General features: G+C 42.1%; 7 protein-coding genes across 8 annotated transcripts in view; 4 read left to right on the top strand and 3 right to left on the bottom strand.

The window, feature by feature from the left end:
- The first annotated feature begins 250 nt into the window (after positions 1-250).
- zmp:0000001082 (integrin alpha-D) lies at positions 251-32,041 on the top strand. Its single transcript, XM_042103022.1, has 31 exons — positions 251-455; positions 9,369-9,489; positions 18,387-18,505; positions 18,746-18,807; positions 18,893-19,004; positions 21,149-21,279; positions 21,402-21,544; positions 21,717-21,873; positions 22,271-22,406; positions 22,538-22,611; positions 22,730-22,853; positions 23,207-23,349; positions 23,607-23,747; positions 24,948-25,145; positions 25,299-25,423; positions 26,375-26,529; positions 26,809-26,975; positions 27,648-27,764; positions 28,050-28,120; positions 28,245-28,389; positions 28,490-28,588; positions 28,793-28,872; positions 29,123-29,194; positions 29,356-29,434; positions 29,666-29,773; positions 29,855-29,902; positions 30,134-30,241; positions 30,350-30,451; positions 30,549-30,584; positions 30,929-31,039; positions 31,174-32,041. Exons 1-31 carry the CDS (start codon positions 410-412, stop codon positions 31,375-31,377), a joined length of 3,534 nt encoding a protein of 1,177 aa, XP_041958956.1. The 5' UTR covers positions 251-409; the 3' UTR covers positions 31,378-32,041.
- A 2,837-nt stretch (positions 32,042-34,878) lies between these two features.
- Positions 34,879-42,026, top strand: LOC121718154 (flocculation protein FLO11-like). 2 transcript variants are annotated; one of them, XM_042103024.1, is made up of 13 exons: positions 34,879-35,165; positions 35,368-35,455; positions 35,569-35,752; positions 35,875-36,113; positions 37,091-37,216; positions 37,348-37,465; positions 37,574-37,683; positions 37,924-38,021; positions 39,650-39,820; positions 40,162-40,481; positions 40,707-40,832; positions 41,282-41,513; positions 41,556-42,026. In XM_042103024.1, exons 1-13 carry the CDS (start codon positions 35,089-35,091, stop codon positions 41,878-41,880), a joined length of 2,214 nt encoding a protein of 737 aa, XP_041958958.1. In that variant the 5' UTR covers positions 34,879-35,088; the 3' UTR covers positions 41,881-42,026. The 2 variants fall into 2 exon arrangements, with proteins under 2 accessions (XP_041958958.1, XP_041958957.1); XM_042103023.1 differs by having other exon boundaries at positions 41,282-42,026.
- Positions 42,027-43,918: 1,892 nt separating this feature from the next.
- LOC121718155 (butyrophilin subfamily 3 member A2-like) lies at positions 43,919-58,012 on the bottom strand. The gene is made up of 21 exons (XM_042103025.1): positions 57,892-58,012; positions 54,520-54,567; positions 52,107-52,457; positions 50,662-50,817; positions 50,278-50,412; positions 49,916-49,981; positions 49,571-49,654; positions 49,234-49,284; positions 48,909-48,953; positions 48,642-48,692; positions 48,468-48,530; positions 47,566-47,568; positions 46,720-46,806; positions 46,392-46,463; positions 46,210-46,272; positions 45,836-45,931; positions 45,511-45,585; positions 45,335-45,397; positions 44,429-44,515; positions 44,212-44,279; positions 43,919-44,089 (listed from the first exon to the last, which is right to left on the bottom strand). Exons 2-21 carry the CDS (start codon positions 54,563-54,565, stop codon positions 44,069-44,071), a joined length of 1,683 nt encoding a protein of 560 aa, XP_041958959.1. The 5' UTR covers positions 54,566-54,567; positions 57,892-58,012; the 3' UTR covers positions 43,919-44,068.
- Positions 58,013-59,102: 1,090 nt separating this feature from the next.
- LOC121717882 (integrin alpha-X-like) lies at positions 59,103-84,803 on the bottom strand. Its single transcript, XM_042102586.1, is given in 31 exon segments — positions 59,103-59,329; positions 59,454-59,564; positions 59,761-59,796; positions 59,890-59,991; positions 60,100-60,207; positions 60,415-60,462; positions 60,563-60,670; positions 60,944-61,028; positions 61,161-61,232; positions 61,397-61,476; positions 61,833-61,931; positions 62,030-62,171; positions 62,296-62,366; positions 62,663-62,779; positions 63,238-63,404; positions 64,256-64,410; positions 64,943-65,016; positions 68,658-68,798; positions 69,051-69,193; positions 69,750-69,873; positions 69,986-70,059; positions 70,183-70,202; positions 70,204-70,310; positions 70,705-70,861; positions 71,061-71,203; positions 73,278-73,408; positions 81,436-81,547; positions 81,738-81,799; positions 81,920-82,038; positions 84,265-84,385; positions 84,752-84,803. Coding segments are annotated over 31 exon segments (3,216 nt in total). The 5' UTR covers positions 84,798-84,803; the 3' UTR covers positions 59,103-59,188.
- A 7,319-nt stretch (positions 84,804-92,122) lies between these two features.
- Positions 92,123-93,164, bottom strand: zfand1 (zinc finger, AN1-type domain 1). The gene has a single exon (XM_042102697.1). The coding sequence runs from the start codon at positions 93,086-93,088 to the stop codon at positions 92,273-92,275; it is 816 nt and encodes a 271-aa protein (XP_041958631.1). The 5' UTR covers positions 93,089-93,164; the 3' UTR covers positions 92,123-92,272.
- Positions 93,095-108,255, top strand: tab1 (TGF-beta activated kinase 1/MAP3K7 binding protein 1). The gene is made up of 11 exons (XM_042102696.1): positions 93,095-93,216; positions 94,159-94,289; positions 95,286-95,436; positions 97,259-97,345; positions 97,874-98,012; positions 99,725-99,841; positions 100,265-100,376; positions 102,442-102,586; positions 103,162-103,375; positions 104,450-104,603; positions 106,821-108,255. Exons 1-11 carry the CDS (start codon positions 93,124-93,126, stop codon positions 107,041-107,043), a joined length of 1,566 nt encoding a protein of 521 aa, XP_041958630.1. The 5' UTR covers positions 93,095-93,123; the 3' UTR covers positions 107,044-108,255.
- A 2,588-nt stretch (positions 108,256-110,843) lies between these two features.
- Positions 110,844-131,593, top strand: part of mgat3b (beta-1,4-mannosyl-glycoprotein 4-beta-N-acetylglucosaminyltransferase b) — a 23,132-nt gene continuing 2,382 nt past the window's right edge. The window contains 4 exon segments of the mRNA XM_042102698.1: positions 110,844-112,025; positions 130,384-130,768; positions 131,008-131,108; positions 131,110-131,593. The exon segment at positions 131,110-131,593 is cut by the window's right edge and continues 2,382 nt beyond it. Coding sequence (XP_041958632.1) covers positions 130,385-130,768; positions 131,008-131,108; positions 131,110-131,593 — 969 coding nt within the window. The 5' untranslated portion in view covers positions 110,844-112,025; position 130,384.

Below are 131,593 nucleotides of genomic sequence, written 5' to 3'. Positions count from 1 at the left end.
TTGTCAGCTTAATTATGACATTTACTCCTTTGTTGCATTGTGTGCACTAGCTTTAGATAACTTTCAAATAAATCACTTTTGGAAAACAAAGAGCACAAAATAATAAAAAAGAAATGTAAAAATGTGGATCATTTTCATCATACTTCATGCATGAATGTCATATTTTGTGGCTGCTTAAAGTCTGCCACCATATGATAGTTGACGGTGTGCCTCGTTTCAGAAGAACGGTAAGGTGAAGAAACAGCAGAAGAAGAGGAAATTACGTAAATCAAAAAAAGGAGAAAAGACCAAGGAACTGTGTAACGCCCATGTCTTCAGTTATCAGAAGCCTGAGAGAGTGCGCACAGGAAGCGCGGCGCTGCTGAGTGAGCAGTGTTGGACTGGCTCTCTGTGAAACCCGCTGGTGAGGATGGCTGTGATCAGACCCCTCCATCTGGTGGTCCTCTGGACATCAGGTAGGTGGCTGTTTTTACCGTGGTGCTACTTTAGTCCTCGTTTGTCCAGATCTCAGGGAGGGAGGGAGGGAGAGAGAGAAAGAGAGAGAGAGGGAGAGAGATGGAGGCACTGTCAGAGCAGACGCTCTGGCCTCAGCAAAGACACTAGCAGGGGCTACAGGGTTGCTTTTATGCTCTTGTACCCGTTTTAACCTTCACCATTATCCTTCCCAGCATCCCCTGTGATGTTTATGTTGATTTCAGTTCTTATGTTTAAAGTCTGTGCAAGTATGTTTCTCTCATAAAGAAATTCCAGTACCAATACAGTATACCGTATGTCTGCATTGCATTCAAATATTGTTCATTTGAGATCTGTATATTAACTAATTGTATATACCTTAGATTTGAATGGGGTAAAATATCCAAGTAAAAGTAAGGTTTCACTGTAACACAGGCTTCCACTTTAAGCTAAAGGTGTCTAACGTTCAAAACATGCTCACACGTTTTTTTTTTCTTCTTTAAAAAAAAAAGTACTCATGTTTTTAACCTTTTTTGCCACATGCTCTTCCTGTTTTGTTGAGCGTTGTTCTCCATTCCTTTCTTGTGATTTTCAAGTCAAACGTGTAGTCTTGCTGCTCTCTGGGCTGCTCTTCTTCCCTCTCTCTCACACACTTACATCTGCGGCAGCTCAAAACGATACTATATTTCAGCTGACAGCGCCATTACAGTCTGGGCTCATGCAGTTGATACAGCCAGCTAAGGCTTACTACATCTACACTCTTAAAATGAATGTGTTGAAAATAACACAACTTGTGTTATTTTTTAACACATCTCTATGTCCAGATAGGGGCAACACAGTTTTAAGAGTGCATTGGCTTGTTTTGGCTAGATATTGACGAACAGCTCTCCATCAACCAATGAAATTGTTGTCAGCAGTGTGTATATTAGTTCACTGTTTCATTGGTTTTGCGGTCACCATATTCAGTGTGAGAGACTTCTAGCAGGAGGAAGGTTAAGCTTCAGACTACACTCTTAGAACGAATGTGTTGAAAACAACACAACTCGCGTTGTTTTTTAACACATCTCTGTGCCCAGATAGGGTCAACACATTCGTTTTAAGAGTGTACAGAAGGAAATTCTGGGATTGGACTTTTTCTGCTGGGACTGAATGCAGGGCCTCCAAGCCCATATGAGTTTAGAAAAGAACACCACAGAAGAAGTCCTGTTTCACATCCTGCTGCAAGTTTCCTGCCTACTATTGAGCTACACTTTGGCAAGGTATTCGTTGCATGAATCTTGTGATCTTAGATGTGGCAGGTGTTCATAATCCATTAGCTCTAGTTGAAGATTTTGGTTCCAAAACGCTATATCCTCCATTTCAATTAATTAATTAATTAATTAAATTATTTAGTCAGTTTCAGTGTGCAATTGTAATTGGGTTACTGTTATTTGATTTATCTTTATTCAATCAAAACAAAAAAAACTGCAATTTAATGGAGATTACCTGAAATACACAATTAGATAACATGACTTATTAATGTTTTTAAAAATGGAGATATAGCATTTTGGAACTCTTCAGTTCTCTTCAGTATAGACAATATCATCTAGGGGATCGGTAGAGGACACTACTGTGAGATTTTAGCACCACTATGAGATCCCACGGGGGGTATTGATGCTGTTGACTTAGCATCCTTTAGGAAACGCGACGCCAGGGGATGTTTAGCCAGTGTCACGCCTGTCCATCCCGCGTGACATGCAGACAGCCATCTGGTACATCTTGAGGGTAGAGGCGGGGTGTTTCAAAAAGTTAGCACTGACTCTATGGGATACATTAATGGGTCACAAACGATATCAGTACACCAGTTGACAAACACACACCATTTTCAGAGTTGAAGGACCGTGTAAATGGGACCCTCATGCTCTAAATCATTTCAACGCCTAGACGGGAGTTGCCCAATCATTAACTGTTCAGGGGCCAGGTGGTCAGTTGTCATTTCTCTTGGTCTGGGTTCCAAATTCAGTCAGGAGGTCCCTGTGGGCTGGCAGCTGCCAAGGCTGGTCGCTGAGCATTGTCTGTCTGACACCCATATGTGTGTCAACCAGTGCAGAGTGGTAAGGATTACCAGGTGGCTGTCCAGGTGCATTCTGTCCAGTAGCGCTGGAATGGGCGTGAATGGGGAAAAGACATAGGAGTGTTTGCGGCCATGGATGCGCTAACGTGTACAGCGGTGGGTTGTCGTCGTGAGTTGAGAAGCACAGCTTACAGTGGGTGTCCCCTTCCGATGCAAACAGGTCGACCTGTGCAGCAGTGAAGAGTCGTCATATCTCCGGCACCACCTGCACATTCAGCCTAAAAATATACAATGCAAAATAAGTGATTGCAAATATGCACCCCCCCCCCCCCCCCCTTAAAGGGAGAGGAGGTGAAGCACACACTAATCCCGGCGCAGTGAGCTGCCTGCAACAACAGCGGCACTCGGGGAGCAGTGAGGGATTAGGTGCCTTGCTCAAGGGCACTTCAGCCGTGCCTACTGGTTGGGGTTCGAACCGGCAACCCTCCGGTTACAAGTCCGAAATTGGTCTACAACTTGACAGGATCAAGATTGTTTTTCTTAAGCAGTGGTGTTACAATGGCTTTTTTGAGGCAGGTGGGGAGGATTCCAGACAGTAAGGAGGTATTAACAATGTCTAGGACGTCAGCAGCCAAACGGCTGAATACCTTTTTAAACAACTTGGTGGCACTGATTTAAGAGCACATGTTGCTGAACTTAATTGCTACACTACTACTTCTAGCTCACAAGGTGAAGCAAATAGGCAGACATTATTATAGTAGGCCTAACCTGAAGGCTAATGAATAACTGGCAGCATGGGGCGTTCAGAAACGAAAGCTACAATGTTTGATATGATGCTGCTGCTGTCTTAAAAAATAAAAAAGCCTTTCTAAATAGCCTCATCTGGAGTATCCCTACACAGCACAGTTTAACATGTAAGCTAATGTGAACACTGACAACATTAGCCTATTAGTTTGGACAAACAGCAGAATCTGCATAGCCTAGGGTGCAGATTAAACCATTTGAAATCAGCTTTGCACATGCAAACCTAGTCTATATTGAATGTAATAATGTTGTCTAAAATATTGGTTGTCTCAAACAATTTAATTTATGGTTTTGTTCAACTAAGACAATCTTAACATGGGCTCTAAAAGGCTCCTGGGCTGGTCTGTGGTAAAAGTGTCAAAGGCTGCTATTACTAGCAGTGCATATGAATATGTAAACCATTATCTGAGTAGGCTATTACGATAGAAGATAGCCTAAATTTGTTGTCAGCTTTTAAGAGTAAGCTATCAATGCACACAAAATAAGTAGGCTAATGTATCAGGGCTCAGGCATGGGCCAGACTGTTTAAGTTATGAAAATGGGCTGGATATAGGCCAGCCATCTTCAAAGATGTCTGATAACCTTAAGGTATAGATTTTGTCTTTGCTTTAAGCTCTGAACAATGTCCAAGCCAAAATATCAAGAAGAAAGAAAACTCAAAAAGATAGCAAACACCCAAATGAGCTTCTGTGCACGTCCCTGATGAAGACAAAAGAACACTACAAACAACTAAAGAAAAGGTTATTGAAAACCAAAGTGAGAGGATGGAAACTGAAGTTCAGTGAAATCCATCATTAAGGAATGTAAGAAATATGTGCAAATCTGCCTAGAGCAGGCCGTCACCACAAACTGAGTGACTGTTCAAAAAGAATAATAGTGGGGTAGGCCTATGACAACTCGGAAGAAATTAAAAGCTTCAGCAGCTGAGATGAGATAATAACCTGCAAAAATGTTTGCCTGAGTTCTTCACCAGTCAAAGCTCTATGGGTGAGTGGCAAAACTCTAATTAAATCTCGACTAAAGTTTGCCCAAAGACATGTGGGAGACTCCAAAACCCTGTACAGCACCATCCCTAATTTGAAGCATGCTGGTAGCAGCATCATGCTGTGGGGATACTTCTCGACAGCAGGCCCAGGAAGACTTGTAAAGGTAAAAGTAAAATGAATTCAGCAAAATATATGGAAATCCTGGAGGACAATCTGATTCAGTCCACAAGAGAACTACGACTTGGGAAAAGACTTACTTTCCTGCAAAATAATGATCCGAAGCATACAGCAAAAACTACACAGAAACGGTTTAAAGACAACAATGTGCCCAGACCTCAATCCTATTAGAAAATATGTGACTGGACTTGGAAAGGGCTGTTCAATCCCCTTTCAACCTGACAGAGCTTGAGCAGTTTTACAAAGAAAAATGGAGTAAAATTGCAGTAAAAAAAATGTGCAAGCCTAACTGAGACCTATTCACACAGGCTCCATGCTTTAATTGCAGCCAAATGTGCATTTACTAAATGCCGACTTGAAAGGGGTAAATATTTATGCAATAATTTATTGTGCATTATATATTTTTAATTAATTAATATTACTTTGTAGAAATCTGCTTTCACTTTGACATTAAACATTAAAGAGGGGATTTTTGTCAAGATTCCATTTATAAAAGCTAAAGTGGATATATCCAGGGAGGGTGAATACTTTTTTATAAGCACTGTAAATTACTCGTGTTTACAGAATGGTATGTCTTGGTTACAGATTCTGAATACATTAGACATGAAATTGATGCCGTAGAACTCAACTGAAAGAGAACCAGCAAATTCCACTAAATTCTGAATATTCTTCATGTTTCAATGTCTCTTGAAAACACAGCATATTGCAATCTACAGTGATCTAGATTTATTTTAAACTTTAGGTGAACACATTTTTGCTGCTAAGTGATGCAACCGTATGTATAGTTTCATTAGTCTATTAATCTGGTGAATGCGTTAAAAAGTAAACTCTGCACTGACATCAGCGTAAAAAAACCTTAGCAAAAATCGACTAGAGCAGACACACTGATGATGCAACATTTGGTTGCGTATATCATCATTGCGAAACACAGACCAGTCCATGTCTTAACAAACATGGACCAGTCCATGTCTCTTTAACAAACATGGACAAGGATACAAGGATACAAGGAAGTTTATTGTCACATGCATATAGTTACTGGAAGTAAGAAATGCAGTGAAATTAAGGCCTTTTAACACAGAGATCCCGCTAAATTTGCGAGAAGAGGAGACGTCTTTTTGCCGTCTTTTTGTGTCTGAAAGCGAGGTGAAAATTTGCCGGCCTGCTGATCTGTTCACATGATGCGCCATTTTGGGGAGCCAGGAGGCAGGATCAGCTATAGTAAATTAAATTGTGACGTGCAACAGGGGGCGTGTAGAGTGATAGTCGTAGGCCTTATTATGCGTGCGTGGGGCTTCAGATAGCAGGTGCAGGTGTGTGATTTCAAAAACCATGGTGGGAGAACCGACTGCACTTTGGTTAGCTTGCATTTGCTTTGCTGTTGCTGTTAGAATGTTAGATTCTTGCGATAGATTTCTTCAGACAATAAAAAGTAATTTGGAAGGGAAATTGAAGAGAAAAGTTGCCCTTGCGTTCGCCGTGATTCCCCTTTGAAAATCAGAGGTTCACAGGCTACTGTGGCCTTGGTCAGTGGCGCCGCCAGCCGTAATCCTGTACTCACTGTGCGTACAATTTATTCATGAAATCATTCAATATTACAACAATAAAAAATAGCTTGTGTATTGTCTTAATTGAAACATGCTTCGCGCACAAATGATAGCATAGGGCAAAGACAATGGACATCTCAACATAAGGATACATTAGATGATGATTGGTTTGTCACACGACGTGATAAGCAGTTCTGGCGCTTAAAAACGCAACGTTCCATTCAGTCATAAATCATTTAAGCGTAGGCCTAGTGCTCGTCATGAAAAGAAAACAGCAGCTTAATATTTTCAGGTGTTTAACAGTAGGCCTTGTTAGCAGTTATGCCGAAGGCAGTGAGATTATTAGGCATTGCATTCTGTCACTCTGTTTGGAACATCGCAGTTCGGGTTGATCCTGTTAGGTTACCATAGCTGTCTTTTCTCTAGGCCTGGGCCTATCGGAAATCGCGACATAAGCACATTGGTTTCTTTTTTCTTTTCTTGTTCGCGTGTTGGGTAGTGAAGCGATAATGCATTTAAAGCATGTGAACCAGAGCCGATATGGCCAGAGCTGCTGCTCTGTATAGGTATTCTGTCCCACCCAAATTTGCTGAACTACTTGCGAAGTAGCCTATTATCACAGACATCACTATCACACGAAAGAGCCTTTTCTCAGCTTTTAAACGATGTTTGTTGTTGTGGTAAACGGTTCGCGAGAAAAGTAACTTTAATTTAATCATATTTTTTGCGCCCGTCTCCCTACCCATTCATCTTGGTGGAATACTTCGCGAACTTTACCTCAACACATGACAAACCATATATCAGAATAAACAGCAGACCTTACCGAACACAAAGGTGTAAAGCATGCCCCTGTACAGTTAGCCATTCCAGAGTAATCCGGTTTTAAATTTGCAGCAATGTCTTTATGCATGTCTCCAACTTTGCGGTTCCTAATGTGTTTAAATTGTTAGGTCTACATGATTTTTATAACAGGCCAAATACAAAACAAATGTTACAAATATCGCCTAGATATCTGTAAGCATTACAATCAGAGGGTATACATATAGGGCAGACAGACGCTCATGAGTTCATGCTTTGTTTTTTCGCTGGATTTTAGGATAGCCTATTATGGCAACTGATTGCATTCCAAGCTACAGTCAACTCTAGCAGGCATTGAATGACTGGAGACTTTGTGAATTTATAGATTGACTGGGATTATTGATTGGGGGGGGCACCAACAAGGAGCACCCAAGAGCAACAGGGGCAAGGAAAAACTCCCTTACCAAGGAAGAAACCTTGGGCAGATCCACGGCTCAAAACATATCTATTTAAAGAGATGTTTGTTAAAGAGACATGGACTATTTCTGCATCCCTTGCAGAAATTTCAGGTTTCTGGCACACAGTTGCCGTAAATGTGCAGCAAGGTCATATTTTCACAAGCAAATTAGGTGTCTGGCAAACAATTGCGGTTAACTTTTGGCAATGTTGCAGCAAATTTGCAATGTCAAATTAGGTTTGTCACCAGAAGTTCACTAGAAGTTTGGCAAGTTTGGCGACAAATCACTGGCGAACACATTTGCCACAAGTGGCAAACTTCTCATTGTTGCCAGAACTTTTCTGGAAGTTTGCCTCTAGCTGCCAACATTGGCAAACTTCTGGCAATATTTTCTAGTGAACTCATTTGTTTCCCACATCACCCACAAGTTTGCGCAAATCTGCTGCAAACATTTCATTTTTGGTTTACACTTTATTTGACAGTGTCGACATAAGTGATATGACACTGTCATGAACGTGTCATAAACAAGTCATAAACGTTTATGACATATAACACTTCTGTTATTAAGTGACATTCGGTTTTTGTCATAACAAATTAGGGTTAGGTTTAGGGTTGGGGTTGGGGTTAGGATTAGGGTTAGAGGTTAGGATTAGGATTAGGGTTAGGGTTAGGTTTCATGTATCATGACAGTGTCATGTCACTCTTATGTCGATACTGTCAAGTAAAGTGTTACCTTTTTGTAAGGGATGTGTGTGCAGTAAACTTGTATAATTGGAAGAAGTCATGTTGTCAGTCATTCCATTCACCGTAATGTCACACAACAGCTCATTTAGCAAAACGGTCAATAGACCAGTGTGTAACATGTGATTTGATCAGCAGACTTGCCATTGAAAAATCTGTCTTCTAGGGAACCCTTCAACATTTCTTCGTAGTACAGCAGTGAGCTGTGCATGTGTAAATGATTAATGGCTCAGCATCTGAGTAGAAGGGCGACAGCAGTTGAAACCTCTTCTGAAACCCCCCCTCTGACATTTTCCACTCTAGGCTACCATCACCACTGCAATAGGAGCGTTGCTTGCCAATGGTGTTAGCTCCATCCGATTGCTTTCTGTCGTTTCAAAATTGAATTGTCTGTCTGTGAGTTTCACATTTGTGCAAGTGATGAGCACTGTTTTTCACAACTCAGATGTGCCAATGCCTTGACTCTGTGCTGGCCTGCAACTCTGCATGCTTTCACACCATCACCTCAGTCTTCCCCTGTTGAATGTCTCACGAATGAGTGTGATGCCTGCGAGGGTACTTGCAAAACCATAATCTGGTCCAAACACTAAAAGCTAACGCCCACTGGCAGCGTCTGACACCAAAGTTTAGAACTCCATCACTTTTAGAGCAAAGCCCACTGGTGGCGTCTGATGCGCGCCAACGCCAAAATATAGAAAATTGTTCTATAGCTTTTTATGCCTTTAATTAGACAGGACAGTGGAGAATGACAGGAACTGAGTAGGAGAGAGAGTGGGGGTGGGATCCGGAAAGGACTACGGGGCGGAAATCGAACCCGGGTCACCAGCGTATGGTGCAGGTGCCCCAGCCAGTCACGCCATGGCCGGGGCCGAAAATTGTTTTATCTCTTGAGTGTGAAATGTATAGACACAAATGTCTCCGCCGGTGGGAGAGGCTACTTGCATGATCATAATCTACATCTGGTCCAAACACTAACGGTGCTTGTTACTGGCTGTTGGTGTTCCATTCTCCATCATTTGGCTCTGTCTGACTCTCACTGAATAAAGAATAAAATGTAACATGATACAACCTCAAACAGTTCAACTGAGTTACAGTACAGTACAGTACATACAGTATGTCAGTCAGTGGAATGCAGTAAACGATGGATGCTGCACAACTATGGCTATACACAGTATGAGTTTGGACACCATTTTAAATTAATAAGCCTTTTTAATAGGATCTTTTATTGACAAAGTGCTCCCATTCATCCGACACCTCACAATTGCACTGTGGGGGACTTTTAACCTCATGGTACCTCATATCTTTTATTAAATTGAAGCATTACTGATCAGTGCTAAATTCTGTTTTCCCTACAGTGTTCTTTTCTATGGCCTTTAACATAGACATGGAAGGACCCAAGATTTATAATGGATCAGGATCCCGTGAAGACTTCTTTGGATACAAGGCGTTGCAGTACCAGTCTGAAGGAGAGAAAGGGTGAGTGGCAGTTATGTATAGCCTAAAGGATACAGTGAAACCAAACTCAACAGTTAAGTATCCTAAAGGAAACCAAACTCAGCACAAAGTGCCGCCTATGCCCATATTAATCTTGTATTGCCATGAAGGTTGAGAGAAAGAGTGGGAGTATCACACAAAAACATGGAGGAGAAATGTTAAGTGATTAATTAGGCATCCTACAGTAGTCTTTGACATGAACATCCGGGCATATCCGAGAAGTTATACAGTATATTGCCATATTGACATTTTGTCCCACACACCTAGTCCAGAGCAGCAGGCAGGGCATGTAGCTCAGCGGTCTAAGTGGTTAGGCTGTGAATCGTAAGATTGCTGGTTCAAGTCCTAGATGATGACGTGATGCTGCACGTCGTGCCCTGGATGTTGCATGTTGTGTCCTGGATGTTGCACGTTGTGTCCTGGAAGACATGTGTTACTCAGACCAAAAGTATTCTTCATGAGTAGCATTTCTCCTACAGCTTTTATCACCCTTATATGGAAGTAGTTGGTAGGTGGGTGGGTGGGTGTCTTTTCACATTTAGGTTCGGTCAATATTACCAGAAGGCCTTATCGCGGAATCAGATGATTCTTTTGGATATCATTAGTTGTCAAGCATACAACTTGTGCATGTTTCAAATCAGTTTATCAAAATTGATGTGAAGTGGATGCTATCCAATAATAAATTATTGGAGTGAGTAGGGCTTGGCCATATTGTTTCGTCTACTAGGCCACATGTCGCCATAATGCTACTCTATGATAAGAACTTCAACTATGTCATCATGTGATGTTGATGCTGTAGTTGCATGTTGGTGTATTGTGCATGTACAGCACCAACACCTGGCATAAGTCAAATGGGAGTTGAAATCTATGGTAATGAATGAGGTGAGTTGTCATTGGCATAAGCTTCCATTGATACTGCATTTTAGTAGATAAGTAGTATTTATAATGCAATGGTAATGTCTCTTTCCATGCGTTTTTCACTGAATTTGGAGAAAATGTACTAAAGTGTGATATGTATCTTTTATCATGGTATGAGATGACTTATATCATACAGTGGTGTGAAAAAGTGTTTGCCCCCTTCCCTGATTTCTTTTTTTTTTTGCATGTTTGTCACACTTAAATGTTTCAGATCAAACAAATTTAAATATTAGTCAAAGATAACACAAGTAAACACAAAATGCAGTTTTTAAATGAAGGTTGTTATTATTAAGGGAAAACAAAATCCAAACCTACATGGCCCTGTGTGAATAAGTGATTTCCCCCTAAACCTAATAACTGGTTGGGCCACCCTTATCCGCAACAACTGCAATCAAGAGTTTGTGGTAACTTGCAATGTGTCTTTCACAGCGCTGTGGAGGAATTTTGGGCCACTCATCTTTGCAGAGTTGTTGGAATTCAGCCACATTGGAAGGTTTTCGAGCATGAACTGCCTTTTTAAGGTCATGTAGGTTTGGATTTTCCCCCCTTAAAGGTGCTCTAAGCGATCCTGGGCAACGTCACTTCTGTATAGACCTATGCTTAAGAGGGAGGGAGAAAGTAAAAACCAGAGAGATCAAGGTCTGGAATGATGAGTCTGTTTCCCAATTACAGGGTTGTTTTTATTGCAGATTGGACTGTTTTCACGGACTCTGCTTCAAATATTTATGAACTGGCTGACACCATATGTTGTTATATCTCTTTCTGTGAGGATACTGTTATTCCAAAAAAGCATGTAAAAGTGTATGCAAATAACAAGCCATGGGTCACTCAATCCATTAAACAAGTGTTAATGAAAAAGCATAGCGCTTTTCACAGGTCAGATCAGAAATCAAGAAAGCTGAATTACAGTATAATAGTAATATAGAGGAGAGACTGGGCAGCAATAACTTGAAAGCAGCATGGGATGGTGTCAAGAGAATGACAGGCTTTTATAGAACACAAAACAAGCCAGTCCATATCCCAACTTATGAGAGCGATAGAGATATTTCTGAAGCATTGAACAGTTTTTATTCATGTTTTTTACATTCATGACTTTTCAGATTAACTTAAAAAAATAACTGATGAGCAATCTCTGGTAAAGTCCACTACATGTTTAATTACACAGGAAGACGTAAGGTCAGTACTTAAAAGGAATAAGGTCAATAAAAGTCCAGGATGGGATTACTGGGAAATTGCTAAAGTGCTGTTCAGAACAGCTGTGTGGGGTGTTCGCTGATATTTTTAGAATGTCCTTAAAACAGAGAAGGGTTCCAAAGATATGGAAGGAGTCTACTATAGTTCCAGTGCCAAAAGGCAACACTATAAAGACTTTAAATGACTTCAGACCAGTGGCACTGACCTCCCTGGTCATGAAGTCATTTGAAAAGATAGTGAAATTGTTGTTGTTATTAGGGTGGGTGAGGCCTTGGATCCTATGCAGTTTGCATATAGGGCTAACGGGGGTAGAAGATGCCCAAATTATACTACTAAACCTCCTGTACAGTCATCTGGAAGGTCCTGGCACACACACCAGACTCTTGTTTCTGGATTTTCCTTCTGATTTTAAAGCTATCCAGCCACATGTTTTAGTTAGAAAACTATTATCAGAATTCAATCTTGAGAATAATCTTGTGGGCAGTATTATGGATTTTTAAACCAACAGATCACAGATAGTAAAGGTCAATGGCTGTCTTTCAGAAAGCCGCATCTCTTCCACTGGCTCTCCTCAGGGTTGTGTACTTTCCCCTCTGCTGTACATCCTCTACACAAATGACTGTAGAAGTCAGCATATAAATAGGCACATCCTAAAATTTGTCATTGCTAGTTTACTGCATACACATGAATCCCAGCATGGGCCAGTGGTTGATGGGTTTGTCAGTTGGTGTGATAAGTCTTTTCTTCTGTTAAACATCTCAAAGACAAAATATATGGTCATTGATTTTAGAAGAAATCTTGTTCTCCACCACTGACTCATATAAATGGAAGCTGCATAGAGATGGTTGACCAGTATAAATATATGGGTACAATGTTAGACAACAGGCTCAAATTTGATGTAAATACTGAGGCCATTTGCAAGAAGGGACAACAACGGTTGTACTTCCTTAGGAATCTTAATATGTTTAATGTGGATACGGTTATGCTGTGTTTATTTTACAAATCTTTTATACAATCTGTTCTCACCTTTTCTTTTATTGCCTGGTACGGAGGCAACAGTCTTAGGGACAAAAACAATCTTAGCCATATTGTGAAGGTGGCTGGGAAGTTGATTGGCTGTCCACAGTTGTCCTTGTTGACCATTTATGAGAAGCTGGTCATCCAGAAGGCAAGGTCTATATTGGACTGTAAAAATCAACCCCTTCACTGTTCATTTGAAGCTCTTCCCTCAGGCTGGAGACTAAGAGTCCCATTTTATCCATTCCAATAGGACAAAAAAAGTCTTATTTCTAGTGCAATACGCCGGCTAAATTAGCACAATTTTGCTTTATTGCAGAAACATAGATTGATGACAGTTTCTTAACTTTCTTAACTTATATTAAATTAACCTGTGCCCCCCGCATAGCGGTACAAAATATGACCGCCGCTCAGTCCTGTACATCCGTTCCGCGAAAAGAAATCACACTTCAATTTGTCTCCATATTTTACTCCATCCCCCACTCTTGAAACTTTTGTGTATGCTTGTTTGGCATGCCTGAGTGTGTGTGTGCGGCTGCACAGAAAGTAGCCTACTGGTGCTGAAAAGGTCAATAGATTGTAGAATAGCCAAAAGTAAAAGTAAAAAGTAGTTCATTTAAAATGTACTTTAAGTAGAAGTTACTTAGTTACTTTTTTGGGGGGGTGGGTACCAGAACCATAGACATAATATACATAGACGCCGCATTGACCGCTACTCCTTACTAGCGCTGACGAGATTTGGAGCCGCCATCTTGGACCGGTCATCCACTCCACTCAGTGTAATCTGTTTGGCCGGTGAGATGAGCTGTCAGCGCACTTAATTAATCATATCTCACTGAATACTGAACAGATTCTCACGCGTTTTTTTTTTGCTGCAAAGGTCATACATGTAGCTATGATACAGGACACATGATTTAGCGTATTTTAATATTCATAGTGGGTTTAACAGTAATAGAATATTCTGATATATGATATAAAGTGACCTGACGTCCAATATCAAAACTGGGAACATAATCCATGTTTGACAGCATAGACAAAACTAGTTTGATACAAGTTTAATGAGTTAAATATAGTTCAGAAAAAGTTCCATCAACAGCATTATTCACAGTCCACAGAAAGGTTCCATAAACATTTAAGTGAGATCAGTGCCATTCAGACATCTGAGGGGTATTCCAAGTAGGCCTATGTGGTTTAGTGACAAACTTGGATAAATTGACTCAGAATAAGTTGTAAACCTCCCAGTAGAAAAGCTTGTTAGCAATAGTAAAATTAACAGTAATAGAATATTCTGATATATGATATATTATAAAGTGATGACATCCAATATAAAAACTGGGAACATAACTAATCCACTTTTGACAGCATAGACAAAAACTGGTTTGATACAAGTTTTAATGAGTTAAATTTACAGAAAAAAATCCATTAACATTTTCAGTTCAGTGCCATCAAAAATAAAGTGATGAACAGACATTGGTGTGGCATAAAGGAAATGGAGTAACTGGGTTCAATATCAACAGCATTTGTTAGACAAGTTCCATAAATATTGTAAAGTGCAAGTTTGTAGGTTTGTTTCTGATCCTTAAAAAACAGACATTGGTTTGGCATAGTAAGTGTAACAGTTCATCAATTCAAGACAAAAAGGTGACTTGTCACTTGTACAGTGTCAATGGGTTCATCAACAGCATCTGTTATTTACAGTTCACAGAAAGGTTCCAGCCCCAATGAAGAGATTAAATAAAAAGGAATTAAGAAACATTTTAGAAACTGCTAAGATCAACCCGTTCATTGCAATCAGTAAAGAATCAGGGAGTGTCTTCACAGGCTCAGTGAGACAGTTACCGTCATGCAGTTGGTTCTATGATTTCGACAACTGGTGCATGTCATTTTGTATGTTCCCACCTTGCTAAAATTGCTTGGGTACACTTTGGCTGAGAACAAAAGTGCTTCAGACAGCAGGTGGGCATCAAATAAGATGGCATAGTAAACTGGGTAAACTCCATAAAAGAGGACTGAGTCAACCAGACGATGGGAAAATGGGACACAGAGTGGCGAATGCAGGTGATGAAGGTGGAGCTCATAAATGAAACATTCAGTCACAGTGTAGCAGATGCCCTGCAGTACTGCAATGAAGAGCTGCACCTTCCTCAGTTCCAGGGGTGTGAGGAGACCGTTCAGTTCATTCAGTCTTCTTGAACAAGGCAGTTGTTCTGGAGAGATACAAAATAATAAATAAATGAATGAAAAGGAATTTGAGAGGCATCTTATTCTTGTTAGGGTAAATGACATGTGAATAATACAGTGTTGGGCAAGCTACTTCGAAATTTTAGTGAGCTAAACTATCAGTTACTCTGCCATGAATAAAACACTACACAAAACTACCACCCAGTCAAACACAAACACAGCAGTAGGCTAGTTCACTACATAGGAAGCTACTTTAAATTGTGCTAATTTCACATGACAAGAAAAGTGTAGCTTGTCTGGCTAAGCTACTTGATAAATAAAGAAGTTGAGCTATTGAAAAGTTACTTTATTCAGGAAATAGTGAGGCTACCACCAACACACTTAGGCTACAAGTAGCAGCTAGCGATTGCCCAATAGGCTAGTCTGTGCCACTTGTGTAAAATTCGTCGGCCAAATCTAGTATGATTTATTTCTACAATAGCCTTCTTGTGTCAGTTGTAATCTAAGTCAGTGTTATGGAATATGACTTATCAAGTCTCAGTTCATAGCCGGGTGAACACCGAGTAAACATAGCCTAGCTGTGGACCTTCTCAGCTCTCTGGTAATATTCTATTCACAAAATACAACCAATAGTACGGTTATGTTAAATCTTACTTGTGAAAAGTAAATCCCCCGAGTATGGTCCGCCGATTTGAGAAGGAACATGCTGCACAGTGCTGTCATTTTGTGTCTTCTGCTGCAACGCAACGAGGAGTATGACCGGTCCAAGATGGCGGCCGCATTTCTTGTTTCCAGCAGCCAATGCGGCGTCTATGTATATTATGTCTATGGTCTACCTTATTAGACATTCTCTGGAAGCTCGCGAAAACACGCGAGAAACACACGAAGAAGACGTGCATTTCCTCCATGACGCGGAAGCGATGCGGGCCTTAGTTTTGCACAAATTGAAGCAGAAATACACCAAATGTTGAAAAAAATTCACGTGTGATGAAGTCTTGGGTCTGTTATTCACCTATTCTGATTCTGAAGGAGAATATCTGCCTTTTGGAGAATAAGGTAGGCCTATTTACAACATAAATTGTCAATAGGCTGGCGACACAAATAAAATCTCCTTTGGAAACCATGGCTTACGCCTTACAGTATCAAGCGGACTTAAACTGCCATATCGTGGCGAAAAGTTGTAGGCTAATAAAATTCACGCAGCTCCATGAGTCAAGGAAAGCGCGAATGAAGTAGCCACTTCTAAATGGGACCCACTACACAGTAGTGTTAGTAGAGGTGTGTTGCTAAAGCAGCCATAATGAAATGAAGGTGTCATTGTTTGGATACTTCACACACACGTGCTTTTTAATTTCACAGACTACAACTACCAAGCTGGAATCAAAGCACATCGATTCCCCTCTCACACCCTGCACGCACTTAAAACAAAATAAACTCAGTCTCACGCATGTATAGGCAAAACTGTATCAGACCGGTGTAACGTTGGTAAATCTTCCATTGCACAGAATGATTTTTGTAGCATGTGCAACAAATGACAGTCGAAAGATACAGTTACAGTGCTGCTATCAATTTGTTTGGTATAACCGCATTTATAGTTTTCTACAAATGCAATCAATCAAATTGGCCTCCATCAACAACGCTAACGGTAACATTACCTAGGTCCTTATTGATATTATAAGATTAACGTACCTGCAGTAAAAACCAAGCATGTCCGATAAACATCCTCAGATTTATTTCGGCTTCAAGAAGAAATGGGAATTACATTTCATGTGAACATCGTCCTATCCTTATTAGACGTTCTCTGCGGTAAACTACAGTTTTTCCAACCCACTTGTAACTTCCAACAAAATTACGTCTCACTGCAAGGATGCGCCATCTAGTGGACAAACGACTACTTATCGCCAATACTGGAAATGCAGCCATGATGATGAATATTTATTTTGGCTTTCTTTTAATCCTACTGAATTTGTAATTATGTATCGGCCGTTCTAATACCGATAGTATGTGGGTGCCTGTGTGTGTGTACATGTGTATATGTGTGCACCGCCATCTACAGGCCAATGAGTGTACAGTCACTAAATGTACACATAACATAATTTTTTTTAGACCCCCCCCATGGATGAAATTCTACGAAACTTGGCATACCCCCAGAGAATGCCAGGTCAATCATACACATACAATTTGGTGCAGTTCTGAACATCTTAACTGAAGATAGGGGCGATTAAAGCAGAATAATATTGCATTTTCATTTTTTACCGGGGGGGGGGGGGGCGTGCAAATCACAAATGAGTGATTATGGGCCAGGTTGATGTGGGCCCTTGAGACCAACATACCATATCGTTGACCAAAAATTCAGGAAGTAGATAATGGGGTAAAAAAAAAAAAAACTTTGACAATCCCTATATGACCGCTTCGCTAGCGGCGGTCATAATAAAGAATTAAGTTTTATTAAGATAATAAAGTTAACTGAACTGAACTGAACTGAACTGAACTGGGTGTAGCTCCCTCCTACATTTATGACATGCTCATTGCATACACAAAACAGATCCCTAAAATCCTCAGGTAAAGGGCTCCTTGCAAAACCAGGAATTAACTCAAATTCAGCACATGGTACCTTTAGTCACCCCCACTCTCTGAAATTCCCTGTCTCCTGACCTAACGACTGCTCAGACAGTGTATTCTTTTAAAATCAGATTAAAAACATATTTATTCTCACATGCTTTTAATTAGGCATTTAAGGCAATTTAAGTCATTTAATTGTTTAATTATTTATTATTATTATTACTTTTAATTGTTTATTATTATTGATCATATAGTTATTTTACATTCACTTTTATTCACTTGTTATATGTATTGTAATCTCCATCTTTTTATGTCAATCTAATCGTTATTGTTTGGTCATGTCTTGTTTGTTGTGTCCCTTTCTTTTGGAGCACATTGGGTCTGTGCTTGTCACATGAAATGTGCTTTATAAATAAAGTTGGTTTGATTTGATTTGATTCATTTAATAACTGTATTTTGCGTTTACTTATGATATCTTTGTCTTATATTTAAATTTGTTTGATTATCTGAAACATTCAGGTGTGAAAAACATGCAAAAAAAAAAAAAAAAAAGAAATCAGGAAAGGGGCAAACACTTTTTCCACACCACCGTAACCGCACCTTCTTCCTCTGGAACTGTGTGTGATAGTCCATATCTGATATGTTGTACAGCAGAGGTTGTCGAGCCTTTTCAAGCTCCGTCTTCTCTCAATACCTTTGTGCTGTGTGTTAACTGTAAAGACTGTCCACACATCTTAAATCTACACTTGTCCACTTACGCAAAGGGGAAATCCGGTATATAAGAACTGGGTTTATTTTTGGATGAGTGTAAATGTTCATTGGGGACCAAAATGACATCAATCAAAGTAGTTCTGAGTAAGATTGGAATGTGCCATTACAACGAGAGAGCATATGGCAGTTTCATTTGTAATCAATGCCATTGCACCCAGATACTGTATAAAGACAATAGATTGCGTTCAGTCAATGGATATGAACTATGTATCAGAAAACATTTGTTCCATTAACAGGATTGTTGTCAGTGCACCACTTCAAAACAATGGAACTGGTGGGGTCTTCCTGTGTAATGACACAAGTCCACACTGCCATCCCATTCCACTACCGAGGGCAGCAGAGGCCGATTCTGAAGGTCTGTCCAGCCATCTGCATTTGTTGACCAGGGGCGCGTTTCCCAAAACCAGTTTCTAACCTGTTAGCAACTTAGTTGGTTAGCAATGGGAAATTGCATTGCAACCAACAAAGTTGCTAACTTAATTACCAACTGTGGTTTTGGGAAACGCGCCCCTGTATAGTAACCTGTCTGTCTCTGCCTTCTTATGCAATCATAAGACCCATGTGTCACATCAGTTACACTATTTTTCCTACTCAGATTTTATCAAGGCAGTTGGAATGTCGGTCGGTGTCAGAGCAAAACCAACCGTCCAGTTTACTGTAAGTACACTGCTGTTTCACATTTCTTTTTCTTCAAAATGTATTTTAGTGTGATGACATGTCCATCACTCTAATTTCTCTTCAGGCCTGCAGTCCTTCATGGAGTCATGAGTGTGATGGGACCCCCTATCTCAACAGCATCTGTTATCAGTGGAGCAGCAGAGGCCAGGTCTCTAACATCACCTCAGCATTTAAAGGTTTGCAGCTCCAACTCTTTATTTTAGCATAACAGGGTGGCTGACAGGATGATGCAACTTCATGCCATGTTTATGTGTAGAGATAACTTGCAACCCTTTGAAGGACTTATATCCTGGTGTAGTGACACCATTATTGTTATTATTATTATTTCTATTTATTGTAGTTTTGTGGACGTCCATTCATGAGTGACTGTACACCAACAGAGTTTTCTGTGAATATCTTGAGAACCGTAGGGCCTACTGTAGGATGACACAGTAATCATACGTAAGACACATACACACACAGTAGACATATGTATGCATACATGCACATGCACACACAGGCGCACACACAGGCACACACACAAGCACATGCACGCACACACACACACACACACACACACACACACACACACACACACACACACACACACACACACACACACACACACACACACACACACACACGACACACACACACACATAAATATAAACACAAACACGTACACGCACACATGCACACAATTCAAGAATTTGCACACACATGCACACAATTCAAGAATTATGAACAGGCAAAATGGGGGTGGTGTTGTATTAAATGTATTTTATATGTGAAATCTATGAACTAATCATGTTTTGGTACTTGTTGTCTACCAGATACCAGTGAGAATTAAGTGTGCACACACACGACACGCACAAACATGCACACGCACACAAACACATAAACACACACACACACACATGCACCCACACATACAAACACACACACACACACACACACACACACACACACACACATGCACAAAAACACACACAAATGTCAGCCAGAGATATTGTCATTACAACACCTAATTTTTGCTTTTTCATTTTTAGTTAGGTGGCACTATACATGAAATGAATGGTTATGGGATGGGTTGACATGGCCCTTTAAGACCATGTTAAGACCACCAGACTCGTTTGTGGTGATTTAACATATAGGAGACCACACGTAGATAAGCGTTACCAAAATATGTTTATTAAAGTAATAATGTATGCCAAACGTGAACTACAGTCAGTATCCATGAAATGGTGAGAAAATAAAAGTGTAGTGTAAATCAGGGTAAAATGTAAAATCTAGTCTAAAGATAAAGGCAACGCATGTTCTCCTGGATAGAGGGAACCTCGAACCCAGCCAGGTAGCCTCTTATATAGCTGGATGCCCTGATCAGCTGACTAGCAACAACACTGAGAACCTGTGCATTGACTCCGCCCTGCAACACAGAGAAACAAAGATAGGCAAACAGAGACCAACAGTATCATAACACCTTCCCCCATAAAGACAGAGGACCCTCAAAGAGGACCTCTGTCTAACCACATAACCCCTCACCCTACAGCAGTACTCGGCCACTAGGAAATGCACTACAATGTATATGAAAGACCATAACAGACAGAGGACAGACAAGTTACAGCTGTATCACTCACACGGGCCACGAGACAATGTGCAAGGAATGTAAAAAAGTCAGGGGATTATGATCAGAATAGACCACAACTGGAGCAACACCCCCTCCCACATAAACATAAAAAAATTGAAGAGCCCAAATCAGAGCTAAAGCCTCTTTTTCTATGGTCGAATAATACATACAAAAAAGGTGGTCCTCCTAGGCCCTACGGTTCTCGAGATATTCACAGAAAACTCTGGAATCCTAAAAGAATTCAGGAAGCAGTTCTGTATGCATTATTGTAACAGATGGGCTAGGTTATTGGTAAAGTAGTTGAATAGCACACATACACACACGACACGCACACAAACACATAAACACACATACACACGCACCCTCACACACATGCACCCACACATACACACATACCTACATACACAAACACACTCACACGCACACACAAAAACACACAAAGAAAAACTTACATGCAGGCACACACACTCAAAAAACACACACAAAAGCACACATACACAAAAACAACCACACACTCTGCACACTCAATTACAAACACACAAAAAAGTAGGAAATGAACACAATTTGACAAGCGTGACTTATTTTTGTGGAAAAAATGTGCTGGACTGGGTGACGGTCACTCTGCGGTACATCTAGTTATAATAATAATGGGGGGTGTTGTGGTGTAGCCTACACAATGAATGTTCACATGTATTCCACCAATTACATTGTCAGAGTGCACAAAGCAAAAAGTGGACCTAGTATTCCTCTTTGACGGGTCCAGTAGCATGAAGAAAGAGGATTTCACAAAAAATAAAGAGTTCATCAAGACCATCATGAATAAGATGCAGAACACATCAATTCAAGTAAACTTATTTTATCATTTCTATTTATTCTCACTGTAAGAATTTGTGAGATTGTTTGACCTCAGTTGTTCTTGGCCTGCAAATATTTAATCTTTGTATTGTTTGTTTGTTTTCTTAATCAGTTTGCAGCAGTTCAGTTCTCTTTAAATTTCAAGACAGTTTTCACATTTAAAGACTTCCAGGACAAGAAAGCCCTGAAAAAACTGGACGATGAACCACATATGAAAAATCTGACAAACACACACCGGGCCTTGAACTTCACTCTGTAAGTACTGTTCTTTCCTTCATTCATTCATTCATTTATTTATTTGTTTATTTATTATATTATATTTATTTATTATATTATTATATGTAATACCCTTTAAATGTTATTGTATTATATTACATGATATTATATTGTATTGTATTGTATTGTATTATATTTCTTTGCAATGCAGGTTTAATCTATTTGACAAACAAGAGAGTGGTAGACACCCAGATGCAATAAAGGCAGTGGTCATCATCACTGATGGCAATCCTTCAGACACTAACAAAATGGGAGGATACATTTTAGAAAAATATGAAGCCCGACACATCATCCGATTTGTCATTGCGGTGTGTAATGCATGTTTGTTTTGTTTATCTTTTTTTGAATCCCACAGTGGGGTCAGAATCACATGAAAGATGATCAGTTCCTCATGCCATATCACTGCATAAGCAGTATGCCACAGTGTAACATGTGTGTTCACAAAATGCTATCACTGACATGGGATATATAAAAAGTATACATTATACATATACATTCACATTTAAAACTACAATATCCAGCTTCTAACATTTCAAATTTTCTTCCTTCTGTATGAAGCTCTGGGGGGGGGGGGGGTGCTTTTGCTACTTCCAATTCCCATCACTATGTGGTCAGATCTTCTAAATATTATGTGTTGTCATGAAAAAGCACAGTCATTAGTCATTCAGCAGTCATTTTATTGATAATTATTTTTCTTTCCAAAAGGTTGGAAAAGTGGACATGAAAAAACTCGAAAAATTGGCATCAGAGCCCAAATCCAATAATTCCTTCTACATTCAGGATTATGCTGGGCTGAATGGTCTTCTGACAAACTTGCAAACAAAGATCTTCAACATAGAAGGTAATGCCAACTCATGCAATTGTACAATGACTCTTTTGCAGTTTGAGATTGTTATGTCCTCAGTGTGTCATCCATGTTGTTCATGTTGTTCATGTTTTCATGTTCATGTGGTTTGATTTGATGTGTTTAAGGCTCTAAACAGGACCTGGCTCAGACATGGGAAAAAGAACTTTCACAGAGTGGAATGAGTGCTGAGTTTACTGAGGTGAGACAAGCGTGATTAAAAACAAAGAAAGATTAATACTGTGTGAAATATTATTTATAACAATATAACATCATTTTCAGTACAAATATAAATTGCTTCTCAATGTTTTTCACAACAGGACACATTGATTCTAGGATCAGTAGGATCCAATAACTGGAAAGGATCTCTTTATCAGATTAAGGATAAGAATTCACCTGAGATAGAAATTCAAGACCCAGACATGAAGACTGATTCTTATATGGGTGAGTTCATGATTATGTAAGTTTGCCAGATCGGGTAGCGGATCTGTAGTTCGATGGAATGAGACATAAGAAACTACAAATTTGACATGCTTCTGATGTCGCAATACATCATACTTTCATAAAATCATGCAACATACTCTACCTTGTCTGTGGACATCGTTATTTGCAAAGCTGGTGCTGGATAAACAAATAGCGTGCGTGCGACAGAGGAAAAGTGCTTCAGTGTTGCTTTAAATTAAAATCATAATTAATCTAGGCATTTTTTCCCCGAAAGGGTTAATTCAGAGCAGCAGATGAGTAGAGTAGCATTCACTTTATCATATTTTTGTGTATTTTTATGTATTGTCTTAAAGGCTACTCTGTTTCTGTTGGAAAGAAGAATGGCGTTCCTTTGTACTTTACGGGTGCTCCCAGATACAAACACAGGGGACAGGTCATTGTCTTCAGCAACATTGGAGGTCAATGGAACGTCACAAAAAGAGTTGACAGTGAGCAGGTTAGTTGTGACTGGATTATATGGGCTATGGGTAATTATTATTTCTATTGAAAATGATCACCTTTGTTACAGCATTTCATTTTATGGCACAGAAAGAATAACCCACAACTGGTCATATGTAGGGATGTACTGTAGGTACACGTTTGTTTTGGATGCTAGATTTAAAAATCTGAGTACAACACTTTTGATGCTGTGCTTGAATGAGTTTGTGAGTACCTGTACAGTATGATGACTGTAGGATTATCGTTGTGTTTTAGCTCGGATCTTATTTTGGGGCGGAGCTGTGTGCTGTTGACATTGACTCTGATGGCACCACTGACTTCCTGATGGTCGGGGCTCCCCTCTATTATGAGCCTCAGAGAGAGGGCCGCATGTATGTGTATGCCCTTACGGAAGAGGTAACTAGCACTTTATTTCTCTAACAGCAAAATGTGTATGTGTAACGCTCATAGCATCGTACATGCTAGGTCTGTTAGCAAGTGTGTGTTTAAACAGCAGGGTTGCCTCAACCTTTTTAAACAATACAATACCGAGACTCAGGATGAAGTAGTAAGCATTATGTAGCAAAGTGAATTACCACTGATAACTTTAAAATAAAACAAATTTGAATCACCGCACAGTGGTACATTATTACAGTGGTTCCTAACCTGGGGTCCGCAGACCCCACTAGGAGGCGCCAGAGATTGCAGGGGGTCCGCACAATGTTGCCTGGGCTGAGGTTATAAGGTTACCAAAATTATATTTGTGCACATTAAATGTATAAAATCCCAATAACACACCCAATTGGATAATCAAAATTCTGTATGATCCAAATTAAAACATATTTTTGTTCCACATTTAAATAGCTATGTATTACCTCTGACCGCTGAACTTATAAAGTTCTGTATAATAAGTTTGTAATTAATCACTTTATTCTTTGTGTGTGTATGCGGGTAGGAGTTCGGGTAGGGGGTCCTGGCTTGTCTTAGACACAGGCAAAGGGGCCTTCAAGGAAAAAAGGTTGGGAAACACTGCATTATAAGACCGCCACATCCGCAAACTATGCTTATAACGTTACTTACAATATATAGGCTAAATGTACTGTAGTCTTCACAAAGGCTAAGACTAATGTCAAACACCCTACAGGTATAGAGTTAATTTACCTTTACAGGGCTGCCAACGTGCGTGGAGCCAATCAAATGAATGAGTCTCACGGTCAATGCGTGAGAGTTGACAGCCTTGCCTTTACTCGAAAGTACTTAAAGACATCTAATAATAGGGTCCTTGGTTGAAAATGGCCAACAAAATTCTGTCTAAACTTATATATTTGATTAATTAATGCTTTCTGGAAATCCTTCTGTGTGGTAATGAGAGTGAGTATGGCTAATCTATCTGTTAGGTTATAGCACCATTTTCCCATTTTAAACTATTATATGACATTTTCTCGGAAGTAAAATGAAATTAAAAGTTTTAATAGTTTGGCCAAAAACAGTGTCACACAGTTAACATTCTAGTAACATCCAAAAAGAGCCCTGTTGCCTCTACGTAACAAATATAATGAATGGTTTCCTGGTCTCCTTCCAGCCAAGGCACTAATCTGCATATTACCCCACCCACAGACCAATCTGGAGAAGATGCAGAACATTTCAGAGTCGTCTCAGGGCAGGTTTGCCTCCTCCATGGCCTCCCTCAGGGACCTCAATGGTGATGGGCTCCAAGACCTGGCAGTGGGAGCCCCACTGGAGGACAACCAGAGAGGAGCCGTCTATATATACCTCGGAGACAAAACTACGGGAATTCGCCAAGAGTATAGTCAGGTAATAAACGACTCCTCTCATTTGTGTACATTTAAATGTGAACTACTTCTTCTTATTCACTGACACAAAACCCTCTAGAGTAGATTTTTCGTTGTGGCTTTCCATTATGAAAACATGTTTCCTAATTAAAATATCTCTTTGCCAACTGTGCAGCGCATCAGAGCGAAAATGCTGTCAGAAGGTTTGCAGCAGTTTGGGGTGGCCATTGATGGGAAATCTGACGTGAATGGCCTGACGGAAATTGCAGTGGGTGCTCGTGGACAGGTGGTTCTGCTAAAGTAAGATACAAACTTTCAATGATTGAACCAGGCCATCCACCATTTAATTCTGTTTATTATACGGCTCTTCACAATGCAAGTAGAATGCTCCATTGACTTGAATGGGATTTCCGAATGTTCTAGCGGTCATTATTTCTTGAGAAAGGACCTCTGAAAACAAGAATGACCGCTGTCAATGGCAACGGAGTTTGCGCTTGGAATTTCATTCAAAAGTGAAAGCAGACGGTTGATCAGCTGTGTTCTAAAGAATGTTTGATTCAAGTTCAGCGTGTGTTGCGAACTATTTTTTTTCTCAGCAAAAGCTACGACGAAACGGTAACAAATAAGTGTAAAGAGAAATATCATGGAGTTTATTTTTTCGTTTTGGCAAGTAGCCGTATAATAAGCGGGATAATGTATAGAACGCCGGTCATTATGGGAAAATAAGTCCCTTCAGGGCGAAACAAGACCCCTCGTGGCGCGTCGGGGTCCGGTTCGCCCTGTCGGGACTTATTTTCCCCATAATGACCGGCGTTCTATACATTATCCCTTACTTAATTCTTTGAAGGATTCAAAATGGTGTCATTCAACAACAAAGACCTATGTTTTGAGATGAAGTGAGAGATTTGTTAGATGTCAGTAATTTGTTATGGCATGTAATAGTAAGTGCAATAGAATGTGAATGAAGAAGTAGGTAGAAGTACGGCAGAGGCGTAAGAAGTTGAAATCAGATGTACAGAAAAAGGAATGTCAGATAGACATTTAATGTGGGATTGATAGTTGTGTGGTCATGCTGAAGTGGACCTGTGCTCTTTGTTGCTGGGCTTTCTTCAGGGGACTCTTCTCCTGCTTACGGTGCCATAATGGCAGGGCAGGTGTGCTTTTACCAGTTAGCCACAGGTAGTGAAGCCCCCCCTGTTATTCAGTGCTTTTATATGATGTAACCGTCCCCTATCCCAACATGCTCCACAGGTCCAAGCCCATCTTTAGCGTGTCGCCGCACCTCTCATTCAGCCCCTCAGAGATCAGCATCCAGCAGTTTGACTGCGCCGAGCACAAGGAGGATTTCCCTGTGTTCTACGTGACCATCTGCTTCAAGATGAGCGAGCAAACCAGAAGCACAAACGGTACTTTTGATCAGGATCACTAACACTGTTTCCAGAGGATTGTATGTCATCTGTAGGTTGATGTGTGATACTGTGTCAGTGAGTGAAATTTATTTTACAATGTGATGAAGATCAGTCAGGATGAGCTGTTGAAATTTTGGTGATCAAAGGTCAAAGTCACCTCACAAACATGTATGTTCAGTAGCCTCATACTGACCGTGGAGAGCTAATTGTAGTTTCCTTGTGAGTGATGTGAGCTGTTTGTGAGCTTGTGTTTGTTCGCCATGTCTCTGTCGCCAGATGCACTGAGCAAAGGGATTCAGTTGGACTATGACCTGGTTGTTGATTCCCAAAGAAAAAACAGCCGAGGTTTCCTTGCTGCAAAAAATGTCACTTTGAGAAGTGTTCAGTCAAGGCTTCATCTAAATAAGAATAAAACTTGCCAAAATCACACCATCTATATGCAAGTAGGTCACATCTTTAACATGTTATCCTAACAGCTAATGGAATGATGTCAGTTTGTGTAAATCCACTATGGTATGCTTTTTATTGACCACACCACTGTCAGGATGATGGTGAATTCAGCTAGCCCAGTGAATGTCTGTCTGTCATGGCAGCACAGGGCTCTCTGAATATGATCTGCCTCCCCCGAAATCCACATGTTTAATTTGCTACGATGCTGATATTAGTGCTCATGTCAAGTGGATATATTATGTGCAGTAGTGGGTATGTGCAATAGTGGATATGTGCAATAGTGGGTATATTATGTGCAATAGTGGGTATATTATGTGCAATAGTGGATATGTGCAATTGTGGGTATGTGCAATAGTGAATATGTGCAATAGTGGGTATATTATGTGCAATAGTGGATATGTGCAGTAGTGGGTATATTATGTGCAATAGTGGATATGTGCAATTGTGGGTATGTGCAATAGTGAATATGTGCAATAGTGGGTATATTATGTGCAATAGTGGATATGTGCAATAGTGGGTATATTATGTGCAATAGTGAATATGTGCAATAGTGGATATGTGTAATAGTGGGTATATTATGTACAATAGTGGGTATATTATGTGCAATAGTGGATATGTGCAATAGTGGCTACTGGTGGGATACTTACTGAGTCTCTCTCCCGTAGAGCTGTGTAATGGACACACTGTCTCCTGTCGTGCTCAAAGTGAACTTCTCCCAAGCTGAGAGCCAGCAGTCTTATGGGATTTTAAATGTTGACAGCAAGAAATTGGCCATGGTGGAGGTAGGCCTTGATTACCAGACGTTATGAATCATGTGTGGCTTTTATGAGAATTACTGTTCAGTAACAAAATAATATTAATAATAATAATATTTCAGCATAGAAATTCGTTTTAATTATTTATTTTTCAATATTCAGTTTTCAGTGTGTTGCAATGATTGAATTTAGTGAAGAGTCATTATAAGAACATCACAGACTTTGTTCAGTATTAAAGATAAAAGAAATCACTTCTACTCTAATGCTTTTGGCATTTTTATAGAAGTTAACCATCATACTAATGTTTGGCAGGTGCCCTTTGAAAAATCATGTGGACACAATGACACATGTGTGGCAAAGCTAAAAATGGACTTCAACTTCACGTGAGTCACTCTTTAAAGCAACATTATACAGCACCTCCCAGCCAGCAATCTGACCCACCATGGCATCACCTGAGCATGGTTTTATCAGCTGTCGTGAGTAAAATTAACTCTTATGTCCCAACAGCTCCACAGAACTGGTGTTGTTTACTGATCAGGAGTATTTACATGTGAGAGTGGAACTGGCAAATGAGGGTGATGATTCTTATAACACCAGCCTCCTTTTCAAGTATCCAGAAGGCCTGTCTCACTCAAAGTTAACACCTATCAAGGTAGTAGCAACATAGACAGCTGACTTTTTTTATTCAAAATTCATCATATTTCATGTAATGTTTATTTTATCTGAGTTGTTTTGTTTTAATTCCCTGAAAGCAAAACAAGAGAGCGCTGACTCGATGTACAGGAGACCAAGACAAAACTGACCTTACCATCTGCAGTGTGAGTCTTCCTGTCTTCCGCAGTGAAAGTTGGGTAAGTGTTTCAATTCAACAACAACACAAGCACACACACACGCACACGCACACATACACATACACACAAATACCCCCACACAAACACACACAGATCCCAATTGACATTGAACGATAGGTTAGGAATCCAGTATTCCTTGGTAGGCATTTGGGCCCATGTGGAATAAATGGTTCCTAGTTCCCTGAGTTCTTGTTCTCTCTACAGGCCATATTCAATGAGTCCTTTTACATCACCCCCAGTCTAGATTGGAATGATTTCTTTGCAGTTACCATCACTGCACACAGGTAATCCATGCCACTGAGTTTTTAACTCACCCTCCATACATCCTCTTTGGAACAGGAGCAAAGTGGAATTGTATGCTATTCCATAGTCTGTTCCTGCCCTGCATTCTGAAATCAATCAAAAATGTCCATTGCACTTCTTTAGAAAAAGATTACCCAATTAAGAATCCTTGAAATGATTGGTTCTCATAAAATGTTTATTGAAGTGTTTAAAGAAATGTGTGGATGCTGTAATGTTTTGTGGATTTTACAGTGACAATGGGGGGGACTATCCTGTAACAAAGACTCTTCCTGTACGTTTTGCTGTCAACCTGAATGTGAAGTTGTAAGTCTGCTGGGTTGTCCTAGTGTTGTTTTTGTCTCCACTAAAACATATTAAACCTTGTCCACATACCACCATTACAACAGCATTAAGTTATGATTGAAAATAAACATGCTTATCAGTAAGTAATTCTGACATGCATGTCTTTGTGTTTACATCTCAAGCTGGGACACCCGCGAGGCCTCATACCTTGATTACTCATTAGAAGACAAAGGACCCAAAACACTTAGACATATGTATCAGGTAGCCTACATTCAATCCAATGCAGCGTGACTGCAAATGCCCATGGAGCTACACATCTTTCATATCACATATTATATGTGTAATTTAGTACCAAAGTATTGCCCAGAGAATGTATTTCTTAAAGTCATATTATCTCATATTACAGCTGTATTCACAAACTTCACAGCATTGTTGAAAGACCATCATGTCTTTAGATCTGATTCTGTTTGTCACACAACTGTTACGTCACAGGTAGCCAACATGGGAAGGGTGCCTCTGCCGGTCACAGTAAATTTTACCTTTCCAACAAAACCTGAGAACCACTTTGAAATCCGTGATTACAGAATTTCACACGACAAGGTGATCTTGCATATCAATCCTACAAAAATATGATCCATCTGCATTTCATGTTCTGTGTGCTCATTACATTTGTTTTTCAAGGGTAATGAAACAATCCAGTGTGATGACCCTGAGGATACAAGTACTCCGGTAAAACCACTTTTTGAGTGCCTGGATTATCTAAGGGACATTTCCTCGCTTAACCTAAGCAGATAGAGAATTGTGGAAAAACTGATTTCTAAACTAGTAACCTGTTTTAATTTCAGCGATTAAAATTTCAGCAGTGTTACAGATTTTGGTGGGCCATTCCCCTCAAGCTGTCATTACTTTTGAACTGTTGTTGATATTTTCAGTCAAGCAAAGCCTTTGTTTGTTTCACAGAACTGTACAGACTGCAAGATGGTGAGGTGTTTCATTCCCATATTAAAGATCTCTGACAAGGTCAAGTTCACACTGACCGTGGATGCTGTCTACAACCTCAGTCCAAATGTGAGTCCGCATGTCTGATTCATACTAGTCTGCATGGCTGTAATAACTAAATGCTGTTAGCTCAAATGAAGGGTGTGAACCATCCACTGACACTACAGTGTTCTTCAGGAATATACATTCTCTGAAAAGAGATATAAGGTGGAATACAAAAGTTCTGCGCAGATCAGCTATAATGAAACACGTTATGTGCAGACTGGAAATGACCAAACTGTAAGTTGGTTCCATTTTAAATAATTAAATAGTTCTGATACGTACAGCTACACACAAGTGTCTGCAGTCATGTTCACTGATGGTTGTTTCACGGCAGGATACTGGAGCAGTTCCAGACTTCCCTTGGAATCAGGTAACGCAGCGTTTGTATTCACAGTTTATGGAGGAAGGGCAAGTCTTTAAAACAACTAGGTTCGCCCATCCACATAAACCCTCATTACAAACAGATTGTTTATAAGTGGTGCGCATGTTTAATGGAATTCGTTAATCCTTTGACATAGACGGTAATATTCAGTGTTTATTAACCTTTCACGACTGTTTGACCCTTTTGTTCCTAAAAATCACTCATTACACAAACAAATTGTTTACAAGTGGTGTGCATGTTTAATGGAATTTGTTAATAATTTGACATGGACAGTAATGTTCAGTGTTTAATAACCTTTCACAACTGTTGACCCTTTTTCTCCTGTAATGTAGGGCGTAACCAAAGTTGAGTTCATTGTCCCAATCCACCAACCTCTGATCATAGGTTTAGCAAGTAGCGGAGGACTGCTGCTGCTCATCATCATTGCTGTAGCTCTATACAAGGTATAGTGGGGTTTGGGTATATTGCATATGACCAATTCTATATTACATTTTTTGATATCACTATAGTATTTCACCTTTTTTCTGTCTCTCTCTGTGTTTCTCTCTCTGTGTTTCTCTCTCTGTTTCCTCGAAAGTGTGGATTTTTCAAGCGTAAAAAATTCGGCGAAGAGAACGATATTTACTGCAACAAGGAGATGACTCCAGAAGACCCCGAGGAGGCGGCACAACAGCCGCTTGAGGCCAAGCCTCTCGTGAACGAGGCTCCCACAGAAAATGGCTCCCCTGCTAGTCCCGACTCGGAGGAAGCAGAGAAAGTAGATGCTGAGTGTGAACAGTGAAGTCATCTCCTGCTTCTCAAAAGTACTGCCTTGCACTCTATGACTGAAAATTCTAAATATGTATAATCCTGCCTGCTGTACAGTAAATGCTGAAAGTAGTAGTGGTCATCATTTTAGCGTAATAATTTTTAACTTAATTGCATGATTTGAGCTCAGCGGTCATAGCCTGCATGTGTCTTCCATTACTTAGATACCAGTGGGTCACAAAATTCATCACCATTTTCACATTTAAAATATAAACATTTATATTTGATATGTTTGGTATGTCCAAAAATATTCCTGCTCTCTCTTTGGACATAAAAATCACTCTGTCTAAGGGTCATCTGCCAGGTTGTGAAATAACATAAGATCTGAAGACTAAAGAGACAAGAGAGTGATTCAAACAATAAAGAAAATATAGGAATATATTCCTTTAACTACTGGGAAAATATTCCAAATGATTGCCTCGGCCCAATTGAACAGCATTGGACTCACATAAAGAAAGTGAATTTCATTAGGTCACACAGATGGTCTATAGAAAAGGTTGACCCGTATCAGAGGAAGATACTAACTAGAGAGAAGCCACCACACTCAAGCCATTACCCCAAAAAATCTACAGAGTCCAGTTATGGTGAAGTAGACCATAATCATAAGAGCTATCTATAAAACTGGACTCCATTGGGAATAGAAAGGCCAATGATTTCAGAGATCCACATTAAAGCATTTATGGATGTTTCTTAAGTATACCTGAATAACTGTTTTGTGTGTATCATTTTAAACATGTTAAAATAATACTTGAATGTATTTTGTACAGTTTCAGTGATAATTTAGTGATATTGTAATGTTTGCAGATGCCTTTTAAAGACTATCATTGTCCAAGCCTGAGTTTTAGTGATAACATTTTTTTTCGTGTGGGTTGCAGTGCCCATGGCTCACCCGAAGCAACCACTGTCATGAATTAAAAGCTTTTTATACAGTGGGAATTGATTGTGCAGGCCCAAGTTCTTTCTCTTCTCCCTGTTGTGGCATTAGAAGATGCACTCTGCAAAAGGCTTTTTGAGCTCAAAGGAATAAGTTGGTACCTCTATGTGTCTCAGCCTAATGTACCTGGCAATGGCTGATATCATACATCCCTCTCGCTTAAGCTATCAAAAAAAAATCTGTTAGCGTTACACAACTGCAGTAGGCTTCGAAATGTGGCGCATTGGAGATTCACAGCACATGCACAGACGTCATAGTGACAAGTAACGTTATGTACATTGTGTCCCCAGCACTTGTCAAACTACTGTATATGCCAATGTTTATGTCTCCAGAACGTTTCAAACCAAACTGACGCCCATGTTTAATACAATTATTTTAATACAATACGGCTGGGACAGAGAAGTTTGAGTAACATGTTAGATTCAGTAGAGGAACACCGGGCAGTGAATTGATAACACAAGAAGGTCAAATCAACACTGCCTCACCAGAGGTAGCCTACAGATCAAGTTGGTTTAAATCTGAATGGTTGGATGTAAACTAACTAAGAATGTCGAGGCATGATTTCAGTAATTCATAAATATAAATCAATAGAGGGTTTTCTGTACTGGTTTTCATTTTACAAAAATAAAAATGAGAGCACAATTTAGTAAAATGAGCACACCATTTACTAAAATGTGTGCACGATTTAATAAATTGTGCTAACAATTTAATGTGCGCACGATTTACTAAATTGAGAGCACAATTTAGTAAAATGAGTGCATTATTTAGTAAAACTTGTGCACAATTTTGTAAACTGTGCACACGATTCAGTAAAATGAGTGCACATTTTCTGGATATACACCAAAAAATATTTTGCAATTACTCCTCCAGGGTTCCGTACTGTAGTCCTACTTTTGAATGTTTGTTTTGTATCTATTCTTTTGTTTACTTTTTGTGCAGTTGATCGATTGTCTGACAAGGGCATTTTTTTCCTTTACACTTTTGACCTCTGCCTTCGAGTGGGTACTGTGATCTTCGGTATGTTAAAACAGCAAACTTTAATTTTTGCTACCCCAGAGCTAACTTGCGATGCAATTTGCCATAGGTAATTAGCTTTAATTAACACCCAGATCTCCTTTTAGAAGATGGCAGCTTTGGTTCCTTTTTGTAAAGGGGAAAAAAACCCTCACCGAAATAGAAGGGTTCACTGGCCTGCCAGAGTAGCTTTCTAACTCTTCACCTTCATTGAGGTTTTTTTTGGCAAGCGGAGTGCATTACCACCATCTGATGGACTAAGGTATAATGGCATGTGTACCCTGTAGCCTCGTTCTGGCTGCCAGGTGAATTGGAGTTGAGAGAGATCCGTTCAGCAATATTCGCCATGCCACTGGGTGGCAGTAAAAAACATAATAATTGACAACATTAGGGGTAAAGTTCATTTTGAAGTTTGTATTTACAGAATTCCCCCTTTATATATTATTTGTTAACTTATTTTATTGATGATGTACTGTATGTGGTGGAATATGCTGCTCTTTGTGCCATTTAATTGCCCCCCGGGGATGAATAAAGTGATTTGAATTGAATTGAATTGAAAATAGATGCCCGACAAGTGCCCAAAAAGCATTGCAATATGGCTGCTGAGTGTAGGGACTTGTCTAAAAGGACTTTGGTTTAGATACATACAGTGATGGTCAAAAGTGTTGACCCATGCTCATTGAGCTCAATGCAAATCAAACCAGCTAATAGGCTAACTGAAATAACACCATGCCAATCTCTAGGTATGGAGAAGGGTATGTGATGATGTGGAGCTATTTTAATTCCAAAAGCCAAGGGAACTTTATCAGGATGCATAGTATCCTGGATCCATGAAATAACTGCCTTTAAAAATAAAAATATGCTTGCCTCTATGGGAATTTAACATAGGGGTGCCAATACTTATGACTCCTATATTTTAAGGAAGAACATTTATTTGTTTATGATAAATTAATAATTTACAAAGAAAATTGGTGTCCTTAAACTTAAGGCATTCCTCTTTAGCATGGATGCCAACACTTTTGACCATCACTGTAAGTGGGTGTCACACATATAAATCACAGATTGTTCAGTAGGCCTATATCTGTATAACCCCCCAACATACTATCAAGTAGCCTATTGGTGCAAAGAAAATTAGGCATGTCTTTCCATACCTCAAGCAAGAAAAGAAACAGTGCATCACAAAGAGGCAGAGCATTTTTCACATTTCACGGTCACATTCAGCGCATATAAGCTAATAATATGTTTGTATTTAGGGCAGGATGCCTGTGAATTTGATTGGATAGACATTTTTGGTTAAGGTTACCACAGACTGTGCTATCGGATTTCCTTTAACCTTATGGTGAGCTGTTCAGAAACAAAGCTTCTGCTTCCTGTAGGAGAAGAGACCCCAGGCTTTGTGTCACTCAGCACAAATTAACATGTGCTGGATGGACCAGTTGAGGACTAATTTGCAGAACGGCATTGTGTCCTCCTTGCCTCAGGGTGGCAGTAACTATACTTCTATAAGAGCACCAGAGTCTTCTGGACACACGAGATAGAGAGTTATGTTCACATCACATCCCTCAAGTAACCATCACCAGAGAATGTCACTTTAGTGGATGTGTTTGTCAAATCGAGTCATGCCTCATGCCACAATTTGTTTTAAAACATTGTGGGGATGCAATTGATCAGGTCTTCTGTAGAATTTAGTCAAATAATTTACTACCTGTGTTTGACTTTGCTAACTCACGGTGGGAAATGGCATTTGCGAACTTATTTTCCAGTCCACCAGGGGAAGTGGATTTTAACGCTTTAGCGTTTACCCATCACAAAAAGTAAGTTCATAACTCAATATATCGCTGTATATCTTTAATATACAGTTATCGTTGAAAGAGTGGACGTGTGTTCAGTCTTTAACCAGATAATGTGACAGAGGCCTGAGTGACTATGCTGTTGTGGTACTCAGGCAATTTCTTCCATTGAAGTTTATCAAAGTCTCCTTCCTGATCAAGCTAAGTCACCTTCTCTGTGGCATAGGTTTAGGTCGGACCAGCCATATCAGAATCCGAAGAGGCACTATGAGACCCCCAGGAACACAAACCCAAAGAAAAGAAGGAGAAAGAATGTGAGTGTCTTTGACAATAAATCACCATCATTCAGAACCTACTGTTAGAGGTTGTCTTCATGCCATATTGCAATACAGCATTTCAGTTTAACCTTTAACCTGTTTACCCTCAGAACGTTTCAAGAGGTGATGTTAGGAAGGGGTATGAGTCGGAAAAGGAAAGAGGACATCGCATGGGGCCATTTAAATATGAAGAGGAGCAGGCAAATGTCCATCAAAAGCCTAGCCAGTGTCACATAAACAAGGAAACCAAGCTTCCTGGAACCCCACAAAGCAGTTTGGGGCCTAGTTCTGAAGGTGGGTGTTTGTTGTTTACAACTTGGATTGTCAGAGGAATAGGCAGATTACAAGAGGACGCATCTGGTTGATGTTCGAGTAAATGTGCTGCTAAGATTAACAGTTTTTGCCCTGTTGTTTAGGTCATCAGAAGAATGGACTAAGGGTCAACAAGAGAATGCTCTTTGCCAAAAACAATATGCACAGAACAAACATGAATGAAGATGTTCATAAGCGACAGGGCCGGGATACCAACAGTGGTAACGGCTGTGTTTTTGATGACAAAAAAAGGGCGAAGATGTCAAAACGAAGCCACCAAAATGATTATTTCAACCAGAGATCCGAAGCTGGATCGAAGAAAGGACGGGACAAGTGGCAGACGGTAAGCCAACAGTGTCCATCTTGTGTTAATGGAATAGCCTGATCAACCTAGCCTGAACTGGTCTCCTACTGCGGCCCCTCAGGGTAGAGCAGTTTCAAATTTAATGGCAAACACCATCATAATATTCTGACACTCTAAAGAACACCATCATAATATTCACACTCTAAAGAACACCATCATAATATCCAGACACTCTAAAAAACACCATCATAATATTCAGACACTCTAGAGTAGCTGAGGGCTGTATTAGGACTGCTACATTTTCTTTCAGAACCAGTGCCAGTATTGCAGTATTCTAGGTAACTTAAAAGAGAATTTGGTTTTCCGTTTCTCAAGGTCACGAGTACTGTCGGTACGAAAACAAAAATGGAAACAATCGGTTCTACCTAGCTCCGAGTTGCTGCAGCCAAGCTGCCACTGGCAGCTACAGTGCTACACTCTGGGGGCATGAACATGGGGGCTGTATGCTAAACACACATGGAATTAACCCACTGGAGAATTTTGCTGGGAGAAATATTACAATTAATAATGTTTTAATCTCAGTAAATGAATTAAACTGCTGGTTCCAACAGAATATAGCACTATATGGATATGTCTTAAGACACTTAACAGTTCAGCTTGTACTTGAACCTCTTAGAGCAAGAACTAAAGTCACACTGGGGCCAGGAAAGGTTTCTTCCTGATAAAAGGGGAGTTTTTCCTTTTCCTTCCTGATAGAAGGGTTTTCCCTCCCTTGCCTTCTTGTCACCTTAGTGCTTCTGTACAGATGTACTTCAATACAGACACTACACTCCTGTTGCAAAGTGCTAATGCAGCATCTGTTGCCCCAAGGCTTGGTGCCAGGGCTGTAGTGAACAGGCTGCTGGAGGTTGGCTCTGCAGGATGGAGAAATCCCATTGGTGTACAGTCCTTAGAGGGGCTGGCAGTTTGGCATCTTTTAACGTGATGTTTTTCTCGTTTCTGTGCTTATCCTCCAGGGGAGACACAGGCCCCAACGGGAAGAGAGGAAGCCCTTCATGACGCAGGAATTCAAAGAGCAGAACTCCATAGACGTGAATGGGCGTCTCTTCTGCAAGCACTTTCTCGGGGATAGGTGCCTAAAGGTGAATCAGCCTTGAGACATGTATGAGAGAGAGTAATTCTGTAAAAATAAGTGTTCCATGTCATTTGCAGTCTTTTGTTGGATCAGATTGGATTATTTATTTATTTGTTTGTTTGTTTTTCTATGTTTTAGGGCGATCAGTGCCAGTTTGTGCACTCCCATGACCTCGGAGGTTTTAAGTTCAATGGAGTCTGCAAATTTTACGTCCAGGACTGCTGCTTGAAAGGAGACAATTGTCTCTTCATGCACAATATCCTTTGGTCTCATTTTAATGTGGTCAGCATCAGCACCCAAAACATGACTGTATGTTTCTAAATGCCCTCTTAAATGTTACAGCTCCTTGACTTTTTTTTTGTACAAACCTTCCCCTGCAAGTTCTTCCACACAGGCAGGAAGTGTTACCAAGACAACAGCTGCAAGTTCTCTCACGATGCACTTACTGAGCTGACCAAAGGACTGCTGGACAAGGTCAGTACTTGGACTGATACGATTTATACAGTAAACATCCAATTATGTCATATCCTAGTTGCCCTCTGTGAGTTGTCCCAGAGCATGCACTGGGCTAACAGGTGTGTTTTCTTGTGAAACTGAAGTCTATGCTGCTTTGCCACACAGTCAGACCTCATTGTTAGTCTGACTGTGGGCTGTAACCGTTCAACATGTGGACAGTGAAGGCTAAACTTGGAGATGTTTGTGTGTTTACTACAGTTCCTTGAAGAACAAAAGGTGGCTCGTGAGACTTTGGAACCTGAAACCCAACAACCGGAACCCAAACCTCCTGTGGACTTTGCGACAAATCCAGTAAAGTGTGTAACTGAAACTGACACGGACACACACAGACCCGCTTCAGACAAGCAACAGTTGGTGTAGTTTCTGGCCAAACGTCATTGCCTGTAGCCACTGCATTTGTTAACACTATCAGGCTAAGGTGAAAAGAAAAAAGAGCAACACTGCTTCCTTCACAATCAGTCAGTCCTTCATCAGGGTATTTATGATGAAGCTCTGACTGACCGAAAACGTCAGTTCATTAATATTAATAAATTGGATGCACCGTGAAGAAAGCAGTGTTGCGCTTTGGTAAAGTAGCTGCACCTGCAGTACAAACTATCAAGTTTTCCTCCATCGTGAAACACTAGATCAGGCGGCAGGGCTCTACAGTGGGCCCATTTCACTCGCACATGCGAGTAAAAATGAGGCCGTGCGAGTGCAAAAAAATATTTAGCCGCACTGGTGCGAATGACTTCTAACCATGTCAATGTTTGTCTACAAAATACACCGCAATATCGAGAAACATTACTGGTGCAAACCATAGAATCACGTCGCTAATGCAGCATAAAAACTACACCTCCCATCAATGTTAGCAGTTTCGCGTTGTGACTCGCTAGTAGTCGCTTCTATCAAATCCAAGAGCGCGCAGAAAAATGGGAAAGTTAGACTAGCCAGCCAAGATGCAAAGATTGAAGAAATTAGTTCTTCTATCCACCGAATTCATTGGATATAAGAGGAACAGGATGAGATTCTGAGAATGCAGTGAGAGAAGGAAAGGTAACCTAACATGCCTTTTAGCCCAGTTGACGTATTGGCTGCGATATGCAAAATATAGCTGTAGCGAACGAACCGGCACAAAAGTACCCTCCCGTAATACTCCCATTTTATTCAAAGATAGAACGCTACTGACAAGTCCAGGCTTCCACGCATGTATGTTTGTTTACACCGAATACAAGCTGAAGTGCAAAACGAAAGTAGGCCTAACGTTTGCCTACTGCCCCCATCAATGCAGATATTTCAAATAAAAACTAAAAGTATAAAACATATATCCTTGATTAGCCTATGTTGGGTTTTGTGGAAGAGAAAATAGACTGTTTTAGTAGTAATAGTCTTATTAGGCAGTATGCAGTCAGATAGGTCACCATGGGCATATTTGGATTAGCTATAGATGGATTCACAAATAAATAAATTAGCCTACATTTGGCAGGATACTTGATATACAGGCTAAATGCAAATATGGCAATGTATTATATTATTTTACATTAACAAAATGTAGGAAAATAGAACAGACTGAAAATAAAGTAGGCACTGATCTTTAAAATCCTGTTTCCTGTAGCCTAAATGTTGTCAGTCATTCTTAATATTCGCAATTGGTGCACTGGCATGTTTAACTGTTAGCTGCAGTATAATGTTAGATTATGTGTAAGTTAAGTACAGAACTGACTGTGCTCCCAAATTTTTGTCTGTGCTCCTAAATTTTTTACCTTGGGCGCACAAGTGCTCCTGAAAAAAAATGTTAGTGTAGAGCCCTGAGGCGCCATATTTATACCAGTAGCACAGTGAAGCTCTCGTGTCTATTTGTTTGTTTATTTATTTATGCGTGCTTTCTCTTGTGTCTATTTGTTTGTTTGTTTATTTATGCATGCTTTCTCGACTGCCCTCTCAGGTTGAGTTTCTACAGCACGGCTCCGGCCCCTGAACAGCTGCCTGTGTGCCGGTTCAGCTTTGGAGCGAAGGACAGCGAGTTCACTCCCGCCTCTACCGCGCAGGCTGCGCCCTCTACACCTCAAACTGCCCCACCACCAGACACCTTACCAGCGCAGACTCGCCCTCCGATGTGTGTAACACACACACACACACACTTAAACATACACATGCACACCTTACAGAAAACTAAACCTGCTTTAACTCTGCCGTTTTTAAACTATATGTTTGCAAGATGTGTGCATATAGTATTCTTTTTGCTTCCACTTACAGTTCTAGTAACTCCATTAGTGGATCCTCTCACTCCATTGCATTCCTTTTTAATTGGATCAACACTTCATCAAAACAACTCTATATCAATTATGTGATCATAGCCAAACAATGCCAAACATGAGCTTTTCCATGTCATTATTTTAGCAATGAAGATGACCTTCACCTAGTGTTTGTGAATGCTCTCCTTTCTCCAATTCGCAGGTCAAGCCTTTTCAGCTCGACTCCGTCTCCTGTGTCCCGGCCTGTGTGTCGGTTCAGCTTTGGAGCCAACAATGCCGACTTCACCCCAGATCCTCCCAGCTCTGTCCGCCAGCCTAGCCCCTCTCCTGCCAAGACAGACCCAGCAGCGTCCGCTGGACCCGATCCGGTGCCCGACTCCCGCACACCCCTCAGCGCCTCACCACCGTCCCCCTCACCAGCGCAACCCGGCGGACCAAGCGCCACCATCTCCTCCCTTCCCTCTGGAGCTGGAGACGGTCCAATGGTCAAGACGGAGATGCCCAGTTCCCCAACGCCTCCTGGTAAGGATCTGCCTTCTGAAACGCTTCCGCTGTGATATAACAGATTTACGTAGCTGTTAAGAGATGGACAGGTGGGGTTCAAAAGGCCCAACAAACACATAACGTTCAGGGATGGTTCCCTAAAGGTTCAAAAGGGGCCCTGTAATTTGCATTCTTTATGTCAACAATGTTAAATGGTCAAGTTCCTGAGCGCATTGTGGCATGCTTTTATCTGTTGGTGTCCAGGTCCCACTCCCTCAGTCCTAAGGACCCTCTTCACCCCTCTGAGTCCGTGTCGGCCCGATGATGAGGAAGAGGAGGATCTAGAGATGGGATGTAGTCAGGATGCAGGCCGAAGTTGCACTGATGCAGGTAACTGACATCAATACCTGTATGCAGCAGTTCACCTGCCAAATCTTATGTATTGTGCAGATTTTATTCATCCAAGTTGTAAAGCTATAGTAAAGAAAAAAAAGGTGCCGCACACTCTGAGTTACAATGAAAGAATGTTTAATGGCCGGTAACGTTTCCCCTTTGGGATCAATAAAGTATCTATCTATCTACGATTCGGCCTACATCAGATCGCATGTCTTTCTGTTACTTGTACTTAGTCTGCAAGTTGGCTGGATTTTTCACCTTCATACCTTTTTAATGTTTAACCATTTTTGTGTTTAATAGTCCTTGTTTATGACTATTAAACTAACTTAATGGGACACTGTCTCTCCCAATAGACACACCACTTTTACAAAAATATCCATGTTTATTTATATTTGCTATTTGAACAGTCAATCTGATCAGTCTCTGTGCTTGTCTTGTGTTAGCGCCTAGGCTCTGCACTAAGGATATTAGTAAGGTCAAAGAGGAGAGTGGAAGTCACACCGATGCCCCACTGGTTGCCCCAGACCAAGTGCTTACCCTGAAGGCAGAACCAGACCTGGTTAAAGAGATGAAGAAAGAGGAAGAGGAGAGAGAGCCTCCGACCGCCCCTTTAAAGCCGGTCCCCTGCTTCACCTCGACCGCCCCTTTAAAGCCGGTTCCCTGCTCCACCCCTTTAAAGCCGGTTCCCTGCTCCACCCCTTTAAAGCTGGTCCCCTGCTCTACCCGCAAGTCCTACAGACCCCTCACTGTGGACCCTCCACTCCTCCCCTTCACTGCGTACCATGCCCAGCCGCCACCTTCTACCTCTCCTCGGGATGTCAGTGCAAAGGCTCTCACTCCCAGCGTGGACTCCAACTCCCAGAGTGCCGTGCGGCGCCGTGCCCCTCTCCGCCCTGGCGCAGGAATGTGCACGACGCAGGCAGAGTCCCAGGGTCGGCACAGTCTGCCAGTGCAGACTCTTACGTGGTCTGTGCCCTCGACACACTCCGTCTCACGGTCAGCGCTACAGAACAGGAGTCTGAATTCTGAACTGGACCCTTGATGAAGGTTCAAAGTCGTACAGGACTACCACGAGGCACGAGCAGCTGCCTCTACACCAACCTCTCTAGTGGACCGGACTACTGACACTACACAGAATGTCTCAGCAATCATTCAAATCATGGCTTATTTTTTAAAGTGACAGCTTTATTTTGTGTTGTCTTGGACATTGTGCTTTGCGATGTTTGAGATATATGTAACAAAAACAATAAATGAACCACAGTAGGAGTTTTGTTTTAATTGAATATAAATTAAAATGACACTTTTTTTAACTGGCTTTCAATAACTTTGTTTTCTCATTTTCTCACAACAATGACCCTTTCCGTTGACTGTAATGCAACAGAACAATTTCAGATTAAAGTTTTAGCCTTTGAGGAGATCTACATTAAACTCTACCCTGTGTTTATAGTCTAGGCAATCTGTGAGAAAGAATCACCCAACCCAAAACTAATTGCAACAGAAATGATTTTGTTGTATTCAGTTCATATCACATACAAAAAGTTCATGAAAATCCAAGTGGTGGAACATTGTCAAAATTGGAATTATTTGTGCACTCCCAGGGGTGGGCAGTATTTATTATGCATAAAGTACATATTTAAAATACAAAATAGTATTTTGTAATTTGTATTTGATTGGGTAGAAGAAAATGGCTTCGTATTTTGTATCAAACATACTTATAGGCCTAGGTGTGTATTTTTGTAGATTAAGAATATTGCCAAATATTTTACAAATCACAATACTTTTTTAACCAGATTCTTGAATCAACAGAATACATGGAAACCGTTATGAGGTTCCTTGCAGTATTGCTCCATATCTATGACCACTTACGTCAATATAACCCCAATTTTAAAAACAATTAATAAAAGGGTTTACACAGCGTAATATCATTATGGGCATGCATTGACAGATACTTCATTCTCTGTATTATACAGTACCCTCCAGAATGATTGGCACCTCTGCTAAAGTTGACTAAAAACCGGTATAAAGAATAATTTGTTTGTGATTTATTGTAATCTCACAATGAAAAAAAAATAGGATAAATCCAACCTTAAAGGGGGAGCAAATTTATTTTGAGAAAAAGGAAAATCTCATTAAGAAATAAATATTTTTAACTAAAACACGTTGCTCACAATTATTGTTATATGACCGCCGCTCAGCCTTGTATCTGTTCCGCGAAAATAAATCACACTAATCAATTTGTCTCCATCTTCTACTCCATCCCCCACTCTTGAAACTTTTGTGTATGCTTGTATGGCATGCCTGTGTGTGTGTGTGTGTATGTGTGTGTGCGGGCCGCAAAAAAAGTAGCCTACTGGCGCTGCAAAGGTGAATAGCTTTGTAGCACTAGCCAAAAAATGTGTAGCATCGTTATAAAACCTTTAAAATCACTAAACAATCACAAGTAGGGCAGTTCATACCAGTTCATCCATTGCAACTTTCTTTTTTACTTTCCACCCTGAACATGGGCAGAATGTGCAGGAATGAGCAGCGGTCATATTTTGTACTGCTTTGTGGTACATCTAGTTTTTCCATAGCTGTATATATCACCACTATAAAATCTCCAGCAACACACAAGTGGGCCGCGAGCAACCCAGTCTTTGTGAACCAATGTTCGTATGGCAAAAAAACAGAATATTACATACATTTGTGAAATTCTAAAGAACCTTAGAAATCAATGCACAATCTGATAATTTCAATCCATAATTTTCACTTCATACAGTTCTCTCTCTCCAGGGCTAAACACAGGAACCAGTGGGAGAGTTGGTCCCACATCACAGATAATGCAGAGGCATGACTGAGAAACACCATCATAAAAGGTCAAAGAATGCCTGCAACAGTCTAAAAACACTCCTAGCCTATTAAACTGATATTTATTTTCCTCCTGGACTGAAGTAATTTTCGGATCAGTGTTAACAAAGAGACCCTGGTGTTTGTCATAACAGAGAAGCCAGCAGCCATTCTGAGGAGTTAAAGACACTCCATGCTGTCCTCTCAGTGTGTTACTGCAAACCCCTACAAACCAGGATGGTTTATCATTTACATTCACCTCCCAGAAGTGTTGTCCTGAACTGAAGGTCTCTTTACATAGAATGTATGTAGACATAGCGTTTAGTGTTTCATTTCTGTTTGGTTTAGTGCATTTCACACTTTTCCTCCTACTATCTACTTCCAGGTCGCCCTTTACACTGGCTTCATCCATGGTGAGGATTTCTATATAGAGAGAGCGAAAGAAAGATTATATTTCACACAGCACTCAATCCTGTCATCTGTTTAAACTTGGAGTACTATTTGATATCATACACATGTGAAAGTATGTAGATTCTCCATCTTTACCTTTAAGACGTTTCACTGTCTTCCACGGTTTTACTTGGATTACTAGTCCGTGATTCTGAGAAAAAGCACCTGGAAAGTCAAGAGTTCAGATAGATTAATATGAAGAATCTACTGAAAGTTGTGGTACTCTGAAAATCTTTCTGATAGAAAGAAATTGGAAATTTGTGAACTGTGCCATGATACATATGTTTTCCAGAGTTTTCAGATCAGTGTGTTACCTTCATTTAGCTGCTTCAGTTCCTGATTCTCTTTCTCAATATCATTCAGTTTTCCCTCCGTTTTTTTTTCTTTATCTTCATCATTTGCTATTTTACAAATCACATCACACATTACATTTTTATAAATAAGTCAGTAGTGGACATACAATCTTTCTTGAGGCACATTATAATAGTTCAGTCAGGACCATTACAGTTAAGGAGAGAGTATTTATTTGAATTTGCAATAAAAATGCATTTATTTTGTGTTGAATGACTTTCATACCATTCCATATGCATATACAAGGTCCTCTTTGATAAGTAGTGTTACGAGGCAGGGAGGCCAGCTCTTCATTGTCTAGGGTTTACTACGATAAGTTCTCCCACAATTCGCAACCTAAAAGAATATGACCAAAACTCCACAACAGCTAATCCTATCCACTAGCCCTACGTGATGGACATGCGTGGCAGTTTGACCTACTGTAGCTTGGGTGGCAGTTTGACCTAGCTTGTGACCTAGAGTGTGTGCGTGTCAGCTTGGCAGAGCCCATTGAGAGGTGGCTCCCACTGCCCAGTGGCTCTATGACCAAAAAAGTGCTACGGCTAGCACAAGCATCGGGTCTTTGTTCAGTTTTCTTTTAGGTGGTGATAATTGTTGTTGTATAATACTGCTCGGCCTAGAGCCTGTAATAAAGTTTATATATAATCCAAAATGTTAGCAAAGTGTGTGTGTGTTTGTCCACAGGATTCTCCAGCAAGCCGAACCAAAAAAACAATTAACCAAGGATGCCAGTGCAGGTGTGCCTTTACCAATTAGCCACAGGTAGTGACATCACTGAAGCCCCGCAGGCCTGTCAGTCAGTGCTCTCCCTACCATGTGACCTAACCTATCCTAACAGTAGCTACCGGTAATAGAAACTTGACCTTTACCTTTAATCTGGTGGTTGAGTCTCTCTACTTCTCTCTTATTCTCTTCCAGTTGACTCTGCAGCCCTGACATACAGATATGAGTTGATGTAAGAAAGACATTTACACCAGTAGTCAATTCATATATCACAAGGTTTGATAAATAAGCTAGTGCTGTTTACACTGAGTATGAGTAATACCTGTAATCTTCTGATTCAGAGCCCCCACCTCCTTTTTCAGAGTCTTCTCCTCCTCACTCTGTTTCTTCAGTAGGTCTGGCAAATGACACAGAAGGTAATTTTGTATGTATTGCATATTGTCCATGGCTAAAGGACAGAATGCCTCTGTTTCATTCATTTCACCACCCTAATGTATATGACTGACTTCCTTTCAACACAAATGCCGAATGCCAGAAATGCAACGATACAGGAAACTGTGATTTCTGATGTTTATAAGAAATAAATTAGAAATAAGTGAAGGGTGTCATGAGACACGTTTTCCAAAGTTTTCAGATAAATGTGTTACCTTCATTTTGCTGCTTTAGTTCCTGATTCTCTTTCTTGATGTCATTCACTTTTCCCTCCAGTTTTTTTCCTTCATCTTCATCAGTTGCTATTTTTCATTTTCCAAATCACATCACACATTACATTTTTATAAATAACTCAGTGGTGGACATATACTCTTTCTTAAGGCACATCATAATAGTTCAGTCAGGACCATTTAAGTTAAGGAGAGAGTATTTATTTCAATTTGCAATAAAAATGCATTTATTTTGGTTTGAATGGCTTTCATGGGACCTCCCTGACATTCCATGTGCATATACAATGCAATACAGGTCCTCTTTGTTGGTATAAGCAGCTACTGGGAATAGAAACATGATACAAATATACACACATTACCTTTAATCTGGTGGTTGAGTCTCTCCACTTCTCTCTTATTCTCTTCCAGTTGACTCAGCAGCCCTGACATACAGATATGAGTTGATGTAAGAAAGACATTTACACCAGGAGTCAATTCATATACATGTATCACAAGGTTTGATAAATAAGCTAGTGCTGTTTACACTGAGTATGAGCAATACCTGTAATCATCTGATTCAGAGTCTCCACCTCCTTTTTCAGAGTCTTCTCCTCCTCATGCTGTTTCAGTAGGTCTGGCAAATGACACAGAAGGTAATTTTGTATGTATTGCATATTGTCCATGGCTAAAGGACAGAATGCCTGTTTCACTCATTTCACCACTCTAATGTATATCACTGACAGGCTTTCAACACAAACACAAATGCCTGAATGCCAAAAATGCAATGATACAGGAAACTGCTATTGAGCTAATGTTTAAAAGAAAGAAATTCTAAATAAGTGAACTGTATCATAAGACTATGTTCCAGAGCTTTCAGATGAATGTGTTACCTTCATTTTGCTGTTTCAGTTTCTGATGCTCTTTCTCGATGTCATTCACTTTTCCATTCAATTTTTTCCCTTCATCTTCATCAGTTGCTATTATACATTTTACAAATCACATCACACATTACATTTTTATACATAACTCAGTGGCTATATCAGTTTGAGACACATTATAATAGCTCAGTCAGGACCACTTAAGTTAAGGAGAGTATTTATTTCAATTTGTGCATTTATTTTCGGTTGAATGACTATTTCACGGGACCTCCCTGCCTTTCCATATGTATATAATGCAATACAGGTCCTCTTTGTTGGTATAACTTTGAGAAACTGGTGCGGAGTCATATCATCTCCTGCCTGCCAGCTGACCTGGACCCCTTTCAATTTGCTTACAAAGCAAAGAGATCCACTGAGGATGCTGTTTCCACAGCACTTCATGCCGCACTGACCCACCTGGAACAACAAGGGAGCTATGTAAGAATGCTCTTTGTGGACTTCAGCTCGGCGTTCAACCCCATCCATTCACAACGTCTGGTGTCTAAGCTGGCGGACCTTGGGCTCCCATCACCCACCTGCAGCTGAATATTGGACTTTTTAATAGGCCGCTCTCAGAGGGTCAGGTTGGGTTCCAACATCTCCACTGCTCTCAGCCTCAGCACCGGCTCGCCACAGGGCTGCGTGCTTAGCCCGCTCCTCTAGACTCTCTATACGTATGACTGTGCCCCCAACCACATTAGCAACAAGATTGTAAAGTTCGCAGTTGACACAACGGTAGTTGGACTCATCTCGGAGGTTGGTGAGCTAGCATACAGGGACGAGGTGGAGCGGCTGGCAGAGTGGTGCTCAATCAACAACTTGCTCCCCAACACCACAAAAACAAAGGAGCTGGTCATTGACTTTAGAAAGAACAAGTCTGACATTCAACCACTCTTCATCGGCGGGGCCTGTCTGGAGAGGGTTCCGGTGTTCAGGTTTCTGGGCATTGAGCTGGAGGACGACCTGACATGGTGCGCCAACACCAAGGAGCTACTGAAGAAGGCGCAGCAGAGACTGTACTTCCTGAGAACTCTCAGGAAGAGCAGTCTACCCCATTATCTGCTTCTCGCCTTCTATCACTGCTCCATAGAGAGTGTGCTCACGTATGGACTGTGTGTTTGGTACGGTAGCTGCACATCCTCAGAGAGGAAGGCGCTTCACAGGGTCGTCAGGGCAGCAGAGAAGACCATAGGCTGCCCCCTCCCCACTCTGGAAGAGATCTACGCCTCCAGATGCCGTAGGAAGGCAATAGACATTTCAAAGGACCCTTCACACCCAGGTCACTGTCACTTTCAGCTCTTGCCTTCAGGCAGGAGATACAGAACAATGAAAACCAGGACAAACCGTTTAAAAAATAGCTTCTATCCGAAGGCAATCATGGCCCTTAACTCTTCAAATTAACTCTTGAAATAGTCTGTTCTCGGCCCCTAACCCACTGTGCAAATTCTATGGTGGAGTAATGCTCTTTTTACCAGTGAAATATGTACAGAACCATTCCTGTTCATAACCAGTGCAATATATGTTTATATTCTTTTTATATTTTTATATATGTGCATTTTTTAAACTATTTATTATTGTTGTTATGCAAACCTCATGAGTTGACAGCACTTTCAAATCTCGTTGTACCTTTGCAAAAAGTGTTAATGACAATAAAGACTATCTATCTATCTATAAGGAGCTACTGGTAATAGAAACATGATACAAATATACACACACATTACCTTTAATCTGCTGGTTCAGTCTCTCCACTTCTCTCTTACTCTCTTCCAGTTGACTCAGCAGCCCTGACATACAGATATGAGTTGATGTGAGACAGACATTTACACCAGGAGTCAATTCATAGTGTCACAAGGTTTGATAAATAAGGTAGTGCTGTTTACACTGATGAGCAATACCTGTAATCTTCTGATTCAGAGTCTTCTCCTCACTCTGTTTCTTCAGTAGGCCTGGCAAATGACACAGAAGGTAATTTTGTGTTGTCCATGTGAATAAAGTCAATATTAACCAGTAAGGCCCAGAAGCTTCAGTATGTCTGAGTCCATGACTACAAAGGCCACCACATATCCTGATGTCTTCATTCTGCTGTTCCACTCATTTTGCCTCTCTGTCAAGGAAAGGAAAGGTGTTGAAAGAGCAATGATCTTTCAGCAGTTAATACTCACTCTCTGTTTCCTTCCCTCTGGCACACAATTCTTCCTGTTGAGACTCTGGAATATGGCAGAAATTAATGTTGACACATGATGTTGACATGATGTGTGATGACAAAAGAAACATTAATGACCATTTTGATTGTTCGTTCTTTACAAATGGGATTACATTATAAGATTATGTTGAGCACATATATGGAGGTTACGTTTTGTCAGATAGCTCAACATAGTATCATAAAACATCTGTTTTTTAAAATGTAAAAGGATTTAAAATCAGTTCTGTTTCAAGGGCTCAGATTACACAAGATCATACATGACACTTGATAACATTAAATTTCACCTTGTGAATTACCTGCTGCTGTTTCCTTTGAATATTTCCATTTAATAAAACCTACAGGAAAACGGTCTTCTATTAGTCTACAATATACATGAGCACAAATATAATATATTGTATATTTGTGACAATAAAGCAGCAATGTGAAAATGATATGGACATGATTTAACATGATCAGCAAGTTGTATAGGACTGTATGATGTAAATGAATTAAACCCTATGCATTGTACCAATGAACTACAATAAATACCATTACTATTACCTATAATTTTACTTCACATTATTTCTAACATTGGATTTAAACATGCCATTATTGGTGCCACATTACTGAAACTATCCAAACCTTTTTTGTACAAGATGAGTACAGTAGCAATGGAAGACAGAAGCAACAGAACCAGACCACTAATGAAAACTTCTTTCCAAGGGCCTGCACAAGGTAAGAAAACAGACGTTTAGTGTTCAAAACAGGAACCTAAACTGAAACACTACATAACTCATACATAACTCATCACTCTTAAATGAAATTAAATGACACCCACAAAAAATACAAAAACATTGTAACAAAACAAATTTCTACCCAGCATTTAAAATGAGCATTAAAAACCTACCTGTGTTTTCTACCTGTGAGACCATATTTGGTGTGGTGGGTGTGTAGTGGAATCTTCTCAGTTCTGAACAGAACTCCTACCTTTACTCTTCTGTTTCAGATTCTCCATCTCTGCATCTTTGTCCCTCAGTATCCTCTCCAGTTCCACATTTTTCTTTAATTAGCCAACTCAATAATCAAACTAAGTCACCCTTTCCACCTTTCATTGTGCCTCCCTGTACTCTCAATACACTCATTCAAATGTAAGTCTAGCTTCAACTGTACTGTACGTTTGTACATGCTATTTGCACCCCCTTTGCCTCCCAAAACAGTTTTGGAAAATATGGTAAATACAGCAGTAATATCAGTGCTGTAAATAACATAACATACTATTGATGAATCACAATAACAAAGTCTTACGCAAACATGTATACATTTATACCTACAAGGAGGTATATCTATACCTGTGCCAGTCCTGGAGGTGTGAGGTAAGACCCTGCTCTCTTTTCTCTCCTCTTCAGACAGACCTACAGAGCACGCAACCCACTCGGAATCAGAGGAAGAGTGCAACAGCCAGGAAGTCACAAGTCCACGTGCATCTGAGAAAAACATCACAGACAATTTTGTATTATTTAAACTGTTGGCCAAACCTGACGATCACCATGCAATGTTAACCACACTGGCACAGTGTCTGTATGTGTTAAGTGCTTGGCTGAAAAAACTGTAAGATGGTTCCTGCAAACAAGGTTTAGTCAACGTACATGAACAGCCTGTCTCCCAAATCACCAATTAATCACGCATGTTAGTTTTCAGGTGAATGTCGCATTTTGATATATTACTGCACTCACCTGTCGCACTGTGATGGTTCTGACTGGGGATTTCTGCGCCTCTGTTGTTTCTCCAGGTGAGTGTAGGCTTTGGAGACCAACCATCTGACACACAGGTAACATTCACCTGCCCACTGCCCCCATCACTGACTGAAAGGACCGGTGGGGAGCCCATCACTGATAGGAGACGTTGGAGGAGACAGGAAGGAAGATCCATTAATCTCCAAATGTACAGTTTCAAGAGAATGGAAGTTTGTTTTTGTATCACCTGAAGAGCCCTATTTTGGTGATCAGAAACGGATGGTCAGAGGCGCAAAGTTTATAGACATTAAAAGCATGGCCAGTCCACAATCACTAATTTAATGGCGCTTTGTGATCAAACACTCAGTGCAAAAGGGTTGTTCTTATGTTTCTTAATCAGTCATGGGTGTGTTTTGGGCGTGACATCCTTTAAATCAATACAAATGACATCTGCTATTCCCTTTAACAGCAAGCAGCGCAACTTGGTATTTTGATTGTCAGCTGCGCATTTGAAGGAATCTGCTTGCACGCAAGACCATATGCAACAGGGATTCCATTAAACCTTCCTTTACTAAAACCTGTTTGTGACTAGCATGCATCTGCACTCACATATTATTTGAACTCATAGGTAAGGTGAAACTAACCTCACCATGGTCTCATACTGTAGTCAACGACAAAACAGTTCTACACAGTTAATTACTTTCACTGTTGACTGACAAGGGGTTAACATCGAAAACATAGCCTGAAAAAGCAACACTTACCCCAAAAATGCTCAAATGACTGAATAGGAACTTAGAAAGAGTCCCGCACACTTACCAATCCACAAGCAATTCTTTTTTTTTAATTAGAAATTACAACGATGAAGAATTTACCTGATGAAGGTCTAAGACCGAAACGTTGTGATTTCTAATAAAAAGAATAATTGCTTGCGGAATGTGCAGGACTCTTTCTAGGTTCCTGATCTGCGACCTTTTGTCATATCCTACGCACCTGCCCGACAAAAGGTGTGCAAAAAGCCTTCCTATGATGCAAATGTCTGAATAAAAATCCTAAGGACATTTATCCGCCAGAGTTGCTGCTTACATCTCATGACAGAGCGTCTTCAGCTGTCCTTTATATGCGCCTTTCGCTATAGACCAGGTTTTCCTTGGTCAGCGGCATAATGACTAGTCTTAGGATGTAAGATAGCGATTTTTGGATCATGCGCCAGACCACATCTTATGTGATTAATTGCCACACTCCTGGGGCAAGGTTTAATAAAAGTGGAGCACAAAATTCCTCACTTTAGTGAGAGTAAGATAAGAATGAGGCTCGCGTCACGCTTTGCACCACCTTGCGCTGGGTGCATGATAGGGCCCATAATGTTACAGTGGGTTATCAATGACTGAGCAACATGAATAATAATCATTAATGCAGTACTTTGATTGATTGTTATTTTTTCCCACCTTTCACAATGAGGTGAACACTGGCCTTATCGTACCACTTATCCCCAGCAACAAAACAGACAAACTCTCCAGTGTCTGCCAGTGAGACGTTCTCCAGTTTCAGGGACACGTTCCCCTTCTCCAGCCCCCCTATCAGTGACACCCTGCCCCTGTACTGAGGGTCAGCAGGCTGCTGCTGGATCTGCTGCTTCTCATAAAGCAGAACTGGAGTTTTGTACTTATCAGGTTGGTGCCAGCGCACTTTTAGTGATGCAGTGAACGCAGGAGAGAGTGAACAGGGCAGGATGACCGAGGATCCCATCCAGACAGAGAGTGGGCCATCAGGAACAGACAAGGTGAATGTGTCAGGACCTGAAGACAGAAAGAAAGAGTCAGAGAGGGCAACCTGTGTTTCCCCACATAGTCTTCATATACTGATGTATATTTTATACTGTAGCAATGACATGTGTTTCAATCTACAAAATCTAAATAATATACAAAAACATTTAATGTCAAGAGAATATATTAAAAGTTATCTAAGTCTTGTTACGTGGTTTCTAAGCTAGAACCATTTTTGTTTCTAGAACAAACATCTCTCTGTCCCCTGAATAAGCTGTAAAAAAACAAAAAACGTGGTTCTTGTGGACAACCCAGGCTCCAAAAACTGCAACGAAAACCGCCCGCTCGAGCTTGGACCATGAAACATAACAAACTGTGTTCCAGCCAATTACAGACAAGATGCGCATTCATGACAGTTTCAGGAAGCACACGAGGGAGGGGCGAGCTAGCACTCTTTTTTTGTTTGATAATACTTCAAACGTCAACAGAAGTGACGTCACCCAACCGTGTTTTAAGAACCTGTAAGAGCTCTCACCCAACCAAGTTTAGAAATCACACAGAACCACTTAATGGTTATAATACCTAGTATAGTATCCAACATGAAACCTTACGAATGGTCTGTCAATTTGCCTAAGGCTGTATTGGAATAATATTCATGATGCGAGAATTTGCACCAGAAACTCTTTTATTGACTATAACCTTGATTTGTAACACATTCATGTTTGGCACATTTTGTGGTTTTGCTGCAGTTCTCAAAGTGTGGGGCGCAGACATGACAGGTGGGCTGCACCAAATGGGAGGATTTTTTTGTTGACGATCTTACGTCAAGGCAACTCAGCCCCGAACTAAATGAGATTGAGGCAGAGGTTGTGAGCATGGACAATTTGATCAAAATCAGAGACTGAAAGTGCAACACTGAAAGCTGCACTTTGTGATGAGATGGGAGATTCAGAGCTCAGAGCAGATATGCGGCTCTTTTTAGAGGAGGGCATGAATGAGGCAGGCTGCAAGCAAATTCAGCGTTTAACAATTTCTGATGAAACAGGCCTATCTCAGCAATGGAATATTTGGAAAATTAATTCTGGCTTGGAGTGGAGAAGGAGTTTATTCTCATCGGGCAGAGGTGTGTGTAACTATGTGTATTTTTCTTCCTTTAGCCACATCCTGTCTCTGTGAGATGGGCTTTTCAGCTGTTGCTTCACTGAAAACAAAGTACAGATCTCAGCTGAAAAGTGGCAGTATCAAACCGGCAAAACCATTGCGAAAAGATGTGCAAAACAGGCTCACTACAGTCACTAATGCAGTGATGAAACTCATACATTCACTTGCTCATCTATCTTGCCAAATGCATTTGCTCTTTTTCTGCACAGATTGCAAAGTGATAAAATTAAGTGATAACACAATTGCACCTTACTTTATATTTGAACTTGGTGTTATTTGAGGCAAGTAATAACGTCATTACACTCTTATTTTCTCTATTTTCGAACTTGGTCTATTTTGTTACCATTTTGTTGAGGGGAAGGGCTTGGAAATCCCTTGTCCAAAGTGGGGAATGACAGAAAAAGTTTGTGAACCACTGTAGCATTGCAACATCGATTATACAGGTAGGTATAGGCAATAAATAGAAGTCTATCGTCATGTAATCATTATCTAGCATGGTAACATGGTAACAAGTAGGCTATATTAAATATATAATATTGTAGCGACCGGCTGTCAATCAGGGAGTGCCCGCGCTATGCATAACCCCGGGCACGCTCATGGTTGGCAGCCTGGCGAGAGGGGGGCGGGACTCCCGGGGAATATAAGCTACGGTTCAAGGAAGTTCTGCCTCTTTCGGCTCTGGGCCTGACACGGCCCGCTGTGTGTTATATGCTGCATTGTGTGCTTTTGTGACAATAAACCAGTTCATGAAACTCTGGCTCTTGGTGAAACGCTACAATATATATATATATATATATATATATATATAGCATATATGGCAACAAGTAGGCTATAACCAAACTCTCTGTAGAATGTTTCCTTGTTTGTTGTATTATAGACCAGATACATTATTAAGACTGGATGAAGCAAACATAAAATTAGTAAGAACACTTACTTTGTGCACCTCGACAGACAGGTAAAAAGAGCAGCAGCCACCACATCACTGCCAACAACAAAACAAGACATTACTTTTATATGTGTCTAGAACAGAGACACAAACACACACACAGGGGGTAATAAGTAGCCTAGCCCAGGGGTCCCCAACCTTTTATGTGCCATGGACCGGTTTTTTTTTTCACGGACAGGGGGGGTAGTGGGTTGGGGGTTCCATGTTCCATATGTGTTGTGCATGCATTACTTCAAAAGAACTAGCTCCAGTTATGTACAGTGAAGGTAACGAACTCTTAAAAATGTGAAAAACGTGAACTTGAAGAAGTAAAAAATTAACAATAGGCCTATGAACTATGAACAGGCCTATGAACTATGAACAACTTTCACAACTTTTTCAAAAATTGAACAACTTGAAGCTACATCTATCAAGTGTGAACATGCTTAACAAAATATGGGAACAAAACATGGGAACTAAACGTGCATTACGAATATAATCAGTGGGAGCCCTGTGCTTGTTTCCCTGCAACAAGAAGGTTCCATCTGGGGGTGATGGAAGACAGTGGCACCCTCAGTGTGTTTGAAATGTCCAGTCGATTGCGCAATTTGGTCTTAGTTGCAGTCATTGCAGAAAACCCGGCCTCGCATAGATACGTGGTGGAAAACGGTAGCAACGTTTTAAGCGCTTTTACGGCTATCTCGGGATATTCTGCTTTAGTTTTGATCCAAAAACCCGCCAGAGAGGTTTCCTCATACACACTCTTAAAACCACCGTCATTTGCAATTTCGATCAACTGCTCTTCCTCCTGCGCTGACAAGTTAGGACTATTCTGGATATTGACAAATGGGTTGCGGACCCACTCATTGGTTTGCCGTGGATCTTTGGAGGATGGGAAGTAGCCTAACGCTCAAACTCATTTGAAAGCAAGGATCACAAGGTGATCGCGCACCAGCTGCGAGAGTCTCTCCCAAAATCCCCACTACTGTTTGGAACATATCAAATAGCCTACACCCCGTTCCCATTCGTCCCCACAAATCCTCAAGCTTGGATTTAAATACAGTGACTTTATCTGCCAGTTTACAGTCGTCATTCTCCCCTAGAGTGACAGGTTGAGGTCATTAAGCAACCCGAATATGCCACACAGGTAAGCGAGTTTTGACACCCAGTCCTCATCACTAAAATGTGCAGCTAACGGTGACTTTTTTCTGTAAGAAATGTCTGCAGCGGCTCTCGCAACTCAAACACTCTGGCCAGTGCTAAAGATGCTTGTTTTTTGTTGCTCATTCTAGCAGTTTAGCTAACTTCGTGTGACACTACCGTTCGCCAAGAACTGATCAAGTGAAGTGAGCTGACCTGAGGCTGCGCAGCGCTGAAGGCAATATGTAAAGTGTTGGCAGGATAGACAGACGTAAGAAAATAGACCTTGCAAAATGCAAACATGCGTGCAATCAAACAACTGCATATAGGCCTATGCCATGTAAAAACGTGACATTATTGCGAATTAAATTTAGTTTAGTTTGCATGCATTTTTTTTAAAACTCATGTCGTAGGTTAGGAATGTCCCACGGCCCGGGACCGCTGGCCTAGCCTATCTCCTGTCAAGCTATGGGTTCTTGATTAATACGTTTTTTTTTCTTGCTGTTGGCCAGTTTTGAGTGAGCCATTTTCACACTTTCAGAAGGAAAAATGTCAATCGTTCAGTTTGAATGTCTACGTCTGTGCAACTCGCAAACAATCAAGAGATTACCATCCAACCGAGTGCTAGACAGCTAGTGCATGCCGCCAGTAGCCATTGCTGTTACAGTTGCTGTGATTGGACCTAACGGAGATGAGTAGAACTAAAAAAGCAGTGTGGAATCATACAATCGTTTGCAGATAATTTAGTGTAGATAAGAGAAAATCAGTATAGTGATTACTGTAGGTGATGGTCCGTATTTAATGTTGTTTGGGTCCAGATGTGGAGTCCCCTGCTCTAGAATCTTAGGGCAGAGACGGGGGCGGGCCTTTGTGACAGAGGCAGAGATGGAGGGCGGGGCTAAGTAAATCCCTGTAAGGCGCAGAGATAGGCTACAGTAGCCTACATACTACAGTAGTTGTAACTTCGGCATGACAGGATTAAAAAAAAAAAAACAATTTATGAATGTGCATAAATGTATGAATCACTGAAAACCTCGGATTAGATTGGGTTTAACCAAATGGCCCTTGTGGGTCTTTAAAACTGCCCACCTATACATGAGCTCCTCCGTGTCTCTTCTGCCCTCTGGTCCCACACCCCCCATGACATATAGACCTGCAGAAGCTGTCAGAAATAGTCTGCCGTTCACCCGACAAGAAACCATCCCCAAAAGCTGGACCCACATTCTGGAAATAGCCTACAGTAAAACCCTCAACCAGCAATGCAGAATCCCAAGGAATGCCTGATACTGTGTTCTACTATGATGGCCCAACAGATGTTTCTGAATTTGATGAACTAGTGCAGTGCCCGTTCAAACATGCTATTCCTGTAGAAAACCTGTAGCCCAATTATATGCCTGCAGGTGCTTTAAAAAATAGGATGATAGAGAAAAATATCATTCCAGCTAAGCATTCAATAATGAATACACTATACTGTAGGCTACGTTATAATAAATGTGCAGTGAGCAGAATTTTCGCATGCCTGCACACACTTTTTCAGCGCTGTCCAGATGGGAACTCTTTGCTAGATTTATTTACAAAATGTGTTCAACTTTCATTGGTGTGTTATACAATTATGATATGTATAATGATTGTTCTCTTCATCAGATGATCTTCTCCACGTTGAAGCCAAAGCATGATATTGATATGCAAAGGCCAATCATTTGTTATCATATATCTAGCCTACTGGTTGATTCATAATGGTCTTTGAGCTTTTGAGAACACTGTTGTTGTTGTACAACATTTGTTGGTGTGTCCTGCAATTCGACTATCCTAACTCGAGTTTCCCATTGCTTACGACTTTGCTTAAGCGTTCATGTGCTCGGAAATAAGTATTTAGGATATTTCCGCAATCACTTGATGGCCGCATTAAAAACTCACAAACTCCGAACGCTTTTCTACTCGAGAACTCAACTATCCGAGGAACATGTGAATGTAGCAAAATTACATTGTCCTTGGCAAACAAAAAACAAATAGCCTACATTTAATTGTATGTAATAAACAAAAAATGAAACCCTGCACATTCAAATAGGCTATTTCTGGAATAAAGGGCATAAAAGGTAGCCCATCAAAATAAGTAGGCATAGTGACGCAGCAGTGGCAAATGGGAAAATCCAAGGCTACTGCTAAGGAAAATGAATAGAATGAATTGAAAGACTTGTGCAATGTTAAAATAGCCTATAAAATTGCAGGTTTTGATCTTACCTGTCCACCAGGATTCAAGATGTCATAAAAACCAGGATTGATTTTTGTAGTTTAGGCTATAACGTAGCCTCTGGACAAACTGCGCGGGATGACCGGGGTGAATCACTTACTTTCGTTTTCTACTGATGCGCACTACTATGCTGTATCGTTAGGGGGCACCACGCCACTGACTGTTCGCATAAACCCATTATCTTACTTCTGACAGTCACTTTTTTAGCCTAAATCTTCCCTTAAATATATTTCCTTATACATTTGAACATTTCTTTGAATTGTGCACATTTCTCACTTTCTTGAACTTATTTTTCAGACAAAATTTTTTTTTTCTCCTCTACAAATTAAGCCGATATTAACTGTAGGCCTACAACACTAGACTAGCCTATTTAGTCACCTCCTTTTGAAACAGTTTAAATGGGCAACAATCACATCAATCACATAGTTAGGCTAGCCTACTGCATTGCCCAACTAATCTTAACATATTCAATAGGCTACTTATCTTGTGCAGTTCCTGGTCACGTTTTTGCTTTAATTAATTTCAAATTAACATAATTTTCACCTTACCTGAACCTTAGCGCACATCCTATGGCACTGCAGATTTTAAGGTACATTATGCAGGTTAAGGTATTTTTGGCTTCTGTAGACTGTAGAGTCGCAATATATTTATATTTTACTCTGCTGTTGTAAATAGCAAGATCCTCGTGATTTGTCCCCCCTATCGCAATGAAAATGCCTTTGTTGTGGAGGTTTGTCCACAGAGATCTTTTCTTTCATTGTTAGCTGGTAGAACCTAATCATGATCAAATAAGTGGCACCTTTGTACTGTTTGTGAATAACTTGTCTTCACCTGGAACTTAAAATCTCTGGAGGTTGAACACTTCATATTTTAGCTTTTAATTAATGTTTTAAAAAAAAAAAAACAACAACAAAAAACACAAATACAGTAGAAAAAATATCAGAAATATTTTAGATGTTAAAATTGAGCAAAAATGTTTAACATCTTTTTAAAATGTGAAAATGGTGATGAATTTCAAGAGGGTTGAATACTTTTGCAACCCACTGTATAGAAGACGCATCCACATCACAGGCAATGCCAGCTGAGCTCAAATCATGCAATTTAGCGCTCATCATTTTTTCATTATTCTATAGCAACTAAATACTAGCACCTAAAGTAGCACTCAGCAACTACTTTCATCATTTATTGTATGCCAGGCAGGTTTCATATTTAGATACAGTCATAAAGGGCCATTTTTATTTGAAGTTGTGGTAAAAAAACAGGCTGTACTTTTTTCAACTCAAATTCTCAAGAGGCAGGAGGCTCAAACTGTGAGTGACACACACTCAGTATGGTTCCTCTGAGTTGGGACACTGCTGTGAGCTCCGGTTCTCTTGAGTCAGCTCCTTGCTGAAGTATATATTGTCCAGATTTATTGAAAAATCCACACTTTCAGGGAAAGAGAGAGAACGAGAGAGACGGGGTGAAAGAAGTGTTTACCTGTACTATGGTGACATTTGAGAAAATCAAATATAGAATTGGGCATAAACAATATACCCAAAGCTCACTGTACCTTGTATAGAGCCCCAGTAATAATGATGAGCAGTAACAGTCCTCCGCTACTTGCTAAACCTATGATCAAAGTTTGGTGGATTGGGACAATGAACTCAGCTTTGGTTACGCCCTACATTACAGGAAAGAAACAATTATGAAAGGTGATTAAAAACTGAACATTACCGTCCATGTCAAAGGATTAACAAATTCCATTCCTTGTAAACAATCTGCTTATAATGAGTGATTAGGTGGGTGGGCGAACCTAGTTGTCTTACTGTAAAGACTTGCCCTTCCTCCATAAACTGTGAATACAAACGCTGCGTTACCTGATTCCTGTGGAAGTCTGGAACTGCTCCAGTAACCTGCCGTGAAACAACCATCAGTGAACATGACTGCACTTGTGTGTAGCTGTACGTATCAGAACTATTTAATTATTTAAAATGGAACCAACTTACAGTTTGGTCATTTCCAGTCTGCACGTAACGTGTTTCATCATAGCTGATCTGCGCAGAACTTTTGTATTCCACCTTATATCTCATTTCAGAGAATGTATATTTCTGAAGAACAATGTAGTGTCAATGGATGGTTCACACCCTTCATTTGAGCTGACATCATTTAGTTATTACAGCCATGCAGACTAGTATGAATCAGACATGCGGACTCACATTTGGACTGAGGTTGAAGACCGCATCCGCAGTCAGCCAGAACAGGACACTCTCAGAGATCTTTAATGTGCGAATGAAACACCTCACCATCTTGCACTCTGTACAGTTCTGTGAAACAAACAAAGGCTTTGCTTGACTGAAAATATCAACAACAGTTCAAAAGTAATGACTGAGGGGAATGGCCCACCAAAATCTGTAACACTGCTAAAATTGTAAATGCTGAATTACAACTGGTAACTAGTTTAGAAATCCTTTTTCACAAATCTCTCTATATCTGCTTAGGTTGTGTGTAGGTAAGTGAGAAAATGGTTTTACCGGAGTACTTGTATCCTCAGGGTCATCACACTGGATTGTTTCATTACCCTTGAAAAACAAATGTTATCTTGAGTTACCTTCCTAATGAGCACACAGAACATGAAATGCAGATGGATCATATTTTTGTGGGATTGATATGCAAAATCACCTTGTCGTGTGAAATACTGTAATTATGGATTTCAAAGTGGTTCTCAGGTTTTGTTGGAAAGGTCAAATTTACTGTGACCGGCAGAGGCACCCTTCCCATGTTGGCTACCTGTGACGTAACAGTTTGACAAACAGAATCAGATCTAAAGACATGATGGTCTTTCAACAATGCTGTGAAGTTTGTGAATACAACTGTAATATGAGATAATATGACTTTAAGAAATACATTCTCTGGGCAATACTTAAATTACTAAATTACACATATAATATGTGATATGAAAGATGTGTAGCTCCATGGGCATTTGCAGTCACGCTGCATTAGATCGAAGGTAGGCTACCTGATAAATATGTGTAGATTACCTGGTACATATGTGTAGATTACCTGATACATATGTGTAAGTGTTTTGGGTCCTTTGTCCTCTAATGAGTAATCAAGGTATATTGTTGAGGCCCCAGGGATGTCTAAGCTTGAGATGTAAACAAACACGTACATGTACAGTACAGTATGTCAATTACACAATGATGGACATGTTTATTTCATAATACTGTTGTAATGGTGCGATGTGGACAAGGTTTCATTTGTTTTGGTGGAGACTTACAACTTCACTTTCAGGCCAACACCGAAAAGTACAGGAATGGTCTTTGTTACAGGATAGTCCTTCCCATTGTCACTGTAAAATACAGCATTTATAAACATCTGAGCAAAACACCTTTTTATGATTGAGTACGGTAATCTTTTTCTAAAGATGTGCATGGCCATTTTGATGATTGATGAATGCAGGACAAGAACAGAGGATGTATGGAGGGTCAATGAAAAACTTAGAGACAAAGATACCTGTGTGCAATGATGGTCATTGCAAATGAATCATTCCAATCTACATTGGGGGTGATGTAAAATGACCCATTGAATATGGCCTGTATAGAGAGAACAAGAACTCAGGGAACTAGGAACCATTTATTCCACATGGGCCCAAATGCCTACCAAGGAATACTGGATTCCTAGCCTATCTTTGGATCTCAATTTCACCAAAATGTCTCTCTCTCTCTCTCTCTCTCTCTCTCTGTATGTGTATATGTGTGTGTAGATCAAATCAAATCCCAAAACAATGATTTCTGTAACATAGAGTTTGTGCCCTGTGCAAATGCAGCACATGAGATCAACGAAAGAATGTCAGGGTCAGTGAGCGACAAAAGGAGAGAGAGAGTGTGTGTGTGTGTGTGTGCGCGTGTGTGCACACATGCATTTATGTGTGTTGAATTGAAACCCTTACCCAACTTTCACTGCGGAAGACAGGAAGACTCACACTGCAGATGGTGAGGTCAGTTTTCTCTGGGTCTCCTGCACAGAGAGTTTCAGCTCTCTTGTTTTGCTTTAAGGCAATTAAAACATTCAGTTCAGATTAAATAAACATCACATAAAATATAATACATTTTGATTTAAAATGTTAGCTGTCTATGTTGCTACTACCTTGATAGGTGTTAACTTTGAGTGAGACAGGCCTTCTGGATACTTGAAAAGGAGGCTGGTGTTATAAGAATCATCACCCTCATTTGCCAGTTCCACTCTCACATGTAAATACTCCTGATCAGTAAACAACACCAGTGGGGAGCTGTTGGGACATAAGAGTTAATTTTACTCACGACAGCTGATAAAACCATGCTCAGGTGATGCCATGGTGGGTCAGATTGCTGGCTGGGAGGTGCTGTATAATGTTGCTTTAAAGAGTGACTCACGTGAAGTTGAAGTCCATTTTTAGCTTTGCCACACATGTGTCATTGTGTCCACATGATTTTTCAAAGGGCACCTGCCAAACATTAGTATGATGGTTAACTTCTAATAAAAATGGCAAAAGCATTAGAGTAGAAGTGATTTCTTTTATCTTTAATACTGAATAAAGACTGTGATGTTCCTATAATGACTCTGCACTAAATTCAATCTTTGCAACACACTGAAAACTGACCACTTCCGGTGACCAGAAAATAAATAATTAAAACGAATTTCTATGCTGAAATATTATTATTATTAATATTATTTTGTTACTGAACAGTAATTCTCATAAAAGCCACAAATGATTCATAACGTCTGGTAATCAAGGCCTACCTCCACCATGGCCAATTTCTTGCTGTCAACATTTAAAATCCCAAAAGACTGCTGGCTCTCAGCTTGGGAGAAGTTCACGTTGAGCACGACAGGAGACAGTGTGTCCATTACACAGGTCTACGGGAGAGAGACTCAGTAAGTATCCCACCAGTAGCCACTATTGCACATATCCACTATTGCACATAATATACCCACTATTGTACATAATATACCCACTATTACACATATCCACAATTGCACATATTCACTATTGCACAATATACCCACTATTGCACATATTCACTATTGCACATAATATACCCACTATTGCACATACCCACTATTGCACATATCCACTATTGCACATAATATATCCACTTGACACCAGCACTAATATCAGCATCGTAGCAAATTAAACATGTTTCAGGAGGAGGCAGTGGGTGATCATATTCAGAGAAGCCTGTGATGGCGTGACAGACAGACATTCACTGGGCCAACTGAATTCACCATCATCCTGACAATGGATTTACACAAAATTCAGAGAAAAATTGCTGTTTTATACACTTGATTTGTGACATGTTAGAGATGTGACCTACTGGCATATAGATGGTGTGATTTTGGCAAGTTTTATTCTTATTTAGATGAAGCCTTGACTGAACACTTCTCACAGTGTCATTTTTTACAGCAAGGAAACCTCGGCTGTTTTGTCTTTGGGAATCAACAACCAGGTCATAGTCCAACTGAATCCCTTTGCTCAGTGCATCTGGCAACAGAGACATAAACAAACACAAGCTCACAGACTGCTCACATCACTCACCAGGAAACTACAATTACTGTAGCACTCAATTCAATTCAAAAAACTTTATTTATCCCGAGGGGCAATTTTCTCTATGCAGGCATAGTGACATATAAGACATAACACAACATATAAGATATAACACAACATGGACAGGACAAAAGAAAGAACAGGACAGACAAAGAAATAACAGGACAGACAGGAGTGTAAGGGGGGGGGGGGGGTTAGTCCCAGGAGAAGATGGAGGAGGGGGCTTGGAGCATAGCAAGTTCAAAAGGCGAATAGCCTCAAAAGTAAAGGTGGCCTTCCTCCTGTTAGTCCTAGCCAGAGGACAGTGCAGACGCCTGCCAGAGGGCAGCCATTCAAAAACTCTGTGTAGGACATGAGTTGAGTCTTCTAGGATGCAGTTAGCTTTCCTTAGTGTTGCCTTGTCGTGCAGTGATGTCAGAGACTGAAGAGGGTGGGAACATGTGTTCCGGAGGTCTGGAGGTGTTTCTTATTATCACTCACCAGGACACCACAATTGGCCCTCACTCACCAGGAAACTACCATTAGCACTCACTCACCAGGAAACTACCATTAGCACTCACTCACCAGTAAACTACTACTCTCCACGGTCAGTATGAGGCTACTGAACATACAGTACATGTTTGTGAGATCACACATCAACCTGTGATTTACATTTTGGCTCATATACTATACAGATACATTTGTAAACAGCTGTTAATCATGTGTTTGTGAAACAAGACCAGATTCATGGGTTCACCCAAGGTATATCCTCATATAATCTAAATCCACTATTGGCTGTTCAAATGTACCGTTTGTGCTTCTGGTTTGCTCGCTCATCTTGAAGCAGATGGTCACGTAGAACACAGGGAAATCCTCCTTGTGCTCGGCGCAGTCAAACTGCTGGATGCTGATCTCTGAGGGGCTGAATGAGAGGTGCGGCGACACACTAAAGATGGGCTTGGACCTGTGGAGCATGTTGGGATAGGGGGCGGTTACATCATATAAAAGCACTGAATAACAGGGGGGGCTTCACTACCTGTGGCTAACTGGTAAAAGCACACCTGCCCTGCCATTATGGCACGGTAAGCAGGAGAAGAGTCCCCTGAAGAAATCCCAGCAACAAAGAGCACAGGTCCACTTCAGCATGACCACACAACTATCAATCCCACATTAAATGTCTATCTGACATTCCCTTTTCTGTACATCTGATTTCAACTTTTTACGCCTCTGCCGCATTTCTACCTACTTCTTCATTCACATTCTATTGCACTTACTATTACATGCCATAACAAATTACTGACATCTAACAAATCTCTCACTTCATCTCAAAACATAGGTCTTTGTTGTTGAATGACACCATTTTGAATCCTTCAAAGAATTAAACATAATTAAATGGTGGATGGCCTGGTTCAATCATAGACTGTATATATATATATATATATATATATTCTATATATACAGTCTATGGGTTCAATCATTGAAAGTTTGTATCTTACTTTAGCAGAACCACCTGTCCACGAGCACCCACTGCAATTTCCGTCAGGCCATTCACGTCAGATTTCCCATCAATGGAAACCATTCATTATATTTGTTACGTAGAGGCAGCAGGGATCTTTTTGGATGTTACTAGAATGTTAACTGTGTGACACTGTTTTTGGCCAAACTATTAAAACTTTCATTTTCATTTTACTTCCGAAAAAATGTGATATAATAGTTTAAAATGGGAAAATGGTGCTATAACCTAACAGATAGATTAGCCATACTCACTCTCATTACCACACAGAAGGATTTCCAGAAAGCATTAATTAAAGGTGCCCTGCCAACATGTTAGGTCCATATGTGTTTGTGCTATGTCGTGAATGTTAAAATGAACAGCTAACTCCTCTGTCAGCTCTAGCCACTGAAAAGAAATAAGCGGAGAAATTAGGCCAATTGCAAAAGCTCTTCAGATTGACGTGGAATTGATGAGCTCATTACTATTCATGAGCTCGCCCAGTTGAGACCATGCCCACAAAATTCGTTTAGCTCTAACAGTTTTCGTAGGCCTATATGCAAGAATCCAAGAATGGCTGAATGCCAACGAACTTGTGCGCTATGCACAAATCGAACTTCAACAATGCATTTTGCCCAAAAACCCAGACTTGAGGATAAATGGCTTCAGTTTATTTTTTGGAACCATGCCACAGGCTTTGTAAAAAGGTTGCTGTTGAAGCCTGGAGCAGGCTACCATCGCAGTCTACGACCAGTGCCTGTAAGTAAAACATAATTGTCAACTCAAGGAAGTGCTGTTATACAGGTTTAATGAACTCGCTAGCCTAGCAGGTTTTATTTATGCACATTTGGACAATGCTAGCACTCGCTAGCCAAGCTAAGTTCATGTCATGAGCTAAAATTAGTTGATAACGGCTGTCATGTTATGGACGAAACCTACTAGCTGTTAGCCAATCAGAGTCAAACAGCTTAGCTCGTTGAATATTAATGAGAACTGGCGCAAATCAAGCCGTGTCTTCATGCAGGTTTTCAATACCACACTAGAATGGCTTGAAACAAGGTAACCAAGGTTAGCCTGGCGGGCCATCCTATATCATTGAAATGTATAGTCTGGAATCGAACCATTCACCTCGCTTAATCCAAGGGGCGGGCAGAGAATTGTCTTTCAAACTGCCTAGGCATGCAATAGGCCAGCGCTACGACCATATCCGTATCCGGTAGGCAAAACGGCAAATACATCCTTCTTCGAAAGGAATGACTTAAGTGCATTGTGTTGCTCAACTTTCAAAGAAAAGCACAAGTCCAACTCCTCCAAAGTTGACGCCAACGCCAATTCAAACAACCGCTCGTCGTTCGCCATAGCCACCTTCCTTGTTGTTCACCGTCGCAGGACTGTCGTTATCCTGTTAAGCCCGCCTTTAGACTCTCTAACAAAATAGAGCGCAGTGATTGGATGACGTCCACGGCATCAGCCAATAGAAATCCCTATGGTTTGATACTAGACGTACAGGCTGAGCAAATTAATTTGCCGCCGCTAGGGTGCGTCTAGATTTCTAGGCTAAACCAAGGTATGTTTTCCACAAAAAATGTTACAGAGTCCATGCTAGAACTTCAGACCATAGTTCGAATTACAGACACCCCCAAAGAGACAGAAATATCAGTTTTGGGGAGGTCAGATAATTTTTCTGATATTGTGAAAAAATATCATTACAGTTGGCTACAATACAAGTCAACTCATATTTTCACTAATACATAGTTACATAGTTTAATGTAAAGCGATTTCAGACACCCCTATTATGGACCGTACCATTTTTAACCACCGTGGCGCTAGAAGCAACGGAGATAGAGAACGACTTCAACTTCTCAAGCAAGTGTCAACGACATTGAATGACAAAACGCTAGATTCCTCCAGTAGCCTAAATTCGGTTTGCTGCTGACGTGCATGGGTAACTGTAAGTTGCTAGCAGACGTCTAGCTTGTTGAAAATGTGCTATTTTACAACCTTCTTGTATTAACGTGTTTTGTTCTTTAGCTCATGTCACGTCTTCATACATTTAATTACCTGCTACTTAAGCCTACTTACCCACTGAGGTTAGTAAAGTGGACCTTGGTTAGTTACCAAGGTTAGTTAGCAAGATAATTCTCTATTTAAATCATTTATTATTATTTTACATTGTGGTGAGGTAAAATCGATTGTCATTTCCAAGGAGATGAACTCCAGTCCATAGCCTAGGTGTCCATTGATTCTCATTTTATCTTGAATAAATTATTGTGCCCTTTTGAAATTAGTTTGGCACAGATCCTGTGTTGTTTTTATTATGCACAAGAGGGTCTGATGTAGCTAAGCCTACATAACATTAGTGAAACGTGTGGAAACATAAAGAGCCAAGTACATGCTAGTATTTGAATTTGTTTTTAATTGGTTAGTAGGCCTATTGTTTTTACATTCTGGTTATCGGATTCTTGTAGGTTACCGCTCTGTAGTTCTTATGTGGTAGTAGGCTATGTTTTTTCATAGTAGGCTATATGCTCCTTAATCACATTAAAGATTGCTTAGGTTTCACATATCTCTAGGCAATTGTGTTGATTTGACACTGACTACCATAGACTATAATGGAAAATTGGTTTCTGTTTATACAGTAGGCTAGGCTATATTAGAGGGTTGGATCTTACCTCCAGGTCTTATGAAATCTAAAAATAAACCAAATCAATATGTCATGAAATAAGCAATAGGCTTCTTGTAAAGGTATTACTTTTACTAGTAATTAGAATGGTATTTCAGTGCACTTAACTTCTAACTTTTGAGAGTTGATCAAAACAGTTCTCTTTTGGATATAATAAGAATGAGATATTCTGTAGCCAACTGATTATCAGTTTGTCGCATGTTTACACCTTGTATGTGTGTTGCACAACACATATTGCACTTGGCGATCACGATGGGGATTGATATGACCATGATGGTCATAGAAGAAGTGAAGGAGCAGTACCCCCCAATTATGGTGGGGTAATTCGCACTCTGCTTCAGACATTACCACAAAGTAATGAAATACGTGTGGCAGGGCATCTTTGATCAAATGCATAAGTTTAGCCAGAATTTTGTTGGCAATTTTCAACCAAGGACCCTATTATTAGATGTCTTTAAGTACTTTCACTCGAGTAAAGGCAAGGCTGCCAACTCTCAAGCATTGACCGTGAGACTCATTCATTTGATTGGCTCCATGCACGTTGGCAGCCCTGTAAAGGTAATGAACTCTATAACTGTAGGGTGTTTGACATTAGTCTTAGCCTTTGTGAAGACTACATTTAGCCTATATATTGTAAGTAACGTTATAAGTATAGTTTGCGGGTGTGGCGGTCTTATAATGTACCACTGTGCGGTGATTAATTTTTTCAGTGGCAATTCACTTTGCTAAATAATGCTTACTACTTCATCCTGAGTCTCGGCATTGTATTGTTTAAAACGCCATGTTTAGGCCCTAGCCGTGGCGCGGCTGGCTGGGGCACCTGCACCGTACGCCGGCGACCCGGGTTCGATTCCCGCCCCGTGGTCCTTTCTGGATCCCACCCCGACTCTCTCTCCCACTCGCTTCCTGTCTTTCTCTACTGTCCTGTAAATTAAAGTGTTTAAACACACACTTGCTAACAGACCTAGCATGTACGATGCTATGAGCGTTACACATACACATTTTGCTGTTAGAGAAATAAAGTGCTCATAGTTACCTCTTCCGTAAGGGCATACACATACATGCGGCCCTCTCTCTGAGGCTCATAATAGAGGGGAGCCCCGACCATCAGGAAGTCAGTGGTGCCATCAGAGTCAATGTCAACAGCACACAGCTCCGCCCCAAAATAAGATCCAAGCTAAAACACAACGATAATCCCACAGTCATCATACAGGTACTCACAAACTCATTCAAGCAAAGCATCAAAAGTGTTGTACTCAGATTTTTAAATCTAGCATCCAAAACAAACGTGTACCTACAGTACATCCCTACATATGACCAGTTGTGGGTTATTCTTTCTGTGCCATAAAATGAAATGCTGTAACAAAGGTGATCATTTTCAATAGAAATAATAATTACCCATAGCCCATATAATCCAGTCACAACTAACCTGCTCACTGTCAACTCTTTTTGTGACGTTCCATTGACCTCCAATGTTGCTGAAGACAATGACCTGTCCCCTGTGTTTGTATCTGGGAGCACCCGTAAAGTACAAAGGAACGCCATTCTTCTTTCCAACAGAAACAGAGTAGCCTTTAAGACAATACATAAAAATACACAAAAATATGATAAAGTGAATGCTACTCTACTCATCTGCTGCTCTGAATGAACCCTTTTGAAAAAAATGCCTAGGTGCCTAAACAAAGACATTTCTCATTTGAAATTGACCTAAAATTGAAATCCATTTTAATGTTTTACAAAAATGTATTTAGAAGTTATTTAACTGTCCACATAGGACACTATGCAGCAAAGGGGAAAAATGGGATTTGAGCCACCTCTGACATTTAACTATTTCATGTATTTGATGTAAATGCTACTCATTTGCTGTTCTGAATAAATACATTTACATACCAGAAAAAAGCTTTATCTGTGTGCCGGCAAATAATCAAATGAAGTAAACAAAATACATTGGGTGGTATAAGTCAACTCAAGGAGGAGGATTCACTGAAACTGACATCAACCATCAGATTACAAATTTGAACAAGTGGAAATCTATTCAAACATCCTATTCAATGCAGTGTGTTAAATAGTTTGATAAGGGCAGTGCTAAAACATTAGATTAGTAGATATTCTATAATCATGAACTCACCCATATAAGAGTCAGTCTTCATGTCTGGGTCTTGAATTTCTATCTCAGATGAATCCTTATCCTTAATCTGATAAAGAGATCCTTTCCAGTTATTGGATCCTACTGATCCTAGAATCAATGTGTCCTGTTGTGAAAAACATTGAGAGGCAATTTATATTTGTACTGAAAATGATGTTATATTGTTATAAATAATATTTCACACAGTATTAATCTTTCACTAATCACGCTTGTCTCACCTCAGTAAACTCAGCACTCGTTCCACTCTGTGAAAGTTCTTTTTCCCATGTCTGAGCCAGGTCCTGTTTAGAGCCTTAAACACATCAAGTCAAACCACATGAACATGAACAACATGAACAACATGGATGACACACTGAGGACATAACAATCTCAAACTGCAAAACAGTCATTATACAATTACATGAGTTGGCATTACCTTCTATGTTGAAGATCTTTGTTTGTCAGAAGACCATTCAGCCCAGCATAATCCTGAATGTAGAAGGAATTATTGGATTTGGGCTCTGATGCCAATTTTTCGAGTTTTTTCATGTCCACTTTTCCAACCTTTTGGAAAGAAAAATAATTATCAATAAAATGACTGCTGAATGACTAATGACTGCTTTTCCATGACAACATATAATATTTAGAAGATCTGACCACATAGTGATGGGAATTGGAAGTAGCAAAAGCACCCCCCCCCCCAGAGCTTCATACAGAAGGAAGAAAATTTGAAATGTTAGAAGCTGGATATTGTAGTTTTAAATGTGAATGTATATGTATAATGTATACTTTTTATATATCCCATGTCAGTGATAACATTTTGTGAACACACATGTTATACACTGTGGCATACTGCTTATGCAGTGATATGGCATGAGGAACTGATCATCTTTCATGTGATTCTGACCCCACTGTGGGATTCAAAAAAAGATAAACAAAACAAACATGCATTACACACCGCAATGACAAATCGGATGATGTGTCTGGCTTCATAGATTTCTAAAATGTATCCTCCCATTTTGTTAGTGTCTAAAGGTTTGCCATCAGTGATGATGACCACTGCCTTTATTGCATCTGGGTGTCTACCACTCTCTTGTTTGTCAAATAGATTCAACCTGCATTGCAAACAAATAATAAACAATGTAAAGTAATAATATAATAATATAATTTAATACAATACAATACAATACAATACAATACAATATCATGTAATATAATACAATAACATTTAAAGGGTATTAAATATAATAATATAATAAATAAATAAATGAATGAATGAATGAATGAATGAAGGAAGGAAAGAACAGTACTTACAGAGTGAAGCGCAAGGCCTGGTGTGTGTATGTCAGCGCTTTCATTTGTGGTTCATCGTCCAGCTTTTTCAGGGCTTTCTTGTCCTGGAAGTCTTTAAATGTGAAAACTGTCTTGAATTGTGAAGAGAACTGAACTGCTGCAAACTAATTAAGAAAACAAACAAATAATAAAGATTAAGGCTATGTTTACACGTGGCCGGCTATTTTCAAAAACGGACATTTCACCCTCTCCGTTTTCAAAAATAACATCGTGCACACCTGTCAGTTTTCAGAAAACTTTTTCTTTACACTAACCTGGGTATATGCCTTCAAGAGCATGCCAAACCTGTCGGTGGCAGTGTAAGGAGAAGCTTAATCCAATCAGAAAAAATTAGCCAATCAGAATCCCGAAAATACCAACAACAGCAGGGTCATTCCACGTCAATTCAACCAGGGCCCACGCACTTAGGTCTCAAAAAATTCAGAAAAAATTACCAGGTGTACCTATGTTACCCAGGAGACACACTGTAAAATTACTCTTATGTAAGATCAATACTTTCCAAGATACAGCCAGTTTTACAGGGGGAGGGGGGTGTCGATTTTGGTCGGGCTCTTTTTTTTGTCAAAGTTCACAAGCCCACAGCGCAAGAACTAAACCATGTAGGAGGCTCAAATTGTGCTTGGTGGTACATAAATAGGAATAGTATGTAGCAAAATCGTCACATTTGGTCTGGATAATCCTGCATGGTCATGGAGTTTTTGGCTGGGCTCTGTTTAAGCCTTCAGAAGACATATTTGTACTCAACATAGGCTCTTGGTTTATTTTCCTTACTGAGATAAGTAGAAACACTCTCACAAAAAGCAATGAACAGAAAATAAATCCCTTCAGCGTCTGAACAGCAGACCTCACAAGTCTGAAAAATAATTTTGGTTATCATTTTCAGAGCACCCAAACACCTTGTGGGAATATCCAAAGATGTTTTAAATATGTTTTTCCTTATTCTCCATGATCCCTTCTTTTTGAAAACACCAATTTGACTTGTCTTATGCAAATCTTTCTTTTTTATTTTCCACCCTGAACATGGGCAAAATGCCCCATTGACATCAATATGTTTTATATAGAGTCACCACACTGCCACCTGTGGTTGTATAGAGTAACCTGTGGTAGCTCTATACAAAACATATTGATGTCAATGGTGCATTTTGCCCATGTTCAGGGTGGAAGGTGAAAAAGAAAGATTTGCATAATACAAGTCAAATTGGTGTTTTTAAAAAGAAAAGATCATGGAGAATAAAGAAAAAAATATTTTAAAAATCTTTGTATATTCCCACAAGGTGTTTAGGTGCTCTGAAATTGAGAACCAAAATGATTTTTTAGACTTCTAAGGTCTGCTGTGCAGACCCTGAAGGAATTTATTTTCTGTTCATTGTTTTTTGTGAGAGTGTTTCTACTTATCTCAGTAAGGAAAATAAATCAAGAGCCTATGTTGAGTACAAATATGTCTTCTGAAGGCTTAAACAGAGCCCAGCCAAAAACTCCAATAAAATTTGTATCAACTTTGAGGGACAGCTATGACCATGCAGGATTATCCAGACCAAACGTGATGATTTTGTTACATACTATTCCTATTTATCTACCAGCATGCAAAATTTGAGCCTCCTACATGGTTTAGTTCTTGCGCTGTGGGCTTGTGAACTTTGACAAAAAAAAGAGCCCGAACAAAATCGACACCCGCCTCCACCTGTAAAACTGGCTGTATCTTGGAAAGTATTGATCTTACATAAGAGTAATTTTACAGTGTGTCTCCTGGGTAACATAGGTACACCTGGTAATTTTTTCAGAATTTGTTGAGACCTAAGTGCGTGGGCCCTGGTTGAATTGACGTGGAATGACCCAGCAACGAATCACTTCCTCTTTCTCTTCTGAACTGTCTAAAAATCTCCGCCTCATCACATAAGTCTCCGTTTGTACCTTTAGACGCAAACGAACAAACAGAGTTTTCCCAAAAAAACGTTCAGCCCGGAGTTTTTAAAAACTGTTTGCGGGGGGATAAAACCTCTGTTTGCATCTAAATGATAGGGTCAAACGCAGAAAAACATCACCGGTTGCATCGTGTTCGTTGTCGTCTAAACAGGGCTTCAATATTTGCAGGCCAAGAACAACTGAGGTCAAACAATCTCACAAATTATTACAGTGTGTTCTTAGATACAATAAATAGAAATGATAAAATAAGTTTACTTGAATTGATGTGTTCTGCATCTTATTCATGATGGTTTTGATTAACTCTTTAGTTTTTCTGAAGTCCTCTGTCTTCATGCTCAGGGATCCATCAAAGAGGAATACTAGATCCACTATTTGCTTTGTGCACTCTGAGAAAACAGTTGGTGGAATGCATGTAAACATTGTTTAGGCTACACAACAACCACCACCACTCCAGAACACCAATAACAACAACATTATTATTATTATTAATACTACTATACTACAACTACCAATAATAATAATAATAATAATAATAATAATAATAATAATAATAGCAGCTATTGTTGGGGTCCAAGAAGTTGTTAAATTGTACATTGAACATTGTCTGTCTGAGTGTCTGTTTGTCAATGTCTGTCTGTCTGAATGTCTGTCTGAGTATCTGTCTGTTTGAGTGTTTGTCTGAGTATCTATCTGTCTGTCTAGGACAGTGTATTTCTTTTCTGTGTTTGTTATTGAATGTATATTTGTGTAGTGTATATTAGACATGAAGCTGAATCCATTGTAGGGTTGAGAATAAATTGTTTTATTTTTGGAAGTTGATTCATGGTTTGGATTATAGAAATATGTGAGCAAGGGTGCATATGCTGATGAATGCTATGTCTCTGTGTGTACTGTTTGCATATATTTTGCGGAGCATTTGTATGTGTACAAGTTTAAATAATTTCATGGTGAAACATTGTCTGAAACGGGGGCTTTGGAATTAAACATGAAATTTGGAATCTGCTGCAGGTGGTCACTGCATGTTGATTTTTATCTGAAATCCTCATTAACATGCTGGCTCAGTACTGCAAACTTTTATTTAACAGTGTTTATCATAACAAGTCTGACTACCTGGGTATGATAGAGGCACATCTCACTTGTCAAACAAGAATTGAACCCCAATCTCCTAGTCTCCAGACAAGTTACTTACCATTCAGCTATATGCCAGCTTATAATTTTGACATGTGTTTGAGAGTCTATAAAATGGAATAGATAGGCCTATATCTTTTTTTAGGGTAAGGCTATTTGCACCCCTGGTACAATTAGCAGTGTATGCTATTCGCACCCTGGTGCAATAAGAAGTGAATTCTATTCATACCCCGGTGCACACAGCAATGTGTTCTATTAGTACCCCGTCTGGTACAAATATCAGTGTATGCTATTCGTACCCCGGTGCACACAGCAATGTGTTCTATTAGTACCCCGTCTGGTACAAATATCAGTGTATGCTATTTGCACCCCTGTGCATTTATTCTGGTATATTGATCACACAATGTAATAATATTTTTTTTTTTTTAAACAAGCAACATGTTTTTGTTGTTGTTACGTAACAGGGTGTAAATAGCTCAGCTGTGTAATAGACACTCTGAATAAGGTGCTGTTTGCATCAATGTACAGTTAGAAGTGGATGCTATTCGTACCCTGGTGTTTATAGTACTGCATGCTATTTACTAACCTGACACTCGCCAGATGAATTTCGTTCCGCTTAGCTCCGCCTAGCTTCACTCACATCCATTGAGAGTGATTTCTGCACCCGATTTTATGGTACAGCCAATCAGGACGCAGGGCGGGAGTTTCATAGATGTGACATAGCGTAGAAGCGACTGTGAGACTGTTATCAGCGTCACGGGTTGGCTTCGATGTGAGTGGTTGAAGTAGCACGTCAATAAATAAGTAGCTATATCTAGGACAAGTGGCTTATTCAATCATATGCAAGCATTTTTTGATTGAATGGATTGGTCCCAGATGGATGAGTGGAGCTAGGCGGAACGAAATTCATCTGGCGAGAGTCAGGTTAGCTATTTACACCCTGGTGCATGAACTGGCTAATTGTTGCAATCAAAACTTGCGTTTGAGAACCGATTTCTTGTTCAAATTGCGTGCCTTCTCTCCAGAGACGTTGGTACACATGCACACTCACTCTGCCAAAACTCATCACACGGGAATCGAACCCGGTCTCCCGCAAGCCAGCCCTTGTCTGTGACCACTGTACTATCTGCTTCCACAAGGAAATAGTGTTTGCAGGTAAACTTATAGTTTATAGGCCTGAATGTCATATTCACAAAATTTCTGTTAACTAACAAACTGACGGTTGTATGTGTTCACTGAACCAAGATTATGAAAATAAAACACAAATTTTCAATCTAAAACCTAATCTGAACAGATATAGTGCTGAAACCTTTCAGAATTCTTCACTTTCTGCTGACGAAAAACAAATGTCCGCCATGTTTTTTGTGCACGTGAGCACGAGAGTCTTTTTGTTGTTATGTCACAGGGTATGAATAGCTCAGCTGTGTGGCCAAGGCTATTCGTAGCCTAACAGGGGTGTAAATAGACACTCCGCTTTTTTTATTTGAAATTCCACCAATTTTGCAAAGATAACTGTAAATTATACTGCATATAAGTTTTGAGATGTTGGACGCTTCGCATCACAAAACATGGGACAAACAGTTATAACTGGCCACTTCATTGACATTTGATTGTTTAACTATAAAAGGGATTGACATTCCTATGCTTTTAACAATATTGACTGTAGCTGATGTATACAAAATTTTGTGGGAATGGGATTAATGGTCTTTGAGTTCTTAACTTTACTTTCACTTACTCTCACTATTTTCTCTAGTGATTTTCTCACTTTCACTTTCACTATTGTGGAATAAGTTGCCATTTTATGAGCAGAAGATAATTTAAAGGACAATTCCGGCGCAAAATGAACCTAGGGGTTAATAACACATGTGTACCAAGTTTGTCCGTTCTCTGGGATATGTTTTTATGCTAATTGAACGTGACCAGTTTTACCACAAACCACTAATTAGCATTTAACGCGAGTCTTCGGGGCACACGCAAAGTAAAAAGAAATTGCTATTTCTATACCACTAACAAGGCTCAAAATAGCACCACACTTACACGGTAGCATAATGAGGGGCCCTACATGTAAACCGAAGCATTGAGAACTTTGTAAGTGTACAGACAGTTTATTAAAAAGATAGTTTAAAAACAGTACCGTTCACGTATATAAGCGGGCGCCATCTTGGGAAAACACGTCGTGCAACTTGAGCTGAATTGTCACGTGACTGATTTCCCAAGATGGCGCCAGGCTGTATACGTGAACAGTACTATTTCTAAACTATCTTTTTAAAGGTGCCCTGCCACACAAAACCGTTTTTACTTTATTTTTACTTTATAACCGTTTTTACTTATTTTTTTTTATATGTTAGGTCCATATGTGTTTGTGCTATGTCGTGAATGTGAAAATTAACAGCTACCTCCTCTGTCAGCTCTAGCCACTGAAAAGAAATGAGCGGAGAAATTAGGCCAATTGCAAAAGCTCTTCAGTTTGACATGAAATTGATAGAGCTCATTGCTATTCATGAGCTCGCCCAGTTGAGACCATGCCCACAAAATCCGTTTAGCTCTGTGACAGTTTTCGTAGGCCTATGCAAGGATGGCTGAATGTCAACAGGCATGTGCAGGGCCGTTTCAAGGAATTTGGGGGCCCCAAGCAAAATGGACATGGAGGCCCCCCCCCCCAACCGCACGCAAAGCCTACAGGAACCACCGCATAGCCATACAGTTTAAGTTCAACCACAGTTTATATAAATACAAAAATTTGACAGTGCAAATACTGCAGTTGCATATATATACTGTGCATTAGTTTTGAACATTTTGAACATTTGAACATTTGCAAAAACACCACCGTACCATAAAATCCAATATAAATGTAAAAAAGTGCACAATAACTAAATCCAACATACTTAAACACACACACACTCACATTAACATTTTTCAGTTCTCACAAAGTGAGAAAATAAAACACTGCCATCTTATGCAGAAAAAGGATGCATTGTTCAAACTATAAAGAGTGCAGGTTGTATAGCAATTTAAAAATCCAACATAAATACAAGTACACACACAGTCACACACACACGCACACACATAAGATTAACCTTTCAGGCCATCTTCATCAGTGGAGGTATCCTTAGGAAGAGCCTGAGGGCTGAGAAATTTAAGGAAAGCACCTTGAGGGAGAAAGAAAAGATATGTTAGCATTTCCATATTTTGATATTTAGAAGGGATGCAGCTGCTTTCACAACTACCAATGCTTACTGTAAAAACATCCCAAGCTAATGTTATACATTGACCTAGGCCTACTTGTAGCTTAACATAGCATTTAAGCATTCTGCTGTTTGAGAATTAGACAGACGCACCTGGTGCTTTAAAGACCATAAACAGCTGGCGTGCATGAATACTACTAGACATGAAAGTTCCAGTCTGCTTTGATGCACGGAATTTATCGTGTGGTTTTCCTAACCCCCATTTGGTAAATAGATTATCACGGTCGAATAGTTAGTAGGCCTATAGCAGAGAAGCTATGCCACTTTCATTAAAACCTATTACAAAGCTATAGCAATGTTATGTCATTAAATACGATAAACAGTGATTCTGGAACAGATCTGCGTCTTCCTTATCCCGTTAATAAACATATTACAGTATGTAACCATATTCCGTCCGTTCGGGAAAAAAAGTTGCGCTAACTGTTCTAGTTTGTTACAAGCAGCATGGGCCGTCAGGCAGGTAGTTAACATAAACATTTTTTGCTAGGCTAGCCTTCCTGCTGCGACATTACACCATTTGTACAAGACAAGTAGAGCTATTTTATCCAGTAGAGTAATTTATCACTTACCACTATATCTTGTTTTTTCTTGTCATCCTCTTCCTTTCTCTTCTGGCTTCCGGACGCATAACTCCGCTTCATTATGACTGCCGAGGTTTTATATTTTCGCGGCAGCAGCAGAGACCACAAACCTGGCTGGCTGGCTGCTGTCAGCGACTACTGAGAGGGGCCCCCTTGAGGGGGATCCCGGTATTGCCGGTAACAGTGTCGTTGCACTTTACTGCATTGACTATCAAAGGGGCGCTCACAGTTTGTCGTTGCATTTTATTCTTAACCAGTCGTTGTCTTGGGGCCCCAAGCAATTGCTTGGTTTGCTTGCCTTCTAATGACGGGCCTGGGCGTGTGCGCTATGCACAAATAGAACTTCAACAATGCATTTTGCCCAAGAACCCAGACTTGAGGATCAAATGGCTTCAGTTTATTTTTTGGAAAAATGCCACAGACTCTGCAAAAAGTTTGCTGTTTAAAGGAACACGCCACCCAAAATCAGTAGTAATATATGTTCTTACCTTAACTTTCACGAGTTGAGTCATACCTCTCCCGCGTCGGTATGTGAACTCAAACGCTCTGGCGCGTGGCGCGAATGTGTTAGCATGTTGCTATGCTAGCGGGCTCTGCCGTAGCCGTAGAGGGAGTAAGATGGCATTAATCAAACACATCCACGTTTTCCCTACTTAAATACAGTTGCACAAGTAGTTGATTAAAAATGTTAGGTCACACAACATGAAACGTGACGATTTTCCAAGCGAATAAACAGGAGAACTACAATGTCTGGCGCAATAGCACTTGGGAGTACTTCGACCTTGGTAGTAGCCTAATATTAATTAACACCTAATTGTAGATCCTATCCACCACAGAGTTTAGAATCCATGCTTGATCGACCCCTCAGCCTCCCCCTCCCCTCTGAGCGAGAGAGGCACACACACTAGAGATGCGCTGATGGGCTATTATTTCAACCATAACTGCATAACATAACTTAATCCATCCATCAGCAAAGTTTTTTGACCAATTTTCAAAACCGCACCCGCCCGCCATCCGCTGTGTTTTAATGTATATGGGATGCGGAGCTGCTGATGACGCTAGAAAGCTCTTGCCTGTTCTTTCTAGAAAGACTGATCCAATGCAGCAAATATATTAAAAGGCTAAAGTCCTACATTGGCTATGTTGTAGCCTATCCCCAGAATATCAGCAGCAAACTCAGTCTCTGTCTCGCAAAACAGTCTCCAAATAAAACGCACATCGGCCTGTTGCCTAGCCTATTCTGTGTGCCAATATAGCCTATCGTCCAAAATGCTTGATTGCATTGCATTCTCCACATTTTTAGCTAAATTTTCATGTACCACATCAGCATTTTTGTTCAGTGAATCTTTTGTAAATTGCTTTACAATTACCGTCGGGCCTATAGGCCTATTGCCAGGCTTGCCTCAGCTTCAGTCACGTCCATATGGAGTGAGGATTGTCTCAAAATGATTTAAATATATATATAAAAGGATATATATACATATACATTTATAAAAATCCAAATACAAATATAAAAATGTGACATACAAATAAATAAACAAATTTATATAAATAAACGTGTCTTTGTAAATATATTTTCGATATTTGAAAATAAATATGCTTGACTTTGTATGTGGAATCTGCATTTGTGAATCTCCCTTTTGCTTTTATGTCGATGACGTAATTTTGAGACATTCCTACTGCACACCAAGATCCACAAATAAATACCACTAGATTTGAATGCGAAGACACCCTCCACTGAACAACCAGCAGATGGCAGTGTTGTACAACATGTCTGTTATCAACTGATAGCAACTGAATCTTTCCGACACTGTTTTCCCTAGTTCAGTTCAGTCAAGTGGTCTATGACTAGCAGGATTAACGACATAGAAGACACTGGATTAAATGGATGGGTAATAACAACTAGCCAGAACGATTTATTATCGCTTTCGATGTGTAGTGGCATTTTTAATTTCATAGACTGTATAAATAAGTCCATTTAGCAATATTGACATTAGGTTAATGGCAGTCTGTCAGATAGCGATCTCAGCTGAGCTGGCTCTCACTTTATGTTAACCTAGAAGCTATGTTAACATCTGTAACGTAAGATCTGCAACATCTGTAAAACAGCGAACACGAACACAGCCTGTCACAATAACTTTAGGGAAAACTACATTGTATTTTAAGGGGGCCCTAAATCGGATTTTAAGGGAAATCTTAACTTAATGTGTTTTGTGCAGGCACCAACATAGCTGAACAGGCACCAGCTGTTTAGCTAGCTGTTAACGTTAGCAGCTGTACGCTGACTAAATGGACTTATTTATACAGTCTATGAAATTAAAAACGGCACTGCACATCAAAACCGATAATAAATTGTTCTGGCTAGTTGTTATTACTTACCTATCCATTTAATCCTGTGTCTTCCATGTCGTTAATCCTGCTAGACGACTTGACTGAACTGAACTAGGGAAAACAGCGTCGGAAAGATTCAGTTGCTATCAGTTGAAAACAGTCATGTTGTACAACACTGCCATCTGCTGGTTGTTCAGTGGAGGGTGTCTTCGCATTCAAATCTAGTGGTATTTATTTGTGGATCTTGGTGTGCAGTAGGAATGTCTCAAAATTACGTCATTGACATAAAAGCAAAAAGGAGATTCACAAATGCAGATTCCACATACAAAGTCAAGCATATTTATTTTCAAATCTCGAAAATATATTTACAAAGACAAGAACATATATTACTACTGATTTTGGGTGGCGTGTTCCTTTAAGCCTGGAGCAGTAGGCTACCATCACAGCAACGAATGTATAAAGTCTAACTGTTAGCGAGTTCACCCATTGACTTCCATTGTGTGATGTTAGCATGCTTTCCCCCTCGTGGGGGGCGGTAACCTTTCCGAACGTCTTAACCGACTGTATGTTTGCTAGAATGGCCTGAAACAAGGTAACCAAGGCATGTTTTCCGAAAAAAATTACAGATTCCATGGTAGAACTTCAGACATTACTACAAAGTAATGAAATATGTGTGGCAGGTCATCTTTAAGAAAGTGGAAACAATACCAACTGGTAGTTTATGAGATGCTTACAGCTTGTGTAAAACAAGAAAAAACTAAATATTTTTCTGATAATGTTGATGAAAACGGCAACAATCCATGTGTGCTCTTTAGTACTATTAACTCTGTTCTGAACACCCCTCAATCTAGCAGTCTTGACATTTCCCCAGATACATGTGATAAATTCCTGCATTTCTTTGTTAGCAAGATTACCACTATTAGAGCTTCCATCTCAGCAGTGTGTTGGTATTGAAAGTAGGCTATTTGTTTCCTATTCAGCACCTCTATTCTGTGGTGTCCCCCAGGGATCCATTCTTGTGCCTATCCTCTTTGCCCTCTATATACTCCCTTTAGGCTAAAAAAATATGGTATGTCTTTCCACTGCTATGCAGATGACCCTGTTATGCTAAAATAAAGAGTTGCAAACCTTTAAAAGCTGAGGTGATGTTAGAGACCTGGCCTCTGCTGCTCCACTGATAACAGATGCTGTTGAGATAGGGGGTCCCATCACACTCATGACTCCATGAAGGACTGCAGGCCTGAAGGGAAATTAGAGAAACATCATCTAAACACAGGTGAGGGTTTCACAACACACCAAACAAACACAGACAAAGTCACACAAGACTTTTTCACTCTATCATCTTCTTCTTGTATTACTTTTAGATGGACATGTCATCACACTGAAATACATTTTGAAGAAAAAGAAATGCAAAACAGCAGTGAACTTACAGTAAACTGGACAGTTGGTTTTGTTCTGACAGCGACCGACATTCCAACTGCCTTGATAAAATCTGAGTAGGAAATACAGTGTAACTCTTGTGACACATGGGTCTTATGATTACTAGACACTCTAACATAGACTCTCTAACAGATTACTATACAGGTCAACAAATGCAGATGGCTGGACAGACCTTCAGAATCGGCCTCTGCTGCCCTCGGTAGTGGAATGGGATGGCAGTGTGGACTTGTGTCATTACACAGGAAGACCCCACCAGTTCCATTGTTTTGAAGTGGTGCACTGACAACAGTCCTGTTAATGGAACAATTGCTTTTATTACACACACAGTCTATTCCAATTGAGTATAAAGCAATCTGGTCTTTATACAGTATCTGGATGCAATGACATGGATCAAAACTACTCTAATAATGTAATTTTGGTCTCCAACAGAAATGTAGGTCTAGAACTGTCTAGGGGGGACAGGGATAAAAGAGAGAGAGAAGGAGAGGGAGAGAGGGGAGAAAGCAAGGCACAGGGAGGCTACACTCATTTATCATCCAAACATAGACCCAGATGTTATACACAGGATTTCCCCTTAACAGAAGTGTATAAGTGTGGATGTAAGACGTGTGGTCAGTTCTTACAGTCAACACACAGCACAGAGACATGCAGAGAAGATGTGAACTATCCCACACAGTTCCAGAGGAAGAAGGAGCGGTTGACAGTTAGGAAGTTAGGTGAAACTTTCATAATCTAGATTAATTACACATACAGTGAAACATTTTTTAATGTTGATTATTATGGTTTACAGTTCATGGAAATCAAAAATCCAGAATCTCAAAATATTAGGCCTACAGTAATTAAGTCAAAACACTGGTGTGTCTCCTCAATAGAAAGTCTCTGGCTAAAGACAACTCCCAAAAAGTCGGCGTGTTCCTTTAAGTAGCACTAAGCTAAACGTTTGTGGACTTTATACACAGTTGAATTAAATACCAGCTCTTTGCCTTTATCTTTTTAATTACACACACACACACACACGGCTCGTGAATCCTGTCGTTTTCAATGGACAAGGGAGGAAGCTCCTCCGTATTAGTGGGCGGGTCTAGCCAGAAGCTCTGGAATTTAGCGCCAACGGTGAACCAATGAGCAGCGGTCAGCGGTTCCTCTATGAAGGTATATTGGGTGCAAAAGTGGCGAGCACATTTAACTGCAGATTTTGCATGTGCACACTAAAGTCATAAATGTGTAACAGTAAAGTTGAAGTTGTACATATTTTTTTATATCTTGTTAACACAAAATGGGGGCTACGGGTTCACAAATCCTTTTTACAGGTACACAAATCCTATCCTGTGAGTCACAACTTTCAAGAGTCATGCACTCGACACTTTTGCTCCAATCGTTGCAGCGCAGTTTGTGCGAAACACATTTGCACATTCGTGTTTCATAATCTGAGAACATGCACAACATTCGTGCATTTGTAAACCCAAATGTGAACTAATGCATCCGAAGTTGTGCATCTGTGAAATAATTTCTCATTAATAAAATTCTACAGATGGCTTTGATTTTCTTGCACGACTACAAGTCAATTGATACAAGTGCTCGAATCTGCTTCTTTGTATGTGTGCACGTCAAGTGAATCGATTGAGAAAACAAGGCGGCCGGATCTGGATCCTGGAGTCAAATTGGTGTTTTCAAAAAGAAGGGATCATGGAGAATAAGGAAAAACATATTTAAAAAATCTTTGTATATTCCCACAAGGTGTTTGGGTGCTCTGAAAATGAGAACCAAAATGATTTTTCAGACTTGTGAGGTCTGCTGTTCAGACCCTGAAGGGATTTATTTTCTGTTCATTGCTTTTTGTGAGAGTGTTTCTACTTATCTCAGTAAGGAAAATAAATCAAGAGCCTATGTTGAGTACAAATATGTCTTCTGAAGGCTTAAACAGAGCCCAGCCAAAAACTCCAATAAAATTTGTATCAACTTTGAGGGACAGCTATGACCATGCAGGATTATCCAGACCAAACGTGACGATTTTGCTACATACTATTCCTATTTATGTACCAGCATGCAAATTTGAGCCTCCTACATGGTTTAGTTCTTGCGCTGTGGGCTTGTGAACTTTGACAAAAAAAAGAGCCCGAACAAAATCGACACCCCCTCCCCCTGTAAAACTGGCTGTATCTTGGAAAGTATTGATCTTACATAAGAGTAATTTTACAGTGTGTCTCCTGGGTAACATAGGTACACCTGGTAATTTTTTCAGAATTTTTTGAGACCTAAGTGTGTGGGCCCTGGTTGAATTGACGTGGAATGACCCAACAGCTTTTATAGCACAACATTGCCAGGTAAAATGCTACATAGTACATACAGTACTACTGCTTTAAATGTGTCTGGATAGGCGGCCTACATACTCTATTGTTCACATATGCCACCAACACCATTACAACCTCACATTTGCCACCAATCAAACGCACCTTCCTTCCTCCGTTATTTTTAGAACCACCAGCAGCCACTGATATACATAGTGGAGTCACTCACCCTTTCTCTCTTCCAGACTGGTACTGCAATACCTTGTATCCAAAGAAGTCTTCATGGGATCCCGATCCATTGTAAATCTTATGTCCTACAATATCTATGTTAAAGGCCATAGAAAAGAACACTATAGGGAAAGAGAATTAGCTTTGGTCGGTAATTGCTACAATGTAATACAGTGCATTTGTGAAATGTCTGTTGATTTTGAATTTAAATGTAATATGAATGCAAGCATAGAGTATACTGTATATTGGATTTTCTTTATGAGAGGAACACACTTGCATGGATGTTAAACATCAGGAGTGAAATCAATAACATCACAGGGGAAGCTGGGAAAGTGAAGGTTAAAACGGATAAAAGATAAAAGCAACCTTGTAGCCCCTGCTATTTGCTGAGGCCAGAGCATCTCTCTTTCTCTTTCTCTCTCTCTCTCTCTCTCTCTCTCTCTCAGATCTGGACAAAAGAGTCCAGTCTGGTAAAAACTGCCACCTACCTGATGTCCACAAGACTACTAGCTGGAGAGGTCTGATCACAGCCATCCTCCTTAGAACCCTCACCACTGGGTTTCACTGAGAGCCAGGCAAACGCTGCTCAAATGCTGCTCACCAAGCTGGGGGGGGGGGGGGGGGTTGCCGGGAGTTGCAGGAAGTCGAGCAGTAGGAAGCCACCGAATCCTGGCTATCCTGCAGCTGATGAAGTTAGCTGCGGGGAAAGCCAAGGGGCCTTGTCCACGCACATAGACCTGAAAGAGAGAGAGAGTGACTTGGCTTGAAACCACATTCCACACAATCTCCCACACAATCAAACTCTACTTATTGTTTTTTTGACCTTCTCACCAGGTCACAGAGCACAACTCCGGGTATCACAGAGATGCCAAAGTGAAAGAGATCTGAGCCCTTTAGAACAAGAGTGAGGCGTGACACCCGACATAATCAACCTACAGGATTCAGATTTTTTCATGATTTGGCAGACCTTAAACATGATGGATGCATTGTAACCTGTGGGCTGGCATTGTAACCTGTCCGACATTGTGAATAAAGCTTTGCACTTTTGCCTGTGCATTACTTTTTGCTATTCTTGTAGATTTTATAAACTTTATGTACAGTAGCATGAACTGGAGCTAGATGCTGTAGAGATCGTCAAGAGGAATAACTGTGTGAAATTAATGTTAAAATGCACTATAAAAAAACATTTAAAATAAAACTGATATATTAAAGGTATGCAAGAATGACCACTAGCATTTAAAATGGGCATTACAGTCCAAAATCAACATTTTAGAGTAGAACCTATTGTAGGTTAATCTTGCAATCGAAAGATCGAAATGTGTGTGAAAATGGCGGAGGGTAGCACAGCAGGCTAAAACTCAAAATATAAACCGTATTTGTAGGCTGCAAATGAAAGTTGGAATTGTGAATATCCTGGTTGTAGGATTGTTGTCAGTGAAGCCATGAAACATGAAAATAACATGTTTCTTTATTAATCTCTGATGGCATATTATGGTCATTTTATTGTGATGATTTATTGCATAACATGTCTATGTATCACCTTTAAAGAGATGCCCTTACGTAGCCACTGATCTGCCCTCAGAGCTGTAGAATGTCTGATTGAGAGTATTCTTCAATACTGCCCTGTCCTCACCAGAGTGGGGTGATGTGGGTTCCTGTTGGACACATCAGGGTAAACAACACAACTTGATTGCTTTCAAATAATCATCAATAATGACTCCAGTAACAGTGGAATACAGTAAACCAAGACAGAAACAATAAACAACTGATACAACAAATTACACTAAAGTGATTCATTTCAACAAAGTCTTCTACTGCCACTAATAATAAGAAGGATAAAAATAGGAATAGTAGGGCCGTGTAATAAATCAGATTTCAATTTCATTTCAATATAATTTTATGGATTAAGATTCTAGGCATGCACTGCTCTGAAGGAAAACACTCTGCACAGCCCAGAGGTGGTGGAGGGTGCACCAAAATTCCACCACAATTGCTACACCATCAAACAAATCCATGGGATAATTCATAACATTCCCAAATCTTTAATGGTTGTGGCCAGATGAAGGCTTAGCAAAGATTTACCCTTTTATGTGATGGCCCCGGTCATCAATTTCTTAAAATAAATAATTTAAAAAAGTACAAGTTCAAGTTTATTTATGGTTATGGTTGTTTAATAGCAGACAAAGTGACAATCACATTAGTCTATCAGACCCTATTCATTGCTTTATCCTATATCTGCACAAGTGACTTCAACCAAGCTTAGAACTGTGACGATAGGAAATAGAAAAGAAATAGTGGAAAAATATTTTATCAATTTAATTGATAAACCCCCATGTCATGGGTAGCTTAGAATGCTGGTACAAACCAAAGATTAGAACACTCCGCTCTTTGGTCACTGGTCTGGTCATAATCACAAAACATTTGATGATGTCATAAAGCCTGTGTCACCTGGGGTTCCAGTGTTTGAAACATCCACTCATTCACTACTGCACTACAATAGTGAATAACCAGCACATAGTTGTCCACTATTTAGATCTTATTAAGCCTAATAGAAAACAGATATTAACAAAAGTATCTCCAGACAAGAAACACATTTGTTGGTAAGATGCTGATTTATGTTATACGATTACAAATTTTAAGATTTTGTTTTAAATTGTCGACTGGTATTTGGCTTATCATTTTAATTGAAAAGTACTGGACTAATACATCAGAAAAAAATCTGTGATTAGATTAATTAGGCCTACAACCAGCTATGTTTCAGGCAAGAAGGAAACTTATCATGTGAGGGAAATGGACAAAATATTGGCCTAATAACTAATTATTTTATGTTTCAGTTGTATTGTTTAATTTATGTAAATGGGCCTCTTAACACTCTGCTTCTCCTTGATTTAGCTGATCCTACACATAGTGAGATTACTGTGAAACTGACCTTGCACACAAATGGCCAGGGTCCAGGATGACTTTGAAGAGATGGTAGTTACACAGTGAGGCAGTTGCAAAGATGCTGGAAGAGGATCTGCCCAGAGAGAGGAGGAGGCGGCGAGTAGGAGAGGTTGGATCATCCGTTCAGGTTGACCCGATGGGAAGCCAAAGTGTAAATGGAAACAGGAAGGAGAGACTGCAGCCCCCAGACAGAGCCTTCTTCATGGAGAAGTTTGAGATGCTGACTAGGGCAATGGGCCTGCTCAGTGAAAGATTCTGCAGCCTGGAGATGAAGCTGGAGGCAGGAGAGTTTAGCCATAGGGGTGGTCGGAGCATGTCTGAATATGAAGGACACAGACGGCAACAGATGGATGAGAACGAGAGTGACGAAGAGGAGAGCGCTGGGAATGTAGGGGGGTGGGTCCCACTCAGGAGGCGTCAGGTAGCTACAACGGCGAGCAAAGACGGCCAGGTGGGGAGAGAGAGAGAGAAGACGCTGCAGCTCCAGCTGGAGCTCCTGGTGCTTGAGTTGCGAGAGGTGGGAAGAGCGCGCTACCAGCTGGAGGAGGACCGAACCAGGGACATCATCAGAATAGTGAACCGGGAGAAGGAGATCCGGTTCCTCCAAGAGAGACTGCACAGGACGACCACTGAGAACCCGCTAGAGCCACAGAGGAAAGAGATGGCGAGAAGATGGTCAAAGAATGTGGAGGAGGACAGTCTGAAAATGGTGGGGAACAGAGGAATAAGTCAGATAGATGTTCCAGTGGTGCGGAAGGAGAGAGAAACGAGGAAATCTGACTTGCAGAAGAAAAGCGACCAGCTAAGGGGACAGAAAGAAACAGAAATGCAGATTCTACAGCAGATCTTACAAGCTGAGTTACAAGAGGCAGGAAGAAACAGCTGTGTGTTAAAGGAACAGACAAAGATAGAGTCTTTAAGAGTGATGGAAATGGAGATCCAACCTCTTCCAGACCGATGCGCGGCTGCCCAAAGGAAGGCCGAGGACGGAGAGCTCAAAGACGACAACAACAGAGTGGAGAAGAGGTTGAAGACGACAACTAAAAGGACGGAGATAAAGCAGCAGCATAAAACGATCCAGGAGATGCAGGGAAGTGAAGAGACTATGAAGACTGAGGGACGGCAGAGGCAAAGTGTCACTGAGCTACGGAGAATTGAGGAAAAGCTCACACAGAGGGAGGTGGAGAAGGAGAAGGAGAAGGAGAGGGGGATGGAGATGGAGAAGGAGAAGGAGAGGGGGATGGAGAAGGAGAGGGGGATGGAGATGGATATGGAGAAGGAGAGGGGGATGGAGAAGTATGTGCAGAGATTGGAAAGAGAGTGTGACACATCTGGATATGTGACAGGGTGTTTAGCTGGAGCTGTGAAAGAGAGAGCAGAGGAGGAGAAAAAGAAAAAGAAAAGTGCACAAAAAATGCTGGAGGAAGAGAAAACGGAGCCGAAGAGGTTGCTGAAGGCAAAAGAAAGTCCACACTACCAAGAACATGAGGTAGTGATAACGGAGCATGTGACCATGAAAGAGCTCAAACAAAAAGAAGGAGACCCCCTGAGCATGACTGGTGAGAAAAATGATTCTGAGGCACAAATGCAAGAGGGAAAAAACAAGACCAAAGATGAGCTATTACTGGAGGCATTTGTGCCTCTCAACAGAGAAACAGAGAAGGCAACTAAGAAGGAGCAACCCATGCGGACACAGAATCGTAAAACAAACACAAAGCAGAGAGAGAAATGGGATCAGGAGAAAGAGGGACGTCAACAGACTGGTGTGACGATGGAAGAAAGAAAGAAGGTGGAGAACGAGAACAGAAGAAAAACAGAAAAAGAGCCACAGTCTATCACTGAGGGAAAAATGACCCCTGTCCCAGCAGTCAAAAGTGGAGCAACGGAGACTACTGATGAGAAAAAGTTACTTGAAGTGGATATGTCTTTGGAAGAGATAGATGAAGTGAGTGAGATACTGCTGTCCACGGAGACTGACAAACATGAACCAGCAAGTGATGAAGGTGTGACAAAGGAAATCAGAAATGATGTTAAATCAAGACAATCAAGAGACCTGGTGAAACCGATGGCTGGGAGAAAAGGTGAGGATAAAGATAGATTAAAGAACGAGAAAGATGATGACGTAGTGTTAGAGGTGGACATGCTTCTGAAGGAACTGGAGGAGGAGAATGAGCGAGAGGAAGCGAAGCGAGTTACTGCGCAGGGCAGACGTGATGATGATACGAGTCCACAGGCGCAGGTGAGGCAAATGGAGAAGGCCCGACCGCAATGGCTGCAGGCATGGGGCGAGGAGACAGGAGCGAAGGATTGTGAGTCAAACAGCCCAGTGAAGAAGTCCCCACTGGAAACTGAAGACACACCGGTCACCTATCTGCAGGGACGAAGGAAGGAGGGGAGGCGAACAACATCCATTAGCGAAGGTGACTTTGACAGTGTTTTGTGGATTGAGGAATTAGCCATTGGTGGGGCTGACACTCAAACACAAAAAGGCAAGCGAGAAGAAATGGCTGCTGTAAAAGTGCATGAGGAGGTGGGAGCGCTGGATCTGATGAGACAAGACCAGACATTAGAACTGTCAGAGGAGGAGAGCGACGGGGTGGACGAGAGACTGAGAGAGGAAGAGAGGTGGAGAAACGCACAGGGGGTCCAGGAGAGGGACGATGACATAACCGCTTTTTTGGCTGAAATGGACGCAAGTCGACAAACTAAGGAGAAGAAGCGAGAGGAGAGACAGAGGAAACTCGACCAGGCCAACCAGACCTGGAGTTCGTTCACCGTGAGATCACATGACTCCTGCATCACGGAGACTACTGCGGGGTCAGGCAGGACAAAGGGGACTGGACAAGAGAGGAAAAGAGTCACGTTTCAGATCAAGCTGAGTGACACGGCGTGGTGGCTGCAGGAGGAGGAGAGCCAGTAGCGTCAAAAGAAGACGAGATGCCCAAAGCTGCTCAGTAGCAAAGAGAGCACATGGGAATATGGAGAGGACTAACAGCATACACATTCAACTGATGGCTTTCCTGTGTCACTTTCCTGTTTTAAAATTGAAGTTTACCATTTCAATTCACCATCACATTAACACTACTTTTGTAATTTAACAATAAAGACCAAAAACAATTATACCTGTTTGGTGTTCTGATCTTTTTTGCTCATTTGCAAAAAAAATGGACTAACCTCAAATGAATGGTATTACAAGCCCAATCCTTATACTTATCCTATTCCTAATAATGTGATCAATTCAGATTGATTATTATGGATTGACAATTAAGACAAATCAGTCTTAATCAAATTCAGTGACCAAATAACCAGAGTAAATTTACAAAGACCTGTAACATATTTTTAGACGAGTTAGGAAAAATGTAGGACTTCTATACTATTTGATTGTGGAAAGTTGTAGACTAACACTGATGGATCTTCTTAACATATCTTAGATAATACATTTAAGTAGGAAGAGTTAATCTCTCCAGCCAGTTTAGTAGTCTTGCAGGAAAGTAATCACAAATGATACTGCTGTGTGCTTTTTTCTCACCACAAGAGGGTAGTCTAGTTGCACAAGAGAGGCAGTTTGAGGTCATCATGCTTTGTAAAATAGGCCTACAGTGTTTGTTTTTTGCAACCATTTCATTTTCATTTTGATTCGAGAACAATATTTAAAATATTCAATCACTAAAAACACTTCAGAGCCTGAATATATTCAGCAGAGGTGAGATGTGCCGAGGGTTTTTTTAGAGTGACAGACGCCCTTGATATTGCCTAATTGTAATACATTTTAATGAAAGTCTTACAGATATAAAAAGTGCGGACAGAACTGTAAGACGTCTTATCAACAAATGTGTCATTTTGAAAACATTCTGACTTTAAGACACTATATATCACTTTTTAAGTGATAAGATAAATAGCATGCATGCATGGAAATACATGTATCATGAATGAATTAAGATCAATTTCCCAATAATTCACATCAAAAGAAAATAAGCAATAACATTTTAGAGTTTGAGGTAAGTTTAAAAGTCAACATTTTGCTTCTTGAAAAGAATGTGCAGCCGTTATCACTTTTGACATCATAAAAATACATTAAATAAGCCACAAACAGTGCTTTGACCAGAGACTTTCTAATGAGGAGACACAGCACTCAAAAAATCCTCCATAGAAATGCATGGGGCTAGTTTATAACGCCAATGGCTGTTGTCTACACATATCCTACCCCTTCCTCGGCAAAACGTTGACATGTGAATGCATTATGTCAATCATGTGGTGTGATGTGAATACATTGAGCCAATCATATGGTGTGTTGTGAAGACATCGTGCCAATCATGTGTTGTGAACTCGCAGCTGGAGCAAGATTGGTGCCGTGAAGCCTTGCGCATGCGCATTTCTGCCGAATAGGATGCCCGATGAGTGCTCAAAAAGCGTTGCTATATGGCCGCCGAGTGGAGGGACTTGAAGGACTTTGCTTTTACCTCCTTGATTTCCTCTAAAAAACACTCAGGCATAATTAACCATGATCACATCAGTCTCATTGCTATGTAGGTTAGATGGAATCCAATTGCATTTCACCACAATCAGACGAAATTCAGCTGGCAAAACTAGAAACCATACTCGAAGACAACCTCTGACTTAAACTAAACGTTTAACCCTTCATTACTGTCCCCCAAACACATAGATTTCAGAAAATATAGTTTCCCTCTTTACCTTTAAAATCCAGCCCCTGGCAAAGAGGGCTAGCACACTTAAAAGATACCCTAGGCCTAGGCCCTACCATCTTTCCGTTACATGATCTACTTTGACTAGAATTTCTTGAATTTCCCCTTGGGGATCAATAAAGTATCTATCTATCTATCTATCTATCTATCTATAATTCCATTCCATGAAAATGCTGTTGTAGGCTATGATAGCAGAAATAATGCAACAGAAACTGTATCTTAACACATTATTATTATCAATATGTAAAATAACATACATTAATGGGCATTTTGAACTTAAACATTGAAAATAAAGTCTCAACAGAGATTTTCAGGGTAATAACAACTTCCAATTCTAAGACATCAGCACTGAAGATGGAGATCTTATGGTGTTTGAATGTATGCTCCTACATCATCCAACATAGTGCACCCGCTGTCTAGGTACTCCAAGATCATATTGCCTCCATTATGTAGTGGAAGTTCTTGTTCAAGTAGAGAGAGCAGAGTAACATCCATTCTGAGGGCTTCACCTGTCTCAGGATGACACAACCGTAGCTTCTTGGCTGTTAGCACGTTGTTGTTGTTCTTCAAGCCAGCCTGCGAAGCAGCCGTGTCAATCATTTTCCCTATAGTCCATTTAGTGCAGAAGAACATGGACACAGAGCGGTCTTTGGATTCTTTAGGCAAGAAAACTTGAAAATAGGCTCTCTCCGTCTGTGGTATTGCTTTATCTCCAGATGCATGCATTTTTAACTTCATTAGTGCAACCTTTGCTGCTGTTGCGCTGTTCTTCGCTCCTTTACGACGACCACTCGACGGCGTATTCTTCTTTGATTCAACAATCTTTTGAACCAGCTCCTTTGTGGCTGCCATTCGCGGTTTCTGTGTCTCAAGTTTTTCACACTTGTGGTCATCTTGATGTCGATGTGCAAGACAGAAGTTCTTCTCACAATGGGGGCAGATGACTGGCAGCAGTTCTCTGCCTTTACAATCCTGAAATGCACATTGGTATAAGTTGCTAACGTTACCCTCTGAAACAGTCACCTCACGTTGAACATTCAGCTGAGGACATGAATGTGATTCACGAGTTCTGTGTTCCACGCAGAAAACACCAGAGCACGCATCACAAGTAAAGGGCAAAAAGTCTTTTTGGTTACAAGCCGTGACTTTGCAATGTTTGCCGATGTCTAGTTCAGCCATGATTTCTTCCGCTTTACTGTACGCACACTGCGTTGATGCGTGGGGTACGTGGGTTTTTCGACGTCATTATGAGAAGTTATCCACTTCCGCTCAAGATGGCGGCGCAGCGGAGGAATCTAATGCAGAGCGTAAGAAATTGTTTTAGCAACAATTTTCTGTGTGATTTTGCGTCAGCATGGCCAATTCAACCTACCGAATAGATGACAGTTTGATTATCATATTGAACTTTGCATGATTTTCCAGAGATAAACGTACAAAATTGGTCAATGTTTTCTTTGCATCAAGGCAGTGCTTATGGAGCTCCAGATAGCTAGTGTAGTTAGCTAGAAGCTAGCTAACTAATTTGACAAGTCATTATAAGTTTTAATTTCAGTCATCTATTTTCCTCTGTATGCAAAATGTGCATTTGAGTAAATATCCACATTCAACATTTAGGGATGAAATATCTACTTTACTGCCCAGACACTTTACAAGATGAAACTGATTAACGTGAACATTTAATTGGCTACCTGGCCTGCGAGTAAGCTAACACTTCAAAACATTAGCTTCTGCCCAAAGTAGTAACGTGTGCTGACAAATCAAGGTGTGCAATACGTTCTTCAAGTTGTCAAGTTTCTTGCGTTATAGGTTACCGACGGCTTTGTAGCTATCACATTAGATGTGCCCAGCAGAGGCTATTCAAAGGAGAGGCTGGAGCTTGCTAGCCACTGCATTTCATCATTGTTGATGGAAGAGAACAGGGAAATCTGATAAGCTAGTCACGGTGGCCAGAGGCTAAATACCAGGGGCCTGTTCTGTATAAGTGAAAATTCTTCTGATAGATTTCACCATTGTTGGTGCAAGCTGGCAGACACTTTACCGTGAGATGTAGTAGCACACAATGTCTTATCTAATTAGGTCCAAATGGTAAAATCACTGTACAAAAATCACAGTACACTGTACCTTACTGCCGTGGATGTATTAATACCTTACTTATGTGGATAAATGAATATCTTACTTAATACATCCATAGCAGTAAGGCATTCTTGCCTAATCTTGGAAGATGCACTCTTATTCTTTTTTCTCCTCAGCATCAGAGTTGGACAGATGACCTGCCCCTGTGCCAGTTGTGTGGTGTGGGCAATGCACCAAACTGTGTGTACGGAACAGATGGCAAGGGCACTCAGAGCCACCCGTACGAGGATGGTCATTTCCGGTTCAGGTAATTTTTTGTATTTGATGTGTGGGTATTTTTTATCTGGTGCAAATACCCAGGACCTTCAGTTATCAGTGGCCTATCATTATAATTGGTGCCGTTGGTGGTCCACCAGTTCTGTTTTCCAGGCTATGTGTAGTTTAAAAAAATCTGCAGTGTTTGTACATTATCTCACACACACTACCGCACCGCATCTCCCCTTGTTTAAGATGTGGGCTAATGATGGCTGCTGGCTGTTGAGTAGTGTCTGTAGGATCCAAGTTATATTTTGCTGTCAGCATACCTTATGAAGCTTGGAATTTGAAACTTGTGGTTTGTCGATTATGTAAAATCTGTACTCTTTTGTTTTGTGGCAGTTTAGAGGCAGCAGTTAGTTGAGTTTCAGTCAAGTGTCCCTCATTTGAATAAACAGATGTTCCTAAAACCTGTTTATGTGCAGGGTTTTCCCATAGACTCTCATGAAACTATCTCTTCTGTTTCCTCAGGGGACACCTGTTTTTTTGTCCCAAGTTCAGCCCTGATCTCTAGATTGGAATGCAAGGCAAATGCAGTTGCTGGTTACATGTGTTTTGCTTTATCCAAGAATGTATACAAGCATACATATTTTAATCAGGGTATAATTACTTGTGCATTTATTTGCTTGGAAGCAGTCCTTTATATCTACTTCAGAATAAGCAAACCCCATTCATGGAATCTGCCATGTCATGCTGCCATCTTGTTACAGTAGGCCAGAGAGGACAAACCAAAACACTGCCTTGTGGGGAGAGGGCCTTTCACAGTATAGCAGTATAGCTTTAATATCAAACATGGATGTATGGATGATTTTGTAGTGGTTTTAGCATCTTGGGCTTATTTGCTGTCCTGTAATTTGTCAGTAATTTATCAGGATTTTGTACTGAAGATGCACTTGAAGGTTCAAGTCTGCAGGCAGCCAGTCATATGCTCTGCATGATGCTAATTCCCCTCTACTCACTATGTGTGGTGTTGTTTCTGTTCAATCAGAGGTGAAGACTGCTTCCTGTATGGTGTGTTTAATGGCTACGATGGCAGCAGGGTGGCCAACTTTATGTCTCAGTGCCTGACTGCAGAGCTCTTACTGGGCCAGCTGAACTCCACACACTCAGATGCTGACGTCCGCCGGATACTCTCTCAGGTGCGACACTTCTGTCCGCTAGGTGAAGAGTTGCAAAGATAGCTCTCCATAGGTGAAGTAGGAAATAACCTACTTGTCAGATTTTTGTCAATCCTAACCAATTCTAGGATGCTCAAGTATTGTCCAAGTAATTCATTGACTAGCCTTACTTTCATATTCTAGAATTATGTCACATATTCTAGGTCATTCTATTCATAATTTTACTAAGGCTCCATTCAGTTCCCAAGCCATATATGGAATGCCACTGAGAGACCATGTCATGTCATGTTAGTTTTACATGTACGTTATGAGTTAAAAGTCATCATTAATGATTGAGCAGGCCAGCTAAAAGCATAGTGATAATAGCATGCTGTTGATAGGACATGGGCTGACAGTGATTGTACAATACATTATTGGATACACATTTCAACACTCATTCATTTCAGACAAATCAGATTTTGTTTGAATGTGAGGAGTCATGAAAATGTAGACTTTTAGGGCCGATTTCCCATACATAGATTCATTAGGACTAGTCCTGCACTAAAACAAGAACTTGAATGGAGATACTTCTTGAGAAAATAGGCCTGGTCATTGTACAGGACACCAGACCTTAGTTTAATGCCAAAATAGATCCTGTTAAACTTCCCAGCTTCCACCGTTGTGCCCTTGGGCAAAGCACTTAACCCCACGTTGCTCCGGGTACAATGTAATAATGCCCTTGTAATATAGCTGACATGTGTAAGTCACTGTGGATAAAAGTGTCTGCTAAATGAATACATGTAAGTGTAAACTTTGCTGCTGTGTTGCCAGTAATGGACGGCATAATAGAATGGCTCACCTGAGATGAAACTGGGAAATTTGTCTAGAACATTTACAGTAACTACGGTTACTGTTGGCTTTCTTTTTTTGACACGAGAGTACTCTGTTAATATTTAAAGAGGTTCCTGTAAACGTCCCTTGGACTAATTTAGGCAGCGTACACTTACACTTCATGTTATTGATTCATGTTTCAATGTTACAACGTACACTTATTGTTTTATTCATGTTTCAGTGTTACAACATACACTTCAGAAAAATTGACATTGAAAATGAAACAGAGGAGTTCCTTTCTGGCTAAGCTGTACATACCATAGAATGTCTGAGCAGAATTGATTTGAATAGCACTCTCATTACGGTAGTATAAAAGGTTTCAAAATGACCAACCAACTCTTGAACAACAGAGCGTGACCCTGATGTGCACACCACACAACACGTAAACGGTGTGAAATATTCATTTCACATACAATACCGGTCAAACGTTTCGAAACACCTACTCTTATAGGTGTCATGTCAAGCAAAAAAAGTTCCCCTACAACATGCATGGGAACTCCTTCAGGACTGTTAGAAAACTAAATTCATAGTTTTCAGTTTTGGCCTACAATGTAACAATAGTAAAAAAAAAGGGATAAGAGTGGGTGTTTTTGACTGGTACTGTATGTGTGTTACTGTTTAAACTCTCTGTTTCCAGTCTCTGTCACTTTGGATAAAAATGTCTGCTAACTAACGATCAAGCAGGACGTGCTTTGCCGCTTATAAAGCACAAGGTGCCTTATGTTTTCATAAAAGCGCCCCCGCAAAAATGCGAGGAGCAGCAGGCGCAAAAAAACGCAAAATGCTCTGGGCGCATCAGCAGCACACAAACAGTTACTGCCAATACGAAACAATGTAGAAAATGAACAGGTCGCTGCAAAAACAGCGTTCGGTCGTCTCCTTAAGCTGTTGTTTAATATCTGGGGGGAGTGAACAGAGCTTGTCTATACTACTGGAGGAGATGCTCATTGGGTGCTGTTGTTTGTTGTCGCAGGCCTTCGACGCCGTGGAGAAGAGCTACTTTGAAACCATTGGCGACGTACTGGCCGAGAAAGCCAACCTGCAGTCCCAGATCCCCGAGGTAAGGACGTGCAGGCGGCAGGGCAGATACTCACTCACTCACATGACACTCGGGTGACCATCCACATGGTTAGGTCCCTGGACTGGTCTGGGCATGAACGGAAAATTCCTATCAGGGGTGATTCTTACCCAAGCAGTGGAATGACTCAGGGTTGTGGAACAAAGCATCCCAGTCTGTTTCTACAGGGACAATGCTTGTGTGCTTGAGCATATGCATAATGACTGTAGATATTCGAATAGTGGTAATGAGCTGTTGGGGGCCAGTAGGTGAATCCCTGAGGTCCACCTCACATCTATGTCAGTGAAGAATGCAGATATCCACCTTCTACCTGCCTATAGGATATATATATATATATGTATAATATGAATTGAATGCACAGATTTCCGATTTTTACTTTTGTTTATATACATATATTTGTGAACTGTATTTCCCTTTTACCACATATTATGCTTTTCCTTTCTTCCTTCCTCTCTCTCTCTCTCTCTATCTCTCTATATATATATCTCTCTGTCTCTCTGCCCCCTGTAGGGTGCTCTCTTCCACCAGTTGTCCCCTCAGTGTCAGAAGCTGTCTGACCGGCTGGGCGTGCTGGAACAGGAAGTGAACGGTGGTGCCACTGCAGTGGTGGCCCTCATCCTCAACAACAAACTCTACATCGCCAATGTCGGTCAGTGAGATAGACACATACACACTCACACATACATATACACACACACACACACACACACACACACATACATACATACATATATATACACACACACAAACACACACACACTGTGGTCTCATCTCATTCTATTCTGTTAGCACATTGGGGTGTTTAAAAACATGCACTGAAACAATCTTTCACTTCCTAGCATTGCTGCAGTCAGCATTGTTTCGGCTTAAACTGTGTTGGGGAAATGCCAATGGCCTCTAACGCAATGCTGAAAATGTTTGCAATGAACATTTGTGAAGGACTTGTTATTCTTGGTGAAAAAAAGCTGTGGTGTTCCACTTTAGTGCACTGACTGCAGACATATTTAGACCCCTTAACCATCCCCAGGCAGTCATTGTTAAATGTTAAATGCAGTTTTGGAGACAACTTGTGTACCAGCTATGAATTCTAAAATAGTTTAATGCAAAGCACATAACATGGGAAGCTAATAGAATGCAACTCTCAAGCCTCTCATACTCTCACACACACACACACACACACAAAACATCAAGCAAAACAGCACACCCCCCCCCCCCCCTCCCTAGGCTTGTCTGGGTCGATGTAAGGCAAATCCATTCCTATAATGATTCTTTATTGGGTAATTACTGAGGCTTATTGTTTCTGTCTGACAATCCAGACATCAAGGAGGGTCAGTTCATGCCAAGGGTGTCTGTCTCGCCTCTTAATAGAAAAGAGCAGGGGACCACAGGGTTTTCTTTGGAGGTCGGGGAAGGGCAGAGAGTGAAAGTCATTCATATTGCAGAAAAACAAAACACCCCATCCGACTGCAAGGCTTGGAAAGGGTCAGGAGTGTGTGGTACGAGTGGACCGACACACTACAGACTCTGTTGTAATGCTAAGTGTTTCAGACAGGCAGGTTAACATGTCTGCACGGGAGCTCATGACACGGCAGGCTAGCGTTTGTGTTTTTGCCGACTCACTTTTCCCTCAGAGACAGTGTCTCAATGCCACATGGGATTCGGTGTCCCGTTTTTCTTTTTGCTTTAGTTGGTTCAAGGAATGTCTGCATCTGCTTGATCTTGTTTGTGTCCAGCATTTTTGCCTGTGTGTAACAATGCTTTAGACAAACACAATTTTCTGAGTTTCTTGTGCAGTGGATGTATATGGGGATCCAGCAGAGCTCACATCAGATGAAATAGAACTAGAACAAATATGTTTTCTGTAGCTCACTGTACCAGTGAAGCAAGGGTTGTGGTCGTTTTGATGGGCTGAGTTCTATGAAATACATTATAGCCTATTTTTAACAATTACATGGTCAATTAACTGTTAATTCCATTTTATAGACATGTTCTGTATTTGCATATAGATTGTGTGTGTGTGTATAGAATAACATGCTTAATGCCAGCTCAAATATGGCCTAACCAGAACTGCCCTATAAAAAAACATAATAACATTTATACAGTAGGCTTACTTAAGCTTCCCATTGCCTTGCCTATTTAGGCAATAGTGATCGTATTATCCCGTAAACTCGACTGTTTTTTATTATCTCATTTGAGTTTAGCAAGCCCACCCAGGGTAATCCTGAGCAAGAAGCAGTTGGTTATCTTTAATAGCTCAATTAACAGTGGCGTGTGTGTGAACGCAGACACCGCTCTAGTGTAAACAGACTTCGGTGCTAACTTCTGTTTTGTTGCTCCCGTGTCCTTGCCCTTCCTGAACAGGGACCAATCGCGCCTTGCTGTGCAAGGCCACGAGCGATGGCCAGAACCAGGTGATCCAGATCGGCCGAGCCCACACCACAGACAACGAGGACGAACTTACCCGGCTGGCACAACTCGGTGAGCGGGGAGGTGATGGGGTTTCCTACAGTGATATGTGGTGTCAATAAAGAAGGATTTTAATCTTCGGGTGGATATTGCTAAATGGCTCTCATCCATGCTGGTTTTTTAATGATCGAACTGATTCCTAACGTTCGGGTAGTAGTAGGTGGAGGGGTTCCTGACCGTGTATCCCATATCTACTGTGCTTGCCTTTGAAGGTCCTCATTTCATATTTTTTATGTGTGTAGTCTCTTCCTCCCTCATTTTTTCCTCACTGAGTTAATGTGCTAGTTTCATTGCATGTTCACCTCACTGATGACCAGATGAGGGAGGGGGGGTGATCACAGCCCCTGTGTCATGTGGTTTAATGATTGGGTTTTAATAGCCGTCGTTTCATGGGGCCGTAAAGCTGAAGGTGACCCCTGTCGTGTGCGTCGACAGGTCTTGACACCAACCGGCTGCGTCAGACCAGCCTCATCGCCGGCCAGAGCAGCACCCGCCGGATTGGGGACTACAAGGTGAAGTTCAACTACACGGACATCGACGTCCTGAGGTGAGCAGCTGCTGCATGTGTTGGTGTTTCAGTGCTGCTGCTGCTGCTTCGGCGAGTTTCACATAGATCTCTCTGTTTCTCGAGGTCTCGGTTCTACGTAGTTTGAGTTGCTGCAGCCAACAGCTAGAGCAGTGCAGTGCTACAGTCTGGGGGCATGTTCATAAGCCCCCATGTTCAGCTACAGTGCTACAGTCTGGGAGCAATGGTGGAGGGGGGGGGGGGGGGGTGAGTGCTGAAATAAGTTACTGTCTTTAAGATTGTCTTGGTAGTGTGTAGGTCTAATTGAGTGCCTGTCGCTTTAAGACGTTTGTGAGAAACCCTAGCAGTTTTAACACAATTAAAAGGCTACAGATATGTGTGCAAACATTCAGTGTCCGAGTCAATAAAATTAATAGAGTCCTGCACGAGTAACCTAGTCGAAATTGACAAGCAGCTGTAACTAAGCTAAGCTCAACATCCAAACAGTATTCTAACGTTAGCTTAGAGATACAGCTTGATTGCATTACTTAGCAGAGTTAACTTCAATGCAGCACATTTGAACAAATTTGCGCAGCATGGTCACGATGCTAAGCAGATTTAATTACTACGGTATGGGGTTAGCATTGGGACATTAACGTGTCTGTTGCACCTTTCAAGCTTTCTAGCCACATTATTTGTTAGATTATGTTTTATTCTGGGCAGTGAGAGTTGAGGTGCATTCTGGGATGTTGGAGGGGAACAGAATTTGTCAGTGCACTGGCATGCATTTGACAGTGGGACACCCTCGGTAGTGGCTGAATCCCTTGGTAGCTTAACCACTGAAGCAGAGTCTGAAATTAGACTGGCCCCTGATTTAGGAGACCAAAATGTTGTGCTCCCCATTGCCAAACACTTACGTAACCCTGGCATGTCAGATTAAATAATGCTCAAAATAATAAAGGTAGTGGGAGAGTGGCTTAAAGTTTAAAATAATAGTAGATGTTTGTGGTCCACTGAGCTGGTGTAAAACCAGGTCATGACATCTTAGTCTGTCCCGAGCCCAACAAGTACTTGATGAATGGTGCTTCAACCCAACATGAACAGTCGGGTTTAGACGGCCATGTTGAACTCTAATCTGGTCTAATAGTCTCTCTATTTTTTTTTTATTTTAAAGCAGCAGGATAACGAAAGCTTAGTGATTATCTCCGTTCCCACTCTGCAATAAATGTTTCAGACGCGTGCATTAAAATGAAAAATTTGCCTGTTAATTAATGCAGCACAGATGTTGTGTTAAAACTCCTTACAAGAACACCGGGCAAATTTGATGTAGACTAAAGACTGTGCTTATTGAGCAGATTCTCACTGACCATGCAGTTTTGTCATTTTGTCGCTTTAGAGCCTCTTTGGAACGCTTCAAACGGCCAGTCATCATCGTTGTGTTTGTTTGCAGAGTTGTGTTTATTGCCGATTCCAAGGCTGCGTCCCATCAGGGATTCTAACAGCACATACACTGGGAGAAAAAAAACAAAAACAAATGTTTTGACTGAACACTTGGTGAATAGAGCTGGAGTTTGGCTCCTGCGGTCTCAGGGATCAGTATTTCCAGGAGGTGTGATACCCACATTTGGCAGGAGGGCCCCCAGCCCAGTCTCCTCCTCCTGAGCCTTGCGCTTCACTTGGGTTTCCTGAGGTCTGCTCCTCAGGCCCGCCGCTTGACTGCGGTCCAAGTCTGGCATTACAACTTTGAGTCCTTTTAAATTGCATTAACCTGCACACCAAGAGCTCCAATTTCCTGCCCCTGCTGGGAAGTAAATAGGTCTTAAGCTTTGAATGTGATTCAAATTACCCACACACACAATAAAAGGGAGGAAAAAATAAAGCCCACTTAATTGAATTTCTCCCCTTTGTGGAGCAACTCTGGCGTTTTGGTCATGCAGAGTCACAAGCAAAATCACCAGACCAATCCATGAGTAATTTGTGGATATTTTGATGCCATTTGCCCTTTTTTAATCTCTCTCTCTCGTTCTGTTCTTTGCCTTTAAAGTCTTTCCCCCTCTAACCATGTTTATTCTGTGTCTTTCTCCAACTTCTCCCCTTTCCTCTTTAGCGCCGCTAAGAATAAGCCAATCATTGCAGAGGCAGAGATCCACGGAGGCCAGTCGTTGGAGGGAGTGACGGGCTTTCTGCTGCTCATGTCCGAGGGTCTCATCAAGGCTCTGGAATCCGCTCACGGACCCGAGCAGGCCAATCAAGTACGGACGCACCACTGTCAAATCTTCTCCCCCTGACATAGAGTAAACTGAACATGTGCTCTGTAAAAAGTCATCTCATTCCCAGAGTGATGCTGAGGCCATATATTACCAGCTGAGCTACAGGCTCCAAGAACTGTCAACATCTCTAGGCAGGCCACTCCAGGGCAGCTTGTCCGTTTCCCAAAAGCATAGTTGCTAACTATGATAGCTTGGTAGTGTCACTGCCAAATATGAGTCTTTAGATTTGAAGTGCACATACACAAACACTTAATTATTACATATTGTCACATATCACATTTTTAATTTTGGAAAATGACAAAATAAGAGCATATTTGTTAGTCCTTAAAATGTGACCAAAGTACGACCGAATATCAACACCGTATTTCTGTATCGTTAACGCGTAACTCAAATACAGTCGACTCACATTTGGCAGTGACACTACCATGGAAGATGCATCGTCTATGCTTTTGGGAAACGGACTCCAGTGATATAGCATTTCATGCAGGCCAAGCCCTTCCATTGCCTAACTCCCACACCTCACTAACCTCGACCCCTACTCCCCATCCTCATTACAGGAGATGGTTGCCATGGTGGCGGCAGAGCTGGCCCAGCAGACCACCCTGGAGGCGGCGGCGCAGTCGGTGGTGGAGCGGGTGAAGCGGCTGCACCACGACGCCTTCGTTAGTGGGCGGCAGCGGGCATCGCACTGCGCGCGGCACGAGGACATGACCCTCCTCGTGCGCATCATCAATTACCCGCTCTCTGACGGCTCGCTCACGCCCACGCAAGGTGAGCCGCCGTCCACTCGTCCATCCCCCGCACCCCAGACCGCTCGTGGGCCTTCGCTTCTCCACTTAGCTCTGTAACTCCCAGCCATGCACTCGTTTCTACTGGAATATGAGTGCATTAATTACACCAATGCAAAAGTAAACATTTAGCTCTCTCTGTTTAATTGTAGTTTGTGCAGAAAAGATTGTGCATGAGCTTAGTGGCTCAAGGCGTATCTTGCATGACTATATCTACAAAAAGGCCAGATGTGGCCAAAGGATTTTGATCAACCTGGGTCAAGGAGAAGCCCTCGATATACAACCCATTAATCATGTGAAGGTTGAGAACACATGATTTATGAGGGAAGTCAGGTGTGCTTCTCCTGGGTTTGAGTGAAAATCTGCTGCCACACTGGCTGTTACTGCATCAGCTCTTCTTGAAGGTACAGTGTACACCTGTAACGGAGGCGAACTGAGCTAGCATGCTAGTTGCGCGTGTAAATCCTCACACCCCTAGCCTTAAGAACGCTTCTAACTGACAGAACGCTCAACTGTCAGCACGCTCACCTCCCGATCCGGGGTGCTGCTGTTCGCGGGTTCGAGTCCGGGCGTGTGCAGGGCTGAATCACGCAGGTTCAACACAACGCAGGTTACACACCTACAATCTAAAATTGTACATTTTTAAGGGTGCTTGTCGGTTAAAAGGTACGACTACTGCTCAGCCACAGAACACCTGTGTGGGATTGACATTGTTACCCATTCACATAGAATATGTAGATTACACTGTGGATGGTTTCATAGAGGTTCTCTTTTTTTAATCCAGTAGGTATCTCGGTCCTTTCTGTGGTCTGTGTCAGCTGACTTTCTGTAATGTTTTTCTCCATCAGCTGAGTCTCCTCATGGAAACAGGAACTGACCAACAGATATTGTTTGCAAAGCCCAAACAAATTCATTTTGAACATTTAAACAAGCTTCGGCCAATGTTAACAATACAACATGAATTCCATTTTTTTTTTTTGATTAGATTAAAATGTTTCATTAAATTGTGTTTTTTTCCTAATAATGATTCTCCATCCATTTTGTTTGCCCATGCCAGGTGGGCGCATCTACCCGGTCTCTGTGCCCTACTCCAACAGCCAGAGCACCAGTAAGACCAGTGTGACCCTCTCGCTGGTCATGCCCTCCCAGGGCACGCTGACCAACGGGACCAACACCGCCTCCACCCTGGAGGGAGGGACCCCCACACCTGGGTATGCTACTTCCCTTTCAGACTGTTGATATTGCCTGTATGCTTGATCCAGCCCCGAACTCCTAACTTTCCCATTGATGCGTCTATTTGATGTCAGTATGATGTACAGTATTGTTTTGGCTACGGTTGTAGCCGGTTGTAACTTTCAAGTTCAGAAACAATGTAGTGGGTCTGTGTGGTGGTTCTGCCTTTGAAATACCCCGATGAGATCAATTCTGGTAACTCAGAGTTGTATCGAGACTTGTAATGACTTGTAATGACTTGGCTGCCATCCAGTCTAGTCTACAACGGATACGACTTTCAAATGATTAACGAGATGAAAAAAATGAATGTGTCTTTAAGGTGGACAATGTCCCCTTCATCCACACATAAAATTGTACACCATTGTGAGATTGGTTTGCACACACCAACTTCATTGCATCGTAAACTAGCACCAGATGGTTTACATGTGTGGGGACCAGTGTTGTAGTCAAGTCACTATGCCTCGAGTCCGAGTACAGGTACGAGTCTCCAGTGTTCAAGTCCGAGTGAAGTCCAAGTCATTAAAACAAATTCCAAGTCAAGTCCGAGTCGAGTCCACTACTTATCCAAGTCCGAGTCAAGTCACTATTAAATGCAAAACAAACAACCTTTGAGGCATTCATGTCTCCAGGCATTTGGGGCTGTTAAAGTTAACGTCCGTTATTGTAGGAACATGGCGTGATGTGTGATGTAGGCCTATGACATGAAGCAGTAACATTCCATTGCACTAATATTAATACTGAGAATAATTTAGATATTAAAATCATATACCAAATAATATTCTAATGACATATTATAGCCTAATGACATTACAAAAAAAAGTTGAGTCCTCGTCTCAATTTCCGAGTCTGAATGTACGAGTCTGAGTCCAAGTTCAAGTCATTCAGTGCTCAAGTCCAAGTCAAGTCACGAGTCTCTAAATTTAGCTCATGACTCAGACTCGAGTTCGAGTCCTGGACTCAAGTACTACAACACTTGTGGGGACGGTGTGTGGGTGGTATAAAATAGATTTAATATCTGTAAGGCCATCATATTGGGTAAACACAGTGCCCGACAGAGTAAAATGACGTTGGTTGTACCTGGTATTTTGTGTCATCATAGTTTGTCTTGCATTGTTAATAGCAGTTTTTATTTCTTTCTCGTGTTTTTGAAAACTCATTTTTATTATTTCATTGATTTGTGAAATATTTTCATTATTCATCGTACTTATGTATTTACATTATTTCATCAAACTAATGCCATGTGAGGTTGGGAAGGCTCAACTAGATTTGAAGATAGTCCAGTGTCACTAAAAATTGCCTTTAACTTTAAAACAAGCGTCAAACTGATCTGTCAGGAAAATCTGTGGTACATTCTGTGGTACTCATCTGTGGTACTGATTGCTGATTGTAGTCACACACTTCTTGTCAGCATGTGCATGGCTTATCAACACTGTTATTCCACTCGTCTCATCTTCCACCATTTCTGTCTCTCTCCCACTCCCACTCATATGCTCTCCATTCTCTGTCCATGCGCTCTATCCCTGCCTCTCCTCATCTCCTTATCTCCTCGTCTCCTCATCTCCTTACCTCCTCATCTCTTCTGGCCACAAACATAGCATGGTGCTGGTCTCCACCATTCGCCCCTCCATATCCGTGGATATCTTGCAGCCTATAAGTGAGATCCCCGCCCAAGCTCAAACTCCCAGACTTAACCCTAACCCCGACATTGGCTTTGGTCCCAACCCTCTTCCCGATCTCGACTTTCTCCTTGGTCCAGACCTAGACCCTATTGCTAAACTTGATCCTATTGGTCTGGACCCTCTCTCTAATACCAACCATAGTCTTAGTCTCAACACGGTCTCCAAGGCTGCACCTATTGCTTATACTAATCTTTATCTTGATCTGGACCTAATTGCTAATCCTGAGCCTAATCTGGTGGTTAACTCTGACCCTGACCCTATTCATAACATTGACTTTATTCTTGGCACCTGTCTGATTCCTGATGTTGACTCTAACCGCGATCCCTTGCCTAACTTTGACTTCCTCGGTCCTGAGCCTAACTGTAACCCAGACCTTGTTCCTCTCATCCCTGTCCCCAACCTTGACCCTATCCTGCCGCCCGATGCTATTCCTGAGCCTGGCTCTCTTGACCCAAGCCTGGACCCTGACCCTGTGTCCTCTCTCGTCCCCATGTCCCCCACCACCCCTCCCAACAGCCAGAGCCCCACCGCCACCCTGCAGTCCACCAACACCCAGACGCAGAGCTCCAGCTCCAGCTCGGGCGACGGCAGCCTCTTCCGCCAGCGGGGGAGCCAGGCGGCCCAGCCGGACGAGACGGGACGCGTGCCGCCCTACGTGGACTTCACCGAGTTCTACCAGCTCTGGGGCTCGGACCACAGCGATGGACAGATCACACAGGGCGGGCTGGGCCCTCAGTGAGGAGCCCGGGGGGGGGGGGGGGGTACCGCGGATCAGAGGGATTGGACTTTTGGGGTGGAAGTGTTGCATGGTTGTGGGGTCAGATGGGTTGCCTGAAGCGGGGCATCTGTGGGAGTATGCCGCTAGACTCTATGATGAACTCAGCAACTGTGACATTGTTAATGCATAACTCCCAAGTTACGGCTCACAGATGTCAGCAAATTCCCGACATGGATCTGCCAAGAATGGCTGTAGTGCAATTTCTTTCTTTTTTTTTTTTTTTTTTTAAGTTTTTGATCTTTGAGCCATGCACGCATGAGGCAGGCAGACTTCAAGTTCCCATTGCACCCTGCTCATATTTTTATTTTTATCTCAACATGGTCTACGATCACAGATGTTTTGAGTAATGCTGGGATGAGTGTAGGCAAAGGTTACTATGGTTGGCACATTCCATCACCGAAGGTGATTGTGTTGAAAATGGTGAATTCTAGAAAAGAACTGTAATGCACAACATATAGAATGCACAGATATTCTGTAATGATAAACAGGTAACAGATACAGTAATATACACACAACGAGGTGTTGTGAGAAAGGAGCTTTGCTTGTCTCATCAAGCTTCCACTGAAAACATGAATTCGTCAAGAAGGGAATATACTTTACACCTCTGTAGTTTTAACTATTGCCTTCAATGAGCCAAAGAGATGGACTGCTAATGGGCATTTAAAAAAAACAACAACAACGACTACTTCCTGCTCTGGCAGGAAACATGGTGGGTGCAAAACTGACACAAATCAGTCGATGTTGTCATTTAACATGCACCATGGCTGTTGTTTTTGTTCTTATTTTCTCAAAGGACAGTGGTGCCGCGTTAAGCTACATGAGGTACAGAAGTCTAACCGCTCTTTCTCTTTTAATCATGTCGTCTTGAAGGAGTGGGTGGGTGACGGGGGTGGTTCAAATGCCAGCACCTGTCATGGAGCCGACGGCTGACACGGCACCCACATCTACGACCATGAGTTCAGTTCAGGCACCCTGTGGGCCCACGCTAAAGAAAGAGGAAGTCCGTGGGGTCGGAGTGTGAGAGGGGTCGTGACCTTAGCAAATGCTGTCGTCACTGGGTTATATCTGCGAATGTCACACATGTATATCTCTGTGTTTGTGTTCATGTCTGTCGTTTGCTCATATGTATTGCGAGCATTAGTGCCTTGCCAAAGTAAAGTCATAGAACCTGAAGTTTTGTGACCTTTTTTTCTGTCTTGTAAAGTTCAGATGTGGCTGATCATTAGTAAAGAGCTGTGAGTTCTATGACTATAAGAGAGGATACCATTGTAGTCAGGGTCGGACTGGGAACACAATTCGGCCCTGGCCATTTTCTCCTGGACCGGCCCACTACTGGACCGACGACCCCCCCCACCCCCCACACACACACACACACACAAGCCCACCGATACCAAAATCCCCCCCTGATTCCCCCCCATAAATAACAAACACACAGTATCATGCTGTAGCAACACTTCATAAACTGAACCCAAACTTTTAGATTTGGACCTATAGGTTATTATATAATCAGTATCGTAATTTCTGTCAACTATGACGATCTCCATGCATGTTCAGTAGCCTATATTTTTCATTTAGTCAAGCAGTGACATGTGGTTTAATCAGTGTTGGGCAAGTTACTTCAAAATCGTAATATATTATGTATTACTTATTACTGTCATTTCAAAGTAATTCATTACATTATAATATTACTGTCTCTGAATTGTAAGGCATTACATTACTATTGTATTACTTTTAAGTTACTTTTACCAAAATATCTGGAAATATGGATTTGGAATTCTAAATGCAGTTTATTATGCTCAATGCAGCTCATTGCACTTCTAATGGAGGGTGATGTGGTACAACATAATGACTGAGCTAGGCTTAAGGCTACAGTAGAATGCAATAGGTGCAGTGATGGCTCATGATGCAATACAAGGAACAATCATAGCCAGAATTCTGTTTAAAGAAGACAAAAGGTCAAAGTCTGGTCAATTGTGATAGAAATGCTGTAACTTTAGGCTTAGGCCTACTCATTAAAATCAACAGAGAGCCCACTACCTGTATATTGTAACCCAAAACTTAAAGACATGTCAAGATAGGCTACACAGTGCAGCTACTGGCCATTTTGGTGCCCTAGCTGGTGAAGTACAGTATTAACCTAAGTATGTCATCATATGGCCAACTATAAAGATGTAATCTGCCTGTTCCCAGGGATGGGTAGTATTTCTGAAACATGTAATATGTGTTTTAAATGCAAAATAGTATTTTGTCATTTGTATTTTATTGGGTTGAAGGAAATGGCTCTGTATTTTGTATTTGGGGGGGTCGTCGGTCCAGTAGTGGGCCGCTCCAGGAGAAAATTGCCAGGGCCGAATTTTGTTCCCAGTCCGACCCTGGTGGAGAGACTTCCACTCTCCAAGTTCCACTTTCACTGTCGTTGTGAGCTAAAAAGGCTACTATATGGGAAATACTTTGAAGTTCCTTTTGAGTCCAAACATGAATAGGTTTTCTTTAACCTGTGCTACACTTTTCCACCAAGTTGTGCGAAAATTGTAGGTACCCGGAGTTTTTTTTATGTTGACAGACCAACCGCACTACAGTAGCCTATGGTGCAGTAAATGGAAGCTCTTCGTAGCGCGTGCAACTTACGTCTATAAAAATTGCTGTTTTTGCTGTTTACGGTTAAACTGTGATGATGTTGTGAACACCAGCCAGTGGAGGGCACTTATATAGCCTAGGCTACCATGCATGGACTCGTAGGCTATATTTCCCCACAAACCAAGCGGCTGCTTGGACAAATCCACTTGAGGGGTGGGGCAGGGGGGCGCGATCGTAACACACACTGAACCTGTCATGAAGAGGCGAAAATGATTGACCTGTCACCCCCCAATCCAAATGGATGCAACTGAATTTATAGGCTAAGCCTAGGTCTACATGACGGGCCGCAAATAGGCTAAATAACTTTAAAAAAAAAAAAAAAACCTGGAGGTCACCGGCCCACATGTGGACCGGCCCACCGGGCATTTGCCCGGTTGTACAGATTACCAGTCCGAGCCTGATTGTAGTTGGATACATGTACTCAAATATATTCCATACCATAATCTCTGTTATGGTGATTATGAAGTTCGCATAAGCTGCAAATTAACTTTCCCGGTGATGTAGGTGTAGTCCAATATTTTTGCATCTTTAAGCCTAAACATCAGTGAACAGAGATTGTGTGATGGGCAGGTGAACCCTATCACAATATCGTATGCAAACAGGATACATTTGAATAACTTTTCAGTCCGATTTACTTAACTTACCCTTACAGAAACTTCACATGCACATTAGGTTTCTGGCTTACTGTGGTAAACTTTTGCTGCAAATTTGCTGCAATATTGCCAATGTGCAAATTAGGTTTGTCACCAGAAGTTCACTGGAAGTTTGCCATTATTGGCTAAGGGTGGTGGCGAACACTAGTCGCAAAGTTCTCATTGTTGCCAGAACTTTGCTGGAAGTTTTCCTGTAGCTTCTGGCAATATTTTCTAGTAAAGTCATGTTTCCCACAAATTACCCACAAGTGTGCAGCACATCTGCCGCAAACATTTCATTTTTGTAAGGGTATCTTTTTCGGTTGCAGAAATTAAAATGATGCAGCGCGTGTGTTTTAGAATATTCCACTTGGTTTCTTTAATTGGTGTTGTGAAAATAATCTCAAATACTAGGCGTAGCCTACGTTTGTGTATAGCCTAGGTCTACATATCAAGATGAGTGTATTTTCTCATGCGTCCATCTGTCTTAGGAAGCCCTTGAGCGGAGGCCACTACAAGTGCTTTTTCAGCAAACCACGGAAAATACTTTTTGCAGCTGACTGCAGCGAAGACCTCGTCAAGTAGTAGACCACATCAGGCTACACTGAGATCTGTATGATTCCGGAAATAGTCGACGCTCAAGTAACTGTTGTCTTGTTGATTTTGAGAGCAATGGCAAATCCGTTAAACTGGAGTTGATGATAGTCGAGTATGGGGCGAAACAAACAATGTTTCATTTCGATTGAGTTATTTTGTATCAGGCTTTGCTCTAGAGTGTTGTCACATGCAGCGTTCTTACATTAACCTTTTAGTGAGCTTGCAAATGTTGTAGTTAGCCTATATTTTCGCGTTCATATATGATTCGTCTGTGACTACCCCTTCATTCGGCCCCCTCCGTTGGCTACTCCCCTCCCTGGGTCCTGTGTGTGATAAGCAAACTGGGAGGAGCTGGCGTCTCGTGCGGTCCCCCCTCCTTTTCCCTCACCTCAGTCATTTCAGAGGGAGAGAATGAAAAATAAAGGAGAGGGGTCTGCCTTGAACACGAGCGGAAAGGCGTCATTTTAGTCCAGAAAGCAGTTGGACTAGTTACATACTGCTACGCACGGGCCTGGCCCGAAGATAACGGCGATGGAGAGGAGAGGGTCGCGAGTCATTAAACCGTCAAAATTGCTGTAGGAAGGCGCAAGGATCATTTTCATTTTATCCCGCATCTCGGCTACCGGGATGGAGATAAGCTATCCCCTGCATCAGTACGTCGATCAACAAAGTGAATGGCTCTGAACATCTTGAATGCAGCGTTGTTGTTCACTCTCTCCTGTCACTGAATCCAGTACTACAGTCCGTAATATTTCGTACGAAACGCGAGGTTTACATGGACAGAGCGGCTAACGAACAGACAACTGGACCGACTCATTTTCTCCGCTGGGGATCCAGAGGTAGCCTACCTCAGAATCTACAGTGTTGCCTCTGCCTTGCCGCACAGCGTAAGCGGGCTATGCGCCTCTGCGTTAAGATAATAATGTAATGGAGATTGGTGTAGCCAGGCACACACGAAAGCTACGATGCGTTATAACTTGGATACTTCTGGCTGTTAATACGACCAAGGAAACGACAATAGCATCTTCTGGATCGCAATGAACATCTAGCCTAGGTACAACCCAAAACAGGCGATGGGTAAGCTCTTTTTCTTCAGCTAGAGCACAAGAGAGGCGAGCGCTAGGGCTGTCATGTCATTACACTTGTATGTCTGCATCTGGTGGGTGTGTGTTTTATGTAAAACAATCGTGGATGCCTTCATTTTACAGGCCTGGACTGACTCAAAACTATAGACTACGAAAGTGCTGAAATAGAAAAGGCAGTGATGACGTGCTATGATAGTTGATCTAAATCCCTGTGAATAGCTTGGCGACAATTATGTTCCCTACAGCTAATATTACTATTTTATCGATAATATTGCTATGATTATTGATTGGTAGGCTATTATTCGGTCAGGAGAAGCCCAAGCTATTTCGGCTGTGTCACTGACGAAATTTTGGAGACGTTCCAGATGATTTTTGGCCTCCTGGGGTCGTCAAGTAAATTTCCATGGGGTAAGCCAGGGTGTCGTAAGGAGACACACTGTCCAGCGACCCCAACTCACCCGCATGTATAAGGGCAAATACTGTTTGGCACTTCATAAGATGAATGGGACCGCCAAATCGTTAAAAAAAGGCGACCTAACCACCACGAAGCCATCTATAAAATGATGTGATGATAATTGTATCAGGTTATTTTGTATTTTTATTTTAAAAGCCTTTGCCTGTTTTTAGCCTGTGTTGTTGCTAAGCTGAATTGTCAGCTGTAACACACTTATCTAATGCATTAAAAATGCGTCTGTGCCGTAGAGAGATTGGAATACAATCACGCCCCACACAGACTTCCATTTCAAATGAGGTTTTCGTCCAAGTAGATGAACAACACGAGAGTATCAACAGCAGTGAGAAAAACGTGCAAGTCTCATATAGCTCGATTAGTCCATCACTCCGAATGGACTATGACAAGATTTGCTTTATTTGATCCAATCGTGGCGTGGTTGCAGGAGTGCCGGTGGGTTTATAAAGGCCTGTAGAGTGTACGTCTATAGTGAGTCAGCCGGCCTCAAGGTGCCGAGATTTGCATTGCTCCCTGTAGTGTGCCTCTCGATTCAGTGCATTAGGAAACAGCGGTACCTCGGGAGGCTGCAGTCGCTACACCGCAGCGCTGATAATTAATGCTGATCGACCGTGCGTTCACGCTAGACGCTGCTGCTGCTGCTGCCACTGCCCCAAGGACCAACATTCAGGAGAGTCAGGAGTAGCCTATGCTATGGTTGCTCAAAAAAGACTGAACAGATGTAGCCTACCATATGACGACCAACAGTATTTGCATGGTAAGATGGGAACAGTGGCCAATTTGTTTTTAAAATAGGCCTAGTTAGGTCAACATTTTCCAACTCTGGGAATGAGATCTTTATTGATTACACTGGAGTAACAATGTTTCAAACATAGAATTTATTGTCATTACTGGTGCACTGCTGCTGTGATACAGTCTGCCAATGTCGTATGAGGTACTTAGAGTAGGACTTCAAAACGCTCACATTCAGCAGCCTAACCTCAGCATTAAATGAAGGGGCACTAAATATGCATTTTTTTGGTGAAAGTATAAACTTTGCCTTGACACTTTATCGCACAATGATCCAACTGTAGCACTCATTTCACAACACCCACAAAACATCTGCTCTGGCATTCTCAGTTCAGTGTTTTCGTCTTGAGCAAACTTGGTGGTGAAGAGACAGATCATTTTCAGTCAACCTTAGAGTTTGTGTTAGAGTCAAATCAAGACACATTAGAAGAACATTTAACTGAGTGGATCTAAATTGTGGTCTGTTGATGTGCATTTTGGAGAAATTATCATGAGGCATTGTTGTCATGGGTGTTAACCCTGATGTGTTAGGAGTCCATTACTTGGCTGCAGACAATTTAATCTGACATAGCAGGCAGGCTGGCAGACAGGCTTGCACAGGCTCACACAAAATCAGCACATTATATATGGACTGTTTGCACTCCTTAGAAACAGAAACCCATGACCTTAGCTTTTGGGAATGTAGTGCTCTAATCATTAGAGTTGCAGGAGCGGCAGCCAAGGTCCAAGTCAAGTGTGCCCCCCTCCTTCTCCTCTTCCTCCTCTTCCTCCTCCTCTTCCTCCCCCTGCTGTCTCATGTCAGGTTGTTGTGGTGAGGAGGTTCAGATTGGTGTTTGGAGGTCGGGGCTTCTTCAGTTTTGGTGTTGGTGCAATGTTTGGCTTTAAGGCCTGACTAGATTTTCTGGTTCCGTCATCTATAATAGATACGCTTACTCCTGTCCTACTGAGAAGGTTCTTTGTTTCTGTCATTACTTTTTTCTCTCTCTCTCCCTCTTTAGTTTCTACCTTAGTCTGTCTTTCGGTTTCTCTCGCAACCTGCTCACTCTCTTTTCCTGGCACATACTCTCTCTCTCTCTCTCTATCTCTTTGCCCTGAAGAGTTCTACGCTTCAGTAAAAGAGCTTTCCTTGCCCACGCAGGGTGAGTGTAAGATCTTTTGCCTGGAAAGAAAATAGAAGAAGAAAGTCAGAAACAGTGAGAGAGGGGGAGACAGAGAGAGAGAGAGAGAGAGAGAAAGGGCAAGATGGGGGGAAGAGAGATCTCACTACCCAAAGACTCTGTTTCTTTCTGCAAGGCTGATGGCTTCATCCTTATTAGCGACTTAGGGCTTCTTTGATGCGTCTGTGTTCAAAGACTCAGTGGGCACCTGCCTGAGTGGATTGGAGTGGTGCAGATAATACGATTTGCTACATCTGTTGGCGAAATCCAGCCCGTCTCAAAAGAGAGGGCTTGTGGCAGAGGTCTTGACTAGTGCCCGTGGTGACTAGCAGTGACACATTAACGGAGGAGACCTGAGATATGATATGTTATTTCGTTTTTGTGTCGAAGGCCCAGTTCAACATCAAGGACATGTGCTAGCAAGATGAGATAAGGCAAAGCTCTGATGCAATGTGGAAGAAATCTGCCGTTAAAATAGTGTATATAGGTAAATATACACTATTTAGTGTAAATAGTGAAGACTGTTGCTTTATTGGATGTGCTGTGGATCATTTATGTTAGATACTGGGTTGTGTCCCTTGTTGTTATACCTTTCTGTTTGCCTTTCTCTTGTTATTCCTTGCTTGCAGGAAATCACTTCATCTTGTCCCTTATTTGATGTTAATGTGAAACACTTCTGCTTGTTCGATGCATTAGTCAGCCCACAATTCTCTGAGAAGTGTCCTTCAAAGGGGACCGCAAACATTGACATTGTCAGCCTTCCCCTCCCTCCATCTCTCTCCCTCCTTCCCTCCCTCCTTTCCTCCCTCTCTTGCTCTCTCTCTCAGGTGCTTTCATGAATGATGGAGCACCCCTGTCAACCATAGCAGGCAGCCTTGTGGTACTCCCCTCGCTAAATAAGGCTCCAGTCCTCACACACACATATATACACACACAAACACACAAACACATACACATACACACAGTGCTCCTTGTCAGGCATCCAGGACCCGTTTACCAAGCAAGCCAAAATAGCAACCATCCATCCCCAGCATGACTGCCAACCCTGTCGCAGAGCAGAGTAGAGCCTGCTGCCCGCCCCCACCTCCCCTCCCTACTGGCCCGTCCCCTCACACGCTCACTCTGCGGCCTTTTGTTGTGCCTGGTGTCACCTTTCATACCTGTCCCTCACAGGGGTATGTGGGGAGAAACAGACTCTGACCTGTACTTGACCTTAGAGATGTGTTTAGTGCAAGGAGAGAGGAGTGTGTGTGTGTGTGTGTGTGTGTGTGTGTGTGTGTGTGTGTGTGTGTGTGTGTGTGTGTGTGTGAGAGAGAGAGAGAGAGAAAGAGGGATGGGGGAGATTAAGTGAAGGACGTAATGACATTGCAGTCTTATCTGTGGGATTTAATTGACATTCCTCCTGCAGTGCCCGCCCGGTCCAAAATTCGCTGAATAAACGCTTCCATGTCACATACACACACACACACACACACACATAAACACACACACACACAGAGCTGCCATGCCATCCCCTGAAAGCGTCCGCATTCTGCCTCAGCAGTATGCCTTCCTTCCACATTGTCTGCTTAGTGCCCCCCCCCCCCCCCCCCAATCCGTCCAAGCGCTTGAGCCATTCTAGAAGGTTCTGGCCAATCCTGGCCGCAAGCAGAGAGAGACATCCTCTCTCTGTCAGGGTTTTAATGGATTCATTTAGTTAATGGTGGGGTAAATGCATCTTCATGGTAGGTGAAGTGTGTGTGTGCGTGTGTGTGTGCGTGGGTGGGATGACAGCATTTATGACATTATATTACATTGGCTTACATATTGATTCATGGGCAAAGCTACAGAGGCAGGTGAAGTGTTGTACCTTGTGTGGGGATGTTCATTTAGAGGCTCGGTAGCTCTCCCCAGCTGACCATGGAATCATAAACATTAGCAAGCGCGAGCACACACAGAACAGAGAGGCAGCTTCTGCCCTGACACAGCTGTCCATCTTGGTCGAGCCCAGCTGCGATCAAACTGGAGAGAGAGAGAGGGAGAGGGAGAGAGAGAGAGAGAGAGGGAGGGAGGGAGGGAGTGGTGGACAGAGGGAGCAGAGCATTTGACTAGGATTATCTTTGGAACTGAGTCTCAACGTTGCCGGACGCTCCTGGACCCTTCCACTCCGGAGGTTGGGAGGATGCGTCCATGCCCTCTCTCACCTCTCCGTGGCTGGATGGCACCTCCTCTCAGAGGGGTGGGGCCCCCTTTGTCCCCCCCCCCCCCCTTTGTAGGTACCGGGGCCCGTGTTGTTTTCAGCCTCTGGGAGGAGTGTGTGAACCTTTGTCCCAGCCTCACCCCTCCAGCAGTACGCCGGCTCCATGGCGGGGATTTAGGACCCATGAATCATTAAAGCGTCTCTCAATCGGCGTGTTCCTCCTCCCAGACACTTAGTGTCCCAGAGAAAACCGCTCCACCACCCGCACACACACACCCACACACACACCCACCTCCACCCAGTCCCAAGTGGACGAGAGGGAAAAGCCATCCTGTTGGCGGCGGCATTAATATTTCTCCCCTTAATCCACTTCCAACCACACGGCTCCGCTCACAACTTTGCTCAGTCTGTTTGACTTCTTTTTGACCTCTCAGCCGTGTGTGTGTGTGTGTGTGTGTGTGCGCATGCGTGTGCAGCTGTGCATGCATGTGTTTTGGTGAGTTTGGTCAGAGGTGTGTGTGTGTGTGTGTGGGGCATAGTTTTGGCTTTGTGTTGCATGCCATTTCTTTGGCAGCCGGTTTCCTCTACTTTGCATGTTTGTGTGGGTGTGTGGTCGACTCTTGTGTTTTGTGGGTGCCCCTGTGTCCTCTCTTGCCAAGAAATTCCTCCAAACACTTAAAATTCCATTGATAGAATCCACTGGTCCATGTCTTGTTATGATAGCCTGGAGGTACCCGCAAAAGCTGATTTATTTCTTGATGGCTCAGTCTATGTTTTTTCTTCTTTCTTTCTCACTTTAGACTGTCTGCAGAACTGATGCATGTTTAATAAATTCATATTGATATTTCTCTGACAACAGCAGTGAGAAGCGAGGTACTTTCCAAGATGGCTGCCAGTGCCACATATCACTTCAAGTTGCACTTCTGCTTCTTGCGATGTGTGTGATTGTACTGTGAGAGGATTCCCAGTTCATGTAGACATTGGCAGATTCTACTTATGAAGGACCTTCATTTGATGTGTTTTTTTTTTTTTTACTATAAAAGGCTGTGTTCACTGTTAGTAAAACTAGATCATAGACCAGTGGTTGTGCCATGCTGTTTATATACAGTGTGACAGTGAGAGACCTTCTTTGTACTCCGTGTCAACAGGAAGAACAATCTGCAGCAGGCAGCCTCCATCTGATAGCATCTCCCGACCTTTTTAGAACCTTATTTGTTTTTATAACGGCTGTATATAAACCATCTATTTGGAGCTCTCGTTGACGCATGTTGAGTTCGCGACTGACACTTTGCCTTGTGGTCATCTTGTGATCAACAGAGCCTTCGGCGGCTGGCTCGCCAAGACAGCTGGGTTGGGTAAATGAGAGAGGCTGAGATTTGTTCAGCGCTGTGTTTTAAAGGTGGAGGTATCGGTTCTCCATTTGGCCTACTATCCCTTCTGTTCTTTAAAAGGGCGCTGCCTATAAACTTACTCGGCCTCGGAGGCTTGAGCGGCCATATCAGCTTGCAGCTTGGCACCTTCGGCTCTCTCTCTTTCTCTTTTCTCTCCCTCCTCCTCCTCTCAGGCCTTTTTGTTTGTTCATGGTGGGGACAACACAAGCTGTTGTGATGGCTGAGACTTGAATCAGTTGGGTGTGACTTAGCCTAGAAACGAGTGGCCTTGGCATATGGTGTGTGTGACTGGTCGTATCAGGTGTGACCAATGTATCCACCATTGTTGACTGCTGGCCTAAAAAGACTCCAGCATGGCTAGAACTGCCAGAACCTTTGCATTGCCAGAACTGCTTTTACCATTTCATTTGAAAGGGATGAATTTAAAAGTAAAGTGTGTGTGTGTGTGTGTGTGTGTGTGTGTGTGTGTGTAATAGGAAGCCATTGTAAGGAACTCTGATGGAAGGCGATATTTAAGCACAAGAGAGGAGGAGGAGGAGGATAAGGAGCAGAATGAGCTCTATTGTATCGCATGAGACTGCAGCGGCAACAGTGGGAGAGCGATGGGCGATTGCGGGACAAGCACTCTCTCTCCCCCTCACACACACACACACACACACACACACACACACACACACACACACACAGCTCCTGGGTTAATGCCTTGTTTCAGTCCCACACTAACAGGGACACAGTGCTGGGTGGCATGACTGATGGAGGTAGCTGTGGCGGGGGCAGTGGAGGGGGCAGGAAGGCACCAGTTGGAGAGAGCCTGGCACTGAACTATACCCAGTTTAGTTACTGGCAAGTTGTGGTATTTGCTAAAGAAAAGAGAGTTTGTGTGCGTGTGTGTGTATGTGTTTGTCGGTGTGTGTGTGTGTGTACGTGTTTGTTGGTGTGTGTGTGTGTTTGTCAGTGTGTGTGTGTGTGTGTGTGTGAGAGAGAGAGAGAATAGAAACCAGAGAGTGAGTGTGGGTTCCCAGCGTAAGGACTAGGCGAAAAGCTGGCGTTTTACAAGCTGTGGTTTTGAAATAGCCAGTAAAATGGAAGTCTGTAGTCATAGATGACCATACCAGTGGACACACGTTAACAGATGGACCCACAGAGAAATACACACACACACGCACGCACGCATACACACACACACACACACACACACACACATGCATACACATACACATACACACACACACACATACACACACAAGTTGAAAGTCCGTTGAAGTAAGTTGTAAACCATGACACAAACACATCCATAAAGGCCTCCCTCATTCAACGACACAAACAGCTTGCCAAGTACAAACTCATGCACCCACACGCATGCTTTGCTTAGACTGTACACTCTGAAAACTTGCTTACAGACACACACACACACACACACATGCATGCTGCAGTATGTTGACTGAAACACAAGCTAGCCTCGACACGGCTTGTCTTGAGAGGCTGCCAGTCGCTGCCCGGGCACAGGCGAGGTGGTGCCCTGGGTAAACGCCCAGTGGCGGCGCCAGTCTTCATGCCACCTCCATGGAGATCTCGATTGATGGGCGTGGAACTGACTACCTTTTGTTACAGCGTTGCCTGCACCACCTCACTCTAACAGCGGCACTTATCGGCACCCATCAGCAGTGCTTAAGCGCTGTAGTAGGAGATGGGAGACTGGCTGTAGAGGATACGTCAATGGATACTGTTGCACACAGACACAGCTGCTCAAGTCATGTGGTAATGTGGCAGTTTTATGATTCAAGATAGAATAGGTCTTTTTAAAGCTTAGATCGGTTTCTGATTTGATGTAGCCTGGCTAGCGCCACCACTTCTCAAATGAGACGTGGTCTGGGAACCAAACGTTAATTTTCTCGTATTTGAAAAAAATGCCCAGATCCGTTTATTGGGTGCCACGGATGTCTATCAAATGCGTCTGTGCATAGCTCATCATCGTCTTGCTTTCCCCCCTGTTCTGTGATTGGTTCCCTATCTCAGGCGAAAATTTGCTCCATGGTCTCCAGGCTGCCTTAGCAGCGTGAATCAAATCGCGCGCAAGGCAGCATGGGAACACCCAGGCTAGATTTGATGCTCTTTGAACACCTTTTTTTTCTGCTCTTTGAAACCCCCCCCCCCCCCCCCCCCCCCCCCCCCCCCCCAGGTGTGTGCATGTGCTCACTTAGCACAGCCGCCTTTGTTCAGTGACCCATAAAAACACGGCTGAATAAAATCAAAGAAAACGTGGAAACCACAGCGTCTGCTGCAAAATGGTCAATAATTCATTAGCTACGTATGTTAGATTGTGTTGAGAACACACACAAGTTAAAAACAGAACCAGAGATTGAACGCACCCTCATATACATGAAAACAAAGCTGCTTCCCAAAGCCAAATACTGATTGCATTGGGTGTAAATTGACATGTCATAGACTAACAAGCCCATTCAGTGGTGGTGAAGAGACTATAGGAACAGTGGTAAGGCATTCCTTCAAAAAGAAACTTTATTGATGGGAAAGGACACATTAATCTTGTTATCAGGGCATGCATTCACATTCTGAGCTGATCACTGCTATGTATGTTACATGTTTGTTAATGAGATTTGTGTCCTCTTCAGTTTCTCAACAGAGATAGCAGGTGAGTGAAACTGCTGTTGTTTATAGAGTGAGTGAGAGAGTAGCACCACAGTAGTATCATAAAGGACAGAGAGAGTGGACACCATACAGGACAGAACATCCACGAATGATTTCATTTGCAGCAGTTGCTCTGAAAGTAGAATGACTCATCTCTAAGCAGGTAGGTTAGTCTGTGCTCAGTAATGTTAATCAGTAGCCTAATATATATTTGAGACTAGCCTATGAAGCAGGCGCATAGTAATCAGATGATTTTTCATCATCATTTGGGCCTACTGTGAAACCAAGGTGCGCTCACTCTTCTGCAGAATTACATTACATGCCTCATTGTTCTCCGACTAGTTGGAACTGGCTGTATGTCATGAATCTCTATTTTCAGAATAAACATGTTTCACAAGCTAGATTTTAATTCAGATTTACAGTTGAGAGGAGGAGTATTTGTGTTTGTTTTTCTGTGCCCTTCAGCAGAAACTCAACACAGTGCTCTTCTGGGTAGCCTACAGCTGGACCTCAGTTGAAAGAGACAAACTGCTTCTGTCTCGACCCCTTTTTTTTAGTCAGAACAACATTGTTGAGGCAACCTGTCTGCTCCAAATCCCTGTAATAAGTAACATGACCGCCATTTTGCGTCAGCCTTCCTGCTCTCTCACGGTGAATCAGTGTGTAACACCCGTGTGAGGATTGAGTCGGCCAGTCAGTTCTCAGGAATGATGACAGAGTCGGACACAGAAACCTGCTTTGGGATGTTGGCCAAGAAGGCTACATCACTGGACTCTCTGTCTCTGCGCTGACTTCCAGTAGATCCATTATGAAGCGAGAAAAAGCTCCTGTTATGCTTTAGAAGACTTCAGAACACAAGCACAATTGTGTGTCTTGATTTTAACTGAACGCCTCAGTGACACATAGAGTTGAGTGCTGTGTGACTGAAAGTGTTTTCTGTCACTTGATTATATTTTCCAGTAACAGAGAGAAAGACACTTGGACAGAACAAAAAATGTCTTTTGTCTGTGAAATCAGTTTCGTCTTTGTTGAGAAACATTTCTAAGTGAAACTACTGTTGCAAAAAAAGTTGCATAACATCAGTTATGATTAATGAAAAGCATGCATCTTTTGTAAGTGTGTTGAGCAGCAACACGCCATACTGTAGGTTACCATACAATCCATGGTCATTGTGCTCCGGACGCATTCCCAAGGCTCCACATAATGACTCTCACATATATTATATTCCACTCAGAGTGCAAACAACCCAAACAAAGAGAAAAAGTTGGCTTTGATGTGGAAAGGGCCCTATGGACCAACCATAGGGATGAAGTCTGAACTAACCTTCTGTTATGTCTGAAAAAGCCAGATCTGCATGCTATGCTCCGCAAGCCCACTATTGTTCTTCTTAAGTTTTCTTCTTCTTATTATTATATATTCCTATTCATCCACTTTTTGTGCGAACTACTGCTCCCAGAGCGTTTGAGCTATCGTCACGGTTCCAACTCTAAAAACGTCTGAACTAACCTTTAAGTCTGTTATGTCTGAAAAAGCCAGATCTGCATGCTATGATACAAGCCTGATGGTCCGTCACAGACTCTCTCACCATCTTGGCCTCGTCTGTCCACAGGACAGTTGGCCCTGGAGGGGAACTCTGGACATCTGTGGCCCCAACCCCCCCATCCCCAACAACCACCAGCCAATGGATCATCACGCTAGTTAGTGGAACAGCGGATGCTCCAAGCCCTGCGGTATTTACCTAGCTCTGGGATTCAACGCTGGCCAGCTCATTTCCCAGAACTAAAGGTGTGAGAGGAGGCTGGGGGGGGGGGTGCACTAAGCACTTTCTCCCTCTTGTTTGTATTTCACATACCTGACCGTTTTCTTCCCCTTTCTCATGTTGTAAGTCTTGATCCAAGCCCCTGCTGGTGTGTTCTGGGGAAGGGTCAAAGGTCACGGCGCATGCTGAGGGACTGGCGAAGGCCGCCGTCCGAGAAGCTGATATATTGGGTGCAACCCCCCGCCCACACATTGATTTTCAACTCAAATTAAACCCAAGTTGACCGTCGTATATCTGTCAGTGCTGCGCGGTGTGCTTACATTTTTCCACAAAACATTTGCTCTGCTCAGAGGCTCGGCTGCGTTGAGGAAAGGCCAATGACCTCCAACACAACCCCCCCCCCCACACACACACACGCCCCTGTCTCTCCTCCCGATAGCACTCTGAATGGCACTCTTTGTATGTCTCTGTATGTCACGCCATTGTGTTTTGCTTTAATACTTAATCATATTCAAAACTGTATTTCATGGCCCACATGCATTAAGTGGTCGAGATGAGTGACCCACTTATGAGTCCGGCCCCAGTGGAGGCTGCGAGGGAAGAAAGAAAACACGATGGCCTCAGACGTCTTGTGTGCTTTTCCTGTGTGTCCATTCGAGCGCGGCTGAGTGAGTTTATACACTGCGGCTTTTGAATGGGGAGGGAAACAGCTGCAGACAGGTGTCAAGTCAAGAGCAGGAGGAGATGAGAGCAGGAGGAGATGAGAGCAGGAAGAGGTAAGAGCAGGAGGAGATGAGAGCAGGAGGAGATGAGAGCAGGAGGAGATGAGAGTTGGGAGGCTGCTAGCATGGCAGATAGATAGATGGATAGATAGATAGATAGATAACAGTTGGGAGGCTGCTAGCATGATAGATAGATAGACAGATAGATAGATAGATAACAGTTGGGAGGCTGCTAGCATGCCAGATAGATAGATAGACAGATAGATAGATGACAGTTCGGAGGCTGCTAGCACGGCTGCACAGCGACTACGATGAGCGAGGCACTGCAGCGTTGTGGGTTTGATCTGGGGAGGATGTTGGGTTGAACTCTATCACAGAGGGCATCTCTCTCTCTTCCCCTCTCTCTCTCCTCTCACTTCACAAGGTGGCTGCCATCACAAAGAGCTCGCTTTGTAGACTAGGAATGAAGACCGCCCCGCTGACCGCCTGCCCCGAGTGACCTGTGCAAATACCGTGCCATTTGATAATAAAATCATATTATGCAAAGCCCTGCGTCCTTGCTCCAGTCTGCATTCATGCGCCGCACACAGCAAAGCCAGTTGTGCCGGATTGGGAAAGGTCACAGCCATATGCAGGGGAGCAAGGCTTTATTTTGATTATTATTATGCTACCAGAGAGGCTACCGTACTCATCCACGCATTATCTAAATATCATTCGCTCTGCCAGCCAGGGCTGTGGGAATAATCCACTTTGTCACCGCGGGGAGAGAGCTATGCTTGCTTGCATCTAACTGTGTGTGTTTGTTTCTCGGATCGCAGGGGGGGTGGGGAGGGAGGAAAAAGCTTTCTCCATGTTTGATAGCTCAGCGGCGGCCATTTTGGTTCCACTCTGTAGGAGGTTTATATAACGGGATTAGAGCCAGCACCCCAGTAGCACCTTTCATCTTCAGGCTCCCCGCAGACGCGCATTTGCCGCTGCCATCCTGTCTGGGGCCCCATCACTCTTCCGGGTCTGGGGATCAGTTAGACACGCCCCCCCCCTCCCCCTCCACACACACACAGACACACACATACTATACACCCATATCAAACACACACACACTGCCACCCAGCATGCTGTAACTCAGTCTCCGCTTCACGAGTGATTGTTCTGGGAGGTTTGCTTTGAGATGCAGGCCTTATCTGAAGTTATGCAGATGCCAGCAGAGAGGTTAGGTCTGCAGGAGGGTGTTAATGTGCATGGTCATTTCTGAGGCTTTATCTCAGGTGTCAGCGAGATTGAGCTCACGTTACTGTGTATTGTCCACCACCTTGCCCAAAGGATCTTGTTGTTCATCTTTCCTTTTTGGCTCTTCTTCTGATGAAAGATGTTGGCATGCCCTCGTGGCACTGAAGTGAAGCACTGTTTTGTGTCAATTTTAGTCTGGAGAGCTCTTACTCCTCATCACTGTGCAACCGCTGTCTGATTGCAGCAATCAGCAAGGTTTTTTTTTTAGTTTTTTTTTTTACTGTTACCAAAGACGTCTGTGTCAGCAGAGCAGTCAGGCCTCAGCAATGTCAAACAATAACAGCACACCCACCAACGGAGCTGCAATTGCCTACCTTAAGCCTCCAAGTCCAGGCGCTCACAGTGATCACTTAAGCTGACAGTGTGTGTGCCCTGACAAGACACCTAGGAGACATCTTGGTGACTCATGGTCTGTCTATGCCATGTTGCAAAGAGAAAAGAGGCATAACGTTAGCGTGCCTCAACATGACTTGTCGGGGACGTGCAGGGAACAGTAGGTGAAATGAAAAGAAGCACTGCACTGGAGTGTAATGGCTTTGCCATCTGTTGTTGTTGTCAGTCATTGCTCCTCTGGTGTTGGCTTTTGAAATGGGTGTTCACCCCCGTCACTGTTTCCTTCCTGAAGCCACTGGAGAGGAAAGCAGAGAGAGCGAGGCGAGGCGGTAAAACAGAGACTGCTGAGCAGGCTCAGAAACTCCGCGTAACCTGCAGGATGTGGTGTAACGTGGTGTGTGATAGTGAAGCCCCAGGTCAATGGTAGTCAGTGGAAATGTTGTACTGTCATGACTTTGCATCTCAACTCTTACTCTCTCTCTCTTACATCTCTCTTACATCAACTTTTGTCTTGTTTTCAATTTATCAGCCCTCCAGTCGACTGTAATTATAGGTGCATGATGGTGAACCCCAATGGGGCCGCCAGTGTGTTCAATTATTGTACACTCTCTCTCTCTCTTTCCCTCCCTCTCTCTATCTCTCAATTTCTCTCTCTCTCTCTTTTTTTCTTTCTTTCTTTCTTTCATTCTTTCTTTCACTCTCTCTCCCTCCCTCCATCTCTCTTACATCTCAATTTCTCAATTTATCAGCCCTCCAGTCAACTGTAATTATAGGTCTGAGGTGAAATAGACGTACATCTTTTCAGAAAACACCAAACACCAACAAAATTTTTTACATAATTATGCATTGCACATACTCACCTATTGCTTGTCATCCTGCTGGGTTAGTTTGATGTGGCGTTATCACTTCAGTGTCTAGACAGCAGCAGAGCATAACAGTGTCGTAATTGCAAGGTTGCTGCATGCAAAAACCTCCTTCACACAAGCCCAGCCAGCCATTAGCTGATCCGCTGTCCTCAGCCTAAATAACACGTTAACGTTAATTACACGCTAGTGGTTTGTCAGCACCAAGACAGGAGCGGCGCAAGTGTCCTCCGAGGAAAAGGAGAAAAAAAACAAACAAAAAAAATCACCCAGTCAATGGCAAACGAGTGCAGGTCCTCAGAGAGCGCGCCTGTGTTTTGTCTGGGAAAAAAACGGATGACTCACCTGGGGCGGACAGAGCTCAATCCCAACAGTGTCGGGACGGGATCGGTGTGCCCTGCCATCACTGGCTGCTGCCACCGCGCTCCAGTGCTCGTGGGGCTGGCCAAAGTGGCTCGGCAGCAAGTTGAAAAGCAGCCACTTATTCCTATAAGGAGGCTATGGGAGACCGCCGCTCTCAACCACATCTGGCCCCGATCTGTGGTGGACCCGTTCCAAGGCCGAGTGCCACCTGGGGGGCGGCCGTTCCAAGGAGCACATCATGAGGAATGACATAGGAATAGGGTGGAGGCGTGTGTGTGTGCGTGTGTGTGTTGGGGGGGGGGGGGGGGGGGTCGGGGATTGATTACGATGCATGGAGCCACTAGTGAGTCAAAGCTGTTCTCCATTATGTTCGCTCAGGTGGGGATTTTGGGGAGTGGGGGGGGGGGGGGGGGTTATGTCCAGCAGGCCGGCAGGTGGGCTGGCTGGCTCTATCATCCGTCAGCGAGCGCCGCTCCTCTCCTCCCGCTGCATCAGAGAGCTGCTGCCCTGCCTGACCCGCTTCCCTCCATTATTGATGAGCCCGCCGCACATATTTCTCGCTCCTCCTGGACTGTGGAACAGCGCCTTCCAGCACACTCCTCGCCACCTTCCCTCATTCTTCAAAATGTGCCGTTGAATTATTTAAAAGCACTTAGCACCCTTCCCCACACTCTCTCCTTGACATTGGGGAGCGCCTGATGTCTGCTGCATACCTGTGCAGACTCAGGGAGTGGGATCAGTGCTGTGGGTGGCAGATTTTCAATTCAGGGAGGAGATAGTCTTTCAAATACCCTACATCTGTATAAACGCATGTGCATTACTTTTGGCAGAATGGGTTTAAAATTAGCACGTCAATATCTGCTAGCCTGGTTCCTCCATCTCCATGGCTTGCATGGTTGGCTCTCTCTCACTTGCCAGTGGAGTAGGAGGCCTCCTGACTCCGGTGGCTAACAAAGGTCGAGCCTCACTGCTCTCCTCCTCAGAAATCTGACTCATCAGGAAGCGGAGGGGGGCCTCGATCGATCTGTAAATCCCGAGCCATCCTCTAACGTTGTGCCACCACTGCAGTCGTCTGAGCGATAAGTAACCGAGCTAAGCTGGCTCCAGTGTTGACAACAGGCACAAAGAAAGGAAGCCTCTCGTTAGGAACGACGGGCACCACAGACAATGACTGCATCCCCCCAGGCCGCAAGCCCCTGGAGGGAGGCTGCCTCGGGCACCGTGGACAGGAAGAGAGAGTGAGAGAGAGAGGGCTGCTCCTGTACGCTCTTTGTACGTTCCTGTACGTTCTTTCTATGTTCTTTTCATAGTAAGCATACAGGGAGGAAGAGCCCGTGTGTGCTGAGTCAAGAGTCAAGGCTACAGATTCGGAGATATCAGAGACGTCGAGCAACCAAGCGGGACAATTCTTTGGGGACGCTGCTAGAGCAGCGCAATAATTATGATTTCATCACAGTGCCTCAATAAGACCTTTCGTCTGAAGGTGACTTCCATACACTGTTTCCAGAAAGCGCACGCGAATCTGTTATTTAAAACGCTGAATCTAAGACCTTTTGTCTGAAGGTGACTTCCATACCCTGTTTCCAGAAAGCGCACGCGAATCTGTTATTTAAAACGCTGAATCTATGAATGTGCTATTTAAAGCACAGAATAGTGTGTGGTAATTATCTTTTTCAGTGTTTTCTCCTCTAAATAGGTCATGTCTATGGGAATGTCAGACAGGCAGGAATAGTAGCATTTTGTGTCTTACTAAAACAGAAAAGGACAAAAAAGTCTATGTGTGTCAGTGTCAGGAAGTGTGTGTATGTGTGATGAGCGCATAGAAGCGTTCTGATTCTTTGCCGGGGCTCTAATTGTATTAAAGCCCATTTGGCTGCACGTTTTGTCCTGCCCCCCCCGCCCCCCCTCCACTGCTCCCATGGTGACCCACAATGCCGTTTTTGTCCACTTCCGCCTCGCCCTCGTCTGTCCATAATGGCATCCAGTCACAGCGCCCGCCGCGGAGGACAAGTCATTAGACGTGCGCCGCCCTGGGTGCCACGACAATCCGCGCTGCATTTTTTTTTTTTTTTAAACGTCCATTTGTGTTTCTTTTGCCCCCACACTCAAGCTGGCCCAATCACGTCGACTTTGACCGCGTTGCTGTGGACAGTTCCGCTCAGTGCGCCGCCGCTCACCACAGTTTGTTTGCCACTTCAGACGCCTCCAAGACTCCAAACCCCAAATGTTTGGCTTTGCTAATACAGTGGCAGAGGACATTATTTAAATTTAGACTACGCTAAGAAAATCCTCCTCCCAAGTCTATTTTCCCACTGCCAAGCGTCACAATGTGGACACAGGCTGGCAAAGTAAAAGCGACAAATAAACAACCAGAGGCGAGTGCTGAGCTTAATTTCATCTCAGCAATTTTCCGTGTTTATGGCTCCAACGAGGCGACAAGGCCTTGGACCTGACTATGCGTTGCCCTTTAACAGATGAATAGGTGCCCTGTATACCAGTATGGTTGGCTGCTCTCATGCTCTTATGACAGGTCACCTGATTCTCTCTGGGTCGTTGGTTCATTTCCAGAAAGAGCCATCTGGTGCGTGTGTGAGTGTCTAATGTTTGACATGACCCACGAGAGTGTGCACTCAGCAGCACCTGGCTCTCCCAGAAATGTTGTACATGTGCGCTTCACTGTCTTTTGGTATTTTGTCTTTTGGTATTATGTTTCTCTGGTCCAACCACTCACTCCTGCCTGCAGTCTGAAAGAAAGCCTTTTCACTGGCTTGCTTGCGTCAACATGAGCGACATTTCTTTCTGTTTACGTGCATGCCACAAAACTAAAGCCAGATGCATTTATATTGCTTCAAAATGACTGCTACACTTCACAATCCATCTCGCTGGCCTGAACTCTCAGTATATAGTGAGTGAGCGTGGCCCTGAAGTGCACTAAACTTATGCTCAAGTGCATGGAAAAAGATCGGATCGTTCCTCATAGTATAGTCGGCCCTGAGCCCGGAGGCCCCCGATGGCTTTTCCCTCCGGTAACTAAAGGCGTCCCCATTTTACCTCAGTCCCAGCAGCCTGGTGGCCCGTGGAAACTCGACACTCAGCATATTCTTTGTATTTTTATCTCTTGCGCAGATTATTACAGGCCCCAGAGCGAAACGTCCTTCTCCTCGCAGTCAGGCGTGGCGCGCCGGTGGTGTTGGAACAGGCCCGCCTGGCTGCGGAGACCGAGATAAGGCAGAGAGGAGAGGCATATTTAGAACGCCAACAAAAGAAAAGCAGGAGACGTGAAAAAAAGTCTAGATAAAAAGACACACGGTATGAAGGTGTGAAAGAAAGAAAGAGAGAAAGTGAGAGAGGGAAGGAGGGAGAGAGACCGAAAGAGGGAGCGAGAGAGGGAGAGTGCTGATAAAGACAAAAGAGGAAATGATTCTGAAGGGGAAGTCCAGAGCCTATGAAGTTGTTGTCCTCCACCACTCCTCCTTTTGACACTTTCTCTCTTTCTCTCTCGGTCATTCTCACTTACTCACTCACTGAGAGAGGACACATTAACAGTTGTAGTGCAGCCAAGTGCTGCATTAGGCTTGTCGACTGAGAACTCAGATTGCAGCTATTTCACTGGAGGAACTTCTTTTAAGGGTCTTGAGAAAAGTCCCCTGCTTTCTGCCATCTATTTATTTGTCTCCATCCAAATCCCCACCCCATTCCCTGGTGTCCTGCACTGGTAGCGAGTGCCTTGAAAACTAAAGTGCTTTTCGACGCTGCACAAATGAGGAGCCGTAAAACCAAAGGTCACTTCCCTCTTGAGAAACTTCTCCTCGTGCTCTGTGTCAGTTTTGCCAGATTGCATTTCTTTGATTGTGAGAACAACCCCTCCGACTCCCTCCAATTTTTTATGGTAGATTCTGACAGGCGTAGAGAATGAGAATTGAGGGAGATCGGGAGGGAGGGAGAGTGGGAGGGAGCTCCTCCTAGCCAATCACAGCTGAATCATCAATCCATATGATTTAGGATTCCACTCGAGAACCTCAAAGGCTCTACAGAGTGGCCCCGAAACATACATGTAATAATCCATGCACCAAAGGAGATTAAAGGGCACCTGTCTAATCATTGGTCCTGTGGTAACTGGATTTGCTTGATCTGGTTGTGGACGTCATACATATAAAACTGAACTTCATCACTGACTGATCTTAGCGGTCACCTTCTCAATCAGGGAAATGCATTTGCAACCATTGAAATCTGCTTAACCTTTGCTGCCTTGCTCTGCAAATGCCTGGAAATGCACGTATAATTTCAATAAAGCTAAAATTGTATTCTGGCCTTAAACATGGTTTCCGTTTCTTCTCTCTGGACCTTACCCACCCCCCCCCCCCCCCCCTCTTTCCTTTTGTTGCTCCTCAGGATGAAAATGCGACGGCATAGGGTGTTCTTGCTTTGCACGGTGGGCCTGTGTGTCATCTCCTTCCTGCACTACTACAAGGCGCTGCACTACGTGTCGCTGCTGCGCGAGCTCTCCGCCCCCTACCCCAACATCAAGTCCTTTATCATGGTCACCGGCTTCTTCTGGAGGGAGAGGGCCACGCCTCTGGCCAGCGCCGTGCCCGAGGAGGGGCCGCCGCTGGACCTCAGGCCCTCGGACACCAAGCCCCGGGCCGGGGAGCACATGGAGGGTGAGAGGATGATGGGAGGGCTTGATGACCCGGGGGGGCTAGTGATGGAGGTGGGGGAGGATCCTGGAGTGCCCAGACCGTGGGGGAGGCCTGAGGAACCACCACACCGAGATCCTGTTGGCATTGAAGTAAGCACAGAATCTGCAGTTCCTACTGTACAATGTTTATTGTTTTGGTAGTGTGTGCAGAAAGAGTTGTGATGAGGTCATAAATATATATATAGATAATGATAAATGTGATAGATAAATGATTAGGCATACTTCGTTGTGTTTACTGTTTTTACTTTTCTTCTATACTGTTCCCCTTTCTCTTTTCTTGGGTTTAAAGAAGACTTTAAATTTCTTTTCCACAACAGGAGAAAAATGAGCGCCAGAAGGTGACGCCCTGGCACCCCAATCCCCCAGTAGTTCGTCTGAGACCGGAGGCTCCGCACGTGGTGGTGGAGGTGGAAGAACTCGACCCCACGACGGCTCCTACCCCCCGACCCGATCGAGTCCATGGACGACCTCCACAGCCGCGTTCACCACCTCCAGAACGACCGCGCGCCCTACTTTGTGCGCACCAAAGCCGGCGCCCTGTGCTTCCGGCAGGGGACCGAAGTAGCGCCCCCTGGTGGCCAGGCCAAAGTGGCAGGCCCCACAGCAGCAGCAGCAGCAGCAGCAGCAGCAGCGACCAAACACGGTCAGCGGCAGCTCCTCCAGCAGCCCATGCACCCCCAGCTTCAACAGCAGCAGCAGCAGCAACAGCAGCAGTATCCCCCCGAGGAGCAGGCCGGCACTCTGCGCGCCAAGCCCAGGCGTGGCAAGCGGCTGGTGAAGTGCGTGTGCCGGCCCGGCTGGCACGGGCCCTACTGCGGCGTGCCCACCATGGTCTACCACTCCAACCTGCCCACCAAGGAGCGGCTGACGCCTCGCGAGACGCCCCGGCGCGTCATCAACGCC

The sequence above is a fragment of the Alosa sapidissima genome, chromosome 9 (assembly GCF_018492685.1).
Source record: "Alosa sapidissima isolate fAloSap1 chromosome 9, fAloSap1.pri, whole genome shotgun sequence".
NCBI lineage: Eukaryota > Metazoa > Chordata > Actinopteri > Clupeiformes > Clupeidae > Alosa > Alosa sapidissima.
This window is presented reverse-complemented; position numbering and strand designations above follow the sequence as displayed.

Bases quoted from the DNA above. Each gene is read 5' to 3' on its own strand.
- zmp:0000001082 (XM_042103022.1), top strand. From the start codon at position 410: ATGGCTGTGATCAGACCCCTCCATCTGGTGGTCCTCTGGACATCAG. The intron at 9,490-18,386 runs GTGAGTGGCAGT...TTCCATTAACAG, and splicing joins CAGTCTGAAGGAGAGAAAGG to GATTGTTGTCAGTGCACCAC. The intron at 30,242-30,349 runs GTGAGTCCGCAT...AGTGTTCTTCAG, and splicing joins TCTACAACCTCAGTCCAAAT to GAATATACATTCTCTGAAAA.
- LOC121718154 (XM_042103023.1), top strand. From the start codon at position 35,089: ATGGCATTTGCGAACTTATTTTCCAGTCCACCAGGGGAAGTGGATTTT. The intron at 37,684-37,923 runs GTCAGTACTTGG...TGTTTACTACAG, and splicing joins CCAAAGGACTGCTGGACAAG to TTCCTTGAAGAACAAAAGGT. The intron at 40,482-40,706 runs GTAAGGATCTGC...GTTGGTGTCCAG, and splicing joins CAGTTCCCCAACGCCTCCTG to GTCCCACTCCCTCAGTCCTA.
- LOC121718155 (XM_042103025.1), bottom strand. From the start codon at position 54,565: ATGTGGTGGCTGCTGCTCTTTTTACCTGTCTGTCGAGGTGCACAAA. The intron at 45,932-46,209 runs GTAATGTGTGTA...GATTTGGAAAAT, and splicing joins ACTCAACCACCAGATTAAAG to GAAAAATAGCAACTGATGAA. The intron at 44,516-45,334 runs GTAAAGGTCAAG...TTTGTAAAATAG, and splicing joins ACTCAACCACCAGATTAAAG to CAAATGATGAAGATAAAGAA.
- zfand1 (XM_042102697.1), bottom strand. From the start codon at position 93,088: ATGGCTGAACTAGACATCGGCAAACATTGCAAAGTCACGGCTTGTAAC.
- tab1 (XM_042102696.1), top strand. From the start codon at position 93,124: ATGCGTGGGGTACGTGGGTTTTTCGACGTCATTATGAGAAGTTATCCA. The intron at 98,013-99,724 runs GTCAGTGAGATA...CTTCCTGAACAG, and splicing joins ACTCTACATCGCCAATGTCG to GGACCAATCGCGCCTTGCTG. The intron at 99,842-100,264 runs GTGAGCGGGGAG...GTGCGTCGACAG, and splicing joins TACCCGGCTGGCACAACTCG to GTCTTGACACCAACCGGCTG.